This window comes from Garra rufa, chromosome 1, assembly GCF_049309525.1.
Source record: "Garra rufa chromosome 1, GarRuf1.0, whole genome shotgun sequence".
Taxonomy (NCBI): Eukaryota; Metazoa; Chordata; class Actinopteri; order Cypriniformes; family Cyprinidae; genus Garra; species Garra rufa.
Genome location: NC_133361.1, coordinates 82,136,106 through 82,247,752, shown reverse-complemented (window position 1 = coordinate 82,247,752; position 111,647 = coordinate 82,136,106). Strand labels below are relative to the sequence as shown.

The following is a 111,647-nucleotide window of genomic DNA, read 5'->3' as shown; positions in this document are numbered from 1 at the left end:
TTGTTTACCATATATTTCTGAGAGCTGAGGTGCTTTTTTTGATTTTCTGAGATGTATCAAGGTGCACAGAGGTCTCTCTCACACTCACAGACACTCTCATACACTCACACACGCTCACACACACATACACACACCCCTACTATAATATGCCGTTATACTCCATAGAACTCTATGTAAAACTAAGCTTTTTTTTGCAAAGGCCTATCTAAAGGGTTAATGGGGCCAACTGATAATCAACAGTACAATTTACAAATTTGACCCCTTCCCAACAGGGAAAACCACAAACAATCAAGAATTCAGCATTATATGGTGTCATGGCTTTGCAATCAAAAAATGTGGTTATAATGGAAGTCAATGGGGCAAAAACAGCCACAAACAATAAATGAGGGAGAAAAAAAGAAAATCAGATGCTGCGCCAAAACTAACAATGCATGAAAGCCAATGTTCTTACTAATCTTTCACATGTCCAAGACTGTTAAAAAGGTAAAAAAAATCCAGGCCACAATTACCTTTTATATTGAAAATTAGTAATTTTTTTTTTTTTTTTTTTTTTTTTTTCAAAATCAGTGACCTCATTAGGAATTTGGCAATTAAAGAGTTAAAATCCAGAATTTTTTTTAAACATTTAGTATTTTTGAGCAGGACTGAGGTTGATTAATAGATTTATGCAAAAAAAATTGAAAAAAATATTATCTGATACATTTTTACAGCAGTTTAAAGTAGTGGCTGTTTTCAGCCACGAAACATAACGAAAGGTTGTAAATTGAAACAATGCACAAGGGTTAAGAAACTCAACGAAGTGACACTACCACTTAACTTCACACAACCTCCCTTCAAGCTGCCATCTTGAAAACCTCCATAACATATTTTTTATTGATTTGTTATAATTAAAAAAACAGTTAAATTCATATTTTGGTTGCTATTATTATTATAATTTATTTATTTTTTATAATTAAAATAATTTAAATCAATAAAAAGTGTTGATACAAATATTTCAGATAAAGTAATGTTTGCATTATATATATAATGTAATACTTGTTCATATCAATTCAATATACAAATAATTAAATAAGCAATAAATAAAAATAGGATTTTTGTCTATAAATATACTGTGATTAAAATATGAAACTCAATAAGTCCATTAAGCTGTCACAATACATTTAAAAAAAATAATCTAAGATAGCTCTCATAATCATTTAATACAGATTTACTATAGATACAATATATTTTATTAAATGCTGTTATTAATGTCATATTTTAATGTCAGAAGCTCATGTCTTGTCAGGAATCGATTATATTCATGATACAAACTTCAATTAAAATCTGATATCAAGTTGATTTGTCATTGTGTTTTATTATTTCTGTTCAAAACAATAGAGAGGAAATGAATTACATTTTACATCTTTAGGAATCACGTTTGTGACATTTTTACATTTTGACAGTAATAAAACAAATGATTAATGAGACAACAATAAAAACAAACAGGTACACACTGATCTTACTGTCTATATGAGGATTTATGACAGATTTATTCAGATAAGTATATCAGATAAGTTGAGCTGCAGTATTAATGTCATGGAGAGACTCGATCACATTTCACTGTTACTGATTTATCAGCAGCTCAAAGCATTATGGGTAGAATCTCTCATCACTCTATTCTGATTCATCAACACAGTTTCACTGATGATCCATAATCAACACTAAACCCAGGATATAGCGGCTGAGTGAATGTGGTCTGGACTGTGTGGATGAGGCTCATTGTGTCAGAGACGCTGTATAAGGACAGAGTTCCTGCACTCTCATCCACATACACTCCTACTCTATAGATATTATGTTTCCCTTCTATTCTACTGATGATGGGCTTCACAGGGAGATCAGACCATATGTTACTGTGTCTGAATGAGCATCTGTAGGGAGAGCAGATCAAACTCCAGGACTGATCATTATATCCAAACCAACACTCAACACCTCTCTTCCTGCTGATGCTCTTATATGACAATGATATATACACATCATAATCTCCACTCCACTCAATCTCCCAGTAACAGCGTCCACACACTCTCTCTCTACACAGCACCTGAGGCACATGATCAAATCTATCTGGATGATCAGGATACGACTGATTCTTATACACACGTGTCACCTTTCTGTTCTCCTCAGACAGACTGAGTTCAGTGTTTGCTGTGTTTGGATCCAGTGTGAGAAAACAGGCATCTGAACACAAGAACATAGACATTTATAACACAACAACAGTCACTACAGCTGTGTGTGTGTGTGTGTGTGTGTGTGTGTGTGTGTGTGTGTGTGTGGACGTACATTTCTTCAGTCCTGCAGTAATCCTGAATTCTCCTCCATGATCCACACTAGAAAACACACACAGAGACACATTCAGTCAGTCAACAAACTGTTGCTGTACAGTTGCCAAGATACTCGGAGTAGTTGCTAGGGAGTGTTACATAGTTGCCAGTTTACTTGGTTGGTTGCTATGCAGTTGCTAAGATACCTAGGGTGGTTGCTTGGCTGTTACTATGTAGTTGCCAGTTTACTTGGGTGGCTGCTATGCAGTTGCTAAGATACCTAGGGTGGTTGCAATGATGTCGACAACATGTTCTGGGTGGTTGCTATGCAGTTGCAAAGGCACTCAGTGTGGTTGCTAGGGTGTTATCTTGTAGTGGCTGGGGTGTTCTGGGTGGTTGCTAGAGTGTTGATATGCAGTTGCTAATGTTCTTGGAGTGGTGGCTGGGCTCTTGCTATATTGTTGCTGTGGTACTTGCTGTGTGGTTGATAACATTCTCGGTGTTTGCTAAGGTGTTGCTATATGGTTGCTAGGGTACTTAGGGTGGTGGCTAGGCTGTTGCTATGTTTTTGTCAAGTACACAAGGTGGTTGCTAGAGTGTTGCCATGTAGTTGCTAAGGTGCTTGGGGTGGTTTCTGGGCCATTGTTATATGGTTGCTATGGTACTTGTTGTGTGGTTAATAACATTTTGGGTGGTTGAAAGGGTGTTGCTAAATGGTTGCTAGGGTACTTGGGGTGGTGGCTAGGCTGTTGCTATATGGTTGCTCTGGTACTTGCTGTGTGGATGATAACATTCCGGGTGGTTGCTAGGGTGTTGGTATATGGCTACTGGGGTACTTGGGGTGGTGGCTAGGCTGTTGCTATATGGTTGCTCTGGTACTTGCTGTGTGGTTGATAACATTCTGGGTGGTAGCAAGGGTGTTGCTGTATGGTTGCTAGGGTACTTGGGGTGGTGGCTAGGCTGTTGCTATGTTGTTGCCAAGTACACAAGGTGGTTGCTAGAGTGTTGCTATGCAGTTGCTAAGGTGCTTGGGGTGGTTGCTAGGCTGTTGTTATATGGTTGCTATGGTACTTGTGTGGTTGATAACATTTTGGGCAGTTGCCTGGGTTTTGCTATATGGTTGCTAGGGTACTTGGGGTGGTAGCTAGGCTGTTGCTATGTTGTTGCCATGTACACAAGGTGGTTGCTAGAGTGTTGCTATGCAGTTAATAGGGTACTTGGGGTGGTGGCTATGTTGTTGTTAAGTACTATTGTACTAAGTACTAAGTTACTATAGTGTTGCTGTTCAGTTGCTAGGGTGCATGGAGTGGTTGCTAGTAGGGCTGTGTATCTGGATATATCTCATATTCAGTAGGGTGACCATAAGTTCCGGTTTTTCAGGGACAATCCCAGTTTTTGTTGTCCTGTCCTCAGAAAAGTTCCCTGTTTTACAGCACATTCAAAACGACCTGTAAATTAACTGTAAAAGCCAGAGCAGTATAACCAGCTGGTAAACGTATAATTGTAATTATTTTATATTGTGCTATTACTGATTACTTGATTGCATGCCACTATTTATGCCTCGTTTAGACTGTATGCCCAAATCCGATTTGTATACAAATCCGATTGAAATTCGATCATATTTAGGTAGTCTGAACAGCAACGAACTACATGAAATCCGATTTGGTCAAATCCGTTTCGAGCTACATTCGTATGTGGTTTGGAATCCTATTCAAATCGGATTTCTGGAAATCTGTTTCAGTCTGACCGGTAAGATCGGATTTGGCGATGCTTTTGCACGTTTTCATGCCACATAAAACGTAAACACATCAGACGTTTTTGTGGAAAAAATAAAAACGTCTTTGCAGAAACAAGCTTGTGTTGTTGCGAACTGCAAATGAAGCGGGAAAAGACAACATATGGCTAGTATACGCACCTCTTTGAAATTTGTAACCAGCGGAGACAGCAGCACAGAATAAAGTCACACATTCCAGCTTCCTGCGTTTCTGCCGCTGCTTTAGAAGACGAAATATAATCCAACGCAACGGAATGTTGTGATATCACAAGACTATCGATATTGCAAAGTTTATTGCTGTTATTGTTTTTTTTAGTGTTGGCATAACAACGCAACGGCATTTCCATAGAAACCAACGCACATTCTGTGAAACGAAAGAGCGCGTTTAGGTACACATATCGGATATGAACAGTTGTGATACGACTGTGTGGACAGTCAGTTATTAAAATCGGATTCCATTCGGATACGCACAAAATCGGATTTGGGATGACAGTCTGAACAAGGCTTGAGTACTTTGCTCTTGTCCAGGTTCTTCATGGCTAAACAACAATTATTGTCAAACGACATGCTGTTATTGGTTTCATGGCAGTAACATACTAACTTTACAGGTTAAAACAAAGTACTAGGCTACTGTTTGTGTGCACTGTACAACAGTACAGTGTGGGATTGTTTTGCACACAATATTAAACAATCCTGAAACTTCTGTCGTCACAACTTCAATATAAAAAATATATATAGTCTTGGTCAGAATTGTTGGTACCCTTGGTAAATGATCAAAAAGGCTGTGAAAATAAATCTGCTTTGTTTATTCATTTAATCTTTTATTTTTTAAATAACATTTTATTAGAAAATAAACTTTAATACACATTGTCCACAATTAATGGTAACCGTTTATTTAATACTTATCACATCTTCCTTTTGCCAAGATGTTTGATAAGTTTGGAGAACATCTGACAAGAGATCAGAGACCATTCCTTTTTACTTTTTCTTTCCTGTGTGCACCAAACCCATCTTGAGTGTGTCATGTCTCCGGTCTAATCAGCCCAGCCCTGTCTCTTGTGTTCGTTGTCTACATGCTTTTGTTGTCTCTAAGCACGTGTTTTGTTTTGTCAGCTCTGTGGTCTTTGTGGTGTTTTTTCCCCGCCCTCTTGTTATCCTTATCTTTGGCCTTTTCGTCTCCTCCCCCCGCACCTGTTGTCACTTGCTCACATGGCTATAATGTCCTGCTTATATTCCCCTCTTGTCTTCTGTCTTGTGCCAGATCGTTGTTTGCCTTTCGGTGTGCTTCGACCAAGCCTTTAATGTTTGCTCGCCCAGAGCGCCCTCCAAAGCCCACTCATCAAGAGCTCCCTTCAGAGCCCGGTCCTCAAGAGCTCCCTCCCGAGCCCGCTCCTCCAGAGCTCCTCGATCTGCCATGGCCCTCTCAACTGTCTGCTTCACCATGGTCCTCTGAACTGGCCGATCTGCCATAGCCTCCCGAGTTCCCTGACCCACTATGGCCTCCAAAGCTCCCTCCAGAACCCGCTCCACCATGGCCCTCTGTACTGGCTGATTTGCCATGGCCTCCTGAGTTCACTGATCCACCATGGCTCTCCGAACTGTCTGATCCGTCATGGCGCCCCGAACTATTTGACCCGTCATGGCTCCCCGAGCTCCCTGATTCACCACTGCTTCCCCAACTGTCAGACCCGCCATGACTCTCTGAGCTCGCTGATCCGCCATGGCTCACCGAGCTCCCTGACCCATATTTTGGTTGGCAGACATCAAAACAGTTTGCAAGAAAAAAAATGAAGTTTGAGAGACAGCGCCTTTATAGCAATGGATTCTAAAGGGTCGAATGGTGGCTGTGAAAGAGCTCCTGACACCACCTCTAGGTCCCAGTGTGGAACTGAGTGCGGATGCGTGGGATGCAATCACCTTGCCCCCTTAAGAAATCTCAGCACCAGTGCGTACCTACTGATCGATTGCCCGCCCTGCTGAGCAAGCAGCTGTGTTGATATGAACATCACAGCACCAAAAGCAAACATTCCCCATTTTAGAGCATAGAAACATCAATTGGAGGGCACCCGCACCTTCAAAAGTGTGTCGAGCACACAAAAAGGGTGTTAAGCTCCTTTGATATCCTGAAAGCAACCACAAATAAAAGCTCCATAACTGTGGTGTCCATACTAATACCAAAATGTCATTTTATACCTAGCAACAGAAACTTAAGCAGTTTGCTTAAACAGCAGCTCTACTTGCTTCATTCACTTAGGTCAGGGGAAAAGGGAAAGTTTTTTTTTCTCCATTTCTGTCAGCTGATGGAGTTTGGGTTCCTTGTCACTGTCTCCTCTTGGCTTGTTTAGTTGGAATCTGATAGTCACGTAACTTTTATAAATGTATTAATATGACTGCATTGACTAAAACCATTATATGAGGACAACGCTTCAACTGAATTAAGCTGCACTGTCATCTTCTAAAGAGCTGCTTTACAGCTGAATAGTGTCCTGCAACATCGAGACTGGCATTGAACTGAATGTGACTTGACTTGTCTTTTTTTGTGGTGTGCTGTAGAGCCCTGCATTTGAGCCCAAGCCCGTCGGGGCCCGACTTTTTTTTGCCCCTAGGGCCAGGCTTCGGGCCAATTTTCACGTCATAACTTGCACGCATATCGGGCTTCGGGCCTGCTTTAGAAAAAAACGTAAAAAAAAAAAAGTTTAATGAGATTTAATGCGTGCGTCCCCGGAAGCGCCAGTGATACTCGCGCATAGCAGAGTATGAGCGGAGCGCGGAGTGGAGCGGTGTGATTTTGAATGGAGGAAGGAGCGGATTTTTTTAAAAGTCGGAGCGTCATGGTTTTCACTCTCTTCAAGAGCACTCCACCACCGCTCCATCATGAGTACAATTCATGCCAATGGTCCATAATATAACTGCACATTAAGCAGGAAATCATATGTTAAACATGTTTAGCTTGATAGAGATGGATCACTCAAATCAGAAATAATGTGATCTGTAGGTAAAATAACTGACGAAAACGTATTATTTTCATTACAAACTTTGCACTGGATAAAGCAGCAATACTCTTTTAATGCTGACAATTATTAGCTGTGGTCGGAACAAATATTGCACACTATGTTTAAAACTCTCCTGTTATTTTATTTTATTATATTTTATGAACAGGACTGTTACATTTCAAACATACTTAATTTATTTATTTATTTTTGACGCGGAGCGGTGTTTCTGATATCAGTGAGCGAGGAGTGGAGCGGGAGCAGAGCGATTATTAAATGCCAGGAGCGTGGGGGGAAATTGTTGCCGCTCCACTCCGCTCACATACTCTGCGCAGCACAGAGATTTTCAACCACGTGGTAAAGTTGTGTTTTTGAAGTTTTTTATATTATTATTTATTCTTTATATATTTGTTCATTATTCGTCCTTGTTCAAAATGCCTTTGTTCTGAGATGGTGATAATAAACTTTAAATCTAACATTGTGATATATTGATGTTTGTTTTATATCTGTGGATTGCATTGTAGACTAGACAAGTGTTGATTTGATATATAGGTTAAATTGAGTAAACTCACTGTGGACCACATACCGCTTGGATATCAATGTCACTTAAAAAACTAAAACTTACATTTAAAAAACAAACAAACAAACAAACAAAAAACTCCAAACATTTCTCTAAATTGTTTTGATAAAAAAAAAAACGAAACGAAAAAACATAAACTTTCTATTAAATACGAATCTGGTCTATTTTAATGGCTGTAACAGTATAAGCTGTTTGGCGGAAAAAAAGACGGGCTTCGGGTCGGACTCGGGCCAAAATTTTTGATAAGCTGTCGGACACGGGCCGGGCTACAGCCTGTGCGTTTCGGGCCAGGACCGGGCTAGGGCTTAGATTTAAGGCCCGTGCAGGGCTCTAGTGTGCTATCATTATTGTTCTCTGTGTTTTCCTCTGTGCTTTGCTCTTTGGCTCCTTTTGACTCTTTGACAGAAAGTTGGTCACAGAAGCTAAGAAACATTTTCCAGTGTGTTGTCTGTCCTGCCCAACTTTGTGTTCAAACTGCTGTGTATTCTTATGGTTGAGTATGTTTTTTTTTTTTTTTTTTTGCAGTGCAGGTAATGTCAACTAATTTACTCTAATGTGTAACTTGTAATATTCAATGTTAGGGTTGTTTTGTTCCTTCATTTACAAGTTGGTAATGTGTGCAACATAAATAATAGATAATTTTTAATAAGTCCTTTTATAAAACCTGTAGAAAGGTAGCTGCCATTTTTGTTGTATTTTCACAGTCTGCTCCTGTTTTGTTGCCAGTCAGGGAGTTAAAGTAATGTTATGTTGTTAATTAGTTTTTTCTGAGCAGTTTAGTTAAGATTTCACTCCTTAGACTAGTGCTTAAAACTCTTAAGCCGATATAGATATATAGAAACACTGAAAAGTTTAAACAGTAAACCCCAAAATTCTCCTGCCTGACATACTTGAGTTTGTCCAGTGAGCAGTTTGGATCCTTCAGTTTTTCAGAAAGCAGCTTGACTCCTGAATCTCCTGGTTGATTGTAGCTCAGATCCAGGTCTCTCAGGTGTGAGGGGTTTGAACTCAGAGCTGAAGATAAATAATAACAGCCATTCTGTGTCACCATACAGCCAGATAACCTACAAAAACATACAACAACAGTGCACATCAAATTAGTTCCTTTTTATATTAAACTGATTGTTCAGTAAAAACAACTGGTCACAAAAAAGATAATTTTGTTCTCTTTTAGTATTATCAGGATGAAACTAATATACCCCCTAAATCATTGGATATCATATATCTTTTTTTAAGTGCAAAAATAAAGTGTTAATATTGCCCCTGAAATCTTATGTCAACAAAGTAAAAGAAAGAATATAAAGATAAGACTTAAACACAAAACTTATTTTTTCTAAAATGAAATAAACACTTGTAAACAGAACACTGAAATCCACGGTTGAAGATTTTAAGCCTGAATTTAAGCCCAACTTGCACCCCTAAGCAACCAGGGGGAAACAGGCAGATTCAAGATTCAGATTCAATATCCCAAATAATAATGATTCTTGATCATGCTGCCTCTGACATGATACCTGCTATAGTTCCCCAGTTCTCAATCCAAAAGCATCAGGATGTGTGCTAAACAAACAAGCTTGATCTATGGACAGGGGCGCCGCTCACAATTTTGGGCCCTATGACCAAATGTGAGGTTGGGCCCCCCTACCACACCCATTCCGCACAAAACATACAAGCTAACCTAGCTATTCAAAATCTTTGTCTGCAATATAATAGTACTGACCTATTACTTTTGTTATTGCTTTTGACCACTAGGTACTGTATCAGTATTTAATCAGAGTCCTACCATGGCTGTAGCTAGCAGATGATAATAAGATAATGCTGGCATATTTGCTACAAATTCAAGATCTATATCTGGGATAAAAAAATACATATTTAATTTTCATTGGTAAAAAACGTAACCTATTGTATTGAGTATCAGATAGTGGTAGATAAGGAAATTTCGAGAATAAACATATACCTTTCTTTTCGAAAAACGTATTGAGTAATTGTCGGACCATTTTCTCTCTCTCTGCTCTCTGTAACCTTGCTTGTCGTTTCTGATGACCGGCTTCTTTGTTGAACTTGATGATATATCTGCTTTGACTGTTCAACTCAACTCAACTTTTCATTTCTTATTTTTTCATCCTCGTTTCCTTTCCTCGCGTCTTAGCTCCACCCCCTTAGGATACGAAGGAAGGATTTAAGGAAAGGAGATGAGGACGGAGGAATCAAAGGATGAACATTGGAATATTCTTGACCACTCTAGCGTCACTTCAAAGCGTCATTAGCTGCACTAAAGGGATCTGCCCATATCTTTTTAAAGTTTGTTATTTAAGGCATTCATAATAATTATTAACAAAGCAAGATGCCCTGTTTAAATATATGACATTATTTACACTGCAAAGGTAAAATATAAATGTAAATTATTATGACATATCTGAAGTGGGAGGAGTGCATCACGTTTAGTCGATAAAACACTTCCGCATAGTATACACCTGTGTATCCTCGCTCAAGACTCCTCAGGAAGCCTCCTCACTCTTCGATCCTAGCCTCCTCTCGGTGTAATTAGAGAATTGAGATGTCCTATAAGATGGCTGAACTCGATTGGTTTCCGGGTCATAGGATGGAGGACGGAGGAGCGAGGAAACAAGGAGGGATATTGAAAAGCACCCCTGCTCTCACTCAGCAGCAACACTCTACACTAGGTAGGATGGGCTGAATGATGCAGTAAATCAGAGAGGGGTGTAATTTGACTGGAGATGCAGAAATAAGCCGTAATTTTTTTTTATTTGTAAATCTTTTGTAGATACATTTTTTTATTTCTTTTACTTTACTACTAGTAGTGTTATTACTAATAAAGCAGATCTCTTTGGGCCCCTAGAATTGTCCTAACTCCACCCTTGCATCTAAACTTGCATTTACCCCAAATTGTCCATCATTGTTGGACATATATATGAATATATCTTTATTAAAAAAAAACTTAAAACTGAAAATCTTTTTGCATTATCATGGGTCATGTTTTGGGGAAAAAGGAAAGTTAACTATGGTATTATTAGCCCTATGGTAAACGTATAGTAACCATGTTTTTTGGCAGATTGATTTGCAGCCTTATCACCCTGTAGCCCAAGACTGGTTGCCTTTTGAAGCTAAGCAGGATTGAGCCTGGTTAGTATCTGGATGGGAGACATGGGAAAACTAGGTTGCTGCTGGAAAAGGTGCTAGTGAGGCCAGCAGGGGGTGCTCACCCTGTGGTCTGTGTGGGTCCTAGTGCCCCAATGTAGTGATGGGGACACTATACTCTCAAAAAGCACCGTCCTTCTGATGAGACGTTAAACCGAGGTCCTAACTGTCTGGGCATCCTGGCCAAAATTGCCCATTGGCCTCTAACCATCCTGACCTCCTAATCATCCCCATATCTATAAAGTCATGACGTATTGTCAAGTATGGAGACCCATACTTGAAATTGGTGCTCTGCATTTGACCCTCTGGGGCCGACGGACAGGCCGACGAGACCAGCTTACTTTTTTTAAGATCAGTGCAAAAGACACTACAAATACTCTGTCGGTTTTAGTCATACAAATTAGAGCTATACATCATTGGAAATTGTTAAGTGTGTACTTTTATTTGTGCACATTCACAAGAGCAACAGAATGTTGTGCTTTTTGTTAGAATAAAGAAAACAAACAGGGAGATGTCTCTGTTTTCTCTGTATCCGCGAACTGCTTTTAGAAATGCGTCACTTAAATCATTCAAACTCTGTGAATACTCAGCACACAAAAAGAAGAGTGGTATCTACAGAAAGCTTGATATGTATGCTTTTAAACGAAGTTAGTTTTATCGAAAACAAATATTCTGTGATAAAGTAATCCATATGAAACATAGGGGATGTCTAGTCTATCCAGTTGCAACTAATTATATCTAATGTGATCACGCCCATGAGCGAAGAACCACTGATATTTAAATTAGCCATGTGCTACAAGCGCAATAAAATTAGCCATGTGCTACAAGCATGGCAAGGAAACTCCCATATCACCGCAAACAAAGAAACACAACTTTTCAAGTTAATCTTGGTTACAGTTCATTTCTGAAACGAAGACATGCTGTGAGGAATAAGACTTATATTTACCTCCATCAGAAGAAGGACGCGATGTGACACAAACCCAGCAGAGAGTGAAAAGAGTGAACGAGATGAATTTCACATCATTTGGTTGAAAAAATTCTAGCCTACTCCATACAATTCTCAAAAGTCTTGTTAACAAATGGCCTGTATGTGTTTCATGACCTTATTTCAGTGACTTCAAAACTTTAGTTTTTCAGTACCCAAGCATAAACATAGTTTTCTCAAAAACACAACCATGTACATTAATGTTGCTTACATATTATTGTAGCCCAATATGTGCTGATTACAATGTAATCAGACTTTAGCCATTAAAATGTTTTTAAGGTACTGAAAAAAACATAAATGTCAGTGCATGTCAAACTTCTTCAGGGCTCCAAAACACCCTCAGACCCCAGAGGGTTAAGCCATCCAAGTGCGCACACACACATCAGTGAGAAGTGAACAAACACACACACTGTGAACACACTGGAGCAGTGGGCAGCCATTGTGGGGAACAGTTGGTGGTTCATCACTTTGTTCTTTATCACTCTGCTCAAGGGCACCTCAGTCATGGTATTGAAGGTGGAAAGAACTATGTTCATTCACAATCCCAGCCTTCAATTCCTGCTGGTGTGGGAATCGGACCAGCGACCTTACATTTACATTTACATTTACATTTATTCATTTAGCCGACGCTTTTATCTAAAGCGACTTACAAATGGGAATACAACCAGTGATTCATCCTAAGGAGGCAGATCAACATAGGAAGTGTTTAAAAATACCATATATCAGGCGTTGTTAGAAGAGTGCAGGCTAGAAGGAGAAGATCAAGAAAGAGAGGAAAAACAAGCTAGAAAGGGAGGATCAAGAAGAGAGGAGAATTTATTTATTTATTTTTTATTTTTTTATTGAGTCACATACTGTCGAAAAAGATGAGTTTTCAGCAGTCGCTTGAAAGCTGTTAAGGAGTCTGCATTCCGGATAGGGGTGGGAAGATCATTCCACCAGGCAGGGACATTGAACGAGAATGTTCTGGACAGTGATTTAATACCTCTCTGTGGTGGTACAATGAGGCGTCTTTCACTAGAGGATGTAGAGTGTAGATGTTTGGTAGTGAATGGAGGTAGGCAGGTGATGATCCGGTGGCTGTCCTATATGCCAGCATCAGTGTCTTGAATTTGATGCGTGCTGTAACCGGTAGCCAGTGCAGTGATATGAATAGAGGTGTGACATGGGACTTTTTTGGGCTCATTGAAGACCAGTCGTGCTGCTGCATTCTGAATCATTGTAGAGGTTGCCAGGCAACCTGAGATCTGTGCGGCTACCGATGGATCGTCTGGTTTGAATGAAAGATAGAGCTGTGTGTCATCAGCATAGCAATGGTAGGAGAAGCCATGTGCCTGTATGATGGGGCCCAGAGATGTAGTGTATATGGAGAAGAGGAGAGGTCCAAGAACTGATCCCTGAGGAACCCCAGTGACCAGTTGATGAGTTTTGGATATCTCCCCTCTCCAAGCCACTCTGAAAGACCTACCAGAGAGCTAGGAATTGAACCAGCGAAGTGAAGCCCCTGTGATGCCCAGCTAGACTAGAAGCGGGCTGCCATCCTCTGGAAAAGAGCCAGCTCTTATAAGAAGATGCCAAGTTGACTATGAGGGCGTTAAATTACCACAATGTGGAGATTGATAGGAGGTGTTACAGTGATTGTATGAGATTCAAATGAACTATAATTGCATAGAGGAGAATGGGTTGAGTTTTTCCAGTTGTTAGAAATAAGAAATCCCGTACCCCCACCCCTTCCAGTGTGACGAGGGGTGTTAGAGAAGGAAAAGTTATTACAAAGAGTAGCTGGGTTTGCAGAGTCTTCTGGACGAATCCAGGTCTCAGTCAAACCTAGAATGCTAAGGCCAGATTGCAAAGAAAATGCAGAAATGAAGTCAGCTTTGTTGACAGCTGACTGACAGTTCCAGAGTCCAACCGTGAAAGAGAATGGTTCAGTGGAAGAGGTGTCGATAAGACGCAGATTAGAAAGATTGCGTCGACGTGTGTGTGTGATGTTGGAGCGATGTGAAGAGACCACCGGAATGAATTGAAAACACATGATAGAGGAGGACAGAAAGACGAGTGAAATAAAGGAAAGTAGTACTTAAGTGCGTTGTCGGTAAAAGGAAAAGTCGCTGGTCTTTACTCTCGTCGGTCTTCAGGCGAGGAGGCTGAACGCTTCCGCTGACGCTTCAGCGTCAGCTGGTCTGACGCAGTTAAATAGACAACCAAATAATGCTTTACTGATAACAGATAGGGACGCCTCCTAGGCTCAGTCAGCCGCAAATGTATTGCCTGCACGCAGAATGGCTCAATCGAAACTCAAAAAGTAACAGCTTCGCACTTTTAATAGCTCAAGAACGGAACGATCTGAAATAACAAAAGCTTCCCTTGGCCGTCCGCTCAGTTATTAATTTTAATGATTGCAATAAAAACTATAATTTAAGGCAAAAACACTAGCAAGGCAAATCACAGAAGAAACAATCCTTTTAAACAGTGCCTTGTAAATAAAACAAAATAATAACTACATAGAAACAACAGAGTGCTTTTAGAAGCAGCTCAAAATTAATACTAATGAATAAGTAAGTAAATAGAAACAACAGAGTGCTTTAGGCAGCAGCTTAATATTAATACTAACGAAAAAGTAATTAAACAAAAACGACAAAGTGCTTTAGGCAGCAGCTTAATATTAATACCAACGAATAAGTAATTACATAGAAACAACAAAGTGCTTTTAGCGGCAGCTCTAAGTAACGACCGCCTATTGAAATAGTATTAAAGTAGACACTTATGCGCCGTCGTTCTTTCTTGTCTGAGGACTGAATTCACTTTCCAGCAGTATGGAAAGTAAGCAAACTATTTAAGCAGTATTCTCGCTAGCCACGCCTCCTAGGCTCAGTCAGCCGCAGATGTATCGCCCGCACGCAGAATGGCTCAATCGAAACTCAAAAAGCAACGGCTTCGCACTTTTAATAGCTCAAGAAGGGAACGATCTGAAATAACAAAAGCTTCCCTTGGCCATCCGCTCATTTATTAATTTTAATGATTGCAATAAAAACTATAATTTAAGGCAAAAACACTAGCAAGGCAAATCACAGAAGAAACACTCCTTTTCAACAGTGCCTTGTAAAGAAAGCAAATTAATAACTATATAGAAACAACAGAGTGCTTTTAGAAGCAGCTCAAAATTAATACTAATGAAAATTAAGTAAATACAAATGACAGAGTGCTTTTAGCAGCAGCTTAATATTAATACTAACGAATATGTAAGTAAATAGAAACAACAGAGTGCTTAAGGCAGCAACTTAATATTAACATTAACGAATAAGTAACTAAATAGAAACAACAGAGTGCTTTTAGTAGCAGCTCAATATTAATACTAACGAATAAGTAAGTAAATAGAAATGACAGAGTGCTTTAGGCAGTAGCTTAATATTAATACTAACGGATAAGTAATTAAACAGAAACGAAAAAGTGCTTTAGGCAGCAGCTTATTATTAATACTAACGAATAAGTAATTACACAGAAACGACAAAGTGCTTTTAGCGGCAGCTCTAAGTAACGATCGCCTATTGAAATATGAAATAACAAAAGCTTCCCTTGGCCGTCCGCTCAGTTATTAATTTTAATGATTGCAATAAAAACTATAATTTAAGGCAAAAACACTAGCAAGGCAAATCACATAAGAAACACTCCTTTACAACAGTGCCTTGTAAATAAAACAAATGAATAACTACATAGAAACTAAAAGAGTCCTTTTAGAAGCAGCTCAAAATTAATACTAATGAATAAGTAAATAAATAAATAAATAAACTAAATAAATAAACTATTTTAGTTTTGTCTTTGTCTACTAAGTTAAGCATTAAACTGAAGCATTAAAGTTAAGCATTAGACCTTTGGGTTACAAACCCGACTCTCTTACCATTAGGCCATGACTGCCCCCTTGGCCTACTGATTGACTTCTAATGATCTTTAATCTACTGATTGGCTTCATCACTCTCTCTCCTCTCCACCAATAAGATGGTGTGTGGTAGGCATTCTGGCGCACTATGGTTGCCGTTGCATTATCCAGGTGGATGTTACACACTGCCCTACAATCTACACCCTCACAATGTAAAGCACTGGTATTTGGTCCAGTCTGGCCCACCACCACATCTATTTCACAATATTACTACTTTTGCTGTATTTTGGATCAAATAAATGCAGGCTTGGTGGGCAGAAAAGAATTCTAAAAAAAAAACCAAAAAAACATTCAAATTAAGCTACACTACACCACTGCAATCAAGCACTTTGCTGATACAACTACTTTCTTCTCCTCCTCCTGCCTGGCTCTTTGGCCCATTACTCACCACAGAGCAAGACTGTTCTTGATAAATCTGCTGTGAAAATGTGGGGGAAAGCTTATGAGGGAGAAGTTGGGGTGGATCGACCTTTATTTGGCAGACCAAAATACTTAATTGCTCTGTCTATAGCATATTGTGATTAAGTGGTTTATGCTCTCAAAACAGGAGGCAATGGGCCACTGGCTGCTCGCTGTCCCTGCGTGATAGTCCTTGGCAAAACAAAAATCATTCTGTCGGCCTCTTAAGTGCGTCGGCCCACCAGGAAAATGCCCGGTATGCCTGATGCCTACAGTCCAGCCTTGAACTATAGTATAGCAAATAACTATAGGAACCATGGTTTTTGGTTTTATTTTTTGGTTTCAATTTTTCACCACAGTTAATTTTCATAAGGGTTGTTGTTGTCTGCCTTATCTCCCTCTAAACCTGTTTTAAAACTATGTGAATATTTGTTGGGTAAATTACTACTTACTATTTACAATTGTAATTATGTGCTTTTGTTATTTTTGCAGTAATTGACTGCTACTGTTAAAATTTTCTAGCAGTTTAATGCTTAACTTAGTAGACAAAGACAAAACTAAAATAGTCTATTGACAGATGTAACTGGCCTGCACTTGAAGTCCTTAACAGGACAGTTTTGTCTCTCTGCTCCACCTGGGCACTTCCACTCCACTTTCGAGTGAAGACTAACCAATTCATGATTTATTACACTTTTATTGTTTACTGGCAAATTCCGAAATAATCACTTTAATACAATATATATATATATATATATATATATATATATATATATATATATATATATATATATATATATATATCAAAAAATAGGATTTTCTTTTTATGTTAAACTTTTTATTTTCATAGAACACACTTCAAATGTAATCTTTTCAATATTTGCTGATCTTAAACTTGTAAGATTTTTTTTTAATTATTAACGTCGAGGCCTTCTACAATTATACTTTGGCTGTGACCAGTGATGTCCACAGTGGGGAAGAGTAGACTAAAAGGCACACACTGGCATGTGAAGCCCATGTGACACTCAAGAAAATACACACACACACACACACACACACACACACATGTTGGGTTTACATGTTTTGTGGGGACATTCCATAGGCGTAATGGTTTTTATACTGTACAAACTGTACTTTCTATCGCCCTACACCTACCCTACACCTAAACCTAGCCCTCACAGGAGATTGTGCACACTTTTACTTCCTCAAAAAAACTCATTGTGCATGATTTATAAACCTGTTTCCTCATGGGGACATAAGAAATGTCCCAACAAGGTCAAAATGTACTGGTATTACTATCTTTGTGGGGACATTTGGTCCCCATAACGTGATGAATACCAGGTACACACATCATATACACACACACACACACACACACACACACACACACACACACACACATACACACGGAGAAGTGGGCAGCCCATGCTGCAGTGCCAGGGAGCCATTAGGGTTCCAGTGCCTTGCTCAAGGGTCTCACCTCAGTCGTGGTATTGAAGGTGGAGAGAGTGCTGGTTATTCACTTTCCCACCAACAACCCCTGCTGGTCCTGAGATTTAAACCCGCAACCTTCAGATTACAAGTCCGACTCTCTAACCATTAGTCAATGATTGTGGGACAAGTTAGGCTTATACGCTGAGTAGCCAATGCTGACTGTGCCATACATTTGCCAAAAGTGGCCCAAATTGTTTTGGGGAATATATTTTTTTTGTGGGCCACTTTAGGTTCAAGCCCACATTAGCCTTTGCTTACTGTACCATATTTTTGCCAAAACTGGCCCAGATACATTTTAATAGACCTGGGCCACATTTGCTGAAACATATGTGGACGACATTTGGTTTTCACCCTGATCACCGTATGAGAAGCATTTTGTTAATTATTTTATGGATAACCAGTTACCTCAGTATCTCCATCTGACAGATTGGACTCTTTATTCCTTCAGAAAGAAGCTTCAATCCCGTATCCTGCAGGTCATTGTTACTCAGGTCTAGTTCTCTCAGGACAGAGTTTGATGATTGTAAAACTGATGACAAACTTCCACAAGTCTGAGCAGTGAGATTACATATGGAAAATCTGAACAAGAAGAACAGTAATTGCATAAATAATTAATCTTAACAATGTAATTTATTTATTTATTCTTTTTTTTTTTAAAATAAATCTATAAAATAATAAAGTATTTTAAACTTAAACCTCAACATTTCCAGTTTAGAGTTTGGACTTTTCAGTCCATCAGAAAGAAGCTTCACTCCAGAATCCAGTATGTCATTGTTACTCAGATCCAGCTCTCTCAGGGTAGAGTTTGAGCACTGTAGAGTTGAGGACAAACTTCCACAGGACTGAGCAGTTAGATGACACCCACACAGCCTGTAAAGAACAAAACAAACAGCCATATTAATGTGAATTTATCAGATAGGTTATATAGTTTATAATTTGGAGTGCATATTTGTACTGAATCACACTTTATAATAAGAATACATTAACAAATCACTTTTAAATTATTTAAAAACTACTATAGTTCATTAGTATTTTGTTAATACATTAATAGACTAAATACAAATAGTGAGTTCATCATTTATTGTCACAATAATTAACATGTTTACTTACTTCATATGTAAAGAGTTGATAATGCTTTGTTAACTGCAGATTGTTCTCATATTAGATTAGGTCACAGAAAATCTGAAAATGTCATAAATTAAGTGCTTTAAACCAGCCTTTATTGGACATGAATTGCAAAAAAATTCAGTGTTCCTTAAAATGTTTACAAATACATTAAGCACACATGCACACATTGGGGTGTCATGTTTTATAAGGACCTTTCATATAATACTGTATAAACTATACTGTATAAACTGCATATCCTGTCCCCACTAAGCTTAGTTCTAAGTCTACCTCTAATCCTAACTGATGCATTTTAACAATGTGAAATTTTTGTATGCATTTTAATATTGACAGCATTATGCTATTAAATTTTTTTTTAGGTGGCTATGTTTAACTTTGGGCACAGGATTCATGTATTTGTAGAATGTATTGAAGGATCTCTGAATATTAATGCAATTAATGACCAATAGAGGCTGGTTTTAAGCACTTCATTAATTCCATTTTTTTTAACTCCCAGAGGCCGGCTGTATCGCCGGTGATACCAGCTCTTTTTTTTTAGATCAGCGCAAAAGACACTAAAAATGCTCTGTCGGTTTTAGTCATACAAATTAGAGATATACATCATTGGAAACTGTAAAGTGTGTAATTCTATTTGTGCACACTCACAAGAACAGCAGAAAGTTGTGCTTTTTTATTTAGAATAAAGAAAACAAACAGGGTGATTTCTGTTTTCTCTGCCTTTGCGAACTGCTTTTAGAAATGCGTCACTTAAATTGTTCAAACTCGGTGAATACTCAGCACACAAACAGAAAAGTGGTATCTACTGAAAGCTTGAGATTTATGCTTTTAAACAAAGTAAGTTTTATCAAAAACAAATAATCTGTGATAAATTAATCTATATGAAACCAAGGAGATGTCTAGTCTATCCAGTTCCAACTAATTATCTCTAATGTGACCGCGCCCACTAGTGAAATTCCTTTAGATAAGCAAATTAGCCATGTGCTACAAGCGTGGCAAGGACCGGAGTATCTGTACGTGAGGAAACTCCCACATCACCGCAACAAAGCAACATGACTTCAAGTTCATCTTGGTTACAGTTTGTTTCTGAATGAAGATATGCTGTGAGGAATATGACTTATATTTACCACGATCATAAGAAGGACGCGATGCGACGCAAACCCAGCAGGAGGAGACATTTACATGAGTAAGTCTTACTTTCATTTTCCTACTAGCTTTCGCTGTTATTTACTTTGACAAAACATGTACACATTTTACCAGTTAGACTTATTCCAAACTAAAATTCCTGACTTTATCAAATGAAACATTATGAAGTACGTTAGATTGCATTGCATCTCTCACGATGCCAGGATATTTATAATGTTCTAGAAAAACGATGTGATTATGACTGTGAGATGCATTTATGACGATATGTTTATGACTGTAGAATCATACTTATTCATTTATTTATTTAGGGTGTAAAAGTAATATGAGTGCTTACACTGAATGTGTGTTTACATCACGTTTATTAGTAATAGAGTGCTTAACGATAATTATTAGTTTCTCAGATATTAAATGTCCTTTTTTACATTAGTACAAATGCTAGAGTCTATGAATGTAAACTGACAGATGATCTTGATATGATTTTTGTTTTGTTTTGTTTTTTTGTAGTGATCTCAAACCTGCTCAAAAGATGAATCCTTCCCTCTTTCCCTTGAGTCCCTTCAAACTGTTTTCCTCTGAGAGCACTAGAAACTTGTGTTATGTGTCTCTGTGTGACATTTGTGTCTGAGTCCCTAGGTGGCGTTGAGGGGGAGTCCCTATTCCTCGAGAGTCGCGTGACGTCATCAGGGATTCCAGATAAATAGGCTGCGAGGCGACAATGGCGTGGCTCTCTCTTTCGGCTCTATTGTTCTCGAGGGCGCCTTTTTCACTTCGCCTCTTTGGGGGCTATGTTTTGTTTTATGTTTGGGTTTAATTTGTAACTTTGTTATTTAAGATGTAATCCTTTGTTTCGTTATCAGTAGCGGGTAGCGTATTTGTTTGTTAGCGCACGTTTTGTGTTTAGTTAGTAAGATCTGAGCGAGGGAAGCAGCTGTCCGGAAGATTCACCTGTTTTATTTTCTATGCGGGAGTCAGGTAAGAACTTTACTCCGAGAACAGGTGGAGTCAGGCGTTCTGTTCCTTAGTGCTACTACCCGTTAACTGATATTATTTCTTTTGTTGATTTGCTTGATTTAGCTTGGTAAACATCCTTTTTGAATTCTTGTTTGTTATTTGAATGTTTGATTGGATTTTTGTTCATTTAAGAATAAATGGAGGCGTCTCGAAATTCACACCAGACGTTGTGACTCTTTTATATGTTCGGCCTGTGTCATTTGTGTAATGATATAATTTAACGAGCTTTAAAATGGCTATAGGCCGTAACATATTTGGGGGCTCGTCCGGGATTGATTTTGGTGTGACTTTGTGTGATCTTTTTGATCTGTTCACACTTTAATTCGTTTCTTAGTAACCTTTGAGTCACATTCGATTGGTGTGAATTTTTGCTCATAGTTTCCTTTTCGTTGTAACTTTAGATGTCTATCATGTTTGATTTAACGGATTTTATTGCGAAACCGACGCAAGCGGAATTGTTCCAAATTAACCGGGTTGATCTTATGAAAATTGCTTCCCATTATAAGGTTAGTTTTCGTAATACGTTATCTAAACGTGAACTGCAGGTTTTGCTTGTTAATTCGTTGCATAAGCAAGGTATCTTCGGTGATGAGGAAAAATTGGAGGACTTTCCTGAACCAGGTGAGGGGTAGTTCAGAAGATCTTGCTTTGCAAGTTAGGAAATTAGAGTTACAAGCTAAAGAGCATGATAGAGCGTTGTTAAAAGAACGAGAAGAATGGGAGCGTGAGAAAGAGAGACAGAGAGAGCGTGAGAAACATGAGCTTGAACTAAAAAAGCTTGAGATGGATCAAGCTTGCCGCCTCAAAGAAATCGAATTGAGAGCTCGTGAAAGGGGTGTAACGGATGCTTCTGATTTCGACGTGAGTCGTAATATACGTATGGTTCCTCCTTTTCGAGAACAAGAGGTAGATACATTTTTTGCTCTTTTTGAACGTGTTGCTAGCAATCTTAAATGGCCGAAAACATTTTGGCCCATGTTGTTGCAGTGTGTTCTTGTGGGGAAAGCCCAGGAAGCTTATTCTTCTTTGTCAGTGGAAGAGTCTCTTGATTATGAACAAGTAAAAGCTGCCGTTCTTAGAATTTATGAACTGGTTCCTGAGGCCTACCGCCAAAAATTTCGTAATTATCGAAAAACTGATGATGAGACCTACGTTGAATTCGTTCGCGAGAAGGAATCAATGTTTGATCGGTGGTGTGCTTCTTTAAAAGTAAAAACTTATGAAGAGCTCCGTGAACTAATTCTTTTAGAAGAATTTAAAAACTGCTTACCAGAACGCGTTGCAACCTATCTAAATGAGCAAAAGGTTCTCAAATGTTCTGCTGCTGCTGCTCTAGCTGATGAATATGTTCTGACACATAAGAACGTGTTTAATATTGCGCAGAAATCTTCATCTGCTAGTAGTAGTCGTCGGTTCTCAAAACGTCACTTTGAGCGCACTTTGTCCGCGGATAAAGTGGATAGTTCTAAGCCTGTGTCCTCACCTGTTTGTTTCTATTGTAAGAAACATGGACATCTTATTGCAGAGTGCAATGCACTCAAAAAGAAAAATAGTGTCCCTAAACCAGTAGGTTTATTGATGACGTCCTCGCCACAGGTAGAAGGATTAGAGTTGTTAGCTTCGCAAGCTGACGTGTGTGAAGAACAGGGGTATGTGCCGTTTATAATGAACGGATTTGTATCTTTGGCTGGTAATTCGAATTCGCGAAAATCAGTCAGCATACTTCGTGACACAGGAGCTGCGCAGAGTTTTATTCTGGAAGGAATATTACCGCTGTCTGAGGATAGCTCTATTGGTTCAAGTGTCTTAGTACAGGGATTTGAGATGGGCTTCGTGAATGTGCCTTTGCACGAAATTGAAATTGAGTCCTCCCTTATTAGCGGCCGCGTTGTTATTGGAGTGCGACCGTGTCTTCCCGTTCGAGATGTCACTTTTATTTTAGGGAACGACTTAGCGGGAGGAAAAGTTTTTGCTAGCCCTGAGGTAACTAACGTTCCTCTTCCCTGCGTTACTCCTGATGAATTAGCTCAGAAATACCCGGAGGTATTTCCTTCGTGCGCTGTTACTCGCGCTATGTCACAGAGACTGAAAGATAAAAGCTTTCGTAAGCCGGAAGATGAGTGGAAATTTGATTTAAATGATACGTTCCTTTCTAATTCAGATTCTGGGGAAGTGAAGTGTTCAAACTCTATTGATGGTTTGGACATCGCCGTCAAGAATCAAGATGAACATTTTATGGTGCTTAATAAACTGTCTCTGTCACGCGAACAGCTTATTGCTGAACAGAGGAAAGATGAGAAAATGTCGTCCCTCTTCGAAACTGTTGTTCCTGTTGAGCAACTCGAATGTGTATCACAAGGATACTTTGTTGAAGATGGTGTGTTGATGAGGAAGTGGAGACCATCAAATTCATCTGCTGCTGATGAATGGCAAATTATTAAGCAGGTAATAGTTCCCTCCTCATATCGTTTTGAAATCCTGAGACTTGCACATGACGGTTTGTTTGCCGGTCATTTAGGAGTAAACAAAACATACGATCGTGTGCTCCGACATTTTTTTTGGCCGGGCTTAAAAAGCGATGTAGCAAATTACTGCCGAAGCTGTCATGTATGTCAAAAAATTGGAAAACCGAACCAAACTATTCCACCTGCTCCGTTATATCCAATTCCAGCTATTGGTGAACCATTTGAGCGTGTGATGATTGACTGTGTCGGTCCCTTGCCTCGTACGAAGTCCGGAAATCAGTATTTACTAACAATAATGTGTACATCTACACGTTTTCCGGAGGCAATTCCTTTGCGGAAAATTACTGCACCAGTGATCGTGAAATCACTTATCAAGTTCTTCTCATTGTTTGGCCTTCCGCATACTATCCAGTCAGATCAAGGTACGAATTTTATGTCACGTGTTTTTAAGAAGACTCTGGATCAGTTGCATATCCAACATAGTACTTCTAGTTGCTATCATCCAGAAAGTCAAGGAACCTTGGAGAGGTTCCACCAGACTTTAAAATCAATGCTTCGTGCATTTTGTCTGGAATTCCAGAAAGACTGGGATGAAGGAGTACCTATGGTCATGTTTGCAGTGAGGGAGGTAGTACAGGAGTCTTTGGGCTTCAGCCCAGCCGAGCTGGTGTTTGGACACACTGTTCGTGGCCCACTGAAAATGATCAAAGATCATTGGTCTAGCGAACTGAGTTCAAACAATGTCCTTGACTATGTTTCCGAGTTTCGTTTGAAATTGCACCGTGCATGTGAGTTGGCCAAAGAGAACTTGAAGGTGTCGCAACAACGAATGAAAAAACGTTTTGATCGTGGTGCTAAACTTCGTACTTTTTCTCCTGGTGATAAAGTGTTAGTGCTGTTGCCAGTACCTGGATCTACACTACAGGCTCGTTATTGCGGTCCTTATCAGGTGAAAGAGAAGGTGAGTGAGCTTGACTATGTGTTATTGACAGCAGATAGAAAGAAAAAAACTCGTCTGTGTCATATTAACATGCTTAAGCCGTACTTTGAGAGGCAACCAGATTCGTCTGGAAAAAAGTCGGCTGTGTTAATTGTCTCACCTACAGATTCTTTGGTGATCACAAAGCAGGAGCTGTCCAGTGCTGAACCTTCGACCTGTCCATTGTCCCCTGTTGTTTCTGATAGTGCCGCTGTTTTGACTACACTAGAGAAGGATGATGTTGATTTTCCCTCTACAGAGTTGGTGGCAGGAAGGTTGAAAAATTCGGAGATAATTCATGATCTTGATTCGTTTCTTTCCCATTTGACTGTTACCGAACGCGCTGATGTGATAAATGTCATTCAGACTTATGGTAACCTATTTTCTGATGTTCCTTCTCGTACTTCACTGGTCGAACATGATATCGATGTTGGCGACTCATTGCCTATAAAACAACATGCATATAGGGTGAGTCCCGAAAAGTGTGCTCAGCTGCAAAAAGAGGTAACCTTTATGCTTGAAAATAACATCGCTGAGCCCAGCTTTAGCTCCTGGAGCTCACCCTGTTTGCTGGTAAAAAAATCTGATGGCACATTTCGTTTTTGTACCGATTTTAGACGCGTTAATGCCATTACGAAATCAGACAGTTATCCTTTGCCTCGCATGGAAGACTGCGTGGATCGTGTCGGAAACGCTGCTTTCGTAACAAAAATAGACCTGCTCAAAGGTTATTGGCAGGTGCCTTTGACGGAACGCGCAAAAGAGATCTCTGCGTTCGTTACACCTGACCGTTTCCTTAATTATACAGTAATGGCTTTTGGTTTACGAAACGCTCCAGCCACATTTCAGAGGTTGGTAAACTGTGTTATCGAAGGCATGCATAATGTGGAGGCGTATTTGGATGACCTAGTTGTTTATAGTGCGTCCTGGTCGGAACACATTGAACAGCTTGATACCCTGTTTAATCGTTTGTCTCTTGCTAATCTTACGGTCAACTTGGCGAAATGCGATTTTGGACGAGCTACGGTGACATATTTGGGAAAGATTGTCGGGGGCGGGCAAGTTCGGCCTGTTGAGTCTAAGGTGGAGGCTATCACCCATTTCCCTGTGCCTACTACTCGCCGTGAATTGCGTCGATTCCTTGGAATGGTTGGGTACTACAGAAATTTCTGTAAAAATTTTTCTGTTGTTGCCTCTCCTTTAACTGATCTCCTTAGCCCTAAGGTACCATTTAAGTGGACAGAATCGTGTCAAACGAGTTTCGAAAAGATTAAAGCGCTTTTGACTAATTATCCAATTCTTTCTGCTCCTGATTTTCGCCTTCCGTTTTTGCTTTCTGTTGATGCAAGTGACACGGGTGCAGGAGCTGTGCTCCTTCAATGTGATCAAATTGGTGTCGAGCATCCCGTTTGCTATTTTTCTCGGAAATTTAATAAACATCAGCAACGCTACTCCACAATTGAGAAAGAGGCACTCGCACTTGTCCTTGCTCTCCAACATTTTGATGTCTACGTGGGTTCTGTCACGTATCCGTTGATCGTTTACACAGACCATAACCCTTTAGTTTTTTTGAATCGAATGAAAAACAACAACCAACGTTTAATGCGTTGGAGTCTGTTTTTACAGACATTCGAATTGGATATTCGGCACATTCGGGGTAAAGATAATGTCATTGCTGACGCTTTATCGCGTGTCTAATAAGAATAAATTGTTGTTGAAAAATTCAGGTAAGACCATTTGTATTCCTACAATTTATTCACTTAAGGGTGAGGGTGTTATGTGTCTCTGTGTGACATTTGTGTCTGAGTCCCTAGGTGGCGTTGAGGGGGAGTCCCTATTCCTCGAGAGTCGTGTGACGTCATCTGGGATTCCAGATAAATAGGCTGCGAGGCGACAATGGCGTGGCTCTCTCTTTCGGCTCTATTGTTCTCGAGGGCGCCTTTTTCCCTTCGCCTATTTGGGGGCTATGTTTTGTTTTATGTTTGGGTTTAATTTGTAACTTTGTTATTTAAGATGTAATCCTTTGTTTCGTTATCAGTAGCGGGTAGCGTATTTGTTTGTTAGCGCACGTTTTGTGTTTAGTTAGTAAGATCTGAGCGAGGGAAGCAGCTGTCCGGAAGATTCACCTGTTTTATTTTCTATGCGGGAGTCAGGTAAGAACTTTACTCCGAGAACAGGTGGAGTCAGGCGTTCTGTTCCTTAGTGCTACTACCCGTTAACTGATATTATTTCTTTTGTTGATTTGCTTGATTTAGCTTGGTAAACATCCTTTTTGAATTCTTGTTTGTTATTTGAATGTTTGATTGGATTTTTGTTCATTTAAGAATAAATGGAGGCGTCTCGAAATTCACACCAGACGTTGTGACTCTTTTATATGTTCGGCCTGTGTCATTTGTGTAATGATATAATTTAACGAGCTTTAAAATGGCTATAGGCCGTAACACTTGAGATGTTCAACTACACTGATATTCCAGTGTAAAACAAGTTTTTGACTTTTTTTGTGTGCATGCAAAATAGCAGGTAAGATTTACTTGTTTCATTTGTTGAACAGAATTCAGAAGAAGTTTTCAGAAATGCCACAAAGTCTGTGCACATCTGTGTGGTAAGATGAGGGAGCTCAATAATGTGTCTTTGACCTTTATTATGTATGTTTTGGTTATACAGTGTAGTAAATAAAATACAAATAATCTAAAACTCCATTCTCTGAATCTTCTCACATTGTTTCCTTACCTGCTATAGTCAAGTCAGTCTTTGATGGGGCCATTAGGGAGGGCTCTTTTGTCTCTCAGGTGTGAATTGCTAAATATTCATGGGTCATTGCCACACCTATGAATAATCACTTTCGATCACAAAACATGTTTTATAAAATTTACATCAATATATTGTTTTCTCTGAACTAGTGAACGAGATGATTTTCACATCATTTGGTTGAAACAATTCTAGCCTACCACATCCAATTATCAAAAGTCTTGTAAAGAAATGTCCTGTATGTGCTTCATGGCCTTATTTCAGTGACTTCAAAACTTTAGATTTTCAATAACCACGCATAAACGTAGTTTTCTCAAAAACACAAACATGCACGTTAATGTTGCTTGCATATTATTGTAGCCCAATATGTGCTGATTACAATGTAATCTGACTTTAACCATTCATATGTTTTTAAGATACTGAAAAAAGCACAAATGTCAGGGCATGTAAAAAAAACACCCTCAGACCCCAGAGGGTTAAATACCATGACCTAATCTAAAGTAAGAAGTAAGGGAATACAGGTCAATTTAGCTCAAAGGGAATTAATTTTGATTCATTAGGAAATTTGAACAGAGACATTGTTTTGAGGCTGTTCAGAGTCGGTGCGCGATACATATAACATCATCTCTGCAATGGATATTACTATCCAGAATATAGTGAAAACACAATTTTTTAGCACAGTAACAGGATCGATCGGCAGTTTAAGACATTAACTTGTAAGCACAAAACACAAAATACTCTTTTCTAAAAAAAATAATACTTTATTGGATAAATCTAAGACATAAACTAATCTTACACATAAACACGCATTCACACAGGTTGCAGAAGAGAGAAAGTGAGGAAAGAATGAGTTTGAAAATATGAAATCCCAAGTTGAAAAACCATCAATCATCTAATTAAGCCTCATATTGAGTCTCTTAATTTGGCTATTAAACTTTCTATTGAATGCATCAGTTCAGCTAGAATCTGGAGGTTGTACTTGCGTTGCCTTTGTGTTAAGGGAATTCCTTTGTCACGTCGTTAAAGAAAAGGGGTTTTCCAAAGTTGCTGATTGCTCGAAGTTCTGTGGTCATTTGAGGTAATGTCTTGGGCGTTGGCTGATGATGCAAAGTTGTGAGCTGGTTAAAGTTCAGGCGGGCACAGACCATTGGGTCACGGCTTGCGGCAAAACTTAATTAGAGCACGAAATTCTTAACGGAAAGAAATAAAAGACACACCGACAGAGGCCGCTCCCACGATAGTTGATTAACATGAGCGCCTTACCTTAGACCCGCCCTCACCGAGCTGAAACAGTCCGACTCCGGTCAACTCAGGTGCAGACAAGAATGTCTTCGATTGCGCTGTTCTGTTGTTGAATGTGATAATGAACACAGAAGTCGTCATTTACTCCCGACATCTGAGCCGCTGAAGATGCAGAGAATTAACGTTACTTTCATTTTTAAAAGGAAAACACTGATCCTGATCTACAAATGTGTATAGTTTGTGCGAATAGTTTCTAATACAGCTTTAGCCACATCAGAAGTGAGTATACAGTCCCTGACAAAAGTCTTGTTGCTTGTGTACAAATTGACCTGAAGTGCCACTTAATTTTTTAATATTTCTAATCAAAAAATGTTTTATAAGAAATGGCTCAGGATCCACTCCAGATGTGGCAGACACCTTCAATGTGTCTCAGCGTCAAGTACAGAGGATAAAAAAAAGATTTGAAGAGACTGGAGACGTTTTTGACAAGCCCAGGTCAGGCAGACCCCGCAAGACAACTGTTCGAGAGGACCGTTTTTTGGCTCGAAAATCCAAGGCCAGCCAATTTTCCACTGCAGCAGAGCTCCACGAGACCTGGTCCCTGTATCAACCAGAACAGTTTGGCGGATTCTGTCTTCAGTGCCCAGAATCAGTGCCCAGAAACCAGCACTAAACAAAAGACAATTGAAAAACTGTGTGGCATTTGTCAAGGTCCACAGCCTGCTAAAAGTATGGACGCTGGAAAAGTGGCAGAAGGTGGATTTTTCAGATGAATCCTCTGTCAAATTACACCTCAGTCGCCGCAAATATTGCAGGAGACCTACTGGAGTCCGCATGGATCCGAGATTCACCTAGAAAACAGTGAAGTTTGGTGGCGGAAAAATCATGGTCTGGGGTTACATCCAGTATGGGGGTGTGCGAGAGATCTGCAGGGTGGAAGGCAACATCAATAGTCTAAAATACCAAGAAATCTTAGCTACCCCTTAAATTCCCAACCATAAAAGACGGGGACTCTGTGGAAGGTAGGAGAGAGGTGTTAGTGGCAGGCTTGAGAAGGGAAACATGAAATGTTGGGTGAATGCGATAGGGAGGTGGCAACTGAAGCTTGTAGGTGACGGGGTTGATCTGTGTCTGAATGGGAAACAGCTCAATGTAACATGGACTGAGTTTCTTGCAGGGCAGCCGGAGGAGAATATCCCATGGTGAGTAGTTGGGAGCAGGTTCTTTGCGGACTTCCGCAAAGAATTTGTGTCTCTGGACTGCCTGCTGAAGATGAACATGGGCCGAATCCCAGACCCTCTCGCTCTTCCTGAACCAAAAGTCCACGGCAGGAATGTGTGTGGGCTCCTCGGTCCAGGGAAATAAGGGTGGCTGATAGCCCAGCACGCACTGGAACGGGGTAAGGCCGGTGGTGGACTGGCGCAGCGAATTTTGGGCGTATTCGGCCCATGGGAAGTAGTGGCTTCAGTCGTGCTGGGCAGCAGAGCAGTAAGCCCGGAGGTATCGTCCGAGCTCTTATATCTTCCGCTCAGTCTGGCCATTGGTTTAAGGGTGGTATCCGGAAGACAGGTTAACTTAAATCTATAAGAAATGTAAGAGAGGTAACAAACACGAGAGGTAAACTGGGAACCCCGGTCTGAGACTATCTCCTCGGGGAGACCAACATTTTCTGAATACATGTTGAAATAGGGCTTCTGCTGTTTCCATGGCAGTGAGTAAACTTCTGAGAGGGATGAATTTGCATGCTTTGGAGAATCTGTTGATTCACCGTAGATCACTCCAACATCAGGAAGTACAGCTCCTCTTCGTGGAAATTTCCTATTTTCATATAAATGTTGGGAGATCGGTGAGTGATGTGTCCAGGTCCCAAGGGCTCTCCACAGATAGTACGGATGAAATAACGGGGACTCTGAGGATGTGCCAGTAGGCCTAATTGTTTGAGGTCACGGGAGATGAAGTTGCCAGATGCGCCCGAGTCAAGGAGGGCTTGAGCTGGAATACAGGAATTTGCATTATGATGAGACTTCAGGTGTAAGACAGTGAGAACTTACCACCGATCTGGATGGACGAACGGGACAGATGGGTAGTATGTAACCCTCACCTCCGCAGTAGAGACAGAGCCCTTGGGAAATCCGTCGATGTTGTTCTGCGGCCGAGAGATGGTAGGTGTTAGTATCCATGGGTTCAGGTGCTGGAGGGACTTATACAGCGGCAGGCGAGACGGCAGTGGATCGTACTGCTGGCTGGCCTGCTGACAAGCGCTGCGCGATTTGCACTGTCTTCTGTAGCAAGGTCTCCAGACCAATGGAATCGTCAAAAATCACCAGCTGTTGACGGAAGCCAGTGTTGAGACCTTGCCGGTAGGTTGAACAGAGTGCAGTCTCATTCCAGCCGCTGGTGGCCGCTAGAGTGTGGAAGTTCAATGTGTATTCCCCAAAAGAAGAGGATCCCTGGCGCAAACGAAACAGTTCATCATATGTGGATAATTTACCAGAAGCTGCACTGAATACCTCTCTGAAATGTTTGATGAAGGAAGTGAGATTGTTGATGATTGGATTTTCTGCGAGCCACAGCGCGTCAGCCCACTCCAGCGCTGGATCCGTCAACAGACTGGTGATGAATGCTATCCGTGCTCGATCGGGTGCAAACCGCTGCGGCTGCATTTCCAGATAGAGTAGACACTGCCGGAGGAAGCCGCCACACTTCACCCCCTCGCCCGAGTATCGAGCAAGTAAGGCCAAGGGACTTTCAGAGGCAGATACGCTGGGTGATGGTGCCGGGTGGTGAAGCGTGGGAAATGGATCTGGTGATGGACAAACAGACATGGTTTTGAGATTTTTTCTTCGGTCTGTTCTTCTGTCACAAGACCAACTGCGAGACAGAGAGGAGGTTAGGAAACTGAACGAGGTTTTAATGAAGACATTACACAGTTCAGCGACTTCTTAATACATCATAACTAAAAGAACAGAAGATGAATGAAGAAACAAACAAAACTTATCTTTTTAAAAATAGACTCGTTACTCCCATTTCTTTTCGGCTTGTTTTCATTCATGTCATCGTTAAAAAAAAAACCTATCCAGATAAATCACGCCATCCACATAGAGTGAATTTGGTTGTGGTGGGATGAGAAGTATAAACATATACCATTCCGACACCCTATTGGTTTGTACACGATCCATCACACTTGCACATGACACAAATCACGTCACACTCCAGCAGGGATGTACTGGCCATCGGGGAGAACCGGGACATTCCCGGTGGGCCGGTGGAGTAGTGGGCCGATCGCCGATGCGAGGCAGACCTCCCCCATACAAGGCGCTGTTTTAAATGACATTCGAAACTGCAAATAGCCCAAAAGTGTGAAGCGGCGGAATCAGTCACCCGCACAGCGCTGACGAACGTACTCTGCGCTTCCACCACGATGTAAAGTGATAAACAGCGCAAGTTGCTTGACGCATTCATATTTAACACAAAATTGTGTTAGGCAGTTGTGTGATATGAGAACATTAAAGGTTCTGTAAGATCTGCTGGGCTGCTGAAAACAGCTGCATGATGAGGTAAAGTGATAATCGCCAATACATAATTACTGTCATTTTTTTATTACAAATTTCATAAATTATTATTATAAATTATTAAAAAAAACATAACCATTGTAATGTTTTCTTGTGACGACATCTTACTAATACAAGTCAGTTAATATCTGGACTTTAAGCAATAATTTTATTCTTTTTAAATGTTAAGTTGTAATTCATTTTAATTGGAGTAAAATGTTAATTCAGTAAGAGCCTGATTAAAGATAAATATCAGTGCCTCATATAAATGAGGTGTTTACTACACATATTTAAGTTCTTAAAGCGACAGTTCACCCAAAAAATAAAAAAAAAGTCATTATTTACTCAACATCATGTAATTTCAATCCTGTATGAACTACTTCTTTCTTCTGTGGAACATAAAGTAAGATACTTCGAGAAATTCAAAAATTGTCTCTATAGAGTAGAAATCAAGGGTAAACAAATATGTTTGGTTACAATCTACAAAATATCTTTTGTGTTCTTCAAAAGTAAGTAATTTTTACAGAATTGATTAGCAATAAATGTCCTGCATTCTAGCTCAAAATCAATGTACTGCATGCATTTCTATGTGACAAAAATGCATTATTAATTTGTTGCATTTGAATTCAGTATCTATCATTATTTGATTCTGTCCTATTTTATTCATTCATTTATTTACTTCAGTTAAAGGCCCTATAATCCAACAAAACTCACGGGGGAACTTGTGGGCTGGATGGGCTGGATTTGTCCATGGCCAAATTTTAACCCCACTCCAGCCCTGCACTCCAGCAAGGATATAGCCAGTGTTCGGGTCGTTACTCAAAAAAGATAATTTCTTACAAGTTATTATTTCTCCACTACTTGCTTATTTATCAAATGGGTGCTTTCTCTTCATCCTCTGCAAATGAAGCTACATTAGGTAGTTTGGTAGAAAGACGTTTGAATAAATTAGCGTTTGCGATTGACAATGCGATTGACAATGTTGAGATAACAATACTTATAGGCAGCAACTAATCATCATATCTTCCGCTCCATGAAACACATGTTAATGCTTAGTAGTCCACATTTATGGTTCTTTAATGTATTTGCATTGTAATAAAATGCGTTTATTTTCAATGGGCATATATGGGGCTGAAACAGGTAGCCTAGTGCATCCCAAATTTTTCAACATTAACATTTTAATATAACATAGTCACTATGGCCTTTAGAAATGTTTTTTGGGGAGGTGGGGTAGTGCACAATAGGCCCCTGTGGCGTGGCCTAAGCTTTTGTCCTTAATGGCATTTTTTTCCTTACATTACTTTTACTTTAAGTAGATTTGAAACCAGTACTTTTATACTTTTACTTGAGTAAAAAGCTTGAGTTGATACTTCAACTTCTACAAAAGTCTTTGTAAATCCTAGTATCTATACATCTACTTGAGTAATGAATGTGAATACTTTTGACATCAGTATAGAAATGTTTCAACACTTCTAATCAAATCATCTGAATTATCTGATTCACTCGGAAATCGTACACTTTGAGTTAATATATAGAATTAAATAATAAAAATGTGTTAATTACAGTGACAATGAATGAAGAACTCACTGTTTGTATATGGTCTGTTAATGTATTAACAACAATTTCTAAACTGATTAACTACAGTTTGAAAATCATTTGTAAATACTTAATTACTCTATAATTATTATAAAGTGTTACCATTTTATACATTAAAGTGATGTAACTTGAGTAAATACAAATGTCACAACATAATAATATGATCCTCAGAGCTGAGGATTTTACTGATTAAGTAAAAAATAAAGGTATTGTAATAAATCCACAGCATTGTTTCAAAAAATAAATAGCTGGTTATGTAGCCTTTTTAAGACTCATATCCAGATCAGCCTGCATCAGTTAACTGTGTTGGATCCTACTTAAAATATTTAGGCCATATTTACAATTTCAAAGTAACATTTAAATTAGCCAGTGTCAAGTGCTACATCCAAACCAGAAGTGTCCTCGTCTGTTTTGTGATATATAGGGCATATTTGCCATGTCAAATTAAAGAAAAAGACATGACATGTGACCCATACTTGGAATTTGTGCTGTGCATTTAACCCAACCAAGTGCACTCACACCCAGAGACATTGGGGATTCTGTGCCTTGCTCAAGGGTCTCACCTCCGACTCTATCAGGCCACGACTGTGGGACAAGTTAGGCTTACGTGCTGACTAGCCAATGCTGACTGTGCTGTATATTTGGCAAAAGTTGTCCAAATTGTTATAAATTTTTTGGGCATATGTGGACCACATTTGGTTTACCCATATTTGGTATGAGTAGCATTTTGTTAATTATTTTTTGGAAAACCAGTTACCTCAGAATCTCCATCTGACTGTTTGGACACTTTAGTCCTTCAGAAAGAAGCTTTACTCCAGGATCCTGCAGGTCATTGTTACTCAGGTTTAGTTCTCTCAGGACAGAGTTTGAGGATTGTAAAACTGATGACAAACTCCCACAAGACTGAGCAGTAAGATTACATATAGACAATCTGAACAAGAAAAACACAGTAATTGCATTGAGAATTAATCTTAACAGTGTAATTCATTTATTTATTTTTATTCATTTGTTTATTTTTTAAATAAATAATAAAATAATATATTTCAAATTTAAACCTCAACATTTCCAGTTTAGAGTTTGGACTCTTCAGTCCATCAGAAAGAAGCTTCATTCCAGAATCCTTGAGGTCATTGTTACTCAGATCCAGCTCTCTCAGGACAGAGTGTGAGGACTGTTGAGCTGAAGACAAACTTTCACAAGACTGAGCAGTGAGATGACACCCACACAGCCTGTGAAGAGAACAAAACAAACAGCCATATTACTGTGTATTCATCAGATTGTCAGGTTATATATGTCACGTGAGAAGGATGAGGTCAGGGTCCAAAAATGCAGGGAGGAGATTTTAATATAAAACAAATAAACAAACAAACAAATCAAAGGCCAACACAGCACAACACAACTAGAATCAAAAGATGAAATAAAACAAAACATGAAAAACGGTCAAGGTGTCAGATCAGGAACACAGAGAAACACACACAAAGACAATGCAGCCAGAATGAGGAGTGAGAGATGAGCAGCTTTAAAGTCTGTATAATTGTGAACAGGTGTGAGTATGATGAGTGCTAATGACAAAGACAGGTGTGAACAATCAGGGAAATGCAGTGTGAGGGGAGCAGCGATCTCAGGTGGCTGAGGGAAAACCCCCAGCCCAGATCATGACAGTACCCCCTCCCTACGGAACGGCTACCAGACGTTCCGTAAGTCTGGAGGGCGGAGGAAGGGGGAACCGTGAAACAGGGGGAGGGATGTCGGGCCAGGCCCGAAAAAATAATATTTTTAAACTGTACTATGAAAATTTGTATAACTCGGAAATTGCCAGTAATTCAGAGGGGCAAAATAATTTAACAAATCCTCAAAAAAATAACAAATCCTCTTTAGACAGTAAAAAGTCATGTTGTCACGAATTGAGTCGTCCTGTCATTAACTCTTGCACTACACATCATGGACTTCAGCCCCCACAAGCCACTGCACTAATCACTGCATTCACCTGCTCCCTGTTTCTCACTGCACTGATTCACACACACACAGCTGCAGCTCATCACACGGACAGCATTTAAGCCACTCTCACACTCAGCTTCTTCGCGAAGTCTTGTATTGCCCCGGCTGCATTTCTAAGCGGTTTCCCAGTTTCCTAGTCTCCGTGTTTTCAGAGTTTCCTAGTTTATTCCTGGTTTTATTTCCTGTTTTGCCTTGTTTTCTCTGTTTGTTTCAGTTGTTACTTTGGACTGCCCATTTGGTTTTTGACTCACGCTTGGTAACTGGTTTACTCTCTGGATTATCTTCACTGTTTTTGTTTGCTGGTGTTGACCCTGTTTGCCCCGATCTTGACAATAAAATGCTGCAAATGGATCCGCACGTCTCAGTCTGACCTTCCCTGTTACACATGTGATGCTCTATTTATTGATTTGTCCAAAGCTTTTGATTTAGTAGATCACAAATTAATGTTACAGAGACTTGGGCTTTTTGGTCTCAGTCAAGCTGTTCTAAAATGGTTATTTTTAATGGTTATTTAATTATTTTTCAGAACGCACTTAATGTGTCTGTAAAAAATTATAATTCACCCTTTCTTCATGTAAACATTGGAGTTCCCCAAGGTTCTGTTTTATACCTGTTATTATTTTCTATTTACATTAATGATTTAGGTCAAGGAATAGATTCAGCTAAAATACATCTGTATGCAACTGATACAATTATATACACAGCTGCTTCCTCTTTAAACCAAGCTTTACAGCATCTACAGAACGCTTTTCAAGCACTGCAGCACTTGTTATTGGAGTTACAGTAGATTTTTAGCCGTGATCGCACCAAGGTAACAGACCTTAATCTCACAACCTTGGATGGTTCATTATTAGAAAGAGTTAGCTCTTATAAATATCAAAGTATTTGGACAGACACGAGATTAGCCTTTGATATACAGATAAGTGATTTTCAGTCCTCTGGCGCGGACAGGACGACAGCACGTAAGTGACTACTTAAATTCTGTATTTTTAAATAGGCGGTTGTTAAATTTGTTGCTGCTAGATAAACACGTCCTTGTTTTCTATTTATTGACTTATTCGTTTCTATTTGCATTTTGTTGCTACTAGAGAGTATTTGTTCATTTGTGTTTATTTGTTTTCCTGGTGATTTCGTTCTAAATTGTAGCTTTGATAGCTCTTATTCAAATTGAAATATTGAGCCGACGGCCAAGGGAAGCTTTTGTTTGTGATATCGCTCCCTTCCTGAGCGCGCTTAAAAGTGCAAAGTGTGTTACTTTTTAATTTCGGTTTGACCCATTTGCGTACGATCCATTTGGGACTGACTCTGTCTCCAGCTTCTATCACAAAAGTATTGATTGGTGGTGTATTTAACTGTGTTGTATCAGCTGAATCTGAAGCGTCAGCGGAAGCGTTCAGCCTCCTCGCGTGAAGACCGACGAGAGTAAAGACCTGCAACTTTAACCGAGCAACAACAAGGACAACGCACTTAAATACTCCTTTCCTTTATTTCACTCTTCTTTCTGTCCTCCTCTATCATGTGTATCCAATTCATTCCGGTGGTCTCTACACACTGCACTAACATCACACGCACATGTCGACGCAATATTTCTAACCTGCGTCCTATCGACACCTCTTCCACTGAACCTTCTCTTTCACGGTTGGACTCTGGAACTGTCAGTCAGCTGTCAACAAAGCTGACTTCATTTCGGCATTTTCTTTGCAATCTGGCCTGAGCATCCTAAGTTTCACTGAGACCTGGATTAAGTCCAGAAGACTCTGCAACCCCAGCCGCTCTATCTAATAAATTCTCCTTCTCTCACACCCCTCGTCAGACTGGAAGGGTTGGGGGTACGGGACTTCTTATTTCTAACAACTGGGAATACTCAACCCATTCTCCTCTAGGCAATTATAACTCATTTGAATCTCATACAATCACTATAACATCTCCTATCAAACTCCATGTTGTGATAATTTACCGTCCTCCTAGTCAACTTGGCATCTTTTCCAGAGGATGGCAGCCCACTTCTAGTCTTTGGGGACTTTAACATTCATCTTGACAAACCCTATGCTGCAGACTTCCATTCACTCCTTGCTTCATTTGACCTAAAACGCATTATCACTACATACACTCATAAATCCTGCAACCAACTTGATCTCATTTACACACGAAATTGTATTTCAGACAACATTGCGGTCAAACCCCTACACATCTCTGACCACTTCTTCAAAACACTTAACCTACTTCTTGCTACTTGTGCACCCCCAACACCTCTACCTGTTACTTTTAGACCAAATCTACGCTCTCTCTCACCCTCCCACCTTTCTTCCTTAGTATCCTCCTCTCTTCCCTCTCCAACCCAGTTCTCACCCCTGGATACCAATGCAGCAACTGACACCTTATGCTCCACTCTTACCTCTTGTCTAGATGATATATGCCCTCTCCAGAAATCTTGGTGTAATCTTTGCCAACCAATTGACTTTTAAAGACCACATAGCTAAAACTGCTTGATCTTGCAGGTTTGCATTGCACAAAATCAGAAAGATTAGGCCCTTCTTAACAGAGCATACTGCACAGCTCCTCGATCAGGCCCTGGTCATTTCCAGGCTGGACTACTGCAATGCTCTTTTAGCTGGTCTTCCAGCATGTACAATCAGACCTTTACAAATGATTCAGAATGCAGCAGCACGTCTGGTCTTCAATGAGCCCAAAAAGGCCCATGTCACACCCCTCTTTATATCCCTGCACTGGCTACCGGATACAGCCCGCATCAAATTCAAGACACTGATGCTGGCCCATAGGACAGCCACCGGCTCATCACCTGCCTACCTCCATTCACTACTTCGTATCTACACTCCCTCCAGAAGTCTGAGATACTCTAGTGAAAGATGCCCCATTGTACCACCACACAGAGGCATGAAATCACTTTCCAGAACATTCTCGTTCAACGTTCCTGCCTGGTGGAATGATCTTCCAACCCCTCTCCGGAATGCAGACTCCTTAACAGCTTTCAAGCGACTGCTGAAAACTCCTCTTTTTCAACACTATTTGACTCAATAATAAAAAATAAAAATAAAAACTTTGTTCTCCTCTCTTTCTTGATCTTCCCTTTCTAGCCTCTACTCATCTAACAACGCCTAATATATGGTATTTTTGAGCACTTCCCATGTTGATCTGCCTCCTTAGGATGAATCACTTGTTGTATTCCCAATTTGTAAGTCGCTTTGGATAAGCGTCTGCTAAATGAATAAATGTAAATGTAAATATAAATACACATTGATAAGTTATTGAAAAAGCTCAGGCCAAAATTATGTTTCTTCTATCGGTTAAAAAATTAAGGCCTGTTAGAAACTAGTAGAGAGTACATTTTTATCTATAATTGATTATGGTGATCATTTATATATGCATGCAGCTACTTCTTTACTTTGTATATCATGCAGCAGTAGGCTTTGTCACGCTTTTTCATGATCTGATTTTATCTTTATAAATAGTGATATCGTAATTTGTGGCTTTGTCTTTGTGATTCTCTCTGTATGAAACTTTAGGTGCTGCCGTCTTGACCAGGTCCCACTGGAAGAAGAGATAGTACTGCCTCAATGTGATCTCCTGGCTAAATAAAGAATAATAATAACTAGATAAAAAGTTTGTTAGCAAACTTTAAGTTGGCTTGAGAAAGCCTAGCCAGTAAGTTTTAAGTAGTTTTAAAAGCTTTTAGTTTAAAGAAAGTTTAAAGGTTTTCAGTTTGAAATAGTTTTAGTTTGATTAATAAAGTTTGAAGATAGATAGTCTAGATAGATATAAATAGTTTGAAAATAGATAGATTTATAGATATAAATAGTTAGAAGATATAAATAGTTTGAATGTGAATAGATGCTAAGGTGTTGCTATGCTGTTGCTAAGGTACCCAGGGTGGTTGCTAAGGTGTTGCTATGTGGTTGCTATGCGGTTTTCTAGCATTATTTAAGCAAGACTAGCAAGTCGTTAACATGATTTTTAGCATGACTAGCAAGTCGCTAGCATGATTTTAGCACGACTAGCAAGTCGCTAGCATGATTTTAGCACGACTAGCAAGTCGCTAGCATGATTTTAGCATTATTTTAGCATGACTAGCAAAGTCGCTAGCATGATTCTAGCATGACTAGCAAGTCGCTAGCATGATTTTAGCAAGACTAGCAAGTCGCTAGCATATTTAAGCAAGACTAGCAAGTCGCTAACATGATTTTTAGCATGACTAGCAAGTCGCTAGCATGATTTTAGCACGACTAGCAAGTCGCTAGCATGATTTTAGCACAACTAGCAAGTCGCTAGCATGATTTTATCAAGACTAGCAAGTCGCTAGCATTATTTAAGCAAGACTAGCAAGTCGATAACATGATTTTTAGCATGACTAGCAAGTCGCTAGCATGATTTTACCATGACTAACAAGTCGTTAGCATGATTTTAGCATGACTAGCAAGTCGCTAGCATTATTTTAGCATGACTAGCAATTTGCTAGCATGATTTTAGCACGACTAGCAATTTGCTAGCATGATTTTAGCACGACTAGCAAGTCGCTAGCATGATTTTAGCACGACTAGCAAGTCGCTACCATGACTTTAGCACGACTAGCAAGTTGCTAACATGATTTTAACATTTTTTTAGCATGACTAGCAAGTCGCTAGCATGATTTTACCAAGACTAGCAAGTTGCTAACATTATTTAAGCAAGACTAGCAAGTCGCTAACATGATTTTTAGTATGACTAGCAAGTCGCTAGCATGATTTTACCATGACTAACAAGTCGCTAGCATGATTTTAGCATGACTAGCAAGTCGCTAGCATGATTTTATCATTATTTTAACATGACTAGCAAGTCGCTAGCATGATTTTAGCATTATTTTAGCATGACTAGCAAGTCACTAGCATGATTTTAGCATGACTAGCAAGTCGCTAGCATGATTTTAGCACAACTAGCAAGTCGCTAGCATGATTTTAGCATGACTAGCAAGTCGCTAGCATGATTTTAGCATTATTTTAGCATGATTAGCAAAGTCGCTAACATGATTCTAGCATGACTAGCAAGTCGCTAGCATGAAATTAGCATGACTAGCAAGTCGTTAGCATGATTTTAGCACGACTAGCAAGTCGCTAGCATGATTTTAGCATGACTAGCAAGTCGCTAGCATGATTTTAGCATTATTTTAGCATGACTAGCAAAGTCGCTAGCATGATTCTAGCATGACAAGCAAGTCGCTAGCATGATTTTAACATGACTAGCAAGTCGCTAACATGATTTTAGCAAGACTAGCAAGTTGCTAGCATTATTTTAAACATGACTAGCAAGTCGCTAGCCTGATTTTAGCATGACTAGCAAGTCGCTAGCATGATTTTATCATTATTTTAACATGACTAGCAAGTCGCTAGCATGATTTTAGCATGACTAGCAAGTCGCTAGCATGATTTTAGCATGACTAGCAAGTCGCTAGCATGATTTTATCATTATTTTAACATGACTAGCAAGTCGCTAGCATGATTTTAGCATTATTTTAGCACGACTAGCAAGTCGCTAGCATGATTTTAGCACGACTAGCAAGTCGCTAGCATGATTTTAGCATTTTTTTAGCACGACTAGCAAGTCGCTAGCATGATTTTAGCTTTTTTTAGCATGACTAGCAAGTCGCTAGCATGATTTTAAGATGACTAGCAAGTCGCTAGCATGATTTTAGCACGACTAGCAAGTCGCTATCATGATTATAGCATGACTAGCAAGTCGCTAGCATGATTTTAGCATGACTAGCAAGTCGCTAGCATGATTTTAGCAAGACTAGCAAGTCGCTAGCATGATTTTAAACATGACTAGCAAGTCGCTAGCCTGATTTTAGCATGACTAGCAAGTCGCTAGCATGATTTTAGCATGACTAGCAAGTCGCTAGCATGATTTTATCATTATTTTAGCATGACTAGCAAGTCGCTAGCATGATTTTAGCATTATTTTAACATGACTAGCAAGTCGCTAGCATGATTTTAGCACGACTAGCAAGTCGCTAGCATGACTTTAGCACGACTAGCAAGTCGCTAGCATGATTTTAACATTTTTTTAGCATGACTAGCAAGTCGCTAGCATTATTTTAGCATGACTAGCAAGTTGCTAGCATGATTCTAGCATGACTAGCAAGTCGCTAGCATGATTTTACCATGACTAACAAGTCGCTAGCTTGATTTTAACAAGACTAGCAAGTCGCTAGCATGATTTGAGAACGACTAGCAAGGCGCTTGCATTATTTTAGCATTATTTTAGCATGACTAGCAAGTCGCTAGCATGATTTTAGCAAGACTAGTAAGTCGCTAGAATGATTTTAGCTAGACTAGCAAGTCGCTAGCATGATTTTTAACATGACTAGCAAGTCGCTAGCATGATTTTAGCACGACTAGCAAGTCGACTAGCAAGTCGCTAGCATGATTCTGGCATGACTAGCAAGTCGCTAACATGATTTTAGCATTACTAGCAAGTCGCTAACATGATTTTAGCATGACTAGTAAGATAGATAGATAAGATTTGAAGATAGATAGATAGATAGATAGATAGATAGATAGATAGATAGATAGATAGATAGATAGATAGATAGATAGATAAGGTTTGAAGATAGATAGATAGATAGATAGATAGATAGATAGATAGATAGATAGATAGATAGATAGATAGGGTTTATAGATAGATAGATAGATAGATAGATAGATAGATAGATAACGTTTGAAGATAGATAGATAGATAGATAGATAGATAGATAGATAGATAGATAGATAGATAGATAGATAGATAGATAACGTTTGAAGATAGATAGATAGATAGATAGATAGATAGATAGATAAGGTTTGAAGATAGATAGATAGATAGATAGATAGATAGATAGATAGATAGATAGATAGATAGATAACGTTTGAAGATAGATAGATAGATAGTTAGATAGATAGATAAGGTTTGAAGATAGATAGATGATAGATAGATAGATAGATAGATAGATAGATAAGGTTTGAAGATAGATAGATAGATAGATAGATAGATAGATAGATAGATAGATAGATAGATAGATAGATAGATAGATAGATAAGGTTTGAAGATAGATAGATAGATAGATAGATAGATAGATAGATAGATAGATAGATAGATAGATAGATAGATAGATAAGGTTTGAAGATAGATAGATAGATAGATAGATAGATAGATAGATAGATAGATAGATAGATAGATTAGGTTTGAAGATAGATAGATAGATAGATAGATAGATAGATAGATAGATAGATAGATAGATAGATAGATAGATAGATTAGGTTTGAAGATAGATAGATAGATAGATAAATAGATAGATAGATAGATAGATAGATAGATAGATAGATAGATAGATAGATAGATAGATAGATAAAAGCTTAATTGAGTATCAATGGCTTCTAGCAGTTTACATTAAACATAGTTCAAACAGACATGGACTTTTGGTCAATGAAAGTCTATGGGGACTTTTTATGATTTTTAATATTAATTTTTAAGAAAACCATAACTCAAACCAGTCTGAAAAGATATAGCAATCTAAGTCTGAGCAGTATGAAGATCTGACCCGAGTTTGGAGTATGTAGCTTGAACGGTCTAGGAGGAGTTAGTGTCTAAAAAATTTTCGGTAAAAAAAAATAAGAAGAAGAAGAATAATAAGTTTAAATAGGATTTCAGTAAGTTGGTTAGATAGAATCTATCTATCTATCTTCAAACCTTATCTATCTCATAGTACAGGTAAACCTCCCAATGAAAAATCATCCTATAGGCCCATATCGTTAATGTCCTGTGATACTAAGATTCTCTGTAAGGCCCTATCTAAAAGAATTGAAACGTTCATACCGAACCTTATCATGAACGATCAAAATGGGTTTGTGCTTGGAAGGCAAGCCTTTCATAACATACGAAGGGTCTTAAATATAGTATATAAAAAACAAAAGGCCAAGGACCATGCAATTCTGTCGTTGGACGCGGAAAAAGCCTTCGACAGGATTGAATGGAGGTATTTTTTCGAGGTGCTTGAGAGATTTGGGTTGGGTGATGGGTATATTAGATGGATCAAATTACTTTACAATGGTCCACGAGCAGAAATAATAACAAACTAGATAAAAAGTTTGTTAGCAAACTTTAAGTTGGCTTGAGAAAGCCTAGCCAGTAAGTTTTAAGTAGTTTTAAAAGCTTTTAGTTTAAAGAAAGTTTAAAGGTTTTCAGTTTGAAATAGTTTTAGTTTGATTAATAAAGTTTGAAGATAGATAGGCTAGATAGATATAAATAGTTTGAAAATAGATAGATTTATAGATATAAATAGTTAGAAGATATAAATAGTTTGAATGTGAATAGATGCTAAGGTGTTGCTATGCGGTTGCTAAGGTACCCAGGGTGGTTGCTAAGGTGTTGCTATGCGGTTGCTAGCATTATTTAAGCAAGACTAGCAAGTTGTTAACATGATTTTAGCATGACTAACAAGTCGCTAGCATGATTTTAGCATGACTAGCAAGTCGCTAGCATGATTTTAGCATGACTAGCAAGTCGCTAGCATGATTTTAGCATGACTAGCAAGTCGCTAGCATGATTTTAGCACGACTAGCAAGTCGCTAGCATGATTTTAGCACGACTGGCAAGTCGCTAGCATGATTTTAGCATTATTTTATCACGACTAGCAAGTCGCTAGCATTATTCTAGCATGACTAGCAAGTCGCTAGCATGATTTTAGCACGACTAGCAAGTCGCTAGCATGATTTTAGCATGATTAGCAAGTCACTAGTATGATTTTAGCATTATTTTAGCATGACTAACAAGTCGTTAGCATGATTTTAACATGACTAGCAAGTCGCTAGCATGATTTTAGCATTATTTTAGCACGACTAGCAAGTCGCTAGCATTATTCTAGCATGACTAGCAAGTCGCTAGCATGATTTTAGCACGACTAGCAAGTCGCTAGCATGATTTTAGCATGACTAGCAAGTCGCTAGCATGATTTTAGCATTATTTTAGCATGACTAGCAAAGTCGCTAGCATGATTCTAGCATGACTAGCAAGTCGTTAGCATGATATTAGCATGACTAGCAAGTCACTAGCATGATTTTAACAAGACTAGCAAGTCGCTAGCATTATTTAAGCAAGACTAGCAAGTCGCTAACATGATTTTTAGCATGACTAGCAAGTCGCTAGCATGATTTTAGCATGACTAGCAAGTCACTAGCATGATTTTAGCATGACTAGCAAGTCGCTAGCATGATTTTAGCACGACTAGCAAGTCGCTAGCATGATTTTAGCACAACTAGCAAGTCGCTAGCATGATTTTAGCATTATTTTAGCATGACTAGCAAAGTCACTAGCATGATTCTAGCATGATTAGCAAGTCGCTAGCATGATTTTAGCATGACTAGCAAGTCGCTAGCATGATTTTAGCAAGACTAGCAAGTCGCTAGCATGATTTTAAACATGACTAGCAAGTCGCTAACATGATTTTTAGCATGACTAGCAAGTCGCTAGCATGATTTTAGCAAGACTAGCAAGTCGCTAGCATGATTTTAGCATGACTAGCAAGTCGCTAGCATGATTTTAGCACGACTAGCAAGTCGCTAGCATGATTTTAGCATTATTTTAGCATGACTAGCAAGTCGCTAGCATGATTTTAGCATGACTAGCAAGTCGCTAGCATGATTTTAGCAAGACTAGCAAGTCGCTAGCATGATTTTAAACATGACTAGCAAGTCGCTAGCCTGATTTTAGCATGACTAGCAAGTCGCTAGCATGATTTTAGCATTACTAGCAAGTCGCTAGCATGATTTTAGCATTATTTTAGCATGACTAGCAAGTCGCTAGCATGATTTTATCATTATTTTAGCATGACTAGCAAGTCGCTAGCATGATTTTAGCATTATTTTAGCATGACTAGCAAGTCGCTAGCATGATTTTAGCTTGACTAGCAAGTCGCTAACATGATTTTAGCACGACTAGCAAGTCGCTAGCATGATTTTAGCAAGACTAGCAAGTCGCTAGCATGATTTTAACATTATTTTAGCACGACTAGCAAGTCGCTGGCATGATTCTAACATGACTAGCAAGTCGCTAGCATGATTTTAGCATGACTAGCAAATCGCTAGCATGATTTTAGCAAGACTAGCAAGTCGCTAGCATGATTTTAAACATGACTAGCAAGTCGCTAGCCTGATTTTAGCATGACTAGCAAGTCGCTAGCATGATTTTTAACATGACTAGCAAGTCGCTAGCATGATTTTAGCACGACTAGCAAGTCGACTAGCAAGTCGCTAGCATGATTCTGGCATGACTAGTATGATAGATAGATAGATAAGGTTTGAAGATAGATAGATAGATAGATACATAAGGTTTGAAGATAGATAGATAGATAGATACATAAGGTTTGAAGATAGATAGATAGATAGATAGATAGATAGATAGATAGATAGATAGATACATAAGGTTTGAAGATAGATAGATAGATACATAAGGTTTGAAGATAGATAGATAGATAGATACATAAGGTTTGAAGATAGATATATAGATAGATAGATAGATAGATAGATAGATAGATAAGGTTTGAAGATAGATAGATAGATAGATAGATAGATAGATAGATAGATAGATAGATAGATAGATAAGGTTTGAAGATAGATAGATAGATAGATAGATAGATAGATAGATAGATAGATAGATAGATAGATAGATAGATAGATAGATAGATAGATTAAAGCTTAATTGAGTATCAATGGCTTCTAGCAGTTTACATTAAACATAGTTCAAACAGACATGGACTTTTGGTCAATGAAAGTCTATGGGACCTTTTTATGATTTTTAATATTAATTTTTAAGAAAACCATAACTCAAAACAGTCTGAAAAGATATAGCACACTAAGTCTGAACAGTATGAAGATCTGACCCGAGTTTGGAGTATGTAGCTTGAACGGTCTAGGAGGAGATAGTGTCTAAAAAATTTTCGGTAAAAAAAAGAAGAAGAAGAAGAATAATAAGTTTAAATAGGATTTCAGTAAGTTGGCTTTCCCAAGCCAACTTAATAACCAAATATCAAAGCCCTTTAATTTAAGTAGAGGAACCCGTCAAGGGTGCCCACTGTCCCCTTTGTTGTTTTTATTCGCAGTAGAACCCCTTGCAATAGCAATTCGGAGTAGTCCTGAAATTAAAGGCATAATAATAGGTGAGAGAGAACACCGTTTATCTCTGTTTGCAGATGATATTGTTGTTTTTCTTAGTAATCTAGAACTTTCAATTCAAGCTCTTAACACTTTATTAAAAGTATTCGGAGAGTTTTCAGGGTATAAAGTTAACAATAATAAAAGTGCCTTGCTATTATTAAACAAGGATGAAAGGAGAAACTATACAAACAATAGGCAATTTTTCAGTGTACAAGAAGAGTTTACATACTTAGGAATTAAGATAGTCACAAATATAAAAGAGATTATTTCAATTAATTATGACCCATTGTTAAAAAAAGTCATGGACTCGCTCGAGAGATGGAATGCAATGCCAATCTCAATGATTGGACGTATAAATATTATAAAGATGTCAATTCTACCTAAGTTCTTGTATCTCTTTCAGTCAATTCCTCTTCCACTTCCAGCTACATTCTTTGTAACACTCAAGAAAATGTTCACAAGGTTTATATGGAATAACAAGCGTCCACGGTTACGTCTGTCCCTACTCTATTTACCGTATGAGCGGGGAGGGCTTAAACTACCAAATATAAAACTCTATTATTGGGCAGCTCAATTATGTTCCACTATGTATTATTTCATAGAAACAGACCCTCCTGCATGGATAGATATAGAAAAAAATGGAATAACAACTCCATTACAGATGTATCTTTATTCTTCCCCAGTTAAAGTACTAAAAAAATCTACAAATAATCCTTTCCTTAGAAACTATATTTGTGTATTGTAAGATTGTAAAAGGGATTAATTACACATATAATTTATAATTTAGCTCAAAGGGAAATCGAATATGATTCAATAGGGAATTTGAACAGAATCGCTGTTTTACGGCTGTTCAAGAGTCGACCTGCGATTCATTCACCAGTCGTAACAGACACTCTGCGATGGATATTACTATCCAGAATATAGTGAAAACACTATATATTAGCACAGTAGCAAAATCAGCAGTTTAAGACATTAACTTGTAAGCACAAAACACAAGATACTTATCTTTTCTAATAAAAATACGATTTTAATGGATAAACCTAACACATACAAACTAAACTAACATAAACACACGCATTCACACAGGTTGCAGAAAGAGAAAGTGAGGAAAGAATGAGTTTAAAGGAATGAAAATATGAAGTCCCAAGTTAGCAATATGCAATTGCTTAGACCTGAACAACCATCAATCACTTAATTAACCCTCGTATTGAGTCTCTCAAAGAGGTTATTAAACTTTATATCAAAATGCACCAGTTCAGTAAGATTCTGGAGGTTACTTGCGCGTTGCCTTTGAGAATTCCTTTGGTTGCGTCGCTTCAAAAAGGGGGCTTTCCCGAGGTTGCTGATTGGTTGGTGGTCGGTCAATGTGATGTCTTCTTGGGCGTTGGCTGGATATGAGAGTTGTGCGTGCGCTGATAAAGTTCGGGTCAACGAAGACGTTTAAGTCGGTCGCGGCTTGCACAAACTTAACTAGACACGAAACTCTCAACGGAAAGAAATAAAAAGTATTAAAGTAAAAGACAGCAGTGGAATGGTCTCCTCATGTTTCCTTTAGAGGAGCGTCTGGCACACAGGCCAGGCAGCGTCAAGACGCGGCGTGAGAGACGTAAGAGAGCTTATAGTGAAGAGATAAGAGAGTGATTTTAGGGTGTCCTTGGTATTTAAACTCAGCTTTTGGACACCTCCCAAAATGATGTCTTGACCAATTAGAACATTGGCTGAACTCCGGTGGGCTGCTGGTTCCACCTTCCAAACCATAAATCACCATGTTATCTTATTAGTCCCGTGATCCCAAATTCCCGCTCTTTGCAGAGATAAATTTGGACATGATTTCTATAACAAGACAATAATACATTTCGCAAAGAATTGAATTACAGGAACATTTTGAGAATGCGATTTCCAGACCGTGCATATCAAACATCAATATAAACCATTAAACTATTCAATAGTTATCAAAAGGGACATACACAATGAGTGATTAAAACATAATAGACAAATGTGTGGGTTACATATATGATAGGAAGTTATACATAGAAATGAGGAGTTGCTCCTTAGTTCTTTAGCACATTTTAGGCGCATATGTACATCAATAGACAGTTTTCTGTGCCCTTCTGTGAGGGTCTGTTCTCTAAGCTGGGAGGTCAAAAGTTTAGGGAAGGAATTTCCGTTGTGTCCTGTGTGTGGGGGAAAACCAACCATATCGCTAATGACTTTAATCATGTGATGTTCAAAATGTGCATCTCTTTGACCATTAATCTTGGTTACTTGCTCCAAATTTGCCAATCTCCTTACTCGAAGGATTTGATTATGAAGAAGTGTCTTTGTGTTAATTTTGCGAGTTCTTGGTTAGTTAGGTCTGCTTCAGGCTGGCGTTCTGGCGCCAGGCTATGAAACGTCAGATTTATGACGGGCCTCTTGTGGAATGTACGTCTGTAGAAGTGTTCTAACTTCTAATAGACTCTCTTAAATTGTCTGATTCGCGCTGAAATCCTACAGTATGGTATGAAGCTCATGACTTTTTAGGTGAAACAATTAAACTTTCAAGACTGACGCCAATTTGGGGTAATACAATGTTTGTGCCAGGGAGAAATGATGGGGGATTTAAAAATTGGACGTACAAGGGTACAAAACAAGTAAAAGATTTATATAAGGATGGTATAATGATGTCGTTCCAACAATTGATGAAAAAATACGATATTCATCAGAAGCACTTCTTCAAATATCTACAGATAAGAAGTTTTATACACTCTGAAATTAAAACCTATTTAGAGCCTTCTTTGTCAACTATAGAAGAACATACTTTAAAACATTTAAGGGATAAAGGCAATCTGTCTTTTTTTTATAATACACTTTTAGAGGGTTCAAAAGAAAGTTCAATGTCCTATTTAACTGCATGGAAAAATGACCTTCAGGAAGATATTTCTAAAGATGAATGGATGGACTCTTGTTTGTTTGCGCAAACATATAGTGTAAATACTAGATGCAGATTGCTGCAATATAAATGGCTCATGCGCACATATATTACCCCGGTTAAACTACATAAGTTTAACCCAAATATTCCTGACAGCTGTTTAAAATGTAAACAAGATATTGGAACCCTTTACCATTGTATGTGGGAGTGTATTCAAACATTTTGGAAGAGATTCAAACATTTTGGAAGAGTATTCTGGTTATGATTGGTAAACTGACTGAAGAAAATGTTCCTTGCGATCCCAAACTCTGTTTATTTCATATATATCCAGTAAATTTTGTGGTGAACACCAATAAACGCAAACTAATTGACTTTAGCTTGCTTCAGGCCAAACGGGCTATTGCTTTAAAATGGAAGGAGTTACAAGGCCCTTCCTCTATCCTTTGGATTAAAGAAATGACTAACAACCTTGCCATGGAAAAACTGACTTATGCAGTTAAAGGGAAGCTTAAAGACTTTTACAATATTTGGACTCCATTTTTATGCTATTGCAACCAAGAGGACTTGACAGCGGTGGACGACTAATATTCAACATTCATCTCTTTGTATTGGCTATCTCCATTACATAATGTGATCTCTCCTAAAAAATAACTAAATACTCAGAAAAGGTAAAGTTAAACTGTAAAATGGATGGCTGTGAATGTTGGTGTATGGAAACTAGTGAGAATTGTTTGTTTATTTGTTGAATATTTTATTTTATTTATTTATTATTGTTTATTTATTTTACTTTCTCTCTTGGGGTGGGTGGTTTTTGAAGCTCTATAAGGTTCTCCTTCTTTTGTATGTGTTTTTTTTTCTTTTATTTAAATGTATTATATGTTTAAAACAAATGCAAATAAATATATTTTGAAAAAAAAAAACTTTTACATGTTGTTTGAACATTAATGTGTGTTGGCAGTTTGTGTACACAACCACCCTACAATGATAAAAATCCACCTAGTGGTATTTTTTAATATTTAATAGTAATATCCCCTTTTTAAAATCATGTCATTCTCAGCTTCTTGTCGGTGTGACAGCACACAGACAAAGGCCACCCCCACGATAGTTGATTGACATGAGCACCTTACCTTGGATCCGCCCTCACTGAGCTGAAACAGTCTGATCGCAATTGTGTTTACTCAGGTACAGACAAGAATGCCTCAGATTTAATGCATCTTTGCCAATGGCCTTTCTTAACTCCCTGAAGACGGCTGTATCGCCAGCGATACCAGCTCATTTTTTTTAAATCAGCGCAAAAAACACTAAAAATGCTCTGTCGGTTTCAGTCATACAAATTAGAGATATGTGACCCTGGACCACAAAACCAGTCTTAAGTCGCTGGGGTATATTTGTAGCAATAGCCAGAAATACATTGTATGGGTCAAATTTATTGATTTTTCTTTTATGCCAAAAATCATTAGGAAATTAAGTAAAGATCATGTTCCATGAAGATTTTTTGTAAAATTCCTACTATAAATATATCAAAATGTAATTTTTGATTAGTAATATGCATTGTTAAGAACTTAATTTGGACAACTTTAAAGGAGATTTTCTCAGTATTTTGATTTTTTTGCACCCTCAGATTCCAGATTTTCAAATAGATGTATCTCGGCCAAATATTGTCCTATCCTAACAAACCATATATCAATAGAAAGCTTATTTATTGAGATTTCATATGATGTATACATCTTAGTTTTGTAAAATTTAACCTTATGACTGGTTTTGTGGTCCAGGGTCACATATACATCATTGGAAACTGTAAAGTGTGTACTTTTATTTGTGCACACTCACAAGAACAACAGAAAGTTGTGCTTTTTTTTAGAATAAAGAAAATGAACAGGGTGATTTCTGTTTTCTCTGTCTCTGCGAACTGCTTTTAGAAATGCGTCACTTAAATCCTTAAAACTCGGTGAATACTTTGCACACAAACAGAAAAGTGGTATCTCCAGAAAGCTTGAGATTTTTCCTTTAAAACGAAGTAAGTTTTATCAAAAACAAATATTCTGTGATAAAGTAATCTATATGAAACCAAGGAGATGTCTAGTCTTTCCAGTTGTAACTAATTATGTTTAATGTGACCACGCCCACTAACGAAATTTCTTTGGTATTCAAATTAGCCATGTGCTTCAAGTGCAGCAAGGACCGGAGTATCTGTATGTGAGGAAACTCCCACATCACCGCAACACAGCAACATGACTTCAAGTTAATCTTGGTTACAGTTTGTTTCTGAATGACGACATGCTGTGAGGAATAAGACTTATATTTACCTCGATCAGAAGAAGGATGCGATGCAGCAGGAGGAGACATTTACATGAGTAAGTCTTATTTGTCTACTAGCTTTTGCTGTTATATACTGTGACAAAACGTGTCACATTTTACTAGTTAGACTGTCCGAAAACAGTTTAACAGCATGTGCAACCCCGATCCAGAGCCCAGCCAGCTTTTATCACCCTGCAGCACGGAGACCCAGCCAGAGCCCGCCGCAGCCACAGAGCCAAGATCTGCCGCATTTAAAGTGACAGAGGACACCGTGACTGAACAGCTTTGTGTGCCGGCTAGCATCACCGTGGGAGTTCTCGTGGAGATCGAGGGCTTAGAGGGAAGCCCCACCCACACTCCTAACGCTGAGGGTGAGCTGCAACAGCTCTTTGGAGGTTACTATAAGGAACTGTTGGAGATATTTGAAATGGATTTAATAGACTGGATTGGAGAAATAATTTCCTACCCTCCTTAGTCCCCGCTGGTTCCGTCCAGCCGTCCTGAGTCCCCGCTGGTTCCGTCCAGCCGTCCTGAGTCCCCGCTGGTTCCGTCCAGCCGTCCTGAGTCCCGGCTGGTTCCGTCCAGCCGTCCAGAATCTCCGCCAGTCTCATCCAGTTCTTCTGAATCTCCGCTGGTTCCGTCTAGTCTTCCAGAGTCTCCAATAGTCCCGTCCAGCCGTCCAGAATCTCTGCTGGTTCCATCCAGTTGTCCAATGTCTCCGAAGTTCCCACCCAGCCTCCCTCTCCCACCTCCACTCAAGCCAGCCAGTCCTTCAGCCCCGTCTCTGCTGTCGCCTGTCTGCCCCACAGCTCACCCTCAGGCAGGGCCACCTAGGAGTGTGGATCCATCGTGGGACATCCAGGCTCCAGCTCCGCCAAGGCGTGTCGTTCCCCAGTCCCGGCCTACATCCTCCGAGTCTTGGCTCCTGGCTCCCTCATCTCCACCGTGGCCCGTCATCCTACCAGCTCCACCAGGCTCCCTCGTCTCTCCGGCTCCCCCTTGGTCAGTTGTTGACCATCCGTCGCCTCGGGACTCCATTCCTCCGGCTTCACCTCATCACTCCGTCCCTCTGGCTCTGTCAGGCTCCTCCTTCCCTCCAGCTCTGCCTATGTCCTCTGTCGCTCCGGCTTCACTGCGGTCTTCCGGAGCCCCAGATCTGCCTCGGTCCCCTATTCCATCTGCGTCACCTTGGCCCTCCAGACCCTCAGTGTCACCCTGGCTCTCCGTCTGCTCGGCCGCACCTGGCTCACTTCTACCAGAGGCTTTTTCTCCGTTGATCGTCCCCAGGGTGTCGTTGGCTACCCCCACCCTCCCTCCGCTGTTGTATCCCTTCAGTCGCGAGGTCGCGCCTTTCCAGAAGGGGGGTGATATGTCACGTGTTGGCCAGGTTCCTCACTCACTCAATCATCAATAATCACGCACACCTGTCCTCAATCAACACTATCAATACGAAAGCAATCCAGTCACTCCACTCTGGTTACGGGCTCGTCTCGACAACACGGACTATAGCTGAAGCTCTTCCATGAAAGGACGCTACTCTCTTCAAAGGCTATCTTCGTCAAAGTCTCCGGTAAAGGTTACCTACCTGTTTCTACTCACCTGTCCTTGATCGTCTTCAAGTCTTCTGTACAGATCCTCTGGTCCAGTTCCGAGCGAACAGAGCGTGGGTGGGTGCCATAAGCCATCCTGTCAGTCGCCACATCAGCGTGGCCGTTGCTGCTCGCCATCCAGCCCTCATGCTAGGAATACATATCAGTCATCTGTCGACAGCCACCGTATCCAATTCATCTGCCTGTGAACCTCTTCACTCACTTCATCCACCGACCTGCTTCACTCTCGCACTGCTGTTTATCAATAAACTCTATATCACGTAACTTACCTTGTTGTCCGTTTGCTTCCCTGACATAGACTTATTCTAAACTATAATTCCTGACTACATCAAATAAAACATTATGAAGTATGTTTGATGCCAACGTACGATGAAGTACGATGCCAGGATATTTTTAATGTTCTAGAAACAATGCATTTATGACGATATGTTTATGACTGTAGAATCATATTTATTTATTTATTTTATTGTATAAGAGTATGGTGTAAAACTAATATGAGTACTTACACTGAATGCATGTTTACATCACGTTTATTAGTAATATAGTGCTTAACGATAATTATTAGTTTCTCAGATATTACATGTCCTTTTTACATTAGTACAAATGCTAGAGTCTATGACTGTATACTGACATATGCTCCTGATATGATTTTTGTTTTGTTTTTGTCGTTTTTGTAGTGATCTGAAATCTGCTCAAAAGATGAATCCTGCCCTCTTTCCCTTGAGTCCCTTCAAACTGTTTTCCTCTGAGAGCGCTACAAACTTCAGATGTTCAACTACACTGGTATTCTAGTGTAAAACAAGTTTAAGTGCACGCAAAATAGCAGGCACTTGTTTCATTTGTTGAACAGAATTCAGAAAAAGTTTTCAGAATTGCCACAAAGTCTGTGCACATCTGTGTGGTTAGATCAGGGAGCTCAATAATTTGTCTTTGACCTTCATTATGTATGTTTTCATTATACTGTGTTGTAAATAAAATACAAATTATCTAAAAAACGATTTTTTGAATCTTCTCACATTGTTTCTTACCTGCTAGTCAAGTCAGTCATTGATGGGGCCATTAGGGAGGGCTCTTTTGTCTCTCTGGTGTGAATTGCTAAATATTCATGGGTCATTGCCACAACTATGAATAATCCCTTTCGATCACAAAACATGTTTTAGAAAATTTACATCAATATTTTGTTTTCTCTGAATGAGTGAACGAGATGATTTTCACATCATTTGGTTGAAAAAATTCTAGCCTACCCCATACAATTCTCAAACGTCTTGATGACAAATGTTCTGTATGTGCTTCATTGCCTTATTTAAGTGACTTCAAAACTTTAGATTTTCAATAACCACACATAAATGTAGTTTTCTCAAAAACACAAACATGCACATTAATATTGCTTGCATATTATTGTAGCCCAATTTGTGCTGATTACAATGTAATCTAAATTTAACCATTAAAATGTTTTTAAGATACTGAAAAAAACAAAAATGTCAGGGCATGCCAAAACACCCTCAGACCCCAGAGGGTTAATGATGTGCTTTTTGGCAAGTTTCTCCGCTAAATGTGGCTAAATGCTGCTAAATCCGTCTAAAGTAAACATTACGTCTCATAATTCCACATCAGAGAGTGGCGGGAGCGAGCAGAGCTCATTTGCATTTAAAGGGACCATGCAATAAAATGAGTTTATGTTTTGCAGAGCTGATTTTGACAAGGTAAAAGGGTCTATTAAGAATTTTTAACCAACATAAATTATAGACTTCTCATTAAGACCCTAAAGAATCATATAAACTTGTGGAAAATGGGCATCCGATGACCCCTTTAAGACGCATATCCAGATCAGTCTGAATCAGTTAACTGTGTTGGATCCTACTTAAAATATTTAGGCCATATTTACTCTTTCAAAGTAACATTTCTATTAGCCAGTGTCAAGTATTTGGGCAATATATATATATATATATATATATATATATTTTTTTTTTTTTTAAATATGTGGGCCACTTTAGGTTCACGCCCACATTAGCCAGTGCTTACTGTGCCATATTGTTTCCAAAACTGGCCCAGATATGTTTTAATGTACCTGGGCCACATTTGCTGAAACATATGTGGACCACATTTGGTTTACCCCCTGATTACCGTATGAGTAGCATTTTGTTAATTATTTTATGGAAAACCAGTTACCTCAGTATCTCCACATGACAGTTTGGACTCTTTAGTCCGTCAGAAAGAAGCTTCAATCCAGTATCCTGCAGGTCATTGTTACTTAGGTCCAGTTCTCTCAGGACTGAGTTTGAGGATTGTAAAACTGATGACAAAGTCCCACAAGTCTGAGCAGTGAGATTACATGTGGAAAATCTGAACAAGAAGAACACAGTAATTGCATACTGAATGATCTTAACAGTGTAATTTATTGATTTATTTTTCATTTTTTTTACAAATAAACAAATAATTAAATAAATAATAATAATAAATAAATAAATAATAATAAATAAATAAATAATATAAAAATAATAAATATATAAATAATAAACTATTTTAAACTCAAACCTCAACATTTCCAGGTTAGAGTTTGGACTCTTCAGTCCATCAGAAAGAAGCTTCACTCCAGAATCCCGCAGGTCATTGTTACTCAGATCCAGCTCTCTCAGGACAGAGTTTGAGGACTGTAGAGCTGAAGACAAACTTTCACAGGACTGAGCAGTGAGATGACACCCACACAGCCTGTAAAGAGAACAAAGCAAACAGCAATATTAATGTAAATTTATCAGATAGGTTATATAGTTTATAATTTATAGTGCATGTTTATACTGAATAACACTTTATAATAATAATACATTAAAAAAGTACTTTTAAATTATTTCAAAACTATTATAGTTCATTAGTAGTTTATAAACTGTAGTTAATACATTATTAGACTACATACTAATAGTGAGTTCATCATTTATTGTAACATGTTTAATTACTTTAGATGTAAAGAGTTAAATAATGCTTGTTGACAGCTTATTTACCACAGATTGTTTTCAGTTTAGATTAGGTCACAGAAAATCGGAAAATGTTATTGATAGTAATTAAGTGCTATAAACCAGCCTTTAATGGACTTTAATTACAATAATATTCAGTGTTCCTTAAAATGTTTACAAATACATTAAGCACACATACACACTGTCATGTATCTGGTCTATCCTGTCATCATGTACTCTTGCACCACACTTCATGGACTTCATTCCCCACAAGCCACTGCTCTAATCACTGCATTCACCTGCTCTCACTTTACTGATTACTGCTCACAGCTGCACCTCATCACACTGTCTGCATTTAAGCAAAAACACACAGCCACCTTGCCATGTCTTATTGTTCCTTCTGGTCATTATTTCCGAGCGTTTATACCCGTGTTTGATTTCCTGTGTTTTTGATTCCTGGACTCCTTCCCGTGTTTTGATTCTCGCTGCCAGCCCCGACCTTTCTGCCTGTTTTGACCACGATTTCTGCCTGCCCCTTTATGTTTGTTTGTTTGGAATAAATGCTGCGCATGGATCCGCACGTCTCTGACCCCTCCCTGTTACAGAAGACTTCGCCGATAAAAGGATCCAGCGGCTTTATTCGTCAGCAGAACGACCACCCAAGAATGGATCTATCAGGAAGACTGTCCAATCCAGTAAGTTTGCTCTGCTCCATTTTTCAAGATGGCCGTCCCATTGAGGATTATGTGGAGAAATTCATTGCTTATAGTTACCTGGCACCTTGCGATGAAACTATGCTCAAGGAATGTTTTTGGAGCGGATTGGACACTGAGATCAGTTTGAACTTACCTGAGGAAGACCCCAGTTGGACCCTCACACAGTATATAGATTTTGTTTTGCTGTTTTGTGACTCTCCGTTTACTGTGGGTGAGGTAGAGCCTGTTCACAAGATGGCTGCCACGCCAGGGCTACTGCACAAGGTGGCTGCCACCACGCCCAAATTTGCACCCAAGACTTATCAAAGACTAATGTCTAGCGTGGAGGACCCACCGCTGCTGTCGGCTCGAGCAGCTGGTCTCCCAACCAGCCTTCCAGATCCTCCGCTGGTTCAGCCCAGCCTTCCAGAGCCTTCGCTGGTTCAGCCCAGCCTTCCAGAGCCTCCGCTAGTTCAGCCCAGCCTTCCAGAGCCTCCGCTGGTTCAGCCCAGCCTTCCAGAGCCTCCGCTGGTTCAGCCCGGCCTTCCAGAGCCTCCGCTGGTCCCGCCCGGCCTTCCAGAGCCTCCGCTGGTCCCGCCCGGCCTTCCAGAGCCTCCACTGGTCCCGCCCGGCCTTCCAGAGCCTCCGCTGGTTCCGCCCAGCCTTCCAGAGCCTCCGCTGGGTCCATCCACTCGTCCTGAGATTCCTGTCTGCCCGGTTCTGGTCACGGAGCTCATGCATGGACTGTTCCCACCCACCCTCCCTGCTGCTCCAGTCCCGCCACCTCTGTCTCCCGACAGTCCCTCTGCTCACCCACATCCCACCTTCGGTGCAAAGGACTTGCCGTGGGACTGCCAGTCTCCATCGGTGTCCAGACTGAAGGATCCCTCACCATCACCTCCAGTCTCAGAGTCCTGGACTCCACCTCGGCCCTCCGACCCTGCGGCTCCCCCCCTTGCTCTGTGCTCCCTCGTCTCCGTTGTCGGCTGTTGGCCCACCAGCTCCTCCGGGCTCCATCGTCTCTCCGGCTCCGCCCCGGTCAGTCGTCGCCCCACCTTCGCCTCTGGACTCTACTCATCCGGCTGCGCCTCGTCACTCCGTCCTGCCGGCTCTTTGGACCTCCTCCCTCCCGTGGGCACAGCCTCGATCCTCTGTCATTCCGGCTCCGCTGCGTACCTCCGGACCTCCATCTCCGCCAGGGGCCGCCAGAGCCTTGGGTTTCACCTTGGTCCTCCGGATCCTCTGTGTCGCCCAGGACCATCGACTCTCCAGTTTCGCCTCGGGCTCCACCGGCTCCACCTCCGTCGGTCGGCCCCAGGCAGGAGCCAACCCTTCCTCCATCACGGCTTCTCCCTCCGTCGGCTCCGCCTCAGTTCGTGGTTCCAGTACCCCTACATGGACCTGGCCCTCCATCCCTCCCCCTGTTCCACCTCCGCTCCACCACCCTCCAGGTTGTATTATGTGGTTAGAGCGTCTGGAAGCCGCTCCTTGGGGAGGGGCTCTGTCATGTATCTGGTCTATCCTGTCATCATGTACTCTTGCACCACACTTCATGGACTTCATTCCCCACAAGCCACTGCTCTAATCACTGCATTCACCTGCTCTCACTTTACTGATTACTGCTCACAGCTGCACCTCATCACACTGTCTGCATTTAAGCCACTCACACACACAGCCACCTTGTGATGTCTTATTGTTCCTTCTGGTCATTATTTCCGAACGTTTATTCCCGTGTTTGATTTCCTGTGTTTTTGATTCCTGGACTCCTTCCCGTGTTTTGATTCTCGCTGCCAGCCCCGACCTTTCTGCCTGTTTTGACCACGATTTCTGCCTGCCCCTTTGTGTTTGTTTGTTTGGAATAAATGCTGCGAATGGATCCGCACGTCTCTGACCCCTCCCTGTTACACACACATTGGGTTTTCATGTTTTATAAGAACCTTTCCTACAATACTATTTAAATTATACTGTATAAACTGCATTTCCTGTCCTCACTAAGCCTAATTCTAACTCTACCCCTAATCCCAATTGATGTATTTTAACAATGTGATCTAATAAATATATTTGTATGCATTTCATATTAATAGCATTATGCAATTTAATGTTTTAAGTGGTTATGTTTAAATTTTTACATTTGAAGAAATTCTAAATACTAATGCAATTAATGACCAATAAAGGATGGTTTTAAGCACTTAATGAATGGCATTTTTGGATATACCATGACCTAATCTGAAGTGAGAACTATAAAGTTGTGTGGTTAAGTTGTTTACAAAGCATTAACTAACTTAACTAAATATGAGTTAATATATATAATCAATACAAATTTGTTAATTACAGTGACAATGAATGAAGAACTCACTGTTTTTATATAGTCTGATATATTTGATATAGTCTAATATATTAACAACAGTTTATAAACTGATCAACTACAGTTTGCAAATAATTTGTAAATACGTTTATTTCTCTATATTTATTATAAAGTGTTACCATTTTTAAATTACGTAACTTAAGTAATTACAAATGTCACAACATAATAATAAGATCCTCAGAGCTGAGGATTTTATTGATTAAGTGAAAATAAATGTATTGTAATAATCAAAGCCATATCCAATCCAAGTCATTAAGGAAGTTTAGGTATTATTTCATTCTCATAACTGGAACACGGCATTACAAAATTCCAGGGCCCGTATCCCTAAAGAATTTTTGTGCAAAAAGTGGCTCCTAGCAGCCAAATTCTAAGAAAATTCTCAGAGTCATGACGTTTTCTTAGAATTTCCCCTAAAAGTGATACGAAAATCCCAGTTAATATAAAAGCTATTCCTCAAGATTCCTAGAGCTTAAAAGGGCTCCTAAGGCGAGATCTGCTAAGAGCAGGGAAGAGGACTTTTAGTGGCTTAGGAGTTCCCCTAAGCAGCTGCACACAATGGCCATTTTCTGTGTTTGTAGGATATTTGTTAACAAGCCTTCATAAATAGACCAGCCAGCAATCACAGACATTGATAAAAGCTGAGCCGTGTAACCCTTGTTAAGACCACACTGAGTTGTAACGTTGCAATTTCTACTTCATTAAGGGCAGCCTATCTTGTTTTCAATGGGGTCCATATGGGCGTGAAAGTACAAAATATGCCAGCTATTATATTAATATGAGCAAATAAGACATGAATCATTATTTGAACAGGGTGTAATGAGCTTAAGTTTTCACATATTTTAGATTCTAATGTTAGGCTATAACCCCTACAGCTTACTATTCATTTTCCAGATATTTTCTTGAATGTGAAATATTATTTACAATTACAGTCTGCATAAGATTAGAGTGTATAATTATTTTTATTGATTTGAGGGTACATCCTTTGCTCATTATCACCAAAAGTTCATTTTCATCAAACTTGTAGGATCAACCAATCACGGCTTTTGAAATGATGACTCATACCTAGCAGCGGGGTCAACCACACCTCCTCACTAAGATAGGATTTTCCATCCATTCCTTGCTCAGAGTTCACTGAAAATGTTCTGGAATCATTTCTAAGTTAAAACTCCTGGCAAGGAATTTTTAGGTAAAGTTAGGTGCTCTCTGAGATGATTCTCAAAATCTTTAGGGATACGGGCCCAGGTTTTCCAAGATGGTTGGGAGCCCTGAATGTTTTCTCATCAGGTATTTTGAGTAGGCATTGCCTGCCTTGTGTTCTTGTGAATTGAGAAAATGCGACTGATGCAATCATACTACAGTATAGTCAGAGGAAATATCTGCTAGCTATAGTTATGAGACACCTATTCATCCACATATTTGAACATAATTATTCATTGAATGTGAATCTCAAACCTCAGTATGTTCAATTGACAGTGTGGACTCTTCAGTCCATCATAAATCAGCCTCACTCCTGAATCCTGCAAGTGATTGCTACTCAGGATGAGCTCTGTCAGATGGGAGTTTGATGATTGTAGAGCAGAAGACACAGTTTCACAGCATCTTTCATCAAAACCACAGCTGTCAAATCTGCCAGAACAGAATGTTCAGCCATAATATTTTCTAATGTTCAAAGTTTTTTGGCATTAACTTATTGTAATCTTTCACATAGTATTTAATTGTTTAGTGATGTAGGACAAAAATGTTTGATTGAACAACAGTCACTGAAATTACTCACAGTGCTTTTTTGCAGCATCTCACAGCTGGGATAAGTCTCTTATTGTCTGCTTGTGATGATGTGAACCTCTTTGGGTTGAACTCATCCAGCACCTTCTCTGACATCAGCAGTACACAGGTCAGCACTGTGCACATTGAAGATGAGAGGTCTCTTCCTGGATGTTCATCTGAACTGAGGTAACTCAGAATTTCCTCATATAATGAATGGTCTTTGAGTTCAAGTAAGCAGTAGAATAGGTTGACTGAAGATTCATCTGAAATTTCCTGTTTTTGTAATTGTTTAATGTGTGCACTTATTTTTCTGATGCTTTCTGTGGTGTCTTTAGTGTGTGTGATCAGGCCTTTGAGCAGTTTTTGACTGGATTCCAGTGATATTCCCATGAGAAACCGCAGGAACAGGTCTAGATGTCCTCTCTCACTCTGCATTGTTTTATCAGTGGCCCTCTTTGTTAAGTCGTGAAATTTGACATGTGTAAAGAAGAACTGAAGATTTTGTATGGCTGTAGTTTGTGAATCTTCAAAGAAAAACCAAAGCTCTCGCTTGTTCTTTTTCAGGTAGCAGATGAACACATGTACTGCAGCAAGAAACTCTTGAACACTCAGATGCACAAAGCAGAAGATCTTTGTCTTATAAAGTCCAACTTCCTTCTTAAAGATCTCAGCAATCATTCCTGTGAACTCAGTGTCTTTACTCACATCAATACCACATGCTTTCAGATCTTCCTCATAGAATACAATGTTTTTCTTCTTCAACTGTTCAAATGCTAACTTGGCTAACTTCAAAATCATCTTTCTATTTAACTTTAAGTGCTTTGAACATTCATTTTCTTTTTGTTTATCGTACTTCTGACTCTTCATGTTCATCTGTATCCGCAGGAAGTGAATGTACATTTCGGTGAGTGTTGTGCTGATGTTCTCTTCATTGTTCCCAATGAGAATATCCTGAAGTACTGTGGCCGTTATCCAGCAGAACACAGGAATGTGGCACATGATATAGAGACTACGAGACGACTTAATGTGTGAGATGATCCTGGAGGCCTGAATCTCATCTGTGATTCTCTTTCTGAAGTACTCCTCCTTCTGTTGGTCAGTGAATCCTCGCACCTCTGTGAACAAACCTACGTACTGAGGAGGGATCTGATTGGCTGCTGCTGGTCGTGATGTCACCCAGACAAGAGCTGATGGAAGCAGATTTCCTTTGACCAGACTTGTAAACAGCACATCTACAGATGCTCTTTCTTCAACAGTGTTCAGTGTTTCTAAAGTGCCATTAATGTTCAATGGCAATCGACTCTCATCAAGTCCATCAAATATAAATGCTAGCTTACATTCCTTATATAACGTTGATTTTTCCAGGTCTTTCAATTTAGGACAAAATTTCATCAGAAACTCATGGAGATTCAGCTCTTTGTCTTTAATCAAATTGATTTCTCTGAATAGAAGCAGGAATATACAGTCTATATCCTGATTGGTGTTTCCTTCTGCCCAGTCCAGGATGAACTTGTGCACAGATACAGTTTTTCCAATGCCTGCGACTCCCTTGGTCAGCACAATCTTCTGCTCATTGTTTTTCTTTAGCTCAGTAAATATATCACTGCATTTGATAGGTTTGTCCTGTGTTTTTTTGTTCTTGAAAGCATCATCAATCTTTAGAATCTCATGTTCGTGATTGACATCTTTCATATCGCCTTCTGTGATGAACAGTTCTGTGTAAATAGTCTTGAGATTTGTGTCATTTTCTTTGTTGCCCTCAAAAATATATTTTGCTTTCTTCATGTTGTTTTTGTGAGTTTCCAAGAAGTTTTGCAGCTCTGTAATAAAAAAATAAGACTGAGAAAAAAACATGAAACATATTTGACAAATATTTATATTTAGCATGATAAGTCATCCCTACCAGCTTGGTTTCATTAAACATTTCTGAAAATGTTTTTTTTCCACAGTTACTGTATTGACTGAGATCATCTTTAGGCCATGCTGACTAATGTGACTAAAAGCTGATGAATGGTTTCCACATCATCTGGCACATCATACAACCTACTTAAATGAATCTTTGCATGTGTGAGTAGTCATGTCTTGATTATACTGAATCACGTTAGTGATAGTGTCAACTATTGGACAGCTTTAATAAACAACTGTGTCACATTATAAGATGTATAATTAAGGCTTTTATTCTATTGTGAACTGGATATCACAGGAGAAACACTCTTCCCTACCAAAAGCTACACTCGATGCTGCATATCAATACACTAACAAAAACATGTTTTGTTTGACTGGTCGTGATGCACATAGATCAAACACGCCATAGATTGGCTTAAATAACCTCGGTAGGTGACGTATTTGATTACATGCACCTGAGGGTTATAAATTCAGATGTGAAACGAACACACCTGCAGGTTTCTTTGTCTTCAAGGACCCTGCTGTGCTGTGTGTGTGTGTGTGTGTGTGTGTGTCAGAGAGAGCTCTGTGTCTTTTATCAAAGAGGAGTGAGCCACCGATTCCTCGTTAAGATCCTGGGGGTCTCATTTTGATCTGGCTAAGGCACGTGAGAAGGGCACGCCCCTTTCTCTTGTGCTTTCACCAGATCAGGAGGTTCTATCAGGAGGTTCTGAAGCACACTCTTCTGCTTCTTCAGATTAGGTGGATGACACTTCATCTCTTGCTTCTGTGGAGAGAGACATGGAGAGTGCCACCTCAGAGCACTCCTCCCATGATGATAAATCATATGAGGAGATACTCAAGGTGGTGACTCATGCAGTCAATAGATAAAAGCTCGACTGGCTGCAGGAGCATGAGACCCCTCGAAGCTAGATGACAGATATCTGTCAGGTGGCCGGGGGGAGGGGCCTCGGTGACAGTCTCTCCCTTTCTTTGGTGATCTCCATGATGAGCTAGCTCATTCATGGAGTAAGCCTTTCTGCCGTGCAAAGGCAAAAGGCCTTAACTTGATTTTGGTCGAAAATGAGTTATTGATAGTTTTAGAATATTCAACACCTTCTTTATCATGTGGATAAGTATATTGATTCAGCGCTCTTTGGCTTTGTTTTGAAAGGCTCTAATTAAGTTTGGTACTCAGTCTTTGTTTTACCATACAATAAAGTTTGCCGCGTTTCAGTTACGATGTTGCTTATTGCCTACTGTCATAACTCTGTCACTGAAGCACTTCTGACACACACTATACCTGAATAAAAGATATTGTTGAGTGGTTGTTTTTAATCAAGCAGACATCAAGCTCAAGGTAAGAAATTGTATAATGCAAAAGATGCATTAGACATAAGAATTAGATCGCAATGTACTTTACTTTACTTAGCAAATCTGCACCATATAAAGCACTGTAAACAAGCAAAGACTAGATAAATTGCCAGCAATAAGTAATCGCCATCTCAGTTTTTTTTTTTCGTGATTCATTTTCATTCAACAGTCTAGGGCTACCAACTAACGAATGCATGTAGCATGATCACATAAAATCATGATACTTCGCAGTTAAATCCATATCCTACCTTTTCTTGTAACCAAATAAAATCCATGGCAATGAATGTCATCAGAGATGTTAAATCCACAACAATCCACAAGAATTCTAAGGCATTATTCCTGTCTGCTGGCGTTCACATCAATCAAGACTTCCTTTAGGCTAGGCTATTTTTGTGAGTGAATCTGTGGCTCTGAACGAATCGTGAGTCAAAGATTCAGTTAGCCATTCATAAATACAGCGATTTGCTTTGTTAAAAAATGACTCGATGTCTCACTCAAAACAGTGACTTAGCACCACTTACTGGATTCCAAAGTTCACTTACTTGTACATGATTTGTTATATCTTTGCAGTATTAAATATGTTTTAAATTAATTTAGTTAAATAAATTGTTATGTTTACTCATTAGTAATGTGAAGATGACTCATTAGAAAATCTTGTTTTTATTAATATAATTCACTGTAACCATATCTGCAGCCGACCTGTTAGTTTTACTGCACACCAATTAAAAATACTCTTAACCACAAAGTATTGTTTCAAGTCTAATGTATTAATAAAGGCACCAGAATGCAACCAAAACACAGCATAGCAATAAGTAGATTGCTATAAGTAATTATCAGTCATCCAAAATAAATGCCATGATCTCTATAGATTGTATACAGTTGTTACTTATGATTTGTAAATGGTGATCAGCAACTGAATACTGATAGTGTGGAAGTTACTGCTCTTTGCCTTGGGACGACGTCTCACTTTTTGCATACAATTCACAGGCAGAGGAAAGTAACTTAAAAATAGGGGTCAAAAGTCAAGTTTTTAAAACATCTAACTGCCAGGTTTACAGTGTCCTAGCTATAATTAATTTGGCTGGACAACAAAAAATCTTTAAAGTAATTTTTCTCAGTTCCACACTCTAGTGAGTTAAGGTCTTTTGCCTTTGTAGGGCAGCTTACTTGTCCTGTGTCTTTGTACCCTTGGCGTCGATTTATTCAACTATCGTGGATGCACAGGCACGGGGCTACATGATGATGCCCCAGGTAGAAGAGGCGCTAGCATGCTATCTCTCCCCTGGGAGCTCATCTTCTCTTAAGGAAGCCTACGCTCCCCACCAAGCCATGTAGACTGACATTTTCACTGGTGGGGAAAGTATTTCAGGCAGCGGGTCAGGCTGTTGCTGCCCTGAACACCATGATGGTCTTGCAGGTGTGCCAGGCTGACCTGCTTAAAGACTTGAATACAGACGGGACTATAGAAGAAGAGGCATTTCTCAAACTGTGCTGAGCCACAGACCTGTGCCCTTTTCAGAGAAACTGGCAACCTGAAAACGACTGCCAGATATCTCTCCATGGTTCGTAAGAACTGTAGAAAGGGGCTACAGAATTCGTCGCTCTCCGCATTTCAGTCTCCACTTCCGTGAAACTGAAACGAGCACATTTATTGACACAGGCATTGCAGACTCTGCTGGACAAAGGGGCCATAGGATGTATTCCCCCTGCCAGACAAAGATTTAGGCTGTTACAGTCGATACTTTCTGGTTCCCAAGTAAGATGGGGGGCTGCATCCAATTCTGGATCTTCGCAGGTTGAATCCCTACCTCGTGACTTACAAGTTCATGCGACGCGGGCACAACTGTCTCCTGCTCATGTCGATGTCAATTCTAAGTACCCTAAAGAATGTCAAGCTAGGCCAGGAAGTTACTGTTGAGTACTTTCAAAGATTTTTAGGTCTTATGGCAGCTGCATCCACGGTGATACCTTTGGGCCCTCTGCACATGAGACCATTTCAGTTGTGGCTTCAGTTTCCCCCAAAGGCAAATAAGGGTTATGCACCAGGGTTTTGTACCCTTTCTAGTATGTGTGTACAACCACAAAATGATGGGTGTATTTCAGGCTCTGAAATATTTCCTTCAGCAGTTAAGAGGCTACCATGTCCTAGTGCGGGTATACAACACAGCGGTGGTATCTTATATAAATCAACAGAGCGGACTGCGGTTACACCGCCTGAACAGGCTAGCGCAGCAGCTTCTGCTTTGGGCACAGGACAAGCTCCTATCCCTCAGTGCGATTTACATTCCAGGGCATATGGATGTGGCAGTAGACTTGCTGTCCAGACAAGCTGATACACACAGGGAATGGAAGCTCAACCCCGAAGTAGTCAGTCAAGTCTGGGAAAGATTTTACGAAGCAGAGGTGGACCTCTTTGCTTCACAGGAGACACAATGTCCCCTCTACTTCTCTCTGACTCCTTCAGCTCCCCTGGGTCTGGACGCGATGGCCTATATGTGGCCCAGACTGCGTATTTTCCCATTTCCCCCGATCGCTCTGCTCCCGGGAGTCCTGGCCAAGGTCCGTCAACAAGGGTCTCGCATCTTACTGATACCGCCCTGTTGGCCGAACAGAGTGTGGTTCTCAGATCTAATATCCCTCCCCGATGGCGATTCTGGTCAGGAGAGATCTCATTTCTCAGGCGAGGGGACAGTATTTCATCCCTGGCCCGAGCTCTGGAACTTTCATCTCCCAACAGGTGAATATCTGCAAAGCAGCAGGTCCTGATGGCATCCCAGGACGTGTGCTCTGAGCATGTGTATTCCAACTAGCTGGGGTTTTCACAGATATTTTCAACCTCTCCCTCTCTCTGTCTGTGGTTCCCTAGTGCTTAAAAAAATCCACCATTGTGCCCATACCTAAGAAAAATAAAAGCAGCATCCGATCCTGACCTAGCCGACTGAAGGATAGCTTTTTCCATAAGGCTATCAGGCTAATGAACGATCAGAACTAATGCACCCTACAGCAGTGTTTCCCAAACTTTTTTGTTAATATATCAAGAAAACAATTTATGCATTAACAAAAAATGTTTGACCATTTTTAAGGTCAGTTTAGCTTCCACTTAACTATTTAAAAGAGATAGAGATATTTGACAAAGCAATTTTTTTATTTACCTGTTGTTGACAATAAGTAAAATGCAGAGGTGAAATGAGAAAGGAAGAGTTGACAGGGCATCTCATTTTTGTCATATTCTCATCATTACAGTGTACACAATTTATACTTAATGGGACAAAGTGCAAAATAGGGCAGTTAATCATATACCATTCAATGCTTTGCACATCAAGTTAAATAAAAAAAAGTTTCTTACTGAAATATTTTTTGAGAACTTTTTTTAATGCACCCACTGTGACCCCATTTACTCAAGTAAGATGCTTTGAGGCAAAATACATGCATTCAGGAATGGTTAACAGGGCATCTCACTTTGTTTATCCTCACTAGCATAATATACACATTTTATAAAGTGCACAGTATGACAGGCTTTCATTTAGATGGAGTGCAGTCTATCGCCTGTTTCACATATACTCCGTCTGCAGTCCGTGTGCGTTATGTATGCGGTTCAGAAGCAGCACGGATCGTTTTGCTTTCACACAGAACGCGTTTGTAGTCCGTTCCTGATTCGGGTCTACCACAAACACAAGAGTTATCCGTTATTTTGATTTCAAATCCAAAAGTGCTTTTTCGGCATTGTGATCCTCTTTTATAACAGTACACTAATAAAATAATAGACATATTCATGTTTAAACTAAATAAAAAAACAACGTATAGCCTTTTATTAAATGCACTTGACTTGTAGATTTGTATATTAAATTGCTCAAGCAAGTTGCAACACATTTAAACACAACAGGCTATAGCTTCCTTTTCTAATTGAAATTGGGCTATCAAAAATATTTTTAATTAAAACTTACCACAGAAAGAAACAGTCGGCTCTCATGCTTTTCTTTCGTATTAAATTTTAATGTTCATTTTAACAGCGAACAATGCCCTTTCACTTGAATTCAGCACATGCAGCACAGTAAAACATAAACTCAACATAAAAAAAGAGATATTTTTACATGAAATTGTGCATAAGATAGATTGGGGAGAGCAGCACATAGTGCAAGAGATTGTAGTGCAATGATATACATATATTATTCACATCTTATGAATGTGCATAGAGAGGAAGAGTGTGATGCCACAGGTGGTTTGTATGGCCCACTCACCTGTGTGTTGCACACTCAGATTCCACTTAGGAAGATTGTCAACAATGCAGAGGTGCAGTGGATTATACATAGACTGGATATGCAAAATGACATGGATGTGCATAGGATGTATTTAGTGTAACAGATAGATTATTGTGTTAAGTGCAATGTGGCATACCATATATTAGGAGTATTCTGTAGGGCAGTCATTCCCAAAGGCGGGGTCCCGCGTGGGTCGCGGGAGATTTTGTATGGGTCGCCAAGTTGAGCACTATTTTTCAGTGTGCTATATACTCTTGATTAAAAAGTAGTTCACCTATTAGCCGCCCGAGAGAGCTCGTGGTTTTCTTCTTCTGCTTTTTTTTTCTCTATAGCTGCGCTCTGCACTTATACGCCTGTTCCACACATACTCCGTCTGCAGTGCGTATGCGTTGCGGGTTTTTTTCCCCACAACCATGTTAACGGATTAGAGCGTTCACACTGCACGTGGTTGCTGTTGGGCAGTGCATCCCAGAAGCAGTGCATTTGCACCAGTGCAGCGATTGTTTCGGCACAGAGTTTATGTTTTGCTGTGCTGCATGCGCTGAATTAAAGTGAAATGGCATTGTTCGCTGTAAAAATGAACATAAAAATTTAATACGAAAGAAAAGCATGCCTGCTCATGTTGCACCTCAATGTTGCACTGCAGGCGTGCCTGGACGTCCTTTCAGACAAAGGGATAACCTGCAGGAGTGCTCGTTTCACATCTATTTATAACCCTCAGTTGCGTGTAATCAAATACGTCACCTAATGATGTTTTATTAACAAGGTTCGGGAGGAGCACGATCAGATAATCAACCTGGCCCAGGTGAAGCTCATCAGCCAATCACCTTAACAATCTTAATTTGTATATAAATACAGCCAGCTCACCTCCGTTTCACGACGGTTTTCTAGCATCACTCGTTTGCTACTATGTCCGACATAGGATCATCCCCTTCAAACCACGAGCTCGTCGCTCCAACCCAAGACACTGGCGCGAAGACCCCTTCGGAAAACATCTGGCTGGGGAGAGGTGATGGCTGAGTAACGCGAGAACCCGCGAGACGTAAAATGGCGGCGTCCGTCTGCTAGGAACAAACAACTTCAGTGTTTTCTTTTTTCTGTTTCTACCGTTTTCTCTTCTTCCATGCATCGAAAATTGGACTGAATCAATACAACTGGACTATTTTCTCTCCATTGTTTACCCTGTATCAAATCGAAGAATACATCGACGCTCCCTACAACACACTCTGCTGCAACATGAACACGCCAAACAACAAAGGTAATCCCACTTCAATCTCCAAGAGACCCCGTTATGATTCCCCTTCAACACCATCCTCACCATCTTGCTGTACCAAGGTAAGTGATATATTACGCTCAATTGAAAACAAACTTTCCGGACATGACAGAAGAATTGCAATAATAGAAGTCATTCACAAGGAATTTCAAGAACTACGTCACAGTTTAGAGTTCAGCCAAGAACAGATAGACACTCTCACCAAAGAAAATCACTTTTTAAAGGACTCAGTTCACACACTTTCTGCTCAGCTCACCTCCGTTGTCACAGAAAACAAATCGATGAAAGAAAGCATTCTGGATTTACAAGCACGCAGTATGAGAGACAATCTAGTGTTCACAGGCATCCCGGATCAAACGCCAGACGACCCCGAAAAATTAATCAAGGACTTTATGACAAGACAACTCAAACTACCAGCTGAAACTGTACAAAGCATTACCCTTCACCGTGTCCATCGCATCTGTTCTCAACAAAACAACAACCGACCGCAACCTATCATTGCAAAATTTGAACACTACAAACACAAAGAACTGGTTCAAAAACAAGGCAGACAACTTAAAGGTACAGCTTATGGTCTCAACAAACAATATCCAAAAGTCATCCTCGAACGTCGAAAAAACTCTTCCCAATCCGAAAACAGAAAATGAATGAAGGACAACGTGCAATCATAACAGTGGACAAATTATACATAGATGGACAATTATATCGTGACAAGGACATTACCCCCTGGCTTTTTTGAACACATTACTCCACATTATCTCTTTACTCATCTCCCTCATATAACTGAGTTATGTTTTTGCAATTGCACTTAGGTCTCATCCTCCCCCCTCTTTAAACATTATGTTGGTCTTAAAGTTTTTTTTTGTTTGGTCATTGTTCTATTATGTAAGTTTTGTTAACTCCATGTCTAAATTGTACGTCTATCAGTGTAACAATAACATTGCGTTGTCATACTACGACCAAGATGGTGGCGCGTACACAACGCGAGGCTCAGTGGCTCTCCAGTTTCTGCAAATTTGCAGTATTTTACTTGCTCATCTCGGGTCTGTTCGTACAGAACAGTCGTGCCTTGACATCGTACATCCGACAGGAGCTTTTGGATATTGGTTTGTACATTCCCGACAGTTTTATCAGTAATCTTCGGCTCGTCCCTGAGATCACCAGAACACCTATGGCTGCGCACTCTACCCGGCCGGGCGGAAGTGCTCAAAGGCGGCAACGTGACCGTAAACAAAGACGGGGGAAGCATGGAGGACTTAGAGCTAAGCTAAAGCTAACACCACACCGGCTCTCTTTACCAAGCATTTTCCTCGCTAATGTACGGTCGCTGGTGAACAAAATGGACGAGATTCGACTCCGCATCAAACACAGCAAGATACTTTTGAACTGCAATGTCATGATCTTCACTGAAACATGGCTAAACAGCGATGTATCGGACAGTGCTATTGCTCTAACTGAGCTTCACACATTCCGGGCAGACAGAACGGCAGATGACTCCGGTAAGACCAGAGGCGGAGGATTGTGCATTTATGTTAACAAAGCTTGGTGCACGAACTCTCTTACTGTTGGGAGACACTGCTCAGCTAACCTAGAGTTTCTCATGGTTAAGTGTAGACCATTTTATCTGCCGCGGGAGTACACCTCCACCATAATAACAGCTGCTTACATTCCTCCTGACGCTGATACCAAGCTTGCTATGAATGAACTTCATGCGGTTCTGGATTACATTAATACTACCATAGACAGTGTTACAACCTAGAAACAGATAACCACATTCCCAAATCAGAAACCATGGATGAACAAGGAAGCACGCAACACTGCCTTTAGATCAGGTGATGCACAGGCCTACAGCACTTCCAGAGCAAATCTGAAGAGGGGCATCAAAAAGGCCAAGCACTGCTACAAACTTAAGCTAGAGGAGCACTTTTCTAATTCTGGCCCTCGACGCATGTGGCAGGGCATTCAGGCCATCAGTGACTACAAACCCAGCCACTCCACCCCCACAGCCACCGATGTCTTCTTCTTGAACGAGCTTAATGACTGAGGGCATGTGCAGAGCAGCTCGCTGGGGTATTCACAGACATTTTTAACATGTCCCTTGCCCAAGCAACTGTACCCACATGTCTTAAATCCACCTCCATTGTGCCAGTGCCGAAACACTCCAACCCAACATGCCTGAACGACTACCGCCCTGTAGCACTCACACCCATCATTATGAAGCGCTTCGAGCGGCTGGTCCTCTCACACCTCAAGGGCTCCCTCCAATCCACACTGGACCCACACCAGTTTGCCTACCGTGGCAATAGCCGCACAGTTGATGCAGTCTCCATAGCGCTGCACTCTGTACTCACACACCTTGACAATACAAACACTCATGCACGAATGCTGTTTGTTGATTTCAGCTCAGCATTCAACACTGTCAGACCATCTAAGTTAATCACTAAACTTAGAGACCTGGACGTTAACACCTCACTTTGCAACTGGGTTATGGATTTTCTGACTGACTGACCTCAGCATGTTAGATCAGGTCACATCTGTTCCACTACCGTCACACTGAACACTGGTGTACCACAGGGCTGTGTGCTGAGCCCCTTTCTCTACTCCTTCTTCACCCACGACTGCAGGCCTGTGTATGGATCTAACACCATCATCAAGTTTGCAGATGACACTACAGTGATCGGTCTCATCAGCAACAACGATGAGACTGCCTACAGGGAGGAGATTCAGCACCTGGCCACGTGGTGCACAGACAATAATCTGCTCCTTAACACCACCAAGACCAAGGAGCTCATTGTGGACTTCAGGAAGGGAAGAAGAGGCTCACATGGTCCCATCCACATCAATGGGATGACTGTTGAGTCTGTTTCATCCTTTAAGTTCCTGGGGACCCACATTTCAGAGGACCTATCCTGGACTACCAACACCTCCAGCCTGGTCAAGAAGGCTCACCAGCGCCTCTTCTTCTTGAGAACACTTAAGAAGAACCAGCTGTCCTCAGCCATCCTGGTGAACTTCTATCGCTGCACGATAGAAAGCATCCCTACGAACTGTGTGACGGTCTGGTACGGAAGCTGCTCTGTTGTGGAGCGCAAGGCACTGCAGTGGGTGGTGAAATCTGCCCAACGCATCATAGGGACTCCACTCCCATCCATTGAGGACATTCAGAAGAAACACTGTTTGCGTCGAGCACGCAGTATTCTTAAGGTTCCCTTCCGAGGGAACTCTCACCGCTATTGGGGAACTCGTGTCTGAAGAATGCATATAGAAAACTCCATGAAATGGCCGGCGACAGCGTATGACGTCACCACGGCGCGCACGTCGCTGCTGGTGCGTCACTACCGGGCGACACAGTATAAAGAGTCGCCGAAGTAAACATACACCCCCTTCGCTGTCTTCAGCTTTCTCTTTGTCTAGGAGTGCTTATTCTCTCACCGGAGGCCTGCTTGTGACGTGTGTGGTAATCTGATACCCACACTTTCACACTGCCCGAGCTGTGAGGGGAGAACGCAAGCAAGATTATCTCTTGAGAGAGTAGAATGCAATCGGTGCATTCATTGCTTGTTTGTAACGAGAGACACGCTCTCATACCCACTTGCTACGACTCTCTGCTACGTGGGTGTGGTAAATTACAGCTCGTCCAGCTCCCGAGGGACTAATGGGCTTATCGCGTAAACGCAGTTGCAAAGGAGGGAGGTGAGTTTATCTGTTCCTCATTTTGCATGAGTGTGTTTGCCTCTCGCGGCATTAACAGACGCATTTGCGGCGTCGCCTGCGGCTCCTTGCTTGTTTTACTCCAGAGGGAATTTTGGCGCCTGGGCGGAGTTTGTTTAGCTCCCGCGGGAGCCGAATATGGTCTGCGCGTCGCGATTGTGGAGTTAATTTACTACCATAATACGAATATATGTATGTATATAAATATGCATGTTATGTATGCGTGTATGTGTATATATATGTGTGTATATATAAAAGGGGGAGATTTTCCTAGACTAGTTCGACCATGATTATGGCAGAACAGTCTTATTAACTACAGCTGTCTGAGGCTAGCTGTGTGTTAATTCTTCCTCCTTTAGGGCTGGAGGCTTTCGGTCGTTTTTTTACCTCTGGTAGTCCCTCCTACACACACAAATATCTGCGGATGTCTGTGTGTTGGCTTACTGATTACTCCCCTTTGGGGGTTTTTAAAAAGAGAAAAACAGTTCTTTTTAAGCTCTTGCCTAGATGGTGCTGTCTCCCCTGCTAGGGTTTAAGTAGACAGCCCACTCTGCCGGTTTGGGCTGCTTTTAGGAGGACTAACCGGAGGTCTTTTACTGATCTGCTAGTTTTCCCAGGATTTATTCCCTAGTTTTTCTGGATTTATGTGACTTGGACTAAGTAGATCACTGCCTTTAAGTCTTTCACTCCATGAAGGCCCAGGTCTGAGTCCTACAACATGAGCCCCCTGCACGTAGCGGTTCTTATGTCCTATAAGAACCTCCATTACCGATGGTCTGGATTTTAACTCCTTAAAAAGGTTTTTGTTCAAGTTTGAGTTAAATGCAGGTCACTCATGGGTGAGTACGATCCATTTTTTCTTTTAATAAAGAAAAGGAACTTAATACTGTCTCAGGCCTGTTGTGTTTTTGCTTCACCAGAGAAAAACATGACGAGTCCACGGCGGATGCTCCCCCTCTGATCCTACGGATTATGGTTACGGCAGTGTTCATCCTATCCACGCCACAGGTCGTGCGGTAAACCACCCTCTCAGCATATGTTAGACATAGGACTTATGTCCTCTTCAAGGTAAGCTCCCTAACTTTCTTTCTTAGGATTGCCCTTGGCATGTTTAACATTTTCCTTTGCAGGCCTTTTTTCTGAGAATCCCTCTTCCAGACTCTCTCTGTGGACTTTAGATCCTGTGAAGTGATCTTATCAGCCGAAGATTCTTTCCAGCACCTCCTGAGTTTTGTCTCCAAGGAGCAATTTCTCAGTTCTCCAGTAACTAAAGTAGTACTCCCCTTTCCGCGGAAAGGATTTATTCAGAGTACCGCTTCTCGCTGACAAGCCAGGTTTTCTCCCCGGTTCATCTGGGTTAGGAGCCTGTCCCTCTTGTCCAGGCTGATTCTCACTCTTCAGGCTCACACACGAGCTGGGCTCTCCCCTTCCCAAGGGAAGGGTCCCTAATGAGCGCCCCCTCGGCTGGATGGGCATTCCTCCCTGGCCTTCAGGGTTAGGAGTCTATCCTCATAAGTTCCTGCTCCGGGGGATTTATGTCCCGTTGAGACAGGAACATAAGTCCACCTAGACTGGGGTCTGTCGATCCCCCTGTTAGCCCGAGGGCAGGGTCGATTCAACCGATGTAGTACTCCCCTTTCTCCTGAAGGGGTTTATTTAGAGTACCGTTTCTCGCTGACAGAGCCAGGTTCTCCTCCCGGTTCATCTGGGTTAAGGGCCTGTCCTTCTTGTCCAGGCTGATTCTCACTCTTCAGGCCTCACGCACGAGCTGGGCTCTCCCCTTTCCGAGGAAAGGGTCCCCAATGAGCGCCCCTCGTCAGGACAGGCGTTCCTCCCTGGCCTTCAGGGTTAGGAGTCTGTCCCCATGACTATCCAGGAGCTCCCTTCTCAGGAACTTGAAGTAACTTCAGTAGCTCCCCTTTCCGCGGAAAGGGTCCTCTCAGAGCTCTTCAACGACAGCAGCTCACCTTAATTCAAGGTTCGTCAGTAGCACCACTGTCGTATGGACAAATTCCCCTTTGGTTGGGCAGAATCTGTCATCAGGCTTCTTGAGTCAAGTATGATTGCTCCCCTTTTGAGAAAGGGTTCCACTTAAGAGTGCTGCTCCTGGCAGGAGGAGTAAGCTCCCCTTCTAAAGAAGGTTGAAATCCGGGCGCTGCCTCCTGGCAGGCGGGTTTTCCTCTCTGTTAATCAGGATTAGGAGCCTGTCTGCGCCTGACTTCCGGGTCGAGTGTCACCTCCCCTTCAGGCTTTATGACTAACTAGGAGTTCCCCCTTTCAGGACCTCAAAATGACTTTGGCTGCTCCCCTTTCTGCGGAAAGGGTTCCACTAGAGCACCACCTTCTGGCAGGTGTTGGCATTTCTCCCTGTTTCTCAGGGTTTTAAAGCCTACCCTTAACTGCTAGAAGCGAAGGCTCCTACGATTGAAGCCTCTTCAGGCTGTTGGCAGCTCACCTTTTCAATGTTCCATCAAAGCAGCGCCACTGCCGCATGGTGAATTTTTCTCCCTTGGCTAAGGAAGAAATAACCACTATCTTTTCTCAAGGTCCTGATTTGAGCACGTTCGCTCCCCTTCGCAAGGGTCCCCTTTTAGAGCACGGCTCCTAGTGGGATGAATATGCTCCCCTTCCGAGGAAGGGTAATTCTTGAGCACCACCTTCTCCTAGTAGGCATCCATGTGGACTGGGTCTAGTATGCTATCCTTTACACTAAAGGGTCCCTTCAGAGCATTGCCCTTTTTAAGGACGGATGTTCCTCCCTGCAAGTCGGGGTTAGGGGTCTGTCCGCTGTCTGCGTCCACTATCATGATGGTCAGTAGCTCCATAATTTCATCAGTCGACTAACAGTTTGCGGACTGTCTGTCCTGATTGGGGTGTAGCATTGCTCCCCTCTCTAAACAGGGAGGGTTCCTCCCCTATCTAAATGCTTGTCATCCCTGACTAGCTTGGAGCTTTAACAATGAAACCCCCAAAAGGGGGAAAACACAGTCTCTAAATCCCATTTACTAGGGTAGTGTCCCACGCTAAAACCCTGGGCACTTTCTGAAATCCACAATAGTGGTAAGTGCGCACGCAATCCCTGTACACTTCCTCAAATCCACATAAGTGGTAAGTTCCCACCAAGTTTCTGGGTTCTTTTCTAAAATCCTATATGGTATGGGTTACGCGGTCCTCGTTCCCATTTTCTGAGTTGGTTTTAAAACCCCGGTCTCCCTGGGCCCAACTTCACTCGATATCACCTTAGATATCTCCTGACCATCTGTTATCCAGGGTGCGTTATCTGAGGATAACCCCTGCTAGAACGGTCTCTGTCTTGGGACAGGTCTGTTAGTCGCTATTTCTGAGTCAGTTAACTGAGGGAACTAGACTCAGTAGTACTGGCAGTTCCTGTTCTAGTTAAGTCTAAGTATTAACTTAATCTCCGATTCCAACCTGAGCTGTGCTCTGGGTCCTTTGACCCATTCAGGTAAGTGAGTAACAGTTCAGGCTTTGGCCGGGGAGGTTACATTCTGACAGCTGTCACCTCGTCCTATAGGGATAATTCTTCACAGAATTTACACTTAGTGCTCGCTACTATGCACTCCCCTCAGCATGGAGACGTGGGTATACCGTTCCCCAATAGCGACCCCTAGGGGACGCGGTGAGAGTTCCCTCGGAAGGGAAACGTCTCTAGGTTACGTATGTAACCATGGTTCCCTGAGAAGGGAACGAGACACCGCGTCCCCTACGTTTTTTACCATGCCTCGGACGAGAAGCTTCCGACAGTGAAGCGGGTGTATGTTTACTTCAGCGACTCTTTATACTGTGTCGCCTGGTAGTGACGCACCAGCAGCGACGTGCGTGCCGCGGTGACGTCATACGCTGTCGCCGGCCATTTCATGGAGTTTTTCTATATGCATTTTTCAGACACGAGTCACGCTGCAGCGTTCCCCAAAAGCGACCCCTAGGGGACGCGGTGTCTCGTTCCCTTCTCAGGGAACCATGGTTACATACGTAACCTAGAGACGATTCCTCTCACCCCGCCCACAAGCTGTTTTCTCTCCTGCATTCCGGCAGGCGCTTCAGATGCCCAAAGACTAGAACCAGCAGACTGAGGAACAGCTTCTTTCCCAGAGCTGTCTCCTTATTGAACTCTGCCCCCCACTGACACCTTTGCCCCCCCACCCCACACACCCCTACAGTCTCCCCATTACCATTGCACTACTTAATCTGTTGCACGACACGGTACATATCCATTTGTACATGCACATTTCCATTGCACATATACATTTTGTAAATTTTTGATATGTATCTATACATTTGTAAAGTATTATTTGGTAATTCCTGCTTTAGTAATCAGCTACCTGTATATTATGTTCGTATCAATCTGCAATACCTGATTATAGTTAACAACAACCTGCATACTGTGCTCCTCTATTTGTACATTCTACTTGTTAAAAGCGCCTGTAAATTATGTCCACAATACTTTCATATGTAAATAATTTCCATAGTTTCTCCCTGTACATATCTCCCATTAGTCCACTTATAACTTATAAATTATACCTATATCCTGCACTTGCTGCTTATTGCACTCCTGGTTAGACCTAAACTGCATTTCGTTGCCTTGTACTTGTACATGTGTAATGACAATAAAGTTGAATCTAATATAAAAAATATAATCTAAAAATACACACACACAGGTACACTACCACACCTTTTCAAATACATACACTCACATATATACATATGCAGTACTAACAAGCCCATATATTAATATACATACATTATTAATATACATACATATCATTTACTTATTCATTTTGTATTTTTCTGAGAAATGTCACCAATCACTTTTTTATCCTGGAATGTCCGTGGACTTGGCTCCCAGACAAAGAGGATCAACATTTTTAATCATTTAAACAAATTACAAACAGACATATGTCTTCTTCAAGAAACACATTTATCTGAATCTGATAAAATCAAATAATCACAGTATCATTTATATTCTGCCCAGTACAACACGAAACAGAGAGGAGTATGTATTCTAATAAATAAAAGAAATATCATTTGTTCATAACAGCACAATTACAGACCCAGAGGGACGTTTTATCATAATTAATATTTCAATGAACAATAACTCACTCACAATAGGAAACTTATATGGCCCAAATACAGATGACCCATCTTTTTTTCAGAATTTTTTTCTTCCATTTCAAATATTTCTAATTGTCCAATCATAATAGCAGGTGATTTCAACACAGTTTTAAATCCAACTACAGATATCTACAGATCTTGAAATCTGCAGAAACCATAAAACAGTTCATGTGTGATCTTGGTCTTGGCGATAGTTGGCGCCTCTAGCATCTGGACATTAAAGCATTCTCATTTTTTTCAACAGTTCATCATTCATATTCTCGCATTGACTTTTTCTCACCAGTAATTCTATTATATCCAATATTTCCGAATCAAAGATCCACCCAATAATCATTAGTGATCATGCTCCATTAACATTAAAATTGAATATAACCACTGCACATAAACCCATTTCTAGATCGCGATTTAATACCTCACTTCTACAAGACCACGATTTTAACAGCTACTTTGAAAGAGAGTGGGCTTGGTTTCTAGAGATAAATGACTCCCCGGAAATATCCCCATCTCTTCTGTGGGAAACAGGAAAGGCAGTATTAAGAGGCAAAATAATTTCATATTCCACTTACAAAAAAAAAAGAGAAAGAACAACAAGATGAACTAGATCAGAAAATTAAAGAACTAGAAGACATCAACATAAATAACCCAACAGAAAAAACACAGGATACGCTAAGAAAATATAAATCACAATTAAATAAACTAATTAATATGCATCCTCAATTCCTTATTCACAGACTACGACAAGAACACTTCCATCATAGTAATAAATCTGGTAAATACCTGGCTAATCAAATCAAACACAATAAAGAAAAAACAACTATATCAGTCATTAAGGACTCAGCAGGGACACCCACCAACTCACCAGAAGAAATAAATCAAATCTTTCAAATATTTTACAGTAAACTATATTCTACGGTGGCCGAGAGAGGCCAACGCGCTGCAAACAAGAAAACACATGCAAACAGAAAACAACGTCAACAAATTAAGAAAACATCTTCATCAGTTTGACAACACAGGCGCTGCAAATCCTCGCAACACAAACACAAATACAGAAACGCGCTGCAAATTCTCACAAAACAACCAAACTCAGAAACGCGCTGCGAACACACGAGGGCGCTGCAAACTAACAAACGCGCTGCATATAGCACCGTCCACAACGGAAATGTTTCAGGGGGACCTCAAAAAGTGACGAATTCATATGGGACCTGATTATTTATATCACTATATTACCTGATTATTTATATCACTATCACCTTTAAGTGATACTATACTATCACTAAAAGGCGATAGTTCACCGATAACACCTCTGTTCTGACCAACAGCCACTGAAAAAATAATCAGGTCCCAGATGGGTTAGTCACTTTTTGAGGTCCCCCTGAAAGATTTCCGTTGTGGACCGTGCTATATGCAGCGCTTTCGTGTGTTCGCAGAGCCTTCGTGTGTTCGCAGCGCGTTTCTGAGTTTGGTTGTGTTGTGAGAATTTGCAGCTCGTTTCCGTATTTGTGTTTGCGTTGTGAGGATTTGCAGCGCCTGTGTTGTCAAACTGATGAAGATGTTTTCTTAATTTGTTGTCGTTTTTTCTGTTTGCATGTGTTTTCTTGTTTGCAGCGCGTTGGCCTCTCTCGGCCACCGTAATATTCCCCTGAAAAGAATCCATCCCAGGATGACATAAATCTGTTTCTTAGCAATATTAACTTACCTCAACTTAACAAACAGCAAATACATACTCTAGCCTTTATCAGAACAAGAACTTTTTAATGCTCTTAAACACATGCCCAACAATAAATCACCAGGTCCTGATGGCTTCCCTGCTGAGTTCTACAAACACTTTTGGTCTTGATCTTATCACCACTTTTCATCCGGTTGATATGCGAATCAAAACAAAAATAAAAACTTCCAGACACCATGAACACAGCCACAATTGCACTTCTCCTCAAGCCCAATAAAGATCCAACATTACCGCCAAGCTATCGCCCAATCTCACTAATTAACGTAGACACTAAAATAATTGCTAAAGCTCTTTCCCATAGAATAGAAAGAATCATGCCAACTATAATCCATCCCGACCAAACCGGTTTCATTAAAGGTAGGCAAGCATCAAACAATACCCGCAGACTCATAAACCTAATTCACCACTCATCAATAAACAAAAACAAATCTGCCATAGTCACTCTTGATGCGGAAAAAGCATTTGATAAAGTAAACTGGAAATTCCTGTTTTCCACATTAGAGAGGTTTGGTTTTTTGAGTTGGTTTTATTAACTGAAGTAAAATTCTCTACACATCACCCTCAGCCACTGTCATTACTAACGGACTAACATCACGCAGCTTCACTCTACACCGGGGGACTAGACAAGGATGCCCACTCTCTCCATCTCTATTCACCATATTCATCGAACCGCTTGCAGCAGCTATCCGTCAAAACAACTACATCAAAGGAATTCAAACATTAAACATGCACCATAAAATAAGTCTTCACGCTGATGATATATTATTATACTTACAAAACCCCCAAAAATCATTACAAGAAACAATACAACTCATTGATAACTTTTCAAACATTTCTGAATATTCAATTAACTGGAATAAATCGTCTATACTTCCATTAAATTCCACCAGTGTGGATGTGACATCCCAAACATCACAAATCCCTTTGTGCACCAATTACATCACATATTTGGGTATCAATGTTTCCGCCAAGCTGCCAGAGTTGTTTGCACTCAACTATACCCCATTACTTAAAAGAATAGATGACGATCTTCAACGTTGGATGAAATTACCATTATCAATCATGGGCAGAATATCAGTAATGTCTATACTCCCAAAAATAAACTACTTATTTTCAATGATTCCAACACAGCCCACTCGTATCTGGTTCAAATCTTTAGATTCAATTATTACAAAATTCTACTGGAAAAACAAGACCCCAAGAATTAAATTAACAACCCTACAGAAACCAAAATCACAAGGTGGATTAGCAGCACCACATTTTTATAATTATTTTCTGGCAAATCAACTCCAAAACATATACAAATGGATTCAACCTAACTCGTCAGAATACACATGGCAAGATATTGAACAATCAATCTGCAATGACATTAGCATCTCAGAATTACCTTTTCACAGTCAAACAATCAAAAAACATCACTGTTTTAAAATGCCAACAATAGAAGCAGCCTGGTGGAAGTTCCATCAGATCACAAATTCCCCACTTATACCATGTAAATACACCCCAATTTGGAATAATCCTGATTTTTTTTAGCTAACAAGAAGCCACTTAACTTTCACACATGGGCAGATAAGGGAATCACACAACTACAGCATATTATTAACAACAACAACCTGGCACCATTTTCCCATATAGCCCAGACATACAGCATTGGGAGTAATTGCTTCTTGGAATATTTACAAATCAAATCGTCAATTAAATCAAAATTACTTAACCAACCAATCAATCTAGACCTTTCCCCTCAAATCTCCGAGTTTATTAATATATCTTCCTCCAAAAAATTACTCTCCAAAATATACAAAATGATATCAAATTCAGACAACGCATTAGTTTTACCAACCACCAAATGGGAATCAGACTTATCCATTACTCCCAATGCTGATTTTTGGACTCAAATTTGCAAAAACATATAGTCTGTTAGTTAAAAAATTCATAAGGGGTGATTTTTCATGTCCATGTGATATACATTTATGTGTTAAGGGATGTACACAGAGAGCTCTTTCTTTTAGCCCCTTTCTGTTAATGAGCAATGGAAGGTCTGAGGGCCTTAAGACAATGGCAGAGAGTGTTTGGGGTGAATAATGTATAGAGATGTCTTTCTACTTGTTATCTCATGTGAGAGCGTCAGCAGGTTTTCAATTTGTGACCTTGGGTGTGCAAAGAGGTATAAGGCGGAGGAAATCCCTCCCTCCTTTGTCACACTCTACAGCGAACCTGTGTTTCTGTATGACTGTTGATCTTCTTTGCAAAGAATAAACCTTTATTAACTATTACTTAAGTTTTGTCTTTATTACCGAGGTCTCAAGGGAAATTTCCACAACAAACTTGGCGTCAGAGCGTGGGATTCCATGACTGTGTCTTCTGACCTGACAGCGGAACGGTGACCGCAATCCTGAACAATAGATGTTCAGCCCTAACACCGACTAGGATTAAGGGAGACAGTGGCCGATCCGCCGAAGGCCGGAGGAGGCACCACTGGAATCATCAAACGAACCAAATCAAGCCTCCAAAACTGAGACCCTCGGGTAAGAGACAGACTTAATTATTTTTTTTATTTTTTTTTGTGAAAAAGTAAATAGAAAGTAAATAGGTAAATTTGGTAAAAAGGGACGAACCATACTGACAATTGACAAAATCTACGCGCGAGGAGACGTACCCTGGGGGTACTGATCGCAACCACGCAGTGGAAGGCTGCGGGGGTAGATTGAAAGTGAAAAGCTTCGACCTCTCCAGTCTTGGGTGAAAGATTGGTCCTGTTGGAGACGTCTGATAGGGAATAGGGCGCGCCCGCTAGGGAAAAAAGGTGCACTTTGGAAAAAGTGGTCAAACGTCAGTATGGGGAAATCTCAGAGCAAAATTGAGAAATATGATACGCCGACATTTAGGCAAATGAGAAAGTCGGTGGGTGAAAAGTGTATTTTGGACATAGAGAAACTGATTGTGTATCATGAGTTTCCTAGGGAGGGAACCTTGAGTGCTGTGAAGCTGATAGCAGTGAAAGAGTCAGTAAGGGAGGGCAGTGAGGTGCCAAAGAAATGTGGCAAGAGGCTTGTGTGTAAGGAATGTGATGGACTGTGAATTGTTGGCTTGGCGAGGCGGAGAGAAGAGAAAGAAGGGCTTTACAAAAAGCAATGACAGGGAGTGAAACGAAGATCGAGAAAAAACAGACAATAGTAGAGGATAATGAGAAAAAGATTGATAGAATGTTGAAGGAATTAAAAGTGAGTGAAGAGGAAATTAGGAAATTAAAAGAAGGAAAAACATTTGCATTAATCACAAATACTAATATGTCTGATATTTCTGTCTTTAAACATGTTCCACCGCCGTACAATGTCCATCACTACCCTGTGGCCGAGCTGCGCGCTTTGAAAGTTGATCCCGACCTCGACTGCTCCCCTCCGAAACACCCCACGGCACCGCAAGCAGCAGCAGCAGCATGTGGAGCTGAGCCAGACGAGCTGTCTGAAGAGACTCTGGAGGATGACAAAGATGAGGATGCACAGATGAAGAATTTAGCCCGACGATGCTAGAGCTAAGGAGACTTTTGCTGTCAAAGCTGGGACCGATGAACGGGTATAAGATAAGGGGCAGAGTGCCAGAGGATGATTACAGAAGGAAGAGCAGCGACTGGGATGATCCCGCAAATTATGCATACCGGAGAGCTGTGGACAGAGTGGTTGATGTGATCAGAGACACGTTTCCTATGCGAATCGACATGTCCAGAGTCAGCCGATGCCAGCAGGAGAAAGATGAAAGGGTCGATGAGTACTACTGCCGCCTGCACGAGGCGTTCAACCAATTCTCGGGGCTGACTGAACCGGCTGACAGAGGTCAGGAGCCGGGGAGATGGGAGAGTCATTTGAGAAATGCCTTCCTGGACGGACTGAGACCGGACATTGCAGAAAAGGTAAAAATGTCCTGCATTGAGTTCAGAGAAGTAAGATTGGCCACAGTTTTGATTAACGCGCGACATGCTGAGAAGCTGCAGAGAGAGAAGCGTGAGAAGAAACAGGCCAGAATGGACAGAGATCTACAGCTGAGTTTGGCGAAGATAGCCACGGGTGCGCGAAGAGAGAACCGCAAAGGCTGGGGAAGAGGAAAAAAGGAGAGAGACCCAGCGAAACCTCAGCGCAAGTGGAGCAGCTGGATATGTGAGACCAACGACCATGACTTCAGAGGCTGATCCAAATGCCGTGCATCCAAACAGGATGGAAATTGGGCTGAGAATTGCCCCAAAGCAAAGAAGCAAGAGGAAAAATGGATCGGACTGATGCCAGGAGGGGAACGGGGAGCAGGAGGGGGAGGAGGAGACGAGCGAGCGGCCACAAGAAAAGGGAAGTGAACATAAATCAATTGCACACGCATAGACATACACTGATGTACTGACTGCTCTTTGCAATGAAGAAAAAAGCTTGCTTTCCTGTGTCTGTGTCTGAAATGAATGATGATGCTGTTGAAAAGCAGTATGCTATGTATAAGTCTGAGGCGTTTAAAGTAATGCCAAAATATTCACTGATAGTTCAGGGAAAACGAATAGATTTTTTAGCTGATTCAGGGGCTACAAGATCAACCGTGCGGCTATGTGACCTACCATGTGTACCAGAGCTAACAGATCATGTTTCTGGGTCTCTCTGTGCGTCAGGACGTACAATGTTTGAGAGATTTACAGAACCATTAATTTGTGAAACAGAAACAGGAAGAGTGCTAAAACATGCATTCTTGTTTTCAAAAAACTTGTCCTGTACTCATCTTAGGACGAGATCTGATGTGCAAACTGAATTTGAGTCTCATTGCTGACCTCACGGGTGTCAGAATCGAAAAAGGAGAGAGGAGTTGAGCAAAGGAGCTGTTTGCACGAAGAGTCTCAATGGGTTTACGAATGGCACGTCATAAATCATGATTGGGCTACAATGATGTGCAAAAAAGCTAGGGAATGTGTAACATGCTAACAACAAAACTATGAAAAAGATTGGTTTGAGCAGACTTGTGCAGAGACTCTGAGTTTTGACAAAATGTTTTGGCGAAAGGATGTGTGTGCGCTGGCAGCATGCCTTACAGAGGTACAGTCTAAACAGTATCACATGACAGAGCAGACAGTTCCACACTTGTCGTTAGCGAAGGCTGAAGGACAGGCTTGGGCAGAGGTTGGTTTGTTTATAAAACAATGTATCGATAGTTTAGATTGGAGAGAAATAGACTCAGGATTGAAACACAGTGAGAGTTTGAAAGCATTTATGATGACAATGGAATGCAAAGTTGAGGTTGAAAGAATTGTAAGACCAATTCTAAATGACAAAACTGACTGGGAGAATCAATGCATGGTAAATGTTGAGCCCTCAGATATTCATTCAGCACTGGCAGAAGTACCATCACATGTATGGGCCAAACACAAATATGATGTGGGGTTAATTAAAGGATGTGAACCACTTGTAATCACTCCAAAATCTGATTACAGGCAGTGTCAACACAAATATCCACTAAAAAAGGGAATTGAGGGAATAAGGCCAGTGTTTGAATCCTTACTGAAGGAGGGTGTGATAATTCCATGCGATGATTTGCCAGTTAGAACTCCAATTTTCCCAGTGAGAAAGATAAGAGACAAAGGTCAGCCGGCTGAATAGAGGTTTGTTCAGGATTTGCAGGCAGTAAATGCAGCTACAATACAGAGAGCTCCTTCAGTGCCTAATCCCTATACAATTCTTTCTCAGATACCGGCTGATGCAAACTTCTTTTCAGTGATTGATTTGGCTAATGAATTTTTCAGTGTGCCAGTGGCTACAATACAGAGAGCTCCTTCAGTGCCTAATCCCTATACAATTCTTTCTCAGATACCGGCTGATGCAAACTTCTTTTCAGTGATTGATTTGGCTAATGAATTTTTCAGTGTGCCAGTGGCAAAAGAGAGCCAATACTGGTTTGCATTTGAATTTAATGGCAAAGGCTATTGCTTTCAACGGTTAGCTCAACATTTTGCCTAATCGCCAACTAAATTCAACGAATCGCTGAAAAGAAGTTTGGAACCGCTTAAATTATCAGAGGGTACTGTTTTATTGCAGTATATTGATTATATTTTTCTGTGTTCTCGAGACGAAGCTACCTGCGTAGCAGACTCTGTGACCCTCCTGAAACATTTGGCTGAGGAGGGCCACAGAGTCAGCCTGTCAAAATTGCAATTTGCAAAACAACAGGTAACATTTTTGGGACATGTCATAACACCAAATTGTCAATCTCTGTCTGACAAGCGTGTTGAAGGTTTAAAGAATGTACCAAAACCGATCACAAAAAAACAAATGTTGTCATTTTTGGGAATGTGTTCGTATTGCAGAACATTCACCCCCAATTATGCAATTATGCAACAACCCCTACGAAGCCTAACAGTAGGAAAGGGGCTAAAATCCACTGACAAAATTGAGTGGACAACAGAGGCAACAGAAGAGCCTTTGTTAACAACGAAAATTCAGTTAGCTCAAGCGCCTGCTTTTGGCCTTCCAAATGGTGATCGGCCGTTTGTGCAGATGGTAGATGAGAAAAATGGGTTTATGACTTCTGTGTTGTTGCAACATCATGGGGACAGACTGAGGCCTGTGGCTTATTTTTATAGCAAATTGGATCCAGTCGCTGCAGGTCTGCCACTGTGTTTGAGAGCAGTGGCGGCTGCAGAACAGGCTGTGATGGCTTCAAGAGAGTTTGTGGGTTATTCTGACCTAACTTTGTTAGCGCCACACTCAGTCACCATGATTTTGCAAGAACAAAACACATCGCGATTGTCAACAGCCAGATGGTTGCGGTACCATACAATCTTCCTTGAGATGCCGAATATCACGATTAAGCGTTGTACGACCCTGAATGCTGCTACCCTCCTCCCAACAGAAGGAGACGGAGAGGAGCATCATTGTTGTTTGTCGGCATTGGAACAGGTCTGTACGCCGCGTCCCGACCTTTCTGATATGCCACTCGAAAACTGCGAAAATGTCCTCTTTGTGGATGGATCTGCGACGAAAGATCCACAAACAGGTCAAAACAAAGTAGGCTATGCAATAACAACCGAATTTGAGATTGTAGCGTCGGGTGAATTGCCATCAAATTATTCAGCGCAAGCGGCTGAGCTCGTGGCGTTAACAGAAGCTTGCAAATTGATGAAAGATCAATGCGTAACAATTTACACTGATTCACGATATGCGTTCGGTGTGACACATGATTTTGGGGCACTGTGGAAACAGAAAATCGGACGGACGACCAATTTTGAATGACCATTTAGTGACAGAACTGCTAGAAGCTATTCTGCTTCCAAAACAGGTTGCCGTCTGCAAATGCAAGGCCCATCTTAACCAGAAAGACTCTGTTTCTCTAAGGAATGCGAGGGCGGATGCAGCTGCAAGGACAGCGGCCTCACACCAGACAGATAAACTGGAGTGCACCCTCTTATCTGAAACTCTCTCCAACACTAATGAAAACAGTTTTTTCATCTTTACAGGGCATGCAGACTTTTGGGACAGCGAAGGCAAAGGAGCTCTGGAGGCGGGGCGCCTGTAAAATGGGGATTTGGCGTAGTGTGGATGGCAGACCTTGTTTACCCAAACATTTCCTTTTACATTATTGTCGTTTGACACATGGGTTGGACCATGTGTCAAAAGGGAGAATTGTGTGACACAATGAAAGAATTGTGGTTTACAAAGGGGTTAACAACTGAAATTTGTAGGGCTGTCCCCGACTGTGAATTTTCATAGTCGAATCAGAATTTTCGAATATTTCTATAGTCGACCGATAGTCGAATCATCTAGGGCTAGGCCTATGTGTGTGTGAATGGGTTAGGAGGGGCACGACACTATAGTCAGCAGGAGGGTTAAACAATTTTTATTTTATTTTACACACTGCACACAGCAACAACTTTTAGTAAAGCGACCAAAACTGCCTGCCAACTGACAGACGAACTTATTTAGGTTTAAATAAAAACACAGAACGCGTCTTTTAGTTCTAAAAACGCGAGGCGCACAGCACTGCCTTTTTTGCTAAGCAACGACCAAAACAGCTGTCCTGTCAGTCAAATCAAAGGATTATAGCACGAACGCTCTAAAATCTTAGTTTTTTGCTGTTAAGTAAACTGTCATTTTAGCAGAAATCCTAAATAATACAGCTCCTGGTTACCCACGATAGACACCAAAGGTTTCTCCTCCATTTCTTGCAGTCTCCGGACTTTTTAAGCGACGGTAAACTTTCGTCACCACAACAGAAGACCCTTCTCTCCATTCATTCGATTGGACAATGGAAAAGAACGCAAATGACGTTGGGCGTTTTTCCGCTCAGAGTTGATTTTTTTTTTCAACTTCAGGCGCTCAGAGCGCTCCTGCAAAAACGCGAGGCGCCGGGGGCGCATAAACAGAGCACAGAACGCTCACTGCCAACAGAAAACCATTCAAAAGAGGCGCCTCCAACGGCAAAAACGCGTTCGGTGTGATCGCCGCCTAATCCCTGCCGTCAAGATGGTCCTCATCTCATCATGGATCAGGGCAAGTGAAAATTAAATCTGTCACAGGGCTTGGTTGGATTTATTCACAAACACCTTAAAAATATTTATTGAACGCTTCTTTCTTTTCACTTTTGTTTTTACTGCATTATCATAATCAAAGGCTGTATATAACTTAATATAACCGTACAAAACCAGTAGTTCTGTGTGCAATTAGACATTGAGCACCCCCATATTGCCAAAATCGTATGATGCTCGTTTCACCCGCAAAGATTCGACTGTGAGATCGGTGGTCGAATCAGGCTCCGCATATCGATGCATCGAATCTTCGACTATTCGGGGACAGCCCTAGAAATTTGTGGAATTTTTTTATAATTTGCAACACACATAACGTGGCAAAAGAGCAGTAGCAGTAGAAGAGGCTCAGACAATGCCACACATTTTGTTAATGAGGCAATAAAACAAAATGGGCAAAAAGTTGTGAGGAAACTGGACTTACATGGATTAAGTTGCTTTGCAATTGTTCTCATGTACATGAGAATGAAAAAGCGGGTAAGATCAAATTTGAGCCCGTATGAAATTTTGTTTGGCAGACCACCATACGTGGGCCTAGAAGGGGGAAAACAACAGCTGCCATCAACAGGATCATGTGAGCATGACATGTTAGGTTATTGCAAAGAAACATCTTCTCTGTTGTCTAATATTTGTGTACAGGTGAAAGCTGCCCAAGGAAAGGTTGCTGAAAGTTCCTTGCACAACATCAAACCCGGTGATTTCGTGGGATTTCATGGGGGATGAGATCTGAGGAATGAGTAAAAGGTGGCTGGGCCCATTCAAGGTGTTCCTAACTACACACACAGCTGTGAAGGTAGCTGACGTGAGAGCCACGTGGATTCATGCTAGCCACTGTAAAAGGTCCCATCTACATCCTGGGAGGAGGAGCGGATGGAGTAAAGAGATTTGAGGAAGATGACAACATTACCAATATTGTGGCGCACATGAGAATGGCCGTAAAAGAGCCAGAGAAAAAAAACTGATTCCATACAAGCTGAATGGTGGACCAGCCTCGGGGGAGGTTGGGCCTATTGGCTGTGTACAACTGTGTTGCCAATGATTGGGGCGGGTCTTTTACTTCTGATGTGTCTACCATGTATTTTGCAGTTGGTTTCCAGCTCAGTACAGAGACTGGTGACATCTAGTGTCTCACCAAAGATGGTGAAGTTCAGTGTGGATGATGAAAATGTGGTGATTGAAAATGTGGTGATGGGTTTTGATTTGGAGAAACCAATCAGTGACAGTGATGATAGCAGTAGTGGAACTTACAGTGAAATGAATTAAGACAGGATGAAACGACGAAGGTTTTAAGCAGGTCATTTGTCCGTGTTACGAGACAATGCAACAAGACGAAGGGATTGACTGTCTTTATGTCTGTGACTGTAATGTGTGGCTTGCTTTCGAAAGGGGGAAAAACCCCAAAACAAAAAGCCTTTGCATATTTTAAGTGTTTTTCAAACTTAAGAGAATGATCATTTATATGAAAATCAGAGATGAAGAATATAAATGTGATGTAACAACTTGAGTTTGCTATATTTTCATTATGAGTTTTAGAAATGTATTACATGTATTAGAAAGATGTAACCGTAGAAAACATATAACCAGTAGTGATAAAGTTTTGAGTTTCATATGAATAACATTTCTATTTTGGGATCTGAGAGGTGACAGGGTCTGACCCATGTCAGGAATGCAATAACAGTGTTTATTCGTTTAGCCCGGCTTCCAGAGAACAATTGTGAAGTTGTGTAAATATGTTTAATTGCTAGTAGTTGATAAAGAGTGTTTAACGGGTTAATGAATTTTTCTTTTTTGATAATTGGTAATCAGTAAATGATATAAAAGGGGGAAATTGTTATTTAAAAAATTCATAACGGGTGATTTTTCATGTCCATGTGATATACATTTATGTGTTAAGGGATGTACACAGAGAGCTCTTTCTTTTAGCCCCTTTCTGTTAATGAGCGATGGAAGGTCTGAGGGCCTCGTGACACCATAGGGTGACCTTAGGGGTCAGGAGGGGGAGGCTTAAGACAATGGCAGAGAGTGTTTGGGGTGAATAATGTATAGAGATGTCTTTCTACTTGCTATCTCATGTGAGAGCGTCAGCAGGTTTTCAATTTGTGACCTTGGGTGTGCAAAGAGGTATAAAGCGGAGGAAATCCCTCCCTCCTTTGTCACACTCTACAGCGAACCTGTGTTTCTGTATGACTGTTGATCTTCTTTGCAAAGAATAAACCTTTATTAACTATTACTTAAGTTTTGTCTTTATTACCGAGGTCTCAAGGGAAATTTCCACAACAACTCCATGACTAAAAATGCTAACTTACAACTCATACAGAATAAAATACTTCACAGAACTCATCTTACTGGGCAGAAATTATTTAAAATGGGTTTCACCTCAGGGGCATGTTCACATTGCACGCAAAACACCCTTGACACTTATCTTCACGCCTTATGGCATTGCACTTCAATTAAAACATTTTGGGAAAAGGTTACAGACTCACTCTCCAACCTTATGGGATGTCACATCCCACTGTCTCCCTCCCTCTGCATACTAGGTGACATATCCACAATAGCTATAAATAATTCATATGGTCAACTGCTGTTGGTGTTCCTAACTATCGCCAAGAAAACTATCCTCATGAACTGGAAATCAAGAAATACCATTTATATTTCATCCTGGAAAAACAGAATACATCTCTATTGAAGATCCTCTTTGTCTGGAGTCATTCCCCAACAACACCTTCATAAGTACTTAAACAAGAGGTGGGGGGGAGAGGGGGTTAGGAAGAGATAGAAACGGTGTCTAATACTTAAATTAAATATCCAAGGGAAGGGAGAGGGGAGGGAGGGGAGAAGGAAAAAAACTTTACTAACTGCTTTATTTCCCCTCTTGTTCTATTTACTCTATTCGTTCTATTTCTGCTGTTTCTCTTAATTTGTATATCTATTATCTGTTTTTCATTCTTTTATTTATAAGTGAAAGGGGGAAAAAAGAAAGGAAAAAAAAAAACAGATTGAAAGAGAAAAAAATAGGAGGGAGGTGAGAAGGAAGGAGGGAAAAGAAAAAAAAGAGAGAAAAACAAAAGCTTCATTCACAGGGTAAGGGTGACGTGGGCACGGCAGCCTGGGCATTGCACTGGACTAATCCATGCTGAACGTCATACCTTTTTAATGCATCACAAAGCAACTGACACACACTATGCACTTCAATGCTGAACATATAACTTCCACCTCCTCATATAATTATTAATGTTGTTTTATTATTATTATCAATATTAGTATATTATAAGTATCACTATTTACCTCTTTCAATCTTATTATTACCACTATTATTATTATTATTGTAATATATTATATTAATATCATTATTAATATTATTTTCCTTTAGCGTCTTATCTCTCTATTATTTTTTCCCCTTCCTCCTCTTCTACTTCTTTTTCTACTGTTTGTTCCTTTTTTCTATTTTTGTTTTCTATTTTTTGTGTTCGTTTGTTTTTCTTTTTTTTCTTTGTTTTGCTGCTCTTTCCTTTTTCCTCTTATTATTATTATTATTATTATTATTATTATTTGTCCTCTTCCTGATTTCCCAACCTCCCCTCACTTCTTCATTACTATCATTAATATTATTACTTATACTTTTGTTATCATTACTATTATTACTGTTCTGATTTGTCCTTCTGTTATCCTATCATCATTATGAAGTATTTATACCATTGTCATTATTCAAGTTGCTGATGTAGTAGTAGTAGTAGTAGCAGTTATAGAAGTAGTAGAGATTGTAGTAGTAGTTGTGGTTGTAGTTGTAGCAGTTATTGTAGAAGTAGAGATTGTAGTAGTAGTTGTGGTTGTTGAAGTAGTAGTAGATGTTGTAGTAGTAGTATTAATAGTCACTCCTTACCACTGATTGATTTCTTTATATTTGTTTTATTTATATCTGTTATTTGTTTTCTTGTACTGATTTAGACATATTTATGTATGTTTATTTGCATATATATATATACCTTCCTTTTTTTCTTTCTTTTTTTCCCTCTATCTCCTGTTTTCCAAAGTATGTACTGTGACACGTCCACCCAGTTACCTTTACATGCACACACGCACACACACAAATGCACACTTCTGTCAGTTCCTGACTGTATTGGTTTTGTTTTGCCTGTCTTGTTTGTTTATTTGATTTCCCTGTTTGTGATCCCAATTTATGTACGCCTTGCATATTCTAATAAAAAAAAAATTAATAAAAAAAATAAAAAATAAAAGGGAAAACATCTGGATCCAATGCTCTCGTCTTGCAAACATCTGGAGCAAAAGCCTTCTCAGCCGGGAGACGCAACTGAGCCCCGGGCCGCAACGCGAGGAGGACGCCAACCTACAAGATCTTCAGCCCAAACACCGGCTCACCGAAGGCTTTGTTCACCTCCACCATCCAGACAATCTGCACCTCCCTCCGGATCTTCTTATGCTTCCGCTCCACCGTCCATTCCTCCCATTGAGAAATGGACTGTGGCAGTTCGAGACAGGCTCTGATTAATTCAGACGTCCGGTTTTCCCGACGCATGAGCAAACCCGAGCTCTACAGTCTCTACGTCTCACTGGAAAACACTAACTCTCCTTCAAAGAAAACTAAAGCACGTAAAAATAACGTTCTCATGTTTCTGGCTCTTCTTCCTCATCCAGGTCCAGCTCCAGCCCCCCGCGATCGAAGAGGACCAATAGGCCATCAGCAAGTCGGGGGCGTGCCCCAGACTCCGCCCTTCCAGATCCCGTTCCTCCTCTCTCATTGGCTCAACCAGCCGCCGCATCAGCGTCAGGCACTGCACCGCCCGCGACATCTCACATCAACATCCCCTTTCAAACTTTATCTAACCCCTCTGCTTTTCCTAACCCAGCTCAGGCGGCAGACGCTAGCGTGAGAATGCCTCCGCTAGGCGCACAAGCCCAGCTGTCCTCCCATCTCCCTCTGCTCCCCTCTTTTCTTAAAGCATAAATGGCCATCCCAGCCAGCGATGCAAGCTACTTGGCCTCCTTTCCCTTCGCCTTCTTACTCCTTTTCTCAACCTCCAGGGACTAATGCAAGCGTGAGGCTGCCTCCGCCGACAGTCATAGCCCCTATTCTCCACCTTTACAGTTCTGCTCTTCACCCAAAAAATCAGTTCACCTTACTATCCGCTACTCAGCTCCCCGCCCCTCCGAATGCAGTTGCATGCTGTGACCCACAACATCAGGTCTCAAATTTTAGCAGGTGCAGACATGGATCTCTCTTCTCTACTTTCTCTCCTCCCCGTCGCCGAAGCTAACAGGCAAATAGATTGTGAAAATTTTTCAGTCACTCTAAAAAACCCCGCTCCTAACTCATCTCATTCACCGAATTCACAATCGCGTTCGGCCACTACATGGACATAATTTGTTCAGTTTTTCCCCATAGACTGCGCAAACTCTACTACTATCTCGACTATTTGGCCATAATCGCAGAACTCGCACTGTCTTACGGAGGGGGTCACTTTTACACCTACCACAATTAATTCTCAGCAAAATGTGCGGTTCGTGTGGCTCAATGGAACCGGTGCCCCTATTGGGGTGCGCTGGACCCGGATCTCTATAACCGAGTATTTCTAGGATGCATTCTCAATTCTCTATTTTCCAGTATCAACAGCCTCATTCCACTCTAGGAATACTCGCTGCATTACCATGACATAGAGCAAGCGATCACTATGATTAAAAATGTGGGTCGCTGTACATGGCTGGCCAAAGTGGACATTACCTCTGCATTCAAGGTGATGCCTATCCACCCAGACTTTTGGCATCTATTCGGAATTCGCTGGCAAGGAAAATTCTCGTTTGAAAGAGCAGCCCCAAAATTTTCGATACATTAACAGAAGCCATTTGCTGGATTCTCTCTAACAATTACTCCATTCACCACGTCATTCACCTGCTCGATGATTTCCTAATCATCTCACCTCCCGACGCTACCCCAGCCTCAGATATCTCGACAGTTCTGAAGGTTTTCACCGAGCTGGGGATTCCCATAGCTCGAGAGAAAACTTCAGGGCCAACTCAATCTATCGAATTTCTGGGCATCAATTTAGGTTCCGTCAAATTTCAAGCCTCCCTGCCAAAAGAAAAAAAATCGACAGAATAATTCTAATTGCTTCCACCGCACTAGAAAGTCGAAATTGTTCTAAACGCGAGCTTCTATCACTTCTCGGCCACCTCAATTTCGCCATGCGCATTATTCTGCAAGGCCTCCCTTTTATCTCACATCTTCTCACTCTCGCATCTTCGGTACAGGCTCTAGAAGATCAAATCGCCTTCACTCACGCATGTCGAAACGACCTCCGTTTGTGGATATCCTTCCTCAAGCAAACAGCTTGTCTTTCTTTTACAACGATCTTGTTTCTTCCCCCAACGACATTCAATTGTTTACCTATGCGGCGCCCTCCGTAGGCTTCGGGGGGTTTTATCAAGGTCGCTGGTTCGCATCCCACTGGCCCCCTCAGCTGCTAGATGCCTCTCAGTCCTCCGCACTGTTCGAGCTCTATCCTTTAGTAGTCGCCGCTTTTCTGAGGGGGAAAGATTGGTCGGCAAGCAGCATACTAGTTCACTGCGACAACGAAGCAGTAGTCCACTGTATAAACAAAAGCCGTTCTCATTCCCCCGCCCTTATGCCTCTCCTAAGGCGCCTAATTTGGATTTCAGCGTTCCACCAATTTATATTTTCCGCAAAACACATTCCCGGATTAAAAAATCAAGCTGGCTCCGGGAGCGAATTCCTCTCCCACATCAGTTCCTCCCTATTCACAACTCATCTTCTCATAAATCATCCATTAAATCCCCTCCTCATCGCTTCGCTCGATTCAATACTTCAAGCAGTCTCACCTAGAACTCTCCAATCATGTTGCTTCAAAGCCTTTCACCTTTCATACAACCTTTTTTTTTCCTGATTTCTCTCTCATCTCTATCACATCGTTCGTCTCCCACCTCAATATTTGCTGAGAAACTTCAAGCCGGGTCTATTAAAGGTTATTTAAGTGGAATCCAATTTTTTCACAAATAAATTTACGGTTCCCCCTCCACTGCAATAAACAATCCTCAAACCTCTCTCTTGATAAAAGGCATTCAGCTGTCTCACCCTCCAAGCCCGGACACCAGACAGACGATAACCCTGGACATTCTTACAAAATGCATCCATACACTCCGCACAGGCTTCCACTCACTGCAGACCGCTCGTACACTCTATGCTATTTTCATTTTAGCTTTTTTCGGTTTTCTGAGATGCTCAGAACTCACCACCACTTCCAAATTTAATTCCAAACTCCATCCGACCATCTCTGACCTCTCCGTGCTTGACAGCGAAACCATCTCCTTTTTCATCAAAAAAAGTAAAACAGATAAGGAAAAAAGAGATCACCACGTATATATTTTTTACCTCCCGTCACCCATCCAACCGTATCTTAAAATCAGAAGTTCTCAGTGCACCTCTCGCCTCGACCCTCTCTTCATCGATGACCATCACAATCCCGTTACACGTTTCTTGTTCCAAAAACATCTAAGACTCACCCTAGTCTAAGCAGGCATACCCGCAGAAAGATTTTCCAGCCACTCTTTCCGAATCGGGGCAGCTACCACAGCAGCTCAAAAAGGACTATCACACCAACACATTCAAGCCCTCGGCCGATAGACCTCGGACGCCTTTTCTAGACCTACATAAGGACCAACAATTCTCACCTAAAAACAGCCGATCTCACTCTCATTAGTTAAACAGCACATGACGCTATCGCAGCATTCCTCGCTCATTTCACCCTACCGCCCCATCTTCCTTTTTTTTTTCAATAAACAGCGCCCCAATCATTCTATACTGCAGCCGCAGTGCTTGACAACTCGATACTGCCGCTGCAGTGCCCTGCCCCTCTTTGATACTGCCGCTGCAGCGCTTGAAAACTCAATACTGCCGCTGCAGTGCTTGACAACTCGATACTGCCGCTGCAGTGCCCTGCCCCTCTTTGATACTGCTGCTGCAGTGCTTGACAACTCGATACTGCCGCTGCAGTGCCCTGCTCCTTTTTGATACTGCCGCTGCAGCGCTCCGCCCAATTGATACTGCTGCTGCAGTGCTTGACCATCCAATACTGCAGCTGCAGCGCTTGACAACTCGATACTGCCGCTGCAGTGCTTGACAACTCGATACTGCCGCTGCAGTGCCCTGCCCCTCTTTGATACTGCCGCTGCAGTGCTTGACAAATCGATACTGCCGCTGCAGCGCCCTGCCCCTTTTTGATACTGCCCCTGCAGCGCTCCGCCCATTTGATACTGCCGCTGCAGTGCTTGAACATTCGATACTGCCGCTGCAGTGCCCTGCCCCTTTTTGATACTGCCCCTGCAGCGCTCCGCCCATTTGATACTGCCGCTGCAGTGCTTGAACATTCGATACTGCCGCTGCAGTGCAACGCCCTTTTTGATACTACTGCTAGTGCTTAACAATCCAAGACTGCCGCTGCAGTGCCCCGCCCATTCTGCCTCCCATTGATACTGCTGCTGCAGTGCTCGACAATAAAAAAAAAAACTCCATCAATCAACCTAGCCCAAGGACTCAATCAGCCCAGACTGGCCCTCCATCTAAGCTCCAACGCCTATGCAGCACCAGTCAGGGCTCTCCCTTCCGGCGCAGCAGAGCCGCGGCCCCCTTCTGTTCCAGTGAGAGACCCTCACCTGGCCTTCTTTCACGCTCCTCCTGGCACTCCCCACTTTCATCAGCATGCATTTTTGGGGGGTCATGACAAATTCCTTCCGGGTGCTGTCTCTCTCCATTTGCTTATTTTGGGGAGTTCTCAGGGTTCAGGCTTCATCCCGAGCTCGGAGCCCTCCCCCCGGACAGCACGTCAAAAATGCTTATTACATTGCCTTATCACATTATATGAGAGTGCGAACTCGTGAAATTATGTTTTATTAACAAGGTTCGGGAGAAGCACGATCAGATAATCAACCTGGCCCAGGTGAAGCTCATCAGCCAATCACCTTAACAAGCTTAATTCATATATAAATACAGCCAGCTCACCTCTGTTCCACGACGGTTTTCTAGCATCCCACCACCACCCCAACACCTCACTCTCCATTTAAGTCATCCCATGCTAAGCCATCCCATGCTTATTAAATTGCCTTATCACATTATATGAAAGTGCGAACTCGTGAACCAAGGTTATTTAAGCCAATTCTTGACACACATGCTTCACAACCTGTCAAACAAGGAATGTTCTCATTAGCATATTGATACTCACCATCTTGTTCCCATTTTTTTTTAAGGGAACAGGGTTAAAGTCAAGTAACCTAAGACATTCTGTTCTATATACTGATTTTATTGGCCCTGTAATTGCTGCTTGCTGTTATATTTTCTCTTGTTTCTATTTACAGGCAGTAATTGTTATTTACTCCAGATCTATTGTGAATCACCTCCAAAAGGGACAGATGTCTTCATATTGCCCTCAGCCTGAGCTGTGAGAGAGAGAAAGAGATAATTACTCACTAAGAAAATAAAAATCACACAAATACATTAGCAGAGCAAAGAGAAAAAAAAGGTTTAAGTCAAACCTTCACATTATATTTACATATTTACATTCACCTTCACCTAATATTTACTTTTTTAAATGTTACCTTGCTTGTGTTTATTCTCCAACTGTTTAGCCAGATCATTTTTGCTCATCTTTCTCAGGATGTCCACCATGACCTTCACAGCTTCTTCTGGTCCAAAACACACCACCATTTTATCCACTGTGTCGAATATATCTGCCTTTTCCATTTCAGACTTTGATATTTGCTTATGTTCTGTATTCATTAAGCGCCAATGAAACTCCTTCAGTTCAGCTTCTACCAGCTCCTTCAGTGAGTCCACAAGCAGCTCTTTAACAGACGTCATTGTCCTTTACCGACTCACAGCTGCAGGTCCAAAAAATTTTTTACAATTTGTTCTGAAGTTACCACGCTTAACACTAGAACTACCAAGGCAGTCATTTTGGCCGTTTTAAAATTTTGTAATGTAATAACATTGTTGAAATAAAACCCATAACTATAATACCCTGAATTTTCTTAAATGTGTGTATATTATTCATTATAACATGCTATTTAATTAAAATTGCAAAACACAAAAGAGTGTTTCTACCTTGAATAGCCCTAACTGTCAAATTGACAGCATACATTACAGTGCTTTATACTTTTTCTCATTTCCCCTGAGAGTGATTTCCGCTTGTAAAAAAGAAGGAGAAACATACAATTCGACAACTGCTGCCATTCCATCTCCCACTGTTTCAGGTATGTGAGACTGCTTCTAGGAAGACTATAGCCTGGCTGTTATCAATAATAATGTTACAATTAAATAGCCTTTATTATTATTATTTTAATTATTATGCTGGTGTAACACTTGCTGATGCGTATAGGCTATAATTAGCCTATACGCATCAAGATAAGACTGCTATTTCAAGAAATAAAACAAACTAATTAGGCTATAATTATCTGTCGACAGTGCAAAATCCCAAATCATAAGCTGTGCCTGCTGTACCGACCACAAGAACACTCAGCTCACCACTGGATGAAGAAGCTGTCGCACTAAATCCACCATAAGCAGAGATAAATGGAAAGGCGAAAGATGGTACTGTGTGAACTGTTATACAGGGTAAAAACAGAGGATGTCTACAAAGTCAAAATATCATGAAGAAACCCCCCACTGTGTACACAAAGCACAACATTGAAGATGCCCTCACTGCTTTTCTCTGTTTGGTTGATGCATATCGGGGATTGAGGGTTTTGGGGCACACCGAGCCGAGGAGGACAGCTCATGGGATTTGACAGTCGATAAGCTAAAGGCCTTTACTGCTCTCCTCTACGTTTGCGGCGCACAAGGTGGAAAAGGCATTGTAACAGATGGTTATATTCTTAATATATGTATGGGGAACATCAGGAAACACGCACATAGCTCAGTTACCGAACAATCCTTTATTCTCCTTCTCCTCTTACGAACCTTTCACTATATCTCTTATACTGAACTGGAGTGCCCTCTATTGTCCGTTGGGTTCCACAACAGGCATGGACTTGGCGAGCGTCGACTGGGGCTATGCATTTTTCAAGGAGACCATGTCCCGAAACAGATTCCATGAAATCTCCCGATTCCTGCGTTTCGATAAAAAAGGAGACCAGACGCACATGGGTGCAAGTGAACAAGTTTACACTAGTGGCCGAAATTTTGGAGAAATTTATCCAGAACAGCATCGCTTGCTATAAGCCCGGTGTCAACATAACTGTTGATGAGTAGCTCTTTCCAACAAAAGCAAGGCGTAGCTTCATCCAGTACATAGCAAGCAAACCTGATAAATTTGGTTAAGTTCTGCCTCTATGCTGACATCAATACCAAATATATGGTAAACAGTGCACCATATCTTTGCAAGGACGAGACACGGGGACCGGGTGACAGTGGGGTGTAGAAAATAATTGAGCACTATCTGGGGAACGGAAGGAGCGTTACCACTTACAGCCGTGGGGCAGCCGTGGCCTAATGGTTAGAGAGTCGGACTTGTAACCCAAAAGTTGCAGGTTCGAGTCTCCGTCAGGGATTGTAGGTGGGGGAGTGAATGTACAGCACCCTCTCCACCCTCAATACCACGACTGAGGTGAGTCCCTTGAGCAAGGCACCGATCCCCCAACTGCTCCCCGGGCGCCACAGCAATGGCTGCCCACTGCTCTGGGTGTGTGTTCATGGTGTGTGTGTGTGTGTTCACTACTGTGTGTGTGCGCACTTGGATTGGTTAAATGCAGAGCACAAATTCCTAGTATGGGTAACCATACTTGGCCTCACTTCACCTCCTTTCCTTTCCTTACAGATCTGGCCATCCAAATTGCACGCAGGAAGGAAAGTGACACGCGGTATACGGAAAGTATTACGCGGGATAACAAAAATTAATTGACACAGGAAAAACATGATCAGTAGGGGGCAGTCAGAACTGAAGCAGCAGCAAACATCACTGCAAGCTAGAAGACTCGTTTGAGATGAGCAAAATCTGTGCAGAATTGATGGCTGAGGACACAGTTTGATGTTGCGTTCTCTTCTAAAATGTTTTATTTTTAATCTAATATCAGGTGGTTATGTGTTTAATTCCGTGTGAATATTCCCAAACATTATGACAGTGCATTCTATGTGTGATATGTGATTGTCATTTTACTATCAACATCTAAAATACATAAAAAATGGATGATAAATATGCCTTTCGTATGGAATTAAATAGCAAGCACTTTGAGTGTCTTGTGTATGATATTTATTTTCATATAAAAGCAACAGAACTGAAACTATATCATGTTTATCAGCACACCAGCACGCAATATCCGCCTTTGATCTCGTAGGTATCTGTTCCGCTTTCCTATAGCCTATTTCAAGGACAATGTAAGCATTATTTTACAACGAATCAATCAATAAAATGGTATAAAAGAGAAAAAAAAAATATTTCACGAAAATAATATAAAGATTACAAAACAAAAGTTCAACAAAACAAGCTCCAAAGTTCACGGAAAGGAAAGCAAATATTAAGTGGCACCCTTCATGTTTTCTTTATTCTGCAAATACTTTACAGTTTTGAATTATGTTTAGCTACTGTCTGTATGACCATAAATGACAGAGTAACCATTTCCTCTCATAAAAAGTAAAAAATAAATAAAATGCAGTGATCACGCAGGCGCCTCAAGCACACGCAATATATTTTGCTAACTTGACATAGCAACCTGTTCAATAATACATAATACATAATAATAATAATAATAATAATAAATAAAATGATTTTTAACTCTAAAAAACTATAGTTTATATTTCTCCTCTCTACGCAAATTAATTGTCATTGTATCTAAAATTATATATATTAGAAAAAGAAAAAGACGAACTACCTCTCAGACATGCATATCTTAATTTGATGTTGCTTTAAAAAGTTGAAATGTATGTTTTTATTCTGAAGATGAAAGTTGTTGAGTCATTTAACTGCCCTCTGCGCTGGCAGGATTACTTGGATTACTTGTGGATACAGCTTAGAATACTCGTTCAAGAATAAGGCATTGTTCAAAACTATGCTATTTTACATATTTCTTTTATTTGTGTACAATCACAATAAAAAACAGATGTGTATTTGTAAAAAAAAAAAAATGGAAAGAAGATGCTGCTTTAAGGGCGCATCACTGAAATTGTCTGAAATTCTGCATTTAGGCTGATACTTGTTAATTTTATTTTCTTTCATTCTGTTAATTTATTATTCATTCAGAAAAATATATTTTGCATATGGGCCTATTTTATTTATTATTATATATAGGTTTATTGGGTTTTTTCTGTGCACAAGCTCTGCTCGTGATGTGCACGACATTCTGATGTTTATGCTGCTTCTTGTTTGTGAACAATTAATCCCTGAAAACGAATTTAGCTGTTTTTAATATGTCACAGCCACGTATCAATTTAAATTGAATTGTAATTTAACATAATCTTGTCGGTTAATAATAACTTAACGATGCCGGTTGTCGGTTGGGAAAAATAAAATAACCGAAATTAACATTTCTATTTCCAATGCATTGTACAAAATATTCATCAGGACAAAAAAAAAGAAAATAAAATAATAATAGAACTGCACCTGCTTATAAACAGCTTTTTGCTATTCATTAGAACCATACTTTCAGGAAAGACTGAATCATTGAATGGTATTTGTGACTAACGCCCCCTAGAGCTGGCCATGGTGTTTGGCTACAGAATGTTGTTCCTTGCTCCACCTGGTGGATATTATATGAAGCGCAACAATGTTTTAAAAAATTCTGAAAAAGCGCCTGCATGTGTTTAGCAGGTTGATGAGTGAGGATGGACAGCAGGAACTGGAGTTAAATAAACACTGATATTTATTGTAAAATAATTTAAGAACATGGAGGAAAACAGACAGAAGTAACATATACATCGACAGACAAAGGGAGTGAGCAAACACAGACTTTTTAAACTCTACAAACAGGGCGTGGTTACAAACGAGATAACAGGATGACGAGGGGGAAATACAAATATAGGCATGACTAAACCAATACAGACAAAACCAGAAGGGGGAGACAAGGACTAAACCATATGAATGGGAAACATGGGGGGGAAAACACTAGGGAAAAACAAGACAAAACAGGCTATAATCCTAACAGCAGGTAGACCCGTGATCACGCGTGCTGAATTGCAGGCTGCCGCTTAAAAAATAGACACATTTTTAATGGCCAGATCTGTACAACTTTTTTACTTCCCTTGAACTGGCCAAGGCACTACAGGCCAAGATAAAGAGGCTCGTAAACCTGTGTTGACTAGAATAAACGATCCTCTAGCATCAGTGAATGATGCCATATGCCTTGTGGAGAATGCATTCATTATGATTTAACAGCATGACTACTTTGACAATTTTGATTTAGGCCTATGTGTTTCATACATGTCCATATTTTACTTTGCATTGAAATGCATATCGGTGATATGTTTATTAGTTATTATGTCCTAACATTTGTTTTTATTTTACAAAGAAATTAACAGAATATTGATCTTCTTCGAATATGTACAAGTAAATAGTTACAATAGCAGGTTATGTTGTTGTCAGTGAAGTAATAAATTCTGACATTCATTAGAATTTTAATTTTGTGTCCTGATTTTTATTATTACCTACATAACAGATCCATTTATCCATGGATTTTGATTTCAGTGGTGGCTGAATATTTGTTTTTGTTTTGTGTGACAAAAAATTCTCCAATAAATGCAGTGTTGTAAAGTCCAAAAGTCAAAATGTATGATAAAAGACAGGTGTAATCATTTTCAAAATTTACAACATGTGTTTATACCAAAATATGGGACATTTTCTTTAAAACTTAAACCTGTTAAACCAGAATAACTTAAGAAAATGAATGAAATTGTTTTTTGAAACCAAAGTCATTCAAACCACTTTTTGCATAATTTTAATCCTATAAATTGGTGCATTAAATATATTTTAAATACATATATAATAAAATATCTAATAACTGATTCAAATTAATTAAATGTTTAAATAGAGTGCAGCAATTAATATTTTATCACACATTGTTTTGTTAAATTCAGAATCGTGATCCCTATTTGAGACAAAAAAATGTGATTCTCAATATAATTTATCAATTAATGAAACCGGTTTTTCAGACTTGAGGTGAAAGTAAACCATGTGGAATCACTATCTGTGTTATGGAGAGATGAGGATGTAAAGCGGGTGGATCCAAACGCAAAGCTTTTATTAAACAAAGGCATGGTTGTACACAGACAGGGTTCACACCAGTAAACAGGTATACTAAGGGCAAGACACAAAAGTAATCCAGGGACATGCAAGGGTCAAACAATGGCGGGCATATTCCAGGGGGCTAGGCAAACAAGTAGTCCAGGACAGGCAATAACGTTCCAAGGCAGGCAGAGAAACAGACAAAACGAGATACAAAGGCTAGAATCAAGAAATGGGTAAATCAGGCAAAAAAACAAGATTGGACTAGACTAGAAAAACTCAGAATGGCTCCATAATCTTGCTATCGCTTGATGTAGGGATAAACACATACAATACTCAGCTCTAAATAGTGAGAAGGTCCTCATATTTATATGATGTGTGATTGGATATAGGTGGGAGAGGGTAATCAGCGCAATGGAACATGGGAGGTGTAGTCTGGGGTGATATGTAACAGTTTGTGTAGTGTGAGAGTCAATGTAATACGAGGGCAACCTCTGGTGGCGAGCGGACAGGATTCGTAACAGTCTGACATCAACAGACCCACACACAACATATCTGACATACCATTGAGTAAAATAATTGACAACATTATAAAACATTGATAAACATGCAGGGATGCACTGATCATGATTTTTCATAGCTGATCCCCTTATTTAAAAAACAAATAAGCCAAGGCCGCGTAAGCGTGAGGTCGTGCTTTCTCAGCGCGCATGCGCTCTCTCTCTCTCTCTCTATCTGCATCTGCTCTGTTCAGTGAGAGAGCAGCAGAGGAGCAGCACTTTCAGACAAAAAACGACATTCTGTTGCTTCTAACTCTGTGTGCAAGTATAGCCGAAATCAAAGCACAGCCATTGTCTTACTCGTATGTGTATTTGATTTCATTAGACAATGTCATGATTATGAATCAGGATTTTACTCTAGATTAATATCTTCGAGAGTTGGTTATGTAGTCTTAATATGTTGCGTTTCAGTCACTATTTCATATTTACCCCATTGTCTAAAAAAAGAAACCGTAAAATATATTAATATATATATATGAAATATATCAATTAAATGTTTTATTGAGAATTTGGCTGCATTAAAATGCAGTATGTGAACAGAGAGGGAAGACAATATTACGCACCGACGTCATGAATATGCTAATTTACATATGACGTCATTTAGCAACATTTGGCGACTTTTCAAGCGGGGTTTAGCTACTTTCCATTGAAAAAAGTTGGCAACACTGGTGCAGAGAGGAGGGAGCGTGGGAGAGAAGAATGAAAGAGCTGGTCAGAACGATTGAGCTAACGATTGCAGTAATTAGTTATTTAATCGATATACCATTGTATTAATCATTTGAAGTGTATATAGTGTGTGTGTATACACTGGTTGTTGCATTTGTTACATCCATGGTGAGATTTACCGGGGAGGGGGGATTTCCCCCATCTGGTCTATGCATCCCTTCCTCTGCTTAATTATTTTTATCCACGGTGGGGATAAAACGTCCCGTGAAGCAGCTCCTACATTCCGATCTATCGTATTAAAAACATTTTATGACCTCCCTAATGAAAATTAACCATGGTTTTACTATAGTAACTTTAGTTAAACTATGTTTTTGTTGTAAAACCATAGCAACTACAAAATAAACCATGGTTTTACTACAATAACCATATTAAAACTAGTTTTTTGTTGTAAAACCAAAGTAACTACAAAATAAATGTCTCAGGTTACGTATGTAACCCTGGTTCCCTGAGGGTACGAGACACTGCGTCCTGAAACGCTATGGGGAACGCCATTGGCGATCCGCACTCTGAGTCATAGTCCAACAACCAATAGAATGACGGGAGTGACGTCACAGAGTCATAGTCCAACAACCGATATAATGACGGGAGTGACGTCACAGGCGTGGTGACGTCAGCAACCAGGAAGTATAAAAGCACGTGCGTTTGAAGCCGGCGTCAGCTCATAGGAATGAAGCGAGCGCCGCAGGGATGCGGGAATTATGGTCCAAGACGCAGTGTCTCGTTCCCTCAGGGAACCAGGGTTACATACGTAACCTGAGACGTTCCCTTCCGGGAACTCAACACTGCGTCCTGAAACGCTATGGGGAACGAGATATCAACGCCCCCATAATTCCAAAGCCCTGCCTAGTGTCTGCTAGAACAAGGGTGGAAAGAGTTGTGTCTGGTGAACCTTGCCAGAACAGAGGAACAGATCTCCGCCTGGGGAAATTGCCAGGACGCGAGTGGTAATACATCTCTGTCTGTGGAACCCACCCGACAAGAGGGAGATAAATGTACCTCGGCCCTCGGGCACACGAGGAGAAGGTAGTAGTCCTTCGTCTGGGAGCACCCAGAACCAGAGGGACACAACTAGTGCCTTGTGAACCTGCCAGGACACTGGAATGGCTCCGCCTGGGGAAATTTCCAGGACACGAGTGGTAATACATCTCTGTCTGTGACAAACCACCATACAAGAGGGATATATGAGCCTCAGCCCTCAGGCTCACGAGGAGAAAGTAGTAGTCCTTTGTCTGGGGACAGCCAGAACAAGAGGGACACAAGAAGTGCCTGGTGAACTTGCCAGGACACTGGAATGGCTCCGCCTGGGGTAAATTGCCAGGACGTGAGTGGTAATACATCTCTGTCTGGAACAACCACCAGACTTACACACCACTTGCCTGGGAGACTGCCAGGCCAAGAGGGTAGGAATACATCTCCTGTCTGGGGAACTGCCAGACCAGGAGGAGTAAACTTTCTCTCGTTCTGAGAAAAACAGTCCACCTGACACAGCCAGAACACTGAGGGGTAAGGAGTGCCTGGAAGTTTAGGTGCCAGGACACGAGTAATACACCTTTGTCTGGGGAAATTGCCAGACCAAAGGGGTAAAACATATTTTCCTTGATAGAAGGAATGCACCTTATTTTGACCTCTGGGCCTAGCCTTTTTGCTAGGGCGAGAGGACAAACGAGCCAGGAGTGGCTCTGAGGTCAAGTTCGTAAAACCTGATGAAAGTTAAAGGTGAGGACCAACCCCCCGCACTGCAGATGTCCTGGATAGGGACACCTGCCATCAGAGCTTTAGAGGCAGATAAGCCTCGAGTTGAGTGAGCCTTGACTCCTAACGGAGATGGGAGACCAGAGGACTCGTAGGCAGTAGAAATGGCATCAACGATCCATTTACTGATAGTGGGCTTTGAAGCCAGGCACCCCCTCTTAGGGGGGCCGTAACAAACAAAGAGTTGCTCTGATTTACGTCACAGGGCAGCTCTGTGGACGTATGTGTCCAGTGCTCTTACTGGACACATTAGGTTATACTTCTGATGGTCATGCTCCACGGATGGAGGAGGATAAAACGCTTGAAGCGTGATTGGCTGTGTTGTTGAGGACGGGACCTTAGGGACATACCCAGCTCTTGGGTAAAGAAATGCTTTGGCCAACCCAGGGGCAAAGTCAATGTATGAAGGGGCCACCGAAAGGGCCTGCAGGTCCCCGACTCTCTTGAGAGAGGTAAGCGCAAGCAGCAGTGCTGTCTTTAGAGTAAGCATCCGATCAGAGACCTCTTCTAAGGGCTCGAAGAGAGGCTTAAATAGCGCTTCCAACACCACAGCTAAGTCCCACGTGGGGGCTCTCGGTTTCACACGAGGCCTCAGCCGGAGTGCACCGCGGAGGAAACATGAGCTCCATATAGCTGCCACGTACACCTTCAAGGTGGAGTGAGCTAACCCTGCGGAAAGACGAGTTTGCAGGAACTCCAGCACTGTACCGACCGGGCAGTGAACTGGGTCTAATCGGCGTTCATGACACCATGAAGTAAACAAGTTCCAATTTAGGCTAAAAGTTTCCTCGTAGAGGGAGCTCTGGATTGAAGGATGGTCTCGACAACCTCGGTTGGGAGACCGGCTTCCATGAGTTGTGCCCCCTCAGGGGCCACACCCATAACTTCCACCTCTCTGGGTGGGGGTGGCAAATTGGGCCCCCAGCCTGGGAGAGAAGGTTCCTCCTGACAGGATTCTCCCATGGAGAGCCTCGGCCACATCTGTACCATGGCATCCAGTCCAAGAGGAGCTGGGGGAAATAGAGAGTACCAAAGGGGACATTGTGATGTCTCCTGAGTCGCAAAGAGGTCCACTTGAGCCTGACCAAACACTTTCCAAATCTGCTTCACCACCTCTGGGTGAAGCATCCATTCCCCGGGCCTTGGCCCCTGCCTCGACAGGACGTCTGCTCCCACATTGAGGTGTCCGGGAATATGAACTGCTCTCAATGACAGAAGCTTTCCTTGAGACCACAGGAGGATCTGGTATGCCAGCTTGTATAAGGGGCGTGAACGCAGACCCCCCCTGGTGGTTTATGTAATAGACTACCGCAGTGTTGTCTGTGCGGACCAGCACATGACGGTTTCTTAGGTCTGGAAGGAAATGCTTTAGAGCCCGGAATACAGCCAGCATCTTTAGGCAGTTTATGTGCCAGGAGAGATGGTGGTCGTTCCATAGGCCGCGGGCAGAGCAGCCACTCATGACTGCTCCCCACCCGGTGAGGGATGCATCTGTCGCTAGCGTGACGCGGCGGCAAGGAGCTCCCAGCACTGGGCCTTGAGATAGGAACCAGGGCTACTTCCACATGTCTAAGGCACGTAGGCAACGCCGCGTGACCTTGATCTTGCGAAATGGGTTCCCCCTCGGGGAAAACCCTCTGGTTCTGAGCCACCACTGTAGCGGCCTCATGTGCAGCAGACTAAAAGGTATAGCTGCCATAAGACCTAACAGTACTTGGAACTGTTTGACAGTGAGTAGCAAGCATTTGCTGCAGTAAGGATCGACTCGATCCGAGCAGGTGACATTCGTGCCTGCATCGTGGTCGAATCCCAAACTACACCTAGATAAGTGGTTCTCTGTAATGGAGAAAGCACACTTTCTTGGCGTTGAGCCTCAACCCCAGCTTTTCCATGTGAGCAAGAACAACATCTCGATGTTGAAACGCTAACTGTTCCGAACTGGCTAGGATGAGCCAGTCGTCTATGTAGTTGAGTATGCGGATGCCCTGGAGTCGCAGAGGAGCCAGAGCAGCATCCACACACTTCGTGAAAGTTCTGGGTGAGAGCGCTAGGCTGAACGGAAGAACTCTGTATTGGTGAGCTTCGCCCCTGAAAGCAAACCTGAGAAACTTCCTGTGTTGAGGAAGGATGGAGACATGAAAGTATGCGTCTTTTAGATCTATCGTGACAAACCAGTCCTCGGACCTGATTTGAGACACGACATGTCTGACAGTCAACATTTTGAACTTCAGTTTTCTGACTGAGAGGTTTAGCTGTCTGAGATCTAGAATGGGCCGTAGCCCCCCATCCTTCGATGGCCTCCTTCCTCAGGAGAGTTTTTACTTCCTGTTCCATTACCAGACCCTGCTCGGGACTTACTAGAGTAGGAAATACCCCGCTGAAAGGTGGCGGCTTGGCGCCGAATTGAATGCAATAACCTTTCTCTTCAGGGTGCAGGACCCACGTAGAAACATTTGGCAGTAGTTTCCACGCTGCCAGAAATTCTACTAAGGGAACCAGCCTCTTGAGACTGGTTTCTGGATTTATTTGAGGAGCTAATTCGGTGACCTGTAACAGCGAACTGGCAGGATGCACCTGAAGTAAGCGCTCTGAGGACCCCCTTGGGGTTGGCGAACTCTCTGGTTCCGCTACATTTCCGGGCCGAGAGACCGGAGGATGGTGTTCGCGGGAGATTGCCGCGCCCTGTAACACTGGCAGGGTTAGCTGATGAATCTCCTGAGGGCCCCGAGGAGAGGTGGCCACCGTAAATGGTGGTGGGGCACCTAACTCCTCGAGAGGGGTTGCCCTCATTGGCCCTGGGCCACGACCATCAGGGCCGTTTAGCCGAGGCCCTCTTAGACTGGAGGACGACCCTCAGGTCCAGCCTCGTCTTAGACAGTTTCGTGCATGTAAAGGCAGAATGAGGAAGGTTTCTGCCAGACAAATTCATCAGATTAAGAGAGCAGCTACTAAAATGCCATTACAAAGTAGCAAACAGGTTTTTGAAGCTGCTGGTGCCTCTTGAGTCCCGCGAACATCAAGGTGTAGGATCCTCCAGAGGCTTGCAGTTGTGCATAAACCTACTATTCGGCCACTCCTAACTAATGCTCACAAGCAGAAACGGTTGCAGTGGGCCCAGACATACATGAAGACTCATTTTCCAAACAGTCTTGTTTACTGATGAGTGTTGTGCTTCTTTGGATGGTCCAGATAGATGGAGTAGTGGATGGAACATGTCCCAACAAGGCTGCGACCACAACAAGGAGGTGGCGTTTTTGGCCGGAATCATAGGGAGAGAGCTGGTTGGCCCCTTTAGGATCCCTAAAGGTATTAAAATGACCTCGACAAAAAGTATGTCGAGTTTTTGACTTACCACTTTCTTTCATGGTACAAAAAGAAGAACTGTGCCTTCCGTAGCAAAATCATCTTCATGCATGACAATGCACCATCTCATGCTGCAAATAATACCTCTGTGTCATTGGCTGCTATCTGCATAAAAGATGAGAAACTCGTGGTGTGGCCACCATCCTCCCCTGACCTCAACCAGATTGAGAACCTTTGGAGCATCCTCAAGCAAAAGATCTATGAGGGTGGTTCACAGTTCACATCAAAACAGCAGCAGGCTATGCTGGCATCCTGCAAACAAATTCAATCAGAAACTCTCCAAAAACTCACAAATTCAATGGATGCAAGAATTGTGATAGCGATATCAAAGAAGGGGTCCTATGGTAAGATGTAACTTGCCCAGTTAGGATGTTTTTGATTGAAATAGATTTAGATTTCAGTAAATATGATCATCTAATGCTGCAAATTCAGCAAATGCCCATTTTCAGTTCTTTACAACCTATACAATGTTTTAACTCTGTTGTGCATAATAATGTGGAACAGTGCATTTTCAGTTTTTTATTTTTGAAATAAATACTGCTATCATTAGGAGGTTTGTTCAATAAAATTCGAATTATACCCTAATGGTTGATGACTTAAAAATGATACTGACTGTCATTTGCATTGACTTATTATGAAAACCAGAGAAAGATATCATTTGCATAATAATTTGGAACGCGGTGTAAACATAAACTCAAACATAAACTGAACAAAACAAAAAACACGGTCAAGAGCCAGGATCTAGAATACAGAGTACACGACAGAACATAAAGACAATGCAGACATGAAGCAGGAGTGAGAAGTGAGAGTTCTTATAGTCCAGTTAGTGAACAGCTGTGAGTGAAATCAGTGCTCATGACAAGACAGACGTGAACGATC

General features: G+C 41.0%; 1 protein-coding gene across 1 annotated transcript; it reads right to left on the bottom strand.

Annotated features, from left to right (window-relative positions):
• Positions 1-1,641: 1,641 nt before the first annotated feature.
• On the bottom strand, positions 1,642-63,020 carry LOC141339677 (uncharacterized). Its single transcript, XM_073844973.1, has 10 exons — positions 61,246-63,020; positions 55,999-56,172; positions 55,633-55,806; positions 34,525-34,698; positions 34,227-34,400; positions 18,306-18,479; positions 18,015-18,188; positions 8,532-8,705; positions 2,317-2,363; positions 1,642-2,214 (listed from the first exon to the last, which is right to left on the bottom strand). The coding sequence occupies exons 1-10, from the start codon at positions 63,018-63,020 to the stop codon at positions 1,667-1,669; spliced, it is 3,588 nt and encodes a 1,195-aa protein (XP_073701074.1). The 3' UTR covers positions 1,642-1,666.
• Positions 63,021-111,647: the final 48,627 nt, after the last annotated feature.

Bases quoted from the DNA above. Each gene is read 5' to 3' on its own strand.
- LOC141339677 (XM_073844973.1), bottom strand. From the start codon at position 63,020: ATGAAGAAAGCAAAATATATTTTTGAGGGCAACAAAGAAAATGACACA. The intron at 55,807-55,998 runs GTTTGAGTTTAA...CTTCTTGTTCAG, and splicing joins TCTAACCTGGAAATGTTGAG to ATTTTCCACATGTAATCTCA. The intron at 18,189-18,305 runs GTTTAAGTTTAA...CTTCTTGTTCAG, and splicing joins TCTAAACTGGAAATGTTGAG to ATTTTCCATATGTAATCTCA.